Here is a 144,179-nt window from a genome sequence, read left to right on the forward strand (position 1 = left end):
TTGATATTCTTTATATAGATGGTCGGTTATTATTCGAACTCATCAAATAGTCCTTTTCGGCAACTAAGGTTTTATCCATTCTTATTCTAAAAAAAAAAAGAGATAAACATTTCTATTTTTTTTAAAAATCAATAGATATTTTTAATATATGTAATTTGTGATTTGCCCTAAAATTCTTCCAAAGAATCTGGTATGTTTCATTTCACACTCACCGCGTGTTTTCTAATAAGCCTTATGTCTTTGGAGAACTGATTCTTCAAAATGTCTATTTAAGGAATAAGGAATCATTCTTTGAGTATTATGAGGAGATAATTTCGGTTGGGGCGATGAAGGCGATGAATCCAATGAAGGGCTTTATGATAGATTTGACCACGCTCCGACCGAAATTAACACCTAATAATATTCAAAGAATGATTCCTCATTACTTATATTTATATTATTTCCAATTTGTACACTTTAAATCAACATTATTTTAAAACCACTATTTTTTTTATGTAGCACATGCTATGTATTACTACGCGGCGCAGACAATACGTTTTTTCGGTTATGCTATAAGACATGCCCATTTTGTGTCGCTCATGTTTTATAAAGTTATTGGGTTATATGGTTCAAAATTGATTCGTAATGTTATCACAGACAAAGACAGTTGAAAATGTAAATATTACGAGGTTACGGATGCTGGCACCTAGCCTTTATTATTGCATACTAGTTGACAAGATAGTGACGATGTCATTTCATCTGAGTCGGACCAATTCGCTCCTTGGTGCATTACGCCAATATCATAATGAGCGTGCATGTCTCGTGATCATGCTTTAATGAAAAAAAATATTCTAAACGTATATAATTGACTATTTTTATTAAATGAAAATTGTAGAAGCATAGAAAGCTACGTTAATTGTAAGCTACCTTAATATTACTGATGTCAGGGAATATATCACTGGGCAAATTTTTGAAAATTGCACAATGTGGATTTGTCAAGTTTTTGTCGTAGATTTGCCCAGGGCATGTGTGCGTCGCTGCAGTTGGTTTTTAGATTTGCATTAAAGAATCAACAACATGTTAAATCAAATGAAAGTGCGCGTTAGATAAAAATGGTAAAGGTATATGCAAAACGCGTATTGAATCGTAGCTGCAGGTCTGTACATCCCAGGTCGTCCATCCGAATTTTTTTCAGACCGGGAGCTACATACCTATAGCTAGTTGAATCGTATATGATATATTTTGCATATTTTACAACAAGCATAGTCTAGAGCAATATATTCCAGTCACCTCTTTCGTCAGTATTGTAGTTCTGAATTGTTCTTTATAGCAAGGATTGACCTTGCTCTATATGCAATACTCACACAGCAAAACAAATAGTAAGAAATTCTGTCCTTTCTATGAGAGAAGGAGAGACAACAGGTAATATATACAACCTTGATTGATGGCATGCGAGCAATATGATGAAAAAACTACCTGATCTCCAGGTAAAACATTTGCATTGTGCGAATAATTAGACCTGTTTGCTAAGTTATGTAAAAATTAACACTCCTTCAAAAATATTCTGTTTGTATGTTGGTCACTATACCTAATTAATTTGTTATAACGCGCCCGGCTAATCAAGTTTATTGTGTAAAGAAATTTCATAAATGGGTTCAAAAATCAGCAAAGCAAACACTGATAGATGTGCAGTGTAGCCGAAGATAACTAGCTATCTGATATGGAGACCCCCATGTTAACAGGGACTTTATTTTATTGTGTTTTATTTGTGTTTATTTCTGGAATCTCAAGTTTAACCACATATAGATCTTGTTTGGATGTAAAACACGGTTCTAATCCTCCGAACACTAAAGATGGAGACTACCCCCTCCTTATCAAGAACAAACTCGTCACACCTATATATTGTGCAGGTAAGTCTCTCTCTCTCTCTCTCTCTCTCTCTCTCTCTCTCTCTCTCTCTCTCTCTCTCTCTCTCTCTCTCTGTATCTTCTTTTTACATGTATAACGCCCTCTTTAAAATTCGTGTTGTGTGTCTGTTTATAATTTGCGTTGTCTATTTAATTTATTTGTCTGTTTGTTTATAATTTGTTTTGTCTGTCTATCCGTCTGTCTTTATAATTCCTGTTGTCTGTCTTTCTGTTTATTATTCGTGTTGTCTGTCTTTTTTGTGCTACATGCTGTCTGTTTTTAATTTTGCTATCTTTCGTTTTGTAAATTGTGCTGCGTGTCTGTCTGTTTAGAATTCGGGCTGTGTGTCTGTCTTATAGGTAACTCGCGTTGTCTGTCTGTTTTTATTCGTGTTGTCTGCCTGTTGTTCGTCTGCCTATATGTCTGTCTGTTTGTAATTTGTGCTATTTTTCTGTTTGTGATTTGTGCTATGTGTCTGTTTGGTTTTCATCATATCTGTTACTTGTGCTAGTTATTCTTTTACTTTACTGCCTGTTTTAATTATATGTGAATTGCGCTATTTGTTTGTCTATTTGTGTGTAATTCATGCTGCCTGTTTTTGCGCTGTCTATTTGTCTGTGTCGCTTGCTGTCTCTTGAGTTTGCTTGCAATATGAATATGAATATGAAGTTAGCTCTGATCACCTGTTGTCCGTCGTCCGTCCGTCTGTCTGTCCGTCTGTTCCTCTGTCTGTCCGTCTGTCTGTAAACTTTTCACATTTTTTTACGTCTTCCCTATAACCAGTGGGCCAGATTAAACCAAACTTGGTATAAAGCATCCTTATGGTAGAGGATTTGAAATTGTAAAATTAAAATGGGAATCCCATAAGAAACTTTTTTTCATGTACCACTGCACCAGAAGTGCCAACATTTACACCCAAGCTTGTATAATTAATCATGAAGAATCAAAATTGTTAACACCGTGAACACCGGACTAGTACTGGGGCATCAAGAGGAGTTCAAAGTTTTACATGAAAATATATAGTAGAAATGATTAAAAAATTCTTTTAAGGAACTACAATGCTACAATTTGTGAAATTCCCATGTAAGCATCCTCAAATAACGTAGATTCTAAATTGTTAAAACTGTGGCCCCCCGGATTAATACTGGGGTCCCAAGAGGAGTTCAAAGTTAACATAGAAATATACTGGGGGACAACTGTTCCTTGAAAGATAAAGATACAAGGGATAGTTGTTTAGGTGAGCGATATGGCATTTTGTCTAAATGTAGCTTTTTGTGTGTATCTTGCGTTTTTGTTTGTGAATTATGCTATATATGAATGTCCGTATATGCCATGATATGCATAGCATCCTATATTCGTGCTTCCCCTCTACATAAAACATGTATAGTACTAGCTATCCACATCTTGTGCTGCCTCTCGAAATTTTGAATTTTATATCATTTTCAATTAGACATGGCCACCTCCATCCCAAAGGAATACCTGACCCTGAGGGCGGGTCCCAGCAACAACTACGCCTCGGTCTACGACAACATTGGTGAGTACAGCACTCTCCATCGCATCTCAAGAGGAAGGGAAAATGGCTGCAGTTGTTAAAAAAAATCGTATCTTGGTTTTACGCAATACACATCAAGTAGTTTAACTTTGCAATATGTAAATGAACACACAAGGCAGCTTCTGTGAAATAAACGCCAATCTTTTTTTGAACAAGTCACTCTTAAATTTTACCAAACTTTGGAATTAAAAAAAATTCTCTTATAATTTTGGTCAAATGATTTTTAGTATCAATAACTACATCAAACTAAGTTTTAAAGTAAGATAGTTGCATGTACAGCCGTTAAAACATATCAAATCAAAAATAAGTCTGCACTTTTTTCCATTTGTAAAAGGTATATATGCCGTTTTAAATGAAAATTTTAAAAGAAAGAAATGTTTGTTAACTTTTTGCAAATCATACAATTTCAATCAAATGCATTTAAAAGTATTAAATATAGATTTTAATTTATCTATTTACTGACCGGGTCGGTCAATAATCGCCCAACTTTGAAATATTCATAAGCACGTGGTGTGACAGGCTAATTTTAGAACGTACACAAGATGTCGACGCGAAAACGTGGTCTTTTAGTTGGCAGTGGAATAATGCATTTGGAGAGAAAAGAAAGAAAGAAACAGTTTAAAAGAGGAAGTTGCAAAATGAGAATCTATATTTGAAGACCACTTTTAGCGATAGACACGTGTTTGGAAATGAATTTAAACTCAGAGGGGATAATTTTGACGTCTGTTGTCAAACGTAGGAAAATAATGGTCAATTGCAAAACAAAAAGCTCTCTTCAATTGTTATCGACACTGATACGCAACCATCCACATAAAATGCTGATGACCATATTTGATGCAGCACAAACATCTGTTGATATGAATTCAAACAACTGTTAACAAACCTGTCGTATTGCTGCTATTTTGACAATCGCAACTTCTCGGACCTTTCTGGCAAGCGTTTCCAAACTTGCCTGAAAGGCCCGAGAAGTTGCGTTTGGCTTTTCTGAATTACTGTTCCCGCGAACATGCGCAAATCCACCTCAAGCTTTAATCGTTTATGAATATGCATAGGTACTGTAAGCCGCCGTTATTCATTTTCAAATTATGGATAGTACCTCGTTAATATTTATCAAAAAAATTCCAAAATTTTTCTATAAACTTGTTTTTCATATATCTAGTCATGCTGACAAAATTTGAGTCTTTTTTTCAACATCGCAAAAATGCCGTTAAAAACGGCATACAAGTATAATTTGATATGCAAAGTCATTATATTTGTTCATTAGCTTATAAACACCGTGTATAGGTAAGCTGTTGTGTCCTTCAAAATTTATCATTTTCTTTTTTCTTTAGACAGTAAGTATTCACAAAGAAAAAAGATAACTTATTTCGAAGGACGGCTGACGACTTATCATTGTAGTTGTTATAGATGTGATATCTCGATATGCATATTTCAATTGACTTTCAAAACGATCTTATCGACAAACCTTTTCAGTGCGAAATTTGCTATTTAGGAAAGCTAAAAATCTCCCCTTTTCAATGTCTTATTGAGCAAGCCTAGGTTAAAACATTTAACCACCATACTTTAGGGTTTTAACCACTTCGACTGGACCTTGCACAGTTTTTTCCCAAATTGCATTAATATCAACCATATCAACGCACTTTGAATTTTTTTTTTCAAAGTTCGTTGACTTGGTCCAAGATTGATGTACCTTAAACAAATTTTTCAAAGTGCATAATTGTTCAAAGTGCTTTGTAACACTGCTGCTTGGGTATTTAGATTGAATTTACCAGTATTATTTGTTTTCGAAATCGAGTTGTTTTCAGATTATATTTTATTATTTTATCCGAGAGTCAAAAGAGCCTTACTATATTTTTGAAGGATCGTCTTCTGTGGTAAGCGCATGCTCAGACGCCCGTCCCCGGCAACTGAACCCTGAGCGTGGGCGGACCGAGTACAAGAAGGTCAGGCTGAACGTTGCACAGTTGTCTGTCAGCATCACAGACCAGCGGTTTACCATTCAGAGAGGACCCAACGCAATTCCGTAAGTTATCTTCAATTCTCCATACACACATTTTACTAGTTTCCATAAGCTACATTGTATCATGTTGCTTTGTTATTTTTTTCTATAAGTTATCATACCGTGTTGTTATTTCGTTTCTATAAGTTATACACTGTTATATATTTCTTCGTTTTTTTCTGTGTTACATGTACATGTATTATAGTGTATTGACTTCAACTGGAAAAAAAGTTTTTACAAAATTAATGGAATGCTATATAATTATGTCAGAGTTTTTTTTTGTATGTCTAGCTATGCCACGGCCGGGGACCACTTCACAGTCTCCCCTCAGTGTATCCCCATGGGAACGTTTAAACTGGACTTAACCGGATCTCCGTTCGTTGTCTCTCAGGAAACTCAGTGGACGTTGAACGCATCCTCTCCCCCTGGGACCTCCCAGAAACAATCCATATTCATAACAAACTCCAGTAAATAGTTTCATTTCAAAAAACTACTAGTACTAACGACTTAAAACTGATTCGTCTAAACAATGTAAAGAAAGTACTAGTAATCACTTTACCGTTTCACCCTTTCAGCATACATCGGGTGTTTCATGGATACAGATGAGCGACTTTTGCCAAGTGCTAACTTCACTGGCGATTACGTCACTGTGGAATCGTGTGTCAAGTTCTGTAACAGCAGGGGATTCCCCTTTGCTGGGATGCAGGTAGAACAATATAATTCAATTTTGCATTATGCGTTTGTGCTCTCTCTCGCTTCGCTCAGCCGAACATAAATCAGTTCCTGTTCAAATACAAAAAGACAAACACAGAAATAGGATAAGACACAGTTAGCCATTTCGATAAGACATAGTTCGCCATTTATTAATGTCAAGTCTGAACAAAGATCATCGAATCCATAAGAGGGCTATTCAGCATCCATATATAAATTAAAGTCGAAATGAACTGCTACAGACGGACGAAGTCCTGATGGGAATGACACTCTAAAAACAGCTGGATATATTGAACAAACTTCATACAATATCTCTTAAAAGAAAACTAAAATTACAGCAGTAAAATCAAGGAAACTTGTAAGCCGTTGGCTAACTTTTGTCGAGTGGTTACTATTACCGATTCCAGAATTTAAATACCTCTTAGCCAAACACCTGCAATGACAATGACCATGAACTTTATCCTCATAACTGAATTTACAGTGTAAAGAAAATACATATGTACAGTATGTACACACTACAATATATATAATAGATGAAAATCATTGGTACAGGCATGATGAAGGGATAACATATATAATTTAACCAAGAGAGCTAACTCTCTCAAATATAGTATCTAATAGTTTACAAATATTGGTAAGTTGGTTTATGTTTGCGACATTAAACAGTTTTTCAAATTTTACAACATTTGGATTTGTTATGAAATAATTTGGTAAACATATAAACCTTCAATTTGATATATATACATCAGTACATTTGAAAAGGTAGTGAAATACATCCCCAATTTCATTGCAGGCACACAATTTACAAATTCTGTTTTCTCTAGGAATATTAAACCATCTACCTATCTCAATAGGTAATTTAGCATTGCCAGTTCTGAAATTACAATTTTTCTTACATAAATTTGTTGGCAAAGTCAATAAATACTTTTCAAAGTCCAGTGACTTTTTAAAAATCCTATAATTTAAACCTTTTAGAGAATTATGTACCCCGCTATGCCATGATTGCTTAAATTGGTCCAATAAAATATTGTATACTTTAGATTTTAACCAGGGTATGTTTATTGTGTTTTATATATGTCAATCCACATTGATTTAAAGTTTTCTTAATGGCTTGGCACCATCACTACGGCAAATCACTACGGTAAACAAATTAGTATCCTTAATCTAAAAAAGCAAAACAAAACAACTTAATTACCCATTACACTACATCGAACTTGGTCCAGTGGAATAGTTGACAGTCCACATATTCCAAGGGACCTTGGTTCGAACTAAACGAAACACGCAAACGTTATTTAAATTTTCTTCGAAAAGAGAAAAGAGAAAAGAAATATAGAAATTGCAGAGAAAATGAAAAAATTAATTTGTTCTTTTTTATGAAGCAGAGTATTTAAACGTTTCATCATGGGTTTATATTGTTATTCATAATACCTGGTGCTAGAAAACACCAAAATTAAAAGCCTGATTCAAAATTTAATTCAAAAAGACAGACTGAAAGAATTGCTTTTCTTCATAATACATTGTCTTTAAAAGTAAAAAACAATATATAGCTATGTCATGCATGCTATGTAATTTTTAATTTCTACATACACTGTAATTATTTTGGCTATGTAGAATTCCAGTCAATGCTTTTGTGGAGACAGTCACGATAGATACCCGAGGGCCGAGTCCGAGGCCGAATGTAACCTTCCCTGTGTGGGTAATGCCAAGGAGAAGTGTGGGGGTGTGGGCAGGATCTCCGTGTATGACACGGGTAGGGACGCTTAGTTAGCACTATTTTCTCTTAAACTGTTTCTGATTCTTAAAAGACATTTAGCATGTTTGCAATACTATCCTTATATTTACTGCCAGTTACTCAGCTTCACAATCGTATTGTTTCACCTTATTAACATTTTTTATCATAACATTCGTAGTAGGAGTAAATTATCTGATATATATATAGTTACGTAAAGGTCGGTGCTAACATTTTTCAATACTTCAACAAAATTGTTTGAGCACTTTAAGCTAACATGTAATATATTTTAATTTTGTTACCCTCTAGGTTACCCCCAGGCGATACAGGGTCTTTGTGGGGGCTTTCCTGGGAGATGTTACCCTGCTTTGAAGGCAAAACCAGACCAGACTAGGCTTCAACTGACCCTCATTCCTTCTCATCCCTGCCTACAACCGTAAAGTATCACACATGTACACGTCCCCTTGTACATTGTACGAGTACCTCCCCCTCTATAAATATCAACCAAAGTTTCTCATTCCAAGAAACTGAAATCTAATGTCAATCAAACTCTCGGTCAACGATTTCAAACTTTGACCGGATTAGGGACTGTTGATTCATGAATAATATTCGCACTTAACTTTTAACTTTTAACATGAAGCTGATTTGCGAACATATGTCCAGGAAAATAAAATTTGACCGATGTGCGACTTTTTAAGACACGACTTGATCAGATGATGGTATTTTCGCCACACAAATGTATTGATACATATATGCATTGAATGCTTATTTTTGGATGTCGTCGGTTCAATGACACACCAAGCGGTGCAGACAAATTGAATAGCGCGCGTTAGCGCAGTATGATAATTTGTCTGCACCGCTTGGTGTGTCATAGGACCGACATCCAAAAATAAGCATTCAATGCTTATATATATATTTTCATACTGATGTCTATTTGTATGAAAAATTGTGCATCGCCGCTATAAAGCCATTATATGCGCTCTTAGTCTGGGATATGAAACATACATGGAATAGCCATATTAATAATTAACATGTTATTAAGTCAGCTTCCGCGACAAAAAATTTAGTGCCATAAACTTTGTGCAGAAAAATCGAGTAGATATATATATATATTAATGATTGTTTTAAAAAAGTACATATCAAATTGGAAGTTTCATTGAATCTTACAAAAATAAATATACTCAAAACAAGTGAAGACGTTTGTATCTGTGCTCATGGCGCATGAATTAGCTTTTAACTTGTATTAGTGTATTCATACAAAATTGAACGTCGCAGATTTCCAATGCAAACATTAGTGGAAATATACACGGAATGTAAATGTAACTATTGTTAAGCTACTGAAGCAAGTCTATTAATAAACAAAATCTTGACTGTCTCTATGACTCTATTTAGCTCACCTGAGTCATGTGAGCTTTTCTGATCACTTGATATCCGGCGTCCGTCCGTCCGTCCGTCTGTCATCTGTTTACATTATCGACTTTTTCTACAAAACCAGTCGGCCAAATTTAACCAATAAAAGGCCCTAAGCATATTTGGGTGAAGGGATTCAAGTTGATAGGTGATCAGAAAACTGAAATTTGTGTGGAAGCAACCTCAGGTAGTGTACATGTTGGTTCAAATCATGATTCTCGGGGGTAGGGTCGTGTTACAACGGTAGGGGGTAGCGTATTTAGTTAAATGTAGTAAGAGAAAAATCTTTTAAAATCTTTTTAAAGAATATCAACTCAAGTAATTGTCAAGATATTTCATATTTGATTCAATGAAGCTGAATTGATGAAAGTTTTTGTCGCTCTGAAGACGAGCGATGTGGTGTTACTTAAATAAATTTACCTTGTCTACAGCATTTATAGTTAGTTACCATTGTAAGAAAACGCTTCAGACGAAGATAAATCGTTCCTTTTCAGATTGAGTCCTTGCAAGAACGAGGGGCAGTGTGAGGCCGTTGGGGGGAGGGCCTACCGATGTAGATGTTTTGAAGGGTTCTCAGGCTTCAACTGTGAAGTTCCAAATAGTATGTATCTGGGTGAACAGTTTCCAAAAAGATTTGAAATCAAGAAACTTAAATACAACTCTGTTTGATATTCTTTAATCCACAAAAAGAAACCTCTTTTCAAAGATGATATTGATCGCATGTAAATTATAAGCAAGTGACAAAAAAAGAAGTTCGCATATAATAAAAATCCGTATTTTGTAGTTATTTATCAAGGTTTAGTCTGCCCGCCACAATACCAGCCGGAGACCTGTGCCTGTGATCCTGTCTCCCCTGTGCAGTGCTTTGGTGCCAAGTTTATAGGAGACATATGTCAAACTAAATCTGGCATAGTAAGATGTCTTGCTAAATTTTTGTAATCATTTGAACACAGCAATGGTATTCAAATAACTAGTTTCTCTACAGTAATATTTGTGTGTATCAATTTTTGTAGTGTACAGTGTATTTTATAGACCATGCACATGTGAAGATACGTTACTTGGGACTTTATGACTCAATAACAAGATTCACAAAAATTGCTGCTAAAACTATAGCATAAATGTACATTATAGAGGAAATTCATGTTACTCGATTGCTAAATTGATATCAATTTTTTTTAGGCAAAGGTTGGTTGCGCCCCCAGTAACTCGTCCCACGTGTCTCTGTTCAATGTTGACGGCAGTCTTGGCCAGCAGTCAGTATCCTGTCCCCCCGGGACCAAACTAGTGTGGTGCTCAGTATGGGACAAGTAAGTCTCACTCTGCATGTCTGTTTGTCTTATTATCTTATCGCATACACATATGAGCTAAAAGTTGGATGGAATTTGAAAATATTCAGCTCCAATGATGGCCATTCTCTTTTGACCGTTCCAGTAGTGTATGGATATAAAGTAATACATGTAAACAATGTAGTAAACACGTCTTTAGGATTTGAGTGTGATTTTTCAGTGACAGAGTGAGGCCTTCCTGGGGTGAGGCAGACAATGTCCGCTACTCTTCGGGACTGTGCGCTCTCCACCATCAGTGTCTCACGTGCACTCTGCAGGCCAGGTGTAAAAGTAGGTATATATATTTGTATATAATAAGTTACTATATTTGAAAAAAAAATTACATGTAGAATCAAATAACTTTTGATCTGCTTGATGAATCATCACAAATTGACGTCATCAAATAGCATGGTAATGTCAGCATGTTTAGGACAGTATCAGTATATAAAAAAACCAACTATATAACAAAATGTTTTCTCAAAGTATCGCAACACAACAAAAAAGGTATATCTTATGAATAAAAATTACTATCATGTATCAACATGTATCAACATGTGTCGGCGAACTATTATCATACAGCGAACCGCCATAGTGTATATCTATATTTAATTTTTAAGACGATGCATACTTAGTGGAATGTTTTATGACATTAATTTCACTACATATTTTTCTGGTTTTATATTAAAAACATTACTCTATGTTTCTTTTTTATGTACAGGAAGGTTTCAATTTTTCTATGTTCGCGATATAATATATCTCGAAATTTAACCTGTCGTTTAAACATAAGACATAATTGTATCTTTTAAGTTTTAAATTAGTTAAAATGCAGATATTTAATGTTTAAAAATAATGCTTTATTGTAAATGTTTTCTGTTTCATATGAGGCATAGTGAAGATATTTGTTCCATGTATATTTTAAAATGAGACATAATGGGAATGTTTTATGGTTTCATGTGATATAAAATGAAGATATTGCATGGTTTTAGATGAGATATAATTTTTTTTTTTGGTTTGCGATGAGGCATTTTGTAGATATTGCATAGGCGTCGGAACCGGGGGGGCTAGGGGGGGCTTAGCCCCCCCCACTTTTTTTGCAAAGTTATACCTAACCATTAGAAACAAAGCATGATAGAGGGTTCAGCCCCCCACTTTTTCTCGCAAGAAAGATTATTGTTCCTAAATTTACCTTGAAAGATTGAAAAGTTAGATTCAGAAGCACACTGGCCCCCCCCCCCCCCACGGATTAGGAATTTCATGATTTTGGAAGAAAAAAAATTGGATAAGTAATTTTTTTTTTTTGGAAGTATAGGTATACTCCCCCCCCCCCCCCCCCCCCCACGGATTAGGATTTTCATGATTTTGGGAATTACTTTTTTCTCAATATTTCTGAGGATTAGTCTAGCCCCCCACTTTCAATTTGCTTCCGACGCCTATGTATTTTATGGTTTGTGATGAGGCACAATATATATATATTTTGCAGAGTATGACTGTGGCTGTAAGAATGGAGGTCGATGTCACAAAATCACGGGGGAATGCATTTGTAAGGACGGCTACTACGGAACAAAATGCGAGACGTTTGATTACTGCAGTTTCTACGAGAATGAGATGGGGTACCTGCCGTGTTACGGGGCCGGTAATCACCTGTAATTGTATTTATATAGAGAAGCCCCCCCCCATTCCGAGTCATTCTATAGCACTCTAGCTTTTATCAATGATACACAAGAAGCTTTCCTAAAAATGACATTTCTGTTGCAGTGATGTAAGGACACCCATTCCATTTTTTTAGAACTTAAATTAACATCCCTCTGATATTAATTGAAGGTGTCCTTAAAATAATTATTCGTCACATTTGATTCCCTTTTATGTAAGAATGATTGATGTCAAGATTGGTTCGATTGAACAAGTGGCTCTAGAAAAATAGTCCAACAGGTGAACAATTAACGTATGGATGGATGCCAAAACAAGGTTCACTTGAGATTGTATCTCAGGTGGGCAAAAAAGCATACAAAGCATGAATTCGAAATTGAAATGGAAAGGATATTTTGACTGATAGGTCGTTGAACCTGGCGCTTTTCATATCATCACTTTTTACAATGTACATACCACATCGTGATTTTTTGGTGGAGTAAAACGGTGAAACATATACATGTAATGCGGTCTAATTGATTCCTAGCTCAGTGGATCATGTACACGTAATTCTGTCTAATTGATTCTTAGCTCAGTGTAACATGTACACGTGATGCTGTCTAATTGATTCCTAGCTCAGTGTAACATGTACACGTGATACTGTCTAATTGATTCCTAGCTCAGTGTAACATGTACACGTGATACTGTCTAATTGATTCCTAGCTCAGTGTAACATGTACACGTGATACTGTCTAATTGATTCCTAGCTCAGTGTAACATGTACACGTGTTACTGTCTAATTGATTCCTAGCTCAGTGTAACATGTACACATAATACTGTCTAATTGATTCCTAGCTCAGTGTAACATGTACACGTGATACTGTCTAATTGATTCCTAGCTCAGAGTAACATGTACACGTGATACTGTCTAATTGATTCCTAGCTCAGAGTAACATGTACACGTGATACTGTCTAATTGATTCCTAGCTCAGTGTAACATGTACACGTGATACTGTCTAATTGATTCCTAGCTCAGTGTAACATGTACACGTGATACTGTCTAATTGATTCCTAGCTCAGTGTAACATGTACACGTGATACTGTCTAATTGATTCCTAGCTCAGTGTAACATGTACACGTGATACTGTCTAATTGATTCCTAGCTCAGTGTAACATATACATGTGATACTGTCTAATTGATTCCTAGCTCAGTGTAACATGTACACGTGATACTGTCTAATTGATTCCTAGCTCAGTGTAACATGTACACATAATACTGTCTAATTGATTCCTAGCTAAGTGTAACATGTACACGTGATACTGTCTAATTGATTCCTAGCTCAGTGTAACATGTACACGTGATACTGTCTAATTGATTCCTAGCTCAGTGTTACATGTACACGTGTTACTGTCTAATTGATTCCTAGCTCAGTGTAACATGTACACGTGATACTGTCTAATTGATTCCTAGCTCAGAGTAACATGTACACGTGGTACTGTCTAATTGATTCCTAGCTCAGTGTAACAAGTGCACCTGATACTGTCTAATTGATTCCTAGCTCAGTGTAACATATACATGTGATACTGTCTAATTGATTCCTAGCTCAGTGTAACATGTACACGTGATACTGTCTAATTGATTCCTAGCTCAGTGTAACATGTACACATAATACTGTCTAATTGATTCCTAGCTCAGTGTAACATGTACACGTGATACTGTCTAATTGATTCCTAGCTCAGTGTAACATGTACACGTGATACTGTCTAAATGATTCCTAGCTCAGTGAACATGTACAAGTAATACTGTCTAAATAATTCGATCCTAGGTCAGTGTAACATATACACATAATACTGTCTAATTGATTCCTAGCTCAGTGTAACATGTACACATAATACTGTCTAATTGATACCTAGCTCAGAGTAACATATACATGTGATACTGTCTAATTGATTCCTAGCTCAGTGTAACATGTACATGTGATACTGTCTAATTGATTCCTAGCTAAGTGTAACATGTACACGTGATACTGTCTAATCGATTCCTAGCTCAGTGTAACATGTATACACGTGATACTGTCTAATTGATTCCTAGCTCAGTGTAACATATACACGTGATACTGTCTAATTGATTCCTAGCTCAGTGTAACATATACACGTGATATTGTCTAATTGATTCCTAGCTCAGTGTAACATATACACGTGATACTGTCTAATTGATTCCTAGCTCAGTGTAACATGTATACACGTAATACTGTCTAATTGATTCCTAGCTCAGTGTAACATGTATACACGTGATACTGTCTAATTGATTCCTAGCTCAGTGTAACATATACACGTGATACTGTCTAATTGATTCCTAGCTCAGTGTAACATACACGTGATATTGTCTAATTGATTCCTAGCTCAGTGTAACATATCTATACGTGTAATCATGTTTAATTGATTCCTAGCTCAGTGTCATGCTGTTCCGGAAAACGGAATCCGTGCCTATGGAGGCGACCAAAGGGGAGACCACTGTGTATTTCCTGTCAGTTACAAAGGCCAAATGTACGGAAAATGTATAGAAGAAAATATGGTCAGTATAGTAAATAGACTGAGCTACCCATATTAAAATAAATGTAAAGTTTATTGTCAGAATCTTAAGAAAATATCTAATTTCCACATTCAGGAATAAGGTAAAGTTAAAATGCAACAGATTTGAAACGCATTTCGTGATTTGGATCATGTGCAATAGTTTACGTTCAAAATGAACTTGAACAAGCAGCGAGTGTATTTTAGAATAAACATCCCCATACGACCCAAGTAATATGAAATTCGTAAATATTTCGTTTGCCATGAAGAATACAAATATATATCGTGCATTTTAATGAACATATAAAGTACACAATCAGATTGAAACATTGTATATTCGTATATTCATATATTCATCTGTACATGTATGTGAACAGTCCAGCCCTCCTTTCGCTTGTGGGTCTGTATTTGATGGGTCACGTGAGGGGTACATTGACCTTGGCCTGTGGTCCCCGGGGTACAGGTACACGATTGCAGCGTGGGTCAGACCTGCAGCAGCGGATAGGACCAGGCGGGTATGTTGAACGGAGAACGGGGTCTTAGGGCTGTTAAAATAGGTTCGCTTAGGTTCCTGGTTATAAATTTTGGTGGATTAGTTCTCGATGCTTTATTTATTTATTTAATTCGCTGTCAAAGCAATACATGTACGTCGTCATTTACGATTTCCGATGTACATTTGAATTCAAAGATCAACTCAACAACGAAATTCACGAAAATTGGTATTCATCGAATAATGCTGACACCAGAGTAGTTAAAGATCTCTATGAACTTGTTTTAATTTTTATATGAACGTGAATATAGCTAGTGAGAATATGCATGCAAACCACAGGTAGGTTCTGAGAGTCTGAAATATAAATCATGTACTAATTTTTCTTTATTCAGACCATTGTTGGGGGTGTGGGATACTGCCGGGATTTCGGGATCTACAATTTTGAGAACTTCTGGGTGTACTACAGAGGGAGGAACTGGACCTGTACCAAGGGGGTGGACACCACCCTAGCCATCAGGACGGGGCAGTGGTACCTGGTGGCCATCTCCAATAACGGCACCCACGTGACTGGTTACGCTAACAACCACAGTGTCACCGTGGAGGTAAGGATATCTGGGGGAGGGCTGTTTTATATGTTCTCATTGTTTTATAACAGATGATTGCTAAATGAAATGAATAAAATTGATTGTGAAAAATGACGAGACAATGTTTGGTTGGAACCCCCCTATATTTGGCAAACTAAATAAATTATATAGTTAAAGTTCTCCACAAGGAATAAGTGCATACACATACATGTACCAATCGACGCATTTATTAGCAAATAAAAAAAAAATGTCAGACAGCAGTATCTGCAAAGATCAAGGAACAGAAATTGAGAGACATCAAGTATATCTTACAAAAGTTTTTTTTTGCGAGTACCCTCTGAAATACAAGATGATTCGTGTTTCTTTTCTATGTAGGCCACTCCCTATTTCTTGCCGACTACAGCGAGTTTCTGGATCGGGGGAGAGGAATGTTGTCCCACAGGGCGGTTCAAGGGCATGATCAAGGTCAATTATTAATCAACTGATTGGTTAATCGACTATATCAAAGACAAAAGATTCGGACATTGCTGCACATAAAAACTTGTCCTTTTTTATTCCGATAATACAAGCGAGTTTAGAGTATGCAGTTAAATTTTTTTTTCAGTCTGTGAAAATATGGAACCGAGCTTTGTCGTACCAGGAGATCAATAGAAGTATGAGCACTACTGGGAGCGAGTTCTCTACCGTAAGATATGAGTTATCTACCGTAAGATATGAGTTATCTACCGTAAGATAAGAGTTACCTATCATAAGATATGAGTTATCTACCATAAGATATGAGTTCTCTCCCGTAAGAATAAATGCATTGAATAAAAACAAAAGGTAAAACCATAAATAAAACAGTACACAATATTGTTTGAACAAAATGTCATCCCTCCTTGTATCCTCTATCTAGGTTGAGGCGCTGACGGGGGGACTTGTGGGCCACTATGAACTCGGGGAGGACATCAAACCTCACTGTATAGGGACTGACCACGGGGGACAGGACTGGAGCCCCCGGCACCAATCATCCATCTCTGGTAAACATCGTGCATCTGTTTATCTACAAACATTTATCCCTGCTTTTCTCTGAGTGTTTGGATGTAAAAAAAAAAGAAAAGTTTGATTATTTTTACATTATGCAATAGAAGATTAAGAAATATGAAAACAATTTTACCAAAAAAAAAAAATGCAACAGTTCATGTTCAGATTTTTTAAAAGACACACCATGAGCATAGGTTTTATATGATGAATGAGTATTTGAAACATTATTCATATTAAATAAAAATCTCTTTCTACAGCAAAAACTTTTTTCTCGTTTAGGAACTCATTGCAATATTCTGCTGTTTCACATACCGAGGGACACCATTGTGTCTGTAACGCCATACAACAGGACCACAAACACGGGGGGAGTCCTGGTCATCGACGCCCGCAACATCAGGATAGAGGGGACACTGACGGGAAATGAGGCGGGCTACCCCGGGGGTCAGCCCAACAGCCGGGGGGGACAGCAGGGCGACTCCATCAATGGTCGGTTACAGATCATACCAGCAACTATTCGTCCCTCCCTCTTTGTAAATTGATTAGAATTTCAATTTGTTTTACCAAGTTCACATGACAAGAGTCCAACAGGCCTTAACGGTCACCTGAGGACCTTAACCTACACACAGACCTGTTATGGAATCTCAAATATGCCTTTAATTGAGCTTCATTCTGGGGTTAAAATAATCTAAATCATGATGATGATCACCCCCTCTCCCCGCTCCAACATTAAAATCTTGCAACAAGGACCATGAAATCTATAATGTCGGTAAACAACTTTAACCCCGGATATTGAAAAGTCGCAAGACTCAAACGATAGGAAATGATTTTCCCATAATTATTTCACTGTCAAAATAGCTTTAACGTTTACGTAATCATGTTTTTATAATTAAACTAAAGATGGTAAGTATACATGCTTTACCACCCCTCCTCCCCAATCCTCACGTGTTAGACATAATTCTTACACTTGAGCATTCAAATAAAGAACAAGAGTCAGAAGATTCTTCGATTATTTATACCCTTGCTTAAAAGGCCAAAAACTGTAAACGTCTGGTAAAAATGGTCAGTCTTTTATGAAATTCCGTTTCATATTTATTGCACACAACATGCATACAGTTTATTGCTGCAATCATATAATGCATAGGAAATTAAAGATTTCATGATGAAGTTAAAAATGTAAAATTGTTAACGGACAACACATGACCGACAGCAAATGGTTACCCAAGACTCAAGTGACCTGACACAATACAGGTGCACCAAATAGCCATATTTGCCCCCCCCCCCCCCAATAAAAAGCCTCAACCCCTGCCTCATTTGCAGTGAATTTCACAATTTATGAAGAGGACAATATTCAGAATAAAAGGAGAAAAAATAAAAACTACATTTAAAACATTTACAAGTGTAGGTTTACTTGACAACTGTTAAACAAGAAAAATTATGCGTACTTGTACGCAAGAGGTGAATCTAAAAATAATAGCATTGTTAACGGACGATGCACGACGACGGGCGATCGAAGCCCAATAGCAATAGATCACCTGAGCTACTAAGGGGACCTCATAGATTTATATCCCGTGAATATTTTTAATTCGATTTATTAAATTACAATTTGATTGATGTGCACGAAACTTTATCGTTATCATAAATATCGTTTAATCATTTTATTTGAAAGTATGTTTCTATGTGGAATTGAATTGAAATAAATGCATGTACAGAATTTATACTATATTGGATAATAAAGTTATCTAATTTGTTTGAAGGTAAGGGGGTGATCAGTACTAAGCGCAACAGAGGCGGAGGAGGGGGAGGACTTGACGGAGGTCAGATGGATAGTGGCAAAGGTCAGCCTGGAGGAGGGGCGGGGTTCGGCACCACGGGGTAAGAAACAAGGGACGGACGCTTGTGTAGGAAAGAGAGTGCAATCTAAGAGGGTCTTTGTTCAAACAGCAGCATGACACAAAAAATTACTGGCAATTAATTTTGTTTTCACCAGTTTTTTGTTTGTTTATTATTTTTTTCATTAGATCGATGATCGGCGTGTATAGGAACTGGAGCGTAGCTGGAGAGTATGGACAGGTCTACGGGGACGGGACCATGAGCAAACTGTTGATGGGGTCCGGCGGGGGGAGCGGGGGACGTGCCAAAGACACGTCTAACAACCCCCCAGGTAAGAAGTAATTGTATATCCATGATACCATTGATGATTAGGAAACACATTCTTTAATTCTGATATGCAAAACACGTAATATAAATGTATCTTATCTTTTTCTAAACAATTAGAACAAAAACGGCGGCCATATACTTATTAGACCTTTTTTTCTAAATAGTTCTTTCTTCACGTTTAGTCCTAATATTGTATGCTTTTGTGATGTTTAAAAAAAATGTTTAAAATTTGAATTGTATTTACATCAAATAAATGACTATTCTTTGACGTATTTGCTGTATTTTCCGATAATATGATGAACGTGTTAAATGATGCTGACGTACGAAATGTAAAATTACAGTTATAATACTTTATAAAATATCACAAATAGTTACTGTTTATTAGTCCCCTACCGGTTTCACCGGAGGGGACTATAGCTTTCCTATGCGTCCGTCAGTCCGTCCGTCCGTCCGTCCGTCCATCCGTCTGTCTGTCCCACTTCAGTTTTCCACACTTTTTTTCTTTATGCATTTGAGGAATAATATGAAACTTGCTGAACAGCTTCAAAATGTCAAACTTCAGATCAAGTTTACACTTTTGTAGCGTCTGATTGACATATTTTCGAGAAAATTAATTTTTTATAAATCAATTTTTTAATGTTCGGGTTCGTTATCGGGTTCGATGTGAGGCCAGTATGTAGTCATAATATCGTGCGTTACTTGTACCATTCCTTTTATCATTATTAACAAACAAATAAATACTGTAAAATAATGTCAAGCATTGTGTTGTAAATTTAATCGGCAGGGGTTTTTTTTGTATTATTACAATCGGGTTCGTTGTCGGGTTGGGCTGTTTAACTGTTTGGTTTGATTCGGGGTACAGAAGACGGTAAGAAATGATATTGTGCATAACAGTGCATTGTTTTCACAAATTTTTACCAGCGAATACAGAATAGAATTAGCGAAATTACAGGAAATGAAATAAAGAGTATTTTTTTTTTACCTATTTTGTATTTAATTTCTATATCAACTATATAGTTTTAATTTCCATTGTTCTTTTATCTCTGATTAAAGCATGACATCTCGTTTACAATAGCTCTGAAATAGTTGTGTGCCTGGAAGCTTTCATAGAATAATACAAACCGGTAGGGGACGTGTATTGCTTATGCAATACTCTCAGAATGCTTGTTAAGTTTGTTAAAATATTGTAATATCGATCAATTCATACGACCAATGATTCATGTATATCTTTAAAATTTGTCTTACTCTGTAGTTTTAGTTTTTAAAGTTCATTGTGTTTATTTAATGATCGAAGTCATGCTGAAATAGTGTGTGTTACCGAATGCATTTATGTTTTAACAGTAGTTTATTTAATTAATACCAAGCAAATTTACAATTTTGTTTCATTTGATAGGTGGGGCAGGTGGAAACGGAGGCGGGGCCATTCGTTTGCAGGCGGAAATGAACGTCATCATTTCCGGCAAAGTCGCAGTGAATGGTGGTAATGGAGGAAACACCGTGCGGTAATTTGTTTAGGTTCATCCAATGAAAAATCTGGCTTCCCCGTCACAAATATTTTCAAATCACTCAACTCAGTCCTTAACTCAAGGAAAATAAATTGGAGGCTGAGTAATGACTTGAGGATTGTTGGTGACGGTGGGGTCTGATATAGATTAACGAAATCAATAGCTAAACCCTGATATAGATTAACGAAATCAATAGCTTAACCTGATATAGATTAACGAAATCAATAGCTTAACCTGATATAGATTAACGAAATCAATAGCTTAACCTGATAAAGATTAACGAAATCAATAGCTTAACCTGGTATAGATTAACGAAATCAATAGCTTAACATTTGGTATCGGTACCACATGGGGTGAGAGAGGGACCACAATACGGGCTCAAGTCTACACAGAATTCAAAAAATGGAGAAAAGATTAATGACCCCCCTCCCCCAAATTACATGTTAATGAAAAAGAAGGGATATAGCATCGCTGCTGTACGTGTTTGTGTATGTATGTGTGTGTGTGTGTGTGTGTGTGTGTGTGTGTCCATTTCAGCCTTTTTAGCGAGATTCAAAGAAAACCCTCGCATGCATGTTTATCAAACTCCGTGCACTTCATAAGCATTTTTAAAGGACAAACCCCATTTTTTTCAAGGAATTCTGTTATATATTTTTTAAGTATCGATGAAATTACAACACCTTTTATTTTTATCGAAATTTTATGAACGACTTCCGGTTCGTGAAAGTAACGATTTCAAATCAACAACTTGATAATTTGTTGGATGTAAGCCCTGTAAAGGGAAAAAGCAAACGTTTTTTAGAAGTTGGGAGTTGGAAGGATCGATGTCCAAAGTGAAAAACTGAAGCAAGCAGGGGATTAATTAAGTCCATCTTAATTTAATCAAAACAAGCAGCTGTCTGAGCCGAATGTCGGGCTATATATATTTAAGGTGGAATAACACATCATCACAAAATGGCTGACCGTTGATCGAAACGACATTTCGTTTTATTAAAAGGATTTTATGGACTGAAACACGAAATTTACTCCATAGCCGAGTGGATAAAGTGTCGGACTTGTGATCCGTACAACCCGAGTTCGAATCCCGCAGGGGCAGTTGTTGTTACTTACTGGAATAACTATTTTAGATATTCATTTTTTATCCCCAAACTGCAAATTTTTCGCTTATTTGACATGTTCCTTATTATTATATCTTTCATTATCAAAAAATTTCCTGTTAATTTGAGTGACTTTTTCCAGGTGTGTTATTCCACCTTAACGAATTACTTAGAGAAGAACAGGTTCATAATTCAGAAGAGACTTTGACGAATATCGTCAACATGATTAACCGGGAATTCATTTCATGTAAATCGCTGAAGATATGTTACTCTTTTTAAAATTACGACATGTAAACTCGATTTTTCTAATTGAGTTAAGGAATGAATTCAATATTTATTTGTTTTATACGATATAAAATGGTTTGGGGCAATTTACGCTTTATAAACCGCGAAGCGGTTTATAAAAAAGCGTAAACTGTTTCAAACCATTTTATATCGTATAAAACTAATAAATATTGAATTCATTACTTATAATTTAATTTTTTACTCTTCATTGTAGAAAAAACGGTTATTTGACCTTAACAATGATGTAAAATTGTACAAAATTCAAACGTAACGTTAGGCGTATTGATACGTATTTGACGTTAGTCTTACTATGACGTAGGCAACATTCTTTATACGATATAAAATAATTTTTTAGCCAATCAGAAAGCGCGTTACAACCAGAATTAAATTATCAGACTATAAATCGCCAGATCTTAGCTACATTTCATTTTCGATATGAAACTTAAATTTGCCTAAACTAATTGTTTAAATGCGGTATGTATGTCACTGGATAAAGAGAATTTATAAAACTATATTTCTAAAATTCAACACGTTTGTGGTGTGTTTTCGCAAGTATTGGGAGAAATTGTACAATCACAAAAATGCACCCATCCCCCACTGATACACCTAGAGCGTGCATGGGGAGAGGGATAAACGAAATATTTTAATTAAAGTGGTTTATAACAAGTTAAATATTTGGTCTCCTCAGTTACTGGTACATACTTATTCCTAAATAATGCATTTCCCCGCACAATATTTTCATTTTGCGAGGGGATGCTCCGTTTTGCAGTGTCCTTGTTGAATTATAAATTCACGTTAGAAGAGAGTTCATATATATTTAAAAGTGTGCTTTTTATTTAAATGACATACATTTGTTAATAATGAGTGACGTTGTATTGCCGACACTTCTGTAGATTAACTATTATATGTACTTTTGAGTTCAGACTGAAAAATAAAATGCAAAAAAGCCTGGAATCAATTAAAAAAATTAAATACTTGTATAACAACAAATGGCATGACATGACATTGTCTAGAAACTTATCCATTTTGCTTCTTTAGGTGTGTAAGTAAGTGCCGCTCTTCCTGTCATGCACTAAATACAAGTTGTCAGGATAATAACGTCACAGAGGAATGCTGGAGCCAATCAGGAGCCGGCGGTGGAGGGAGTGGGGGCAGCATTCACATCATTGGGAAGGTGGTGAAGCTAGGTCAGTGTCACTAAAGTCCAGGGGTGCCATTCCTACAGTACTGGTTTGTTACTATATATCAGGATTACAATCATATAACGAAAAGTAAACCGTTCTCCAGTAATCCTGGTTGTACTAAAAATTGCAATAACCAATGATATTTTGGAGGTATGATTCCTCTATTTGTGTTTAATTGAATAGTAAATCTATTGTAAGTGAGTACTGATGTCCAATTGTCATTTCGACCTTCCGTCCTTCCCTTTCAAAGTCCTACAACCCCGATAAGATGTTGTAGTAACATCATGCTTTCGCAAGATACAGATAGAATGTCTGTATAAGAGGCACCATTGATGTCACTTAGTAAAGATGCTCTGTGATTTGATCTGACTGTATCAATGCTCTGTGATTTGATCTGACTGTATCAATGCCAGGCCATGAATGATTTTACAGGTCAGTTGTCTGTGACAGCACAGGGAGGAGACGGGGGGATCGGAGTTAAAAAATACTGTGGTGGCTTTGGAGGCCTGGGTCGCGTTCGGGTGGAGGCCGATATCTTACACGGAACCCCAACATCGGAACAAGCTGCAGTCACAACTGTGCTTAAAAAGAGGACGTTCATCGTATGATACAGACTTCTTCTTTTTGTTAATTTATTTTTAATCACGGTAGATTATGAAGTAATATTTAGATTTTTTAGTGTCTTTGCTTGTGATAATATATAAATAGTGCCTGTTTGGGAGGGTAACAGTTGAAATTGACACCCCGAGAAAACCATTGTCAACCGACGCGAAGCGGAGGTTGACAATGGTTTTCGAGGGGTGTCAATTTCAACTGTTATCCTCCCAAACAGGCACTATTTATTTTGTTATACTGAATGTCTTTTTTAAAATTTTTAAGAAAATTTTACTGCCTTTATATAGGAATAACGTGAATTCTACAGCGAACCGTACGCGCATAATTTTCGCGCATGTAACATTTTTTAATGTTACCCGTTGCCAAGTGCGTTGCTAACGCTGAGGGTAATAGTAAATATTATTAACTGCGTCTTAACCAATCAGATTTCAGTATTTAACATGAAAGTATAACAACACTACATATCCATTTTGTACTTAACAGTCCAATAAATTCGAATGACGTATAATGGGGCGCAAGCGGGGGTTGCTTATTTATATATTCTTATATTTAATCGGAAAATTGCTAAAAATTATATAAATATAAGTAATAAGGAATCTTTCTTTAAATATTTTATGGTGATACGGTAATGATCGCGGCATGATCAAATCAATCATAAAGACCTTCGGGCTTTATTGGATTCGACCCCGCCCTGACCAAAATTATCAGTTCATAATACTTAAAGAATGATTCCTTATTCCTTAATTACATCCATTTTCTACATAAGGATCACAGTCTACCGGGAAGAAATAAAATCAATGTGAAGAGCACACGGTTTGGAGATGAGGTTTACCGTGGTTGTTTTGAGGATACGCCAGCTGATCAGCTGTTTTCTTTTAAAATGTCTACGGAAGAGTACAACTTACAACACATGACACCTGAATGGTGCATCAGATTGTGCAGGTTAAATGATTGCATCATTTCTAAAATTCAACTGAAAAATAAAATTATTCTATTGTTATTCTATTTTCTCTATTGTTTAGCCTTGTTCGTTCTGCATTGGTTTAAAATTTTGAATGTATTTTTCGCTATTTTCAAAAAAAAAAACAACTCTCGGCCAATATTGATCAAGTTGTAAAATCAGCAAGGGCAGATTATAATTGTGAAACTTAGGGGCAATAAATATAAGGTAAAAACTGAAAAATACAATGCAATATTTAAGTGAAGAGCAATATTTCCTTTGCCAAATATGGTTAAGGGTTATGATGTGACAAACTAAGTACATGAATATAGCTATGATGAACAAGAGCAACTCTACCGTCTGGCTACCGAGTGGCTACGTCTGATTCAGGTTTCTAAAGTACGGAAAAGGGGGCTCTAGTTGCCATGTAGGGACAAAAGTAATTCATTAAAATAATTCTTCTCTATAATTTGATTTTTTGTTTTAATGGACAAATTGTTGTACATATAAAATGACCAGCGAAAATTGACGATGTTTTTTTTACCTTTGCCAGAAGTGAAGGGCATCGATTTTCAGGAACAAAACCACCAAATCTGTGTTTCTGTGACAACCACCTCGATATGAGCAAGAAGAAGGATGACGCGTAAGTGATCGATTTTTCTAGAGGGACGTGTTTTACATGACCTGTTTAAGAAATTTTGTTGAAAGAAGTGAACAAATGAAGTCTTTACGCTATGAAAAGATACTTCATCCAATGTAACAGAAATGCCAATTACATTAACAAAAAAATTTCATTATCTCAATATCTGGTGTTAATGCAAAATTATCAAAATCGTGATTTCTGGGACAGTGATTAGGCCCCACCATGGGTGTAAATTTCAACATAGAAATACATACTGTGTACAGGGAAATATTTGCCCCGTTGTTGGTTCCTTTTGTCCTGGTTGTCAGCGGGCGAATTTGAGACTGTGCGAATCCCAATGTCTAAAATTATTTTGTCAACATTGTGTCTTGGCGAATTTAAGACGGAGCGAGACTATTTGGAAGTGTAGTACATTACTAAGAGGGAAAATTCAACCCTGAATACAACAGTGGAAACCTTAATAACATATCTGTAAAGAATATCTGTATACATTAATACTGTCAATAGAAAATCCAAGTTCTTTCTGATAAATTCACTATAACACATACTTAGCTGCATAGTTGGAAAATAAATTCCTACGGTGGTCAATGCTTGAAGATATTTTCTCGCAGCGCCATGTGTAACCGAGCAGTAAGGAATTCCAAAAGACAGCCGTTTTGTTTAACAGATTTATTAAACATTTTAAAGCATTGACCTATAAACAAAAGAAAAATACATTAGACAAAATACAATTTTACATGTACATTCAATATTTTTTAGTTTTGAAAATTCGTTGATAAAAGCAACCGTTACTTCAGTATTCATTTATAAGCTAAAACATGTTTTGTAATAATTTAATATTAGAACTTGCAAACAAGTTTCAGAAATTATTATGGCAAGTTTAATTGCAAAAGACGATAAAGTATAAATCTTGCAATTAAAATAACATGCCCTAATCACTATCATGGTAGTAAAGAAATATATAGCTAAATATAATATTAACCTACCACAAGATGCAGCTGATATACACTGGATTGTCCGACGTCGTTAAAATGAAATACTGCCCAATTTGACTTAGTTTGAACGATTACTTATACTAATAGAGAATCAAATTTATTGGATAATAATATGAACCAATTAAATTTAATGAAACGTACGCGCGCAATAAAACTTCAGCAATCGCAACTTCTCGGGCCTTTCCGGCAGGCTCGGAAAAACACCTCGAATGTATTACCTAAGCGTCCATGACAACCCCCCTTTTTATAAAACTTGATATAAATACAACACATTTTACGATCTGTTGAGATGTAAGCTAGACTTCATTAAAGTAAATGATATACCCTAAAATACAACACACAAGCGACTTATAAGGCTGTCTAACCGATACTTATTTTAATGGGAAGCGACTCCATTTTGTATAAAATTCTAACGTCCGGTAATGTAAATACATTCGAGGTGTTTTTCCGAGCTTGCCGGAAAGGCCCGAGAAGCTGCGATTGAAAACTTTAGATGAATAATATTTAAGAATATGCTGCACAAAACGAAGATAGAAAATCCAAAAACGAATACATATGAAATAGATAATAATAAATCTGTTCTACCACATAAGGATGCGGGTATGAAGGTAGTGGGCAAAGAAGAAACACGCATCAATTATGTCAGAAAAGCAAGAGCACGATTTCTACCTATAATTACCTTTTATTCTGCAGACAATGTAACAGTCCGTGCGCCGGTAACAGTATGATGACCTGTGGGGGTACAGACAGGATCCAAGTCTTTGGTCCTCCCCCTGGTACTCCTGCTATTGTTCACGCAGGCGTACAGCAAAAGTGTGAACCTTGGTGTATAACCGGTACACAATCGCCAGTAAGTATGTAACAAAATTAGATTGTATGTTAGTTTTATTGAATTCTTAAATAATAATGTTAACAAATGTTCTCTGACTTTCTTTCCGTAACAAAATGCTGGAAACCATTTGTTATTCATTGAATATTCACATGTTTTATCCAATACTGGTGTCAATTGAAGCTTTGTTATGAATATGATAATAAAATAAAACATGATATTTTAATTTACAGTATATTCAGATTCATGTCAAGGCTATAAATTACAGTTTTAATATTTGAAGGAGCTTAAGGGGGATGTCTAGTCCTCTCGTACATTTAAGAAACAAAGTATAAACATTTCTTAACTAGCTTGTTTCAGCCCAAAATTTACACAACATGTTGTCAAAAGATAAAAAACAAGAGGCCCATGGGGCCACATCGCTCACCTGAGCAACAATGGGCGTTCAAAAGATATTGTGCCATATGGTCCCTCGGTAGAATAACAAAAAATAAATATTGTAAAGTATTCGAATTTTACACCTATTTTTTCATAATCTTTGACATTGTACCTTCATGAAATACTATTTTTTACCAGAATAAGAAAATCCTACGCAAGATATAAAACTAAACATTTGGTAGGGGTACACTGTTAAGTTGATAACTTCCAATTCCCTATGTTTTCGTTCTGCCCCCCCCCCCCACACTTTGTAAAGCGATCAAAATATATGAGAGCATATAGGTACATTTTTTTCATCAGCTACTTACTAGTTATTGTATTTTTAAAAAAAAATTAATAGTTATTGTTTTTTATTCAAAAAATCATACAAGTATAGATGTGAAGAAGAAAAAATTGTACCTCAATGTGCTCAATTCCTCAAATTAAAAACATTGAAAAATTTAATTTGTCTTCTCCATTATAATTAAATGACTGTTATTTACCTCGCGTACAAACCAGGATAATTTTCCGCTGTGATATTTTCTTAGGAATAGTGATAATTACTTTATCCCCACAACAAAAATGTGTCAGAACTATGGAAACTTTTAAAGATGTCGTTTTTATTTACTCGTATCTGAAAAACTATCAAAATTGATGTAGAATTCACATTATTTTATTGTATAAAGAGGGGCCCCCAGAGAGTAGGTGTATACAGAATATCATTCTTTTATTTTGTTTGTACTATTAACATACTCTAATTCATATAGAATTTCTAATGTTCAACCAAAATTTCAGCGTCAATCGTAGAATTATAAGCAAGATACAGAGCTCACAGTTTGCCTAGGTTTGAGTCATATTTTGTTCACATGAGTTTATTACATTCAGCTTAAGATTTTTAACGTGGTATTTCTTATTCAGCATTTGAAATGGAAAAAAGAATGGCCTAAGATTTTCAATTCTTTTATTCACTCAAGACCAGTTCACTGGTATTTGAGGTTCTAAATCAGTTTACACAAATGTACACAAACACAGTCAAGGATCACATGTACAGTAGGAGTAATAATGAAAACAGGTTAAGTTTACAATAAAATAAGTTGTTAAAGTTGGTTTCTGGAAGAACAGACTTTGAAAATTTTCTTAATAAATATTGACAATTTTTTTACTTTTTTAATCTTTAGTTTTGGATCTTTGTACAAACATAGAATTGTGAGCAAATCTCTGTATCTTGCTTATAATTCGAAGCTTAACACTCAAATATGGTTAGTAAATAGAAATTGTAAACAATTAAACACAAGAAACATGCACTATAACAAATAAAGAACACAATTTATTTTTTCGAAATGAATCATATATATACATGTATATACCTACATATTTCCGTCAGCGATATCAAACTCTATTTAAACTGAATAAACTCGAGAAAATGCCGAGCATCTCAACAAAATCTATTGCATTAATCTACCATTACGCAAAAGATAATGCCGAATTACCGATAGAATGAATTGTATTTCAGTACTTTTTTGATACATCAGATTTTGCTTAATTTGCGCAGGTAAACAGTTAACTGTTTGATATACCGATGTCTCTGTTTGATTTGATACGTAAACATCACGAAATACAGACGATAGTTCACAGGTTACAAAGCATAAATACGAAAATCAGAACAAGCTAACACCAACGTCATGTGTGAAAACTGTCAACGCATTGAAATATTTAGCCTCAATTTACTTCACAAAATCGGCACCAATACATTTTGCATGTTTCAAAAATTTCCCTTCATACGCGAACTGTTGCACAACAAGCAAATTCATCATAGTCAGATCGACCCTTTTTCGTATAATGTCATGGCTGCTTTAAACAAAGAACCTCGTTTTAGAAGTATGGAATACGAGTCTTGGTAAAATGGGTATGCAAACCCTGGCCGTGGCAAAATAAAAGCCGGGGCAAATCGGCAATCGTCAATTCCAAATACGCATTATTTTGCAGGAATATTTACAGCGAATACAATATACTAGTCAAATATCCTGAAATTTTAATGAGATTGGCAGATTAATAACTGCGAATCTTTTGTTTTGCCCAGGCCAAGTCTTGCCTACCCATTTTACCGGATGCCGAACCCGAAGCTATTAAACTGATTGAAACACGCCTTTCCTTTATTATTATTTTTGTAATAACTCAGATTTGAAACAGAACTAGTCCTTAATTTTTGCAATTTATATTTTCCTTCCCATAAGGATAATTTTTGCTAAACTACGTTGAATTGGACTCAGTAGTTCTTTAAGATTTTTAAAAATGCACCCTCCTTCTTTTTTTTTTTTTTTACAGTTTCAAGGTTTTCTCCGCTTTAAAAACAGATCGGACTTTTATTTCTGCAATTTATTTTCGCCCTCCCATAAGGATGCTTTGTGCCAAATTTGGTTGAAATTGGATAAGCCGTTTTAGAGAAGAAGTTCAAAATGTAAAAAGTTTACAGACGGACAGACAGACGGACAGACAGACGGACAGACGGACGACGGACAAAATGTGATCAGAATAGCTCACTTGATGGTGAGCTAAAAAGCAATAAATAGTCGTTTTGTATGCAAATTATGGAACAGAACAATGCCTTTTTAAACTTAAAACTGCGCAGTACAGACTTAAATTAAAGATTTAAAAATCTGAAAATATGAAAGAAGGCTATTTATGTTCATTCTACTACCACTTTTGAGAAAAAGGTCGAAGCTTGCCCATTTAAGTTGTAGCTTTGTCCAAAATAGGGTAAATAATTCTTAAAATGGATCTCGGAAACTTTCAGTTGCAGAGATATATATTTGTCTGCGTATCCTGATGTATTGAAAAATATATGTTTATGTTTTAAGACAAATACTTTTATGGGACCCCTACCCCACTTCTATAAAGAATTTACTTGATTTATACATATAAAAATGGTTAAAACCAACATGGGACTGGTATTGAGGTCTATCACATACAAAACGGATTATTTTAAATTGACATATTTTTGTCTATGGAAATTTAACGGCAATGTACTCCATAGACACAAGTGTTCTGTGTATAGGCTGGAGTTTTTCTTGTTCTAACCGAGATGACTGAAAAAGCAGAGTACCCTATTTTGAAACAAAGCTGCAACATATATGTGCATCAACCATTTTCCCAACAAATGGTTGTAGAAAGGACACAAATTAACCCCTTTTGTATTTTAAAATTTTTTAAATCTCCAAGTTAGAATAACAGCTGCACAGTTCTACAGCTGTTCTAAGTGATTAAAACGGCCTTATTCTGCACTTGTATGCGCAACTTGCATACAAAACAATATGTAAAACGTCATATTAATTACCTAGTATCTTTTGTGGTCAGTTTTTTGTTACAAATAAGTTAGTTCAAGAAATGTTTACATTTTGGTCCATATGTGTACAAGATGGACGGACATGATCCTTAAGCTAAATGTACCTTTGCTAAAAAATATATATATAGCGCCTATGCAATACATCCATGGCTCTTCTTTTACATGTGTTTTTTTAAATCTAAAAACAACTTGAACAAACTTTGCTCAACGCTGCGTTCAAATTTGTTTTTGAGGTTTGAATACAAAATCATACAATCAAAAAAGCAATACATATATAAGTGATGGACTGAACTTTATTTTCCATTGTTAGCAATCTTGGGGACAATGCGACAGTCGAGAAACAAAAACGACTTCCTATAGAATCCATTGCCAATGTCCGTCAGGGTTCCACGGGCCCCAGTGTAACCAGGTTCCGTTTTCTGTTCATAATTATCTAGTTATAACTCTTACTGGTTTTTATGTTATCATTTCTTTTATTTTGTGTTTATGTTCTACTGCTATTTAAGTTTCTTTTCTGTAAATGAATTAAAACTCACATTTACTTAGCAGAATTTTGCAGTGATATTTTAAATATTTCCGAAGATCTTACCTGTTGCACCAAGCAACAATTAGATTTAAATCTCTCTATAGCATTGTACACCGGGTACCTACGGACCAGACTGTAAGTTCAACTGCCCTTGTAACATGACAACAACTGCCTTTTGTGATAAAGATACGGGGGCGTGCACCTGTTTGATGGGATACCAAGGGAGACAATGTCAGGATCCCTGTCCCCCGGGGAAGTATGGTGTAGGCTGCAAATGTAAGGATTTTTTATTTTTTAAATGTTTATGGGGGATATCGTAGATATAAATTTAATGAACATATAAGGAGTGAATGATTGACCAACCAGTCTCCTTAAAGAATCTTTACAATGAAATGTCAAATGGTGTTTAAGAAATTGGAGAAATGCAGATCCTGACGATTCTGTTTTAATATTGCTATGTCATTTATGAACAACTATTTAAACATATCACTGATATAATCGTACTGTACATAACGTGTTTGTCACGAAAATATGTGCAGTCACATACACTATTTTGAGTGATAATCCAAATAAAGTCAGTATAATGTTAAATCAGAATTTCCTTTCAAAAAAGATTCGAAGAACCGAAATAAATACTAGAACCTTTTGGTATCGCTGCTAATGTAAATATTGAATATTGTTTTGTGTTAAAATAATGTAGGAGAAAGTTTTCTAATTTTGAAGAACTTGTGTCCAACCCTATTCTTATCAAAAGCATGTAAAATGAATCAAATGTGTTCAAACCAAAAATTAGCAAATGTTCTACAAAATTTGTCTGTTTGATAATGATTGTATTATTGTGTTTGTAGACAAGATGTGTCTTGCTGATCTTTTTACCTGAAACTCTTCATGCAAATAAAATGTAGATTAAACATTTTACGTGAAATTTAGGTACAAGTGATTGCCTTTATTTTTATTTTTATTTTTTTTTTTGCAGTGGACTGTGAATGTTCCAGTCACACAGAATGTGACAATAAAATAGGAGCCTGCTAGTAAGTGTAACAGTTTATACCGGTGTATTGAACACAAAGATGCTTGATTTAGCTTTGTAAGTTGATTGGTAAAGTCAATCCAATGGATTGCCGTTATATAAAAAGTAAATGTCATTATATATTATGAAAGGAAGTTTTAACTCCTATGGAATTCTACGAGATTTTCTATAATGCTTACTTAATCAAATGAAATGTTTCCTATAATTTCATTTCGTTTAATAGAAACTTCAGTCTTAATAATGACTATATTACAGTTGCAAAAACGGGTTTACCGGACCAACGTGTGATAGACCCTGCCCCCAGGGATTCTTTGGTCGGAACTGTTCAGAGCCGTGCCGCTGCACAGAGCATGGAAGCTGTAACCCGGTGGATGGAGTCTGTGTGTGTGACCCTGGCTGGACCGAAGGTCTCTCTCTCTCTCTCTCTCTCTCTCTCTCTCTCTCTCTCTCTCTCTCTCAACAATTTGTGTTTGGATTCATTACACATCATTCTCTCTTTTGCTCAATCATTTACACAAACTTAGACATTAGTCTTTTAAAAGTTCAACAACAAAAATTGCATTAGTATTTTATCAATATGAATAATTTTTGTTCCTCATGTAATGAATTGGTTTTCTGAATTTAAGAACATATATTGTATAAAATTACATTAATTTTCAACGTTACAATTGTCATTAAACATAAGTACATGTATGTAACTAAGTAAGTATGTATGTAAGTAAGTAAGTAAGTTACTTTAAAAAAAAAGAATAACATGTATTCAGCAATAATAATTGACACACATAAATGACATTTGTATGAGTTAGAGCTTTGCGGTGAGCCCTGTGACCCCTACACCTTTGGAGTGGACTGTACCCTGTCATGTGACTGCAATAATTCACCATGTGATTCAGTTACGGGGGAGTGCAATTGTAAAGCCGGAAAAACGGGGTCCAAATGTCAAGAGGTGACTATTCAAAAGGCAACTTTTGGGGGGTAGAAAATAAATTACAAATTAAATATATACATTTTCAGCCTCTTTGTCAGCAATAGCACTACGAATTGATCAATTTATTAATGTACAATCCAAAAAATTCAAATGACGTATTATTGGGGGGCAAGGGGCGGGGTTTGCATATTTAAAAGAATGAAAATATATTAAATATTTAAATCTTAAATTGTACAATTGCTGAAAATTATATAAGGAGTCATTGTTTGAATATTATGAGATGATAATTTCGGTCGGGGCGTGATGAAATCTATCATAAAGTTCTTTGGGCTTTATTGGATTTTATCACGCATTGACTAAAGTAATCACCTCATCATACTCAAAGAATGATTCCTTATTCCTAAGTGAAAGGTAGATGTGATGTGTATGATCTTATTTTCTATGAATATGCGTGCAAATACGTGTTTTTGCAGGAAAAATTTTACGACTAGAATGACAATGATAATAAATTTTAGTTGAATAGCTTTGAAATATGAAGAAAATAAATAATTTTTATAATGGTATCGTGATAGGGAAAATCTATATCAAAGTATATCACCCTGAATCGTGGCAACCAAAAACCTCTTGTATGAGTACATATACTTCCTGTTTTATAACTTTGGTTGTTCAAAGGATTGTCCATACCAGAGATATGGAGAGGGGTGTCTCCAGTTCTGTGGCTGCCCACAGGGCTGTGACCCTGTCACGGGGGATTGTACATGTCCCCCGGGCTTCTTCGGGATACACTGTGAATTCCCGTGTACTAATGGAGCGTAAGTATTTTTAAATATAGATTTATCATGAAAAGTATATAAACTATTTAGTTCATAATAAGCAAAAAAAAAAAACTTAATTTTTTTTTGCAATTGAATGATATCGGAACAATATGATTTTTAATGTTCATGACTTTAAAATGAAAACCATATAGTCAATCATACATTTAATGCATAGTCTGCAAAAGTCATTCAGAAACTTGATACGCATCCTTTACATGAAAAATGTGTCAGACTCTGTGGACTTGGACCACTCTTTGTTTAGATACGGGAAGAACTGCCAGTCTCGGTGTCAGTGTGTCATGAACCAGACAGCGTCATGTGACAACAGGTATGGCTTCTGCACCTGTAAGGATGGGTTTGTTGGTTCACGGTGTGAACATCCCTGTCCCATTGGATTCTATGGCGCGAGCTGTAACAAGACCTGTCCATTGTGTCAACACAGCGCCCCATGTAACCCCGTGAGTTGTAAAAGTATAAAACAAGCATCTTTGCCAAAGTTCGAAGTAAATTCAAGGCGATGAATTATTATGAGCAAAACAACCTGTAAAGAGCTACCAGTGAAATATGTTTGTGTCTCATGTAGTAGAATGCTTTTTCCTTTAATGTGTATTAATGTTGCATGCTCGTACAATAAATATCGAGTTATTATTTTAATTAAAACTTACAGATTAAAAATGATTTTTTTTGTATTACATTGAAAATTATATGTTTTAACTGATGCAATTCTGCAATAGCAAAATACTTTTAACTCCTTGATGGGTTCAACTCGTAAATTGTAGACCAGCGGGAATTGTATTTGTCCTCCAGGATGGTCAGGGCAAAACTGTGAAGTCCCATGTCCCAGTGGTTTCTATGGCCCGAACTGTGGCCAGAGATGTCCTATATGTAACCCTGGAGTATGTGACCCGACCACTGGGCGATGTATATGTCAGGTAACAAAGCTACAATGATAGATGAATTGTTAAACAGATTGCTTGAACTGTTTAATGGTTATAATAAATTGTTTATTATAGGATAAAACCAGTCCTTGTAAATGTCCCTCTGGTTACCATGGTGATTCCTGTCAGAACACGTGCCAATGTGTGCACGGTTACTGCGGACTCAATGGGTCCTGTGTTTGTGACAAAGGATGGAAAGGGACTTTGTGCAATACTCCATGTCTCAACCCAGGTGCTTGCGTCTCGGTTAATATAATCGTTAAAATTTATATACTGATTCAGATTTTCTAAAGATGACAGCGTATGTATTTTTGATGTAAAAAATAAGATTCGACTTCCAAAAGTCTTTCTAACAAAATGCAAAATTATCTGTCAAAAAATCGACATTTTTAAAAAATAGGGGGATAAAACCTTTGGTGAGGTAATATTCCAAAAACAGGAATTTTTCTGTTTTCTTTGGACGATGAGAAATCATTTTTATTTAGGAATGATGGTAATCATCTACTTCTTTCAGACGCTTCTGGGTCACCTGGAGGTGATATAACGAGTAAATTTCGCACAAATATTAAACCTTTGTATAGGACAAATATTAAACCTATGTATGGCACAAATAATATACCTATGTATGGCACAAAAATAAACAAATGATAAACCCATTTATAGCACAAATAATAAACCTTTGTACCATTGTTTCCATATCACAAATAATAAACATGTCCCTTGTTAAGAACAAATAATAAATCCATTCAGAACAAATAATAAATCCAGATATTAAATTAGGCTTTCTTTAAAGTGTCGCAAGTATAACGCACTTACGTGTATGTTTATCACGAATAGTCAAAAATATTTAGCACAAAAAATTAAGCCACATAAAGAACAAATAAAATATCCCCAAAATGAAACAGTTTTTCTTTCAAAATTTTGGAAATTTATAAACGTTCGTAAAAAGGTTATTTTGGAAGTCTTTGTTATACTTAAAATTATATGCATAAAATTTGTTTTCAATAAGTCTTGCAGAAGTAATGGATATGTAACTATGTGAAAATAGGATTTTGTTAAGAAAAAACTTATATCTGGTGTTTGCCTAATTCATGCATATCTATTGTTTGTATCTGATTCAATATTAATGTGGAATATAACATCGTAACATTACAGTCAGATGCTTCCTTTTAAAACTTGTTTTGAATTTTGGTACAAGGCAAAACACGTATTTAAAATCCAAAGAGAGGTTACTTGTCATTTTTAAAAAAAAAATGTACATAACATGCATCGGGAATTGTGAAAAGTTGTTTATTAACGCTGGATGAAACCTAAAATTCCCGCCAATATTCCGAATATAGAAAAAAGCACGCTTTAATCATGTTTTATAGTGAAGCTGGATAGTTTGTTTCATATAACAGACAATAGTGATTAAAATGATATTTTCAGGATTATCAACTACGATTTAGATATAATTTATCTTATCGATGCATATAGACACTTATCTGAATCAATAAATCGATTATAATTGCAAGGATGACTGCACTTAGTCTTAGCGCCGGGTTTTAGGTCTTTTTTGGTCGCTTATGTTGCGTTTATTTCTTAACCAAAATCACTTTTGTTTATTTTATTTAAGAGTCTTTTCAATTTCAAACATAAATTAAGATTTAAGACTACGATACAATAAATTCATATGCACGAGAGGTGGAGCTGACATTATCAGAATGGTACTAAAATTAGACTTGCATGAATAAAAATTATGCTAGGTATAAAAAATTATGTGATCACTCTTTCACCATAGCCCTTTCCATTCTATATCGTACAAGTATACTATTTACTATAGTTTCAACAATAAGACCACACCCATGTAAGTACAGAAAACATTGGATCAATATTTGACAACTTAACGTGTTTAAAAACATTGTCCTAGTTAGCACATAACATGATACCTTACAGTCACTTGTTAGAATTTTGTATTCACAAAGTTACTTAAGGTGAGAATTCACGTGGTGATTCATACTATTCAACATGTATTAACCCTTGGTTACAACAGAGAGAGCGAGAGTAAGAACACTTTTGAAGATTTACTATTAAACAGAACTTAGCCTTAAGGATATCTGACATTTTTGAAAAATTATTTCTAGTATGAAAACATGTAGATAAATTTCTTTCAAAAACTGCCCTCAAATGAATATACTTAGAACAGCTGAATAAAAATGAAATTCATCTTCAGTTGCTCCAGTGTTACAATAGTAACAAAGTCTTCCATGCTTTGGAATAGATAAGTGTCTACCTTTTTCTATGGCACGATTATGTGAACTTAATTTTAAACTAATGAAATCTAACCTCTCTACCTTCCTTTTAAATACATCAACAGTAGAACAACGTTGAAAATTACCAAAAACAACTTGATAAAATTTAACCCTATATGTACATGTACATTCAAATTTCAATTCTGTTAAGTAATACAGACTTTGCTTTTGAATTATATTTGTTTTACTTGGTATTTACATAACTGTGGCAAATTAAGTTCAGCTATGGTTTATCTTAATCAAGAGGGTAATTATTTATATCTGAACAAGTAACTTTACAAAAGCTGCGACTGTAATCAAGAAATGACACAGCTTTACTTTACATGGTAACAGCCCTGTCCTGTACACCAGCCTGTCCGAACTGTATCCATGGTCGATGTCATTTCAACGAGGATGTCTGTTTATGCGACGCTGGCTTCTATGGACGAAACTGTGACCAGAATTGTAAGGTAAAGAACAACGAATCAGAGCATTACTTTGTTGTAACTTATCGTTGATTACAATATGTATCTATAAAACATGTACTTTAGAATAAACTATCTACTTCATACATGTCACTACAATTAACAATAGTTGTAAATGTGGTATCAATTCTGTTTGTATTATACGAGCAAATGTTTTGTATGCAGACACAACATATGTAATTACTTTCTCTTATAAACAAGATATTGAGTTACCAGTAGTATTTTTGCAACTGGTTAAATTTGCTGTGTTATTCCTTTGTCTGCAGGCTTTGGAGTATGGACCAGACTGTATATACCAGTGTGACCAGTGTGTCCATAGCAACTCGTGTGACTCTATCACTGGCCAGTGTCACTGCTTGCCCGGGTACTCAGGGGATTTCTGCACGGAGCCATGTCCTAAAGGTTTCTATGGCAATCAATGTCAACAGGTTTGCCGGTGAGATTCTGGGGTTTTGTACTCTCTGACAGAAATTTTCTCTTTGATGAATATTTCAAGACTGCATTTTAAGCTATTACATCTTTAAAATTGTATAAAAAGTAACCAAAGGAAATTTTTGTACGTAGATAAAACTAATCAAAGTACTGATAGTACTGAAAAGCGCCAACCCAGCTTCTGTTTGTATATAAAAGATATATGTGTAGAGCATTTCAGTTTCTGTATACGCAATATATTTCCTCATCACTGCGTGGCATCCACTGCAATCATGTATGTAAACCCCTACATTAAATTCACAGTAGCCCGTACTAGCCCGTGCAGCTCCTGAAACTGGTTCCGTAACCAGTTTAAATGATGTAAACTTCTACTCATAGGGAGCGGTTATTCGTTGCATCGGAAGTAAAAGTCTAACGACAATAAAGCGCTGAGCTATGCTTAGCGCTTAAAAATTGCTAGTAATTTAACACTATCTAAAAACGAAATACCTAGAAATCAATGTTGTTTGCGGTTGCTCAATGCTCCTTCATAACTCTTACCAATAATTCCAACAAATCAGGAACTGTTCAATACTTTTATAATCCCACCGTTAAATAGTTTGCACCCCATTTTAAAATATGTGTTGCTTTGCATTATCCTAATGTGGAGTTGTAAAAATGATAATCTTGTTTGATAAAACCTAGAATGAAATCTAGGTTTATCATTATCATTGTTGATAATGTTGAAATCTTGTTCACATTATATAATCAATTATGTATGTTGAACATTCTTCTATATCTCTAATAAGATCATTTTTATTAATAAGATATAACTAATTTATGTCGAAAAATTTCTATAGGTGTTTAAATGGAGGAGACTGTGATACGATTAATGGAACCTGTATTTGTCCCGCGGGGTTCATGGGAGCGGACTGTTCACAGAAAGTAAGTAGGGGCCTTGCTACTTTGTATAGTACAAATAGAAGTACTGTATATGACCTATAAGAAAAAATATTTTGAAACAAAAATATAACTGTAGACTTTCTACACTTTCACAGACTAATGACATTAGTAATCTAGGCTTGTATGATGCTAATGACATTATTTCCATCCTTGTATCTTCTTTTATAAGCACATGACTATATCATATTCAGTGGCATTACCCACTGCAATTAAATGTCAGTTAAGCATTCTTTTGTCAGTGTCCCTTAGGGAAATATGGATCAGCCTGCTCCCTCAATTGCACGTGTGGAGCTTTTTCCAAAGGATGCAACGCCCTTACCGGAAAATGCATCTGTCTTCCTGGATATGCTGGTGGTAAAGCTCTCTTGTCTCAACATGTTTTAATTGAATATTTCAATGATAGCAAAGTTTATTTTGTGATCATATTTTACGTGGGTTAATATATGAATAAAATATTACTAGAAGTGCACACCATAGATTTTATGTTTAAACAAAACAAGATACCAGAACAGATCGAAACAAACAATAGTTAATAGAAATTGATATGTAAATATGGTTAACTTAACGACAAGTTTTCACAATCTGTGACTGCAATAGATGAGTGTCAGAAGTCCTGTCCCAGCCTAGCCTATGGGGAGAACTGTGAGCGGTCGTGTCGGGACGTCTGTGACGTACGCGGGATGCTGAACTGTAACCCTGTCAACGGCAGCTGCGAGTGCAGACCCGGGTACACCGGACCAAGATGTGATCAAAGTAGGTCACTCTTGTTACTGTAATTAGACACGTGTCTACCTCAGTGTACAGTCGCTGTGATACTATCCATAAGTTAATTACGATAGAAATGATATTAGGTCATTATACAAGGTCATATAGTAAGTTTAAATTGAAGTCCCCGTTATATACGCTGTATCATAATGAACGTTATTCAGCTTGTTTAATATTTATACCACTGCTTTTAGAAATTCTTATTTTATTTTATGTGGGTGCAAATGATGACATTTTAGCTCACCTGAACTTGTCTTTAAGAGTTAAATAAACATAGTCTCTATTCATAAGATGTTATGCTGCATGACTTGACGTATAAGCGACTCGCTGGTTTTCAGATTGCCCCAGTGGTACATGGGGAATTTTTTGCTCTCAGACATGTTTGTGTGGTTCCAATGGAGATTGTGACCGAGAGACTGGGGTCTGTGTATGTGACCCTGGGTACAATGGAACCTACTGTAATCAAGGTATGTCTACCGACGTAAAGAATCCGACATACCATTACATACGCCATGTAAACACTTGATGTTAGCTAGTCAATTATTAAATATTGTCATCAATTGTGGTTTTTATAAGTTATCTGTTAACGGCAATTTTAACGTGTTCTATCTCTGGGCAAGGCTTTACATTCTGAATTTTCAGAATTTTCAGAAATTTTTTTTTTGATAGCTAACAAGCCTTCATACAAAAAGCCCCCTCCCCTTACGAAAAAAGTAAATAAATAATTTTTCCATTTCATTATTTTTCCCTGTAATTTTCGACTCCAAAAACTATATCACTTTTTCGTCGAAATCAAGGTTATTAAGAAAAAACATAAACACAAGAGTCTAAAAAATCTTGATAAATCTTGCTAATAATTTTTCACTCAATAATCTGGAAATATATGTTTAAAATTTCAACAACAATAAGATTTACATTTTACAAAAGAAGAACAACCTCGCGCTAGAAGATTTGCTGCCTATGAATTGTAAAATCAACATTGTCTATTACAGTGTGTGGAGAGGGTTACTGGGGAAGTCAGTGTAGCAGTGTTTGTAACTGTGGGGGAGCGACCTGTAACCCTGTCACAGGGGTCTGTATGTGTCCCCCAGGGAAAATAGGGCACCACTGCGAACAAGGTATTATAAGAAGATTAGTTTGTACACTGAATTGTAATAAATAACATTAGTTTGCACACTGAACGGTAATAAGTGACATTATTTTGTACATTGAACGGTAATAAGTACATTATTTTGTAAACGGTAACACGTACATTACTTTGCACACTGAACGGTAATAAGTGACATTATTTTGTACATTGAACGGTAATAAGTACATTATTTTGTAAACGGTAATAAGTACATTATTTTGTACGCTGAACGGTAATAAGTAACATTATTTTGTACACTGAACGGTAATTAGTACATTATTTTGTAAACGGTAATAAGTAACATTATTTTGTAAACGGTAATAAGTAACATTTTGTACACTGAACTGTAATAAGTGCATTAGTTTGTACACTGAACGGTTATAAGTAACAGTAGTTTGTACACTGAACGTTGATAATAACACTACTTTGTACACTGGACGGTAATAAGTAACAACGATAATAGATATGTACACTCAACGGTAATAAGTTACAATGTTAATAAAGAGGTACAATGAACGGTAACAAGTAAAACTATTCTGTACAGTGAACAGTTATAAGAAACAACCTTTATAAAGAGGTACACTCAACGGTAATATGTAACAACGTTCACAAAGAGGTACAATGCTAATGAGTTTTTCATAGTTAGAAAAGTCGCAATAATGTAACAAAACCTACATTGTAATATACAATGAATAAATGGACAAACAGTCATTGTCATTACTCAAAACCATGTAATCAAGTAGAGATAAAAAATTTAGCTGTATATGTAAACCTAAAAATGTGAAGGGTGTGTAATGAAAATTCATTCTAGCTTTTTCGAAAATGTAAAGACAAAATCTTTTAAAATGGATAAATCTACAATGGATATCACACTACACACTAGAAAATGAACGAAAAGACATTTTCATTGCTGCAAGAACATAAAAACATGTAATCAAGTCATGACAATATTCTTGTGTATATGTTAAAGTAAGCTATGAAGATTTGCATAGCTCCTTCATTTTTTTAAAATATGCTTGATTATTTCAGAATGCGGAGAAGCCTACTTTGGTTTTCAATGCGCCCAGGTTTGCGGCTGTCAGCACGGAGGTGTGTGTAATAAGGTGAGCGGGGAGTGCCAATGTCCGCCGGGCTGGAGCGGCAACCTGTGCGAGAAAAGTAGGTGTGCTTCTTGGTGGTCTGGTAATATTGTAAATACTACTGAGTTTCCGAGTACTCATGAATTGTTATGATGAGTTAGACTTAGTGTCCTTGTTATCTGATGAATTAAGTGAGTAACATTAACACTGACGAATCGGCGAGTGAGTACAAAATGACAAATACAAGCACTCGCAAGTTCAAATAACGAATCAAGAAAATTAAAGTTGACATCAAGGATCGACAAGTATTAAGTGGGTTTGATGAATTGACAAGTTTTTGAAAAATGATAAGTTGGACCGACGATTAGGTTCATAATGATAGGTTGCATTATCGTTATCTTTCACATTCTTATGTAATGAGTATTCATAACAATTTCATCTTATGTATGGACAAAAGAAAACAAGTTGAAATGATTTGATGAGTTACAATATGTTTCGACTTGATAAGATGAATCAATGAATAATTGCAAGTTGATCTGTCGATTCAATCATATGTTGATTTAATGCACTTAAAAAAAAAAGCAAGTCAACTTGATTACGTCCATATTGATCTGATAACAGACCTGACAAATGGTTACAGGTTGTCCCGAAGGAACATACGGTGCCGGATGTAGCAGTCAGTGCCCCGGATGTAGGAATGATGGGGTGTGTGACAGTGTGACCGGACAGTGCAAGTGTACCCCGGGGTTCATAGGCGATATCTGCGATCAGAGTAAGGACTTATACCTGCTGTACGGCATTAAGTCGTCCACAAACAAACAAAATTTATCTTTTGGGATTAAGGAAGTTGCAATGAATCACCCAATTTTTGTCTACAACAGGAGGTCTGGGTTTTTTATTAGAAGATAAAGAAATGGGTAAAAATACTAAGCTTGAAAACTTTGTTTCTATTACCAATGTGTTCATCTGTATTATTAATCGAATACTACAGTATGTATCGATTTTACATAATTTTGGATATATACTTGTATTTTATTATTGATTTTATGCAAACAACATTAATGACAAGGACGAATGATTGGGTCGTCTGGTTGCATGACTAGTGATTGATTAGTGAGCCTTGGTTTTAGGTTGTACTCCTGGATCGTGGGGAGTGAATTGCCAGAGTGACTGTCCCTCTACGTGTAGACAGAGTTGCCTACCAAATAATGGTCACTGTCCATGCCTGGCGGGGGCGTGTCTGAACGGCGGAACTTGTCATCAGGTCAGTACATTACTGAGAGCACTGTACTACTTATAACCATCTTTACTTTATTAGGTCTGTACTATACTGTGTTATTCTAATTTGCAAACATGACCAGGCGAAATGCATTTAAGTTAATACCGATAAAGATGATAGATCTGATGTTTGTTCAAATTGTGATCCCGGGATTAAAATTATGGCGGTTGTATACACAGGAATTACAAACACATGTTGTTTTTTTTTAATCCGAAGAATAATTGCTAACGTCTTTGTTAAAATGGCCAGTGCATCGCTCTCGAATGAAATATAGCACGAATACTTGATACATTTTTTTTTATAAAAAGGGGTTAATAAAATATGAATTCTGGTGAATAGTTTTATTTTTTATGATCAAAATCTCCGTTTACAGGGAAGGTGTATCTGCGAGCCTGGATTTTTCGGTGACGACTGTTCACAAACACTTTATGGTACTCCTGCAGCACAGAAATCCACGAATGGTTACTATTTGTTATCTGATTTAGTAGGCTTTGAAACGATAATGCACAAAAAACATGCAAATTAACTAATTAATGTATGAACGGAATGATTGAAATAGTTTCGTATAATTGGGATTCTTCAAGAATTGCCGATTCACTAGCGCGAAAACCCAATAAAAATATGCTTTTATCGTTAATCAGCAAGCGTGAATCTTTTATAGTTTTATTTCATTTTCTGTATAACGTTTTTTTTCTTTCTCAGAAGCCCCAGCGGCTGTGACCTTGACAGCAGGAGAAGTGGCCGGTGTTGTAGTGTGTATACTGGTTCTCATTGTATTGGTTGCCATGCTCACCATCTTTATTATGAGAAGAAAATATAGAAATCGTGGTAACAGTGTCACGATGAATTTCAGCCGATCTGTGAGTATTTTCAATCGTTCTAAAGAATCTGTACCTTAATTAAAAAATTAATCGAATAAGTACCTGTTTATTTTGTCTCTCAAAAATGTTTTATGACGTCATCAATTGTTCTTGTGTGTCATTCTTATTTACAAAGTCTTTGAACATGTTGATAGCTACAGCATGACGATGACAACGGTCTCCATGGTTTCTCTAATCCTCATTACGACCACCCGAAATCTGATAACGAGGCTGCATCCTCAGTGGACCGGAAGTCAAGTGACACACCCTCTGTAGAGGGAACAGCCGCGTGAATGAAGCTAGAAACCAGAAATATCTCATATCTCTTAATCAAATGCAATCTTCAATCTCTCTTACAAGGAGTCAAATTCGCATTATTGAAAACATCAGTATAGTAAGCATGGCAATAATGTGTGATAACAATACTTCAGTAGTAATATTTAAAGATTCTACCCATTTTCTCATAGAAAATGATTGTTACATAGTCTGCTTATGAGTAATTGATCAATTCATTCATTGTACATTTTGTGCCAAAACCATAAGATGGATTAGAATATTTGTGCTTGTATAAGTCTTGAAGTATGATTGAAAGTATATATGCAGTGATTTTTATAATTTTTTTCCGTCGTCAAAATATTTTTTTTCCGTTGTCAAATTACTAGTATCTTGCTCAAAAAAGATATTTAAAACAACTCCAGTTATTACACTGAATTAACCTAACTAATATGCAGTCACCTTACAAGGTTTGTAGCAAATGTTTTCCTGTTCATCCAGAGATAAGTCAAATAGACGCACATGTATTTTTTCCATAATGAGAATTTAATATGCTGTCCATTTGCTTGATATAATTATAGGGCTGTTTGAGTCATTGGGTATTTACATGCATCATTACTTAACGATAAATACTGCACGCAAATTTAGTGAAGAATACTTGACTGACTTGACGTGAATGTGTGAAAACAAAGTGAACAACTTTGAGAGGGAATAGATAAGTTTTTGCTAGAAAGTAGACAACGAATTTACGTTGCTTAAAGTAAAGAAACAGTAGACTTTGGTATCTGTAGGTTAAATCATGGTCCTGTCTGTGTGTTTCATAGGAAGTCTCGATAGACATCGCTGTATGTTTGCTGAATGTAAACATGCTAGAATGTAAATGAGAATTTTCTGTCTACTTGCTTCGTATTAATTGCAGATAGTCTTTGTGTGTCTGTTCCATACTAGATATAGATAGATTGAAGTGTACCTGACTAATGGTATAGATAGTCTTTTAAGTTCATCTGTAACGTAGTAAATAAGTATGTATTTCCATAATAAATACATGTAGTTATGCCCGTGTCATTATAAATGAAGATGTTTGTTCCGTAATTAATGTCAATATATTTTCTTGTCTGTCTGACTAGTATAGTTATATACTTTGCCACATTTCTGCATGTAACAATCGGATATTACGTATTCCAGTGAACTGTAGAACGAAATTTTTATGTATTACAATACCCTTCTTGTCAATTTATATCTACTTTATGCTTACATAAAGTCTACCCCTTGTTATCACTGTATATATTTAGTCTACATAATGTCTACACCATGTCTTTATTTAACCAATTTTGTCCAACAAATTTCCTTATAATGACATAATAATCACTGTTTATTGTATGTCTCCTTTGTTTATATTATGTTGTAGTTTATTTTGATGGCAATAACATTATTCAACTACTAATTGGTATTACTGTCTTTTCGTTCATAAATTTAATACAAGAAGTTGCATTTTATAAAATGATAATTAAATGTATACTATAACGTTTTCAAGTCTGTGTTACAATGAATGGAATTTAAGCAATAGTAAAATAAACCATGTAACATTGGAGTTGCATGTCGTCTGATCTGTTGTTCATTAATCAGTTAAGCTTTTGTGAAGAAATCGTCTACTTTATACTTGCTTCTTTATACTATCAGACAACATTAAATGAACGTACATTAATTGTTTTATGTAGTCTTTTCTTACAAAAAAAAAAAAAATAGTGTAAGGATTGCAGGTATAGAAGAAAACCTGGATGTATAATTGAATCCCTATAAATTCGTTACTAGCTGCAGAACTGTAGCTCCACTGGAAAATCGGGTTTAAACCTTGCGCATCTTTCTGTGCGCAAGAAATATACAGGTTTTGTATGGATGGAATTGTAGCTCAACGGACCGTCAACCCGAATTTCCAGTGGAGCTACAGTCGTTACATATGGTTCGCACATGAACTCAATATATGTTAGGCCTACTAAACTAATAACTCCCTTATCCTTTTAATAAGTGTTTAGATAGAAAATTTATTTTGGAGTAAAATAAAACCCATAAATAAACAAATATATCAACATTACACTGTGTTTATATCACATCGCGGGATATCATCTAGTTATGAATTAAATTTCATTTAAGAGTAACATATTGATGTATATCGGCCATTAGAAATGTCACAAACCACACGGTATAACAACAGCTGTCTTTAAGAGGATCGCCCAAATCCACTTTAGGTAAGGACTACAATGCATTTAATTATTACCAAATCAATTGGCATCCAATTTAATGCATGTTTGTTATAAGATAAAAAAAAAAACGGCTTACGGAAAACGGAACTTGAAACTTAAGGAAACGAGGAACAGCGACAATTATGAGCTTTTTACGTGACAAAGTAAAACCAGACATGAGATACTTAGTATCCAAGCAAGCAGTTGCGTTTGTCCTAAGCATCCCTCCAAACCATTTGATACGAGTAATGTGCTTAAAGATGGGGAAAGTTTTGTACATGCATAAAATACTGATATAAGATATGCAAATATACAAACACCTTTCAGATAAAAAATTGAATGATTTCCAAATGTGTCAACTGCTTCAAAGATGTACTAAAAAATGATGCATATTCGAATACAATATAATCAAATATAAGCTTATAGAACTAAGATTACAGGCAGCTTTATGATATGAACGTTTTTAGTTGTGTGCCTATCCGTACAGCTATTCAGAAAAAAATCATTAATTTTACAAAATTTTTTAAAAACATTCAAAAGTGAACAATATACATGTAGTAATGGAAAGATCATATGGTTACACAGAGTGGGAATTATGTTTTAAGACACGCAGAGGCAATCTTTAACAGGATTGGTACATCTTTTTGATTACAAAAAGAATGCATTCCGGTTGAACCGAAATGATATTTATATATCTAACCACTTTACTTTATCGGACTGCGGATAATAATATTTCAAATAAATAATTACAGAGTCAAGTAAAACGATGGCGTCTGAACTGAAGCTGTACGGCATGTCAACCCGAATTCCTTCCTTTACAGATCTGCATGAGTTTGTCGACCGCTCGGGATAAGTCAACAATTCCAATCAATTTCTCCCTCGCTTCACTCCTCCGAAAATATATCTTTTCTTGTCTAATTAAAAATCCCCAACATATTGAACGAATTAAGGTTTGGTGCGTTCGTTACACGATCGCATTTTATCACATTACATACATATAAACGAAACGAAACGTATTTATACAGTGTAACATAATCACATTACATATCAACAAACTTGCAAATTATGCATTACAGTATACAGGGCGGGCAGGGAGGGTTAACTCCTAACAATCTTGTAACAAATGTCGCAATGACCAAAATGACACATGAAAACCTATTTAAATTACGCGCCAAGTCACTCGTGTGTGACGAAACTACTAAGAATAAAACGAGAATTTCCGTAATGTAAGAAATTCATAGCTTTTTGCTCTGATCTTGTCATGTATTATACACCCACGCACTCAGGCACCCACCCACAAGTTTAGTTTTACAGTAAATGTGTTAGCTTAATGGCTTTTATGTGGCTAGTTTGAATACAAGTTAAGAGGCAGTATTATAGATGCCTGATAACTCATATCCAACAGAAGCGAACATTGAATTACTTATATTTTCAGTTCAAAATTACCAACAAAAATTAGACTTGTTAGGAGATAACATACGTTGGGGTTAGCATGATCAGTATTCACGCATTTATAGATAAGACTGCCTGATATTGTTGGATTCCATATCGACCGTCGGATTTCACCAGTCAACATGAACGCAGTTTTAACCCTCTGTGTTTTGGGCTTGGTCCTTGTAAGTAAGTGTCTTTATAACACATCTACCTTAGAACTTTTGTCTGTTTGATATCATTAGTATAAATTAGTTCCATCATTTGATAAATTCCAATCAACACTTTGCAAAATGTGAATTAAGTCTAACCAAACATTTAGATTTCTGGATTTTAATGCCAAAAACAGGTAACAAATAGCAAGAGACTACTGAAATTCCTTACATGACAGCAAAATTAGGAAGTTCTAAAAGTGCACTGTCAAATATTGTCTTTGTTTACCTTTATACGATGCATTTTTCTGTATCTCTAACAACACAGAATGTGGCCAAAAACAATGTTGGTAAATCTAATTATACAATTTGACATTTTCAGCCTCGAGCTATGCATGTTCCATAGCATCTGAATGTTCAGGAAGCTGTGACCTCTCCTCTAATCATTGGGCTTGTATCAATCACGCTTGCGAGTGTAGACCAAACGGAAGTTCTTCTGGAAGTAAGCTATTAACTTTCATCATTTTTTGTACATTCGGATGTTCTTATTAATAATATTGTCTTTGTAGATACATCTTTATCAATGCTTTTAAAAAAATTATAATACTATAAATTTTAAATCAGCCAAAAATTCGCTGAGTCGATATTAGTGTTGCTAATGTTTGACAGAAATTAACTTTATCTATAATCATATAAATTGTAGTATAGGAAAAATGGAATATATGGGCTTAAATAATCAGCTGGCCTAGCAACTGCATTAAGGTGAACTTTATACATCTAATATCGCCGGTGGTGTGTACTGGTAGCAGGAATTTCCCCGGAACACTGGCTATATTATAAGCCTTTCCTCGGGAAAGTCTCGTCATATAGCCATTCTTCGGGGGGGGGGGCTTACTGTATAGCCAGTCTTCCGGGGGGGGGGGGGGGGGACTCAATATCTGGCCGTGCTTCCCGGGGGGGGGGGGGGAGGCTCTCTGTATAGCCCGCCTTTCCTCCTTTATAGCGAGACTGCCCCCTTCATATATGGTGTTCGCAATAATATTGCTTATTATGGTAAAAGAATAAGTAAATCAATTTTTTTTAATGATGATAGTTTTAATACTGTAATTAATTTTTATGAAACAGGCTCTAATGCAGTTTATATCGTTTGGTTAAATAAAATCTCAAACCGAACAAGTGAGATGGAAACCTCACTATATAGCTGTTTTTTCACCAAGGGACAAGACTCACAACATATTATAGCGGTTCTTCCGGGGGGGGGGGGGGGGTAGCCTAATTATATGACACCGGAAATATTTAATCATATACTAGAATCATGATTTTCTTTTTCAACTTACAAACTCCCGTTTATTCAATGCCTGCTGCAAAACTGTCGCTCCAGGGAAATTTGGGTTGACGGACCGTGGAGCTACAGTTCCGTCCACATTTAAAAAAACTGTACATGTATATCTATTTCGCACAAAAAGTTGATTATAAAACTAATTTAGGACTATATTCTGTGAAAATTTTAATCCCCCAATTTTCCTAAGACATTTTACTTTAAATGACAATACGATACCTTAACATAAGGTATGAGGCAAGTAAAGTGGTGAACCAAAAGTAAAATTTGTCAAGAATTCTTTTATATCAGACTTTTCACAGAATATGTTCGAAAATTACAGTTGAACTTCGATATCTCCAAAACTGATATCTCGAATACAATGGACATGTCGAAGTGATTTGTAAGTCCCAACCACTTATTTTTGAGGTATCACGTAACCCTCGACATCTCGAATACTTGGATATCTTGAAGTTATTAAACAGTCCAATCTAGTTTTAGATAACAAAGTTTAATGACTAGGCAGCTGGTCATGGGTTTACGAATATGGCGCTCTTATCAATAGCTCGAAAAAATACTTTCCTTGAGGATATTTCTAATAGTGCATTCACTGTAACTCTACTGTTTTCATTTTGGTTAGCCTGTTCACAGAAGGATGACTGCCGACGCACGTGTTCTCACCATGATCATTATCACTGTATCGACGGCCATTGCAAATGTGGGGAATTGGGTGACAATTGAACAGAATGATAAACAACGTCAGTTGAAATGAGTGTTCTTTTACGTCATATTTTTGAAAAGATGGTTATTTGCACGATACTTAGGTTTCATTAATTGTTAGGGCTTTATGATCTAATATATGACTTTGATCACAAACATTATAATATTCGTATGTCTGTGCCCTTAAATAAATAGAGACACAAATTAATATACATTTTAGTCCTTTATAGTTGAAGATAAGGTTCCTCAGTGTTAATTGAGTGTTTTCTGTTTTCGAACCCAGAGGTTGGATATATTTAACACATAAAGCATTATGATAAAATTACTGATAATTTTTTTTTTTTAAATCATTTATTAAATGCTAACTTTTAAATTTCCATTGCTCGGTAGCCATGTTATTTTATACATGTTTATATACCCATGTACAAAAAAAAATTCACACATGTCACTTATATTGCACTGTGTAATTATATTAAAACCAGTAAGCTTTATATATGCCTTATGAGTAAAATGTCTATCCTTAGATTATTTGGATTGATCCATTACTGTGAGATGAGTTTTACAGATACGGGGATGGCCAGACTCTCTTCTAGATTGTCATACAGCCTACACGTATTGACATATATGTACATCTACCGTGTATGATTCCCTCTATTTCTTACGGAAACTAGAGTTAAAACATAGCTCTATAGAACAGTCGTAGACACTAACAGGGCTAAAATATTCACGCCACATTTTTTATTTGTCGATACCTACAACGACCTCGCAAAATCACGGACTGAACGAAATAATCATGATGATGTTAGAGTCTGTCCCAAGATATTTATGCAGCACATTTGGACGATTTTTATTAAAAATACACATACCTGTGAAAGAAGTGCAATTGAAATAGTTGAAAGGGATATTTTCCAAGATAATTTCATTGACACATTATCATCTTTCACTCGGAAAAATTCACAGGAACGAAAACAGATTCCTTACGGAGATTTATAATGGGGAATGTTTACATCTTTTCTCCATTCGTAATACACTCGGAATAAATCGCACAACTTTTCATCGTTATCATCCGGGCTTGCTGCAATACAAAATCTCCGTAGACATCACATTTTTTAGCATTGTATTGAAACCTGATAAGCTAACAGGGGCGTTTCGACTGAGAAATCTTGAAAATTTTTCATACTTTTGAATGAACATTGTTTGACTCCTGAAGTATTTATAAATATCAAGCAATTAAGCCAAATGTGAATCCAGAATATCTTGGGACAGAGTATAGACTCAAATTCCCATAGGAGACGATTTGGCTGTTTCTTTTAGCTAACGTACTAATAAACATTAAGATAAATTTAGTGAATTTTACTTTACTTTTTACAATTTAATAATTTGTTAAAAGAAAGATGTTAATATAAACAATAAAATGCTTTCTTTGATGATTCATACGGGATTTTAGGTAGCGATCATTAGAGAAAAAATTTACGATAGTTAAGATAACGCGGGTTATGTATTTTTCAGCAATGTCGCTCCCTTCATATCCCGCATAAATCACCTATGAAAGCAATCTATTGTTTAAATAAACATCAGAGAGAGACAGCATACATTATATGATTATTGCATAACGTTTAACAAATTGCTTTCGTATATCAGAAAATGTTAATAATAATATAATAATGTTGCTATAAAGTACTGATAACATGAATCAATTCAGTGCATCACCATACTCAAACAATAAAATCTATCGCACATAAAGTACCTGTGAATACTTTTTGAGAGTGCTGTCCGGAAACAGGTACTCATAGCGAGTGCAATTCCCTTTACTTTGCCTCTTTAACTTCCGTTGTCCGCGATACTAGTCACGTGCGGACAGGACGTCGACACTTGTTACCAACAAACAAGCACGACAGTAGGTTTTCAAAATGTTTATTTACACAAGTAAAACATTTCACAATGTACAAAGGTTAACTGAAAATATGTGCACGAAGTCAGACAGTATCATACTATATAAAATTTGAACGAAATCGGTTTATACAGATAGTCTTCGGTGAATATCGTAATGAGGTCATCGTCCTTAAGATACTAAGCAGATTAGACAAACATTCGTTCTGTTCCCAACTGTAATTTTTTCTCACTTTTTTCTCAACAGATTAAATATTTTTGGCTACTCCGCTCAATATCTTTAAGAAGGTGACATTATTCCGAATAATTGTACACAAAATCATCAATATATAAATAGTGCCTGTTTGGGAGGGTAACAGTTGAAATTGACACCCCGAGAAAACCATTGTCAACCGACGCGAAGCGGAGGTTCACAATGGTTTTCGAGGGGTGTCAATTTCAACTGTTATCCTCCCAAACAGGCACTATTTATTTTGTTATACTGAATGTCTTAATTTTTAAGAAAATTTTACTGCTTTTATATAGGAATAACGTGAATTCTACAGCGAACTGTACGCGCATAATTTTCGTGCATGTAACAATTTGTAATGTTACCCGTTGCAAAGTGCGTTGCTAACGCTGAGGGTAATAGAACGGATTATGAACTGCATCTTAACCAATCAGATTTCAGTATTTAACATGAAAGTATAACAACATGAATATAATACACTCAATTTGAAAAATGTTCACTTCGGTTTTCAACAAGTCTTTCTTATAATATTTATAATCATGCTACAAAATCTCACAGGTTTTAGATTAAAATACATTTAGTCTACATTGAATATATAAAAGTATTGCATCTATAGAATGTTAAATTTGTGAGCTGAAAATGAATATATTTATATATTATTAACATGGTTTGTAGTAAACCTAATATGGTATATTCATGTACCTGGTCAGTAGATATCATATGGGGCGAGGGCGACCAAGTATAAACCATATTATGTCTACTGAAAACCATGAAACGAATATATTTTTCCGACTGCCTTTGTGAACATCATCAATAGAAAATATAAACAACGAAACGTAAACGTGTTACAAACGTGATACAATTTTTAATTTTTTTAGTATGACGTCATAACACCAAAAATGGGTGTATGTTTCGTACTGACGGTGTATGGGTTCTGCATGGTCTCCATGTTAATGCTATTAATTAATGATTTATTCACAAATTAGCAGGAGGATAGACGAACAGCGATACGAACTTATAAAAATATTTCATTTTGATTCGTTATCCGAGTTTTCATTTTTACTAAACATAATCATTTATGGTGATGAATCATAATTAACAGGTATAATTTTTTATATTGTCTGACAGGGAGTGTTCTATGATGAAAAAAAAAGTTATGTTCTAGTTCTCCATTTCTGATATGTACAATATAAAACCACATATTTGAAAACCATTCAGTGATCACTTGACACTTTTGCACTTTTTGTCTATCAATGGTATTAAAGTTTGCGCAAATATAAAAAAAAATCTTTAAAAAACTGTTATGATGTTAATTAAAAAATAGCTCTTTTGGGGTTACAATGCTACTTTACAACATGAACTTAAAAAACAACAGTGTATAACACAGAAAGGTAAACTGATTTATACAAAAATATTGTATTTAAATGTAAAAAAAAAAATCTTCATATAAGGAAGTGTCAAATCTCGTTTACAATGAACGTCTCATAAGACACTTATTTTTTTTGGACATGATTCATTATGACAATGATCCAAAAATCGGAAAGACTTAATTGATGCCAGTTTGAACTAAAGCGCTAGTGGCTTCCGCTTGGCTGGAAATTGGAATATTTTACTGTATAACAAACTACACTCATGTCTAAATCTGTCATCCACAAAACAATAGACCAGGGGATTGGTCACGTTGCTGAGGAAGTAACCGCGCAGAAGCACGGGTGTGAGCATGCCCAGGCCGGCTTGCAGGTACAGGTAGGCGGAGGGTCGGGCCGCGCGCACCACCAGGATGATCAGATTGGGGAGGTAGCCGACGTAAGACACCGCCGTGGCTATCAGGAACATTAGTGTGATCCGTCGGGTACGGTCTAGACGCTTCTTGCCCGGAACCATGGGGTTTTTGGCTGATTGTTGCAGGGGTTTTAGATTTACTTTGTTTTTATCTGAGTACATGCTTGATTCCTCATCGTGAATTTGCTGCGAGCTGCTTGCTTCTGGTTTCTCTGTAACCATTTTATGACGTAGAGAAGACACGCTCATCTTATTGTCGCTGCTGACCGAGTTCCCGCTTAGCGTCTTCTGAACGTTCTTTAGCTGCGCTGACTGGCGGAACCTCATTTGTTTGTACAGACTCTTACCTACAAAGGAGTAGGCTACAATGCACAGTATAAATATAATAGTACTTATCAACAGCAACACCAAAGAGTAAAACCGGAAAACAGATTGTTGACCGTCACTGGCTCCTACAGTACAATCAGTGCCTGAAAGGTTTGGAATGTCTGTTAGTTTTATCGCCACGTCATACAAATAGAACGATGCTGTAGACAGAAGAATGGATACTCCAACAGTCACCATGCAGGCGATGGATGCCTCTCTCTCCGATATCTGCCTTCCGAAAGGACAGCACGCCTTCCGATACCTCTCTACAGCAATCACGCCCAGCATAAGTCCTGATGCAATACTGACCACATGGTTAATGAATCGAAAACACTTGCAAGCGGCACCCGAGTTAAAAGTATAGCCATGCCTGATGTCGACAATTTCAAACGGAGCACTCACTGCACATGCGACGAAATCAATGGCAGCGAGCCACACAACGAACGTTCTGTGATTAGAAGGTTTGTACCTGACGTGGTAGATAATGAAAGCATGGCCGTTCCCAATGGTTCCCACGAAACACAAAAAGATTAAGTATATCACAACAGCAATGTCGTCTTTCAAAAATTCCTGAAACTCGAACTGTTCGATTGATATCACTGAGCCCGTTGAATTGCTCAAACTGACATTTGGTTGTGAGTCCATCCTTGAACTGTTCTCAGTCAAATCTGAAGATTCGTAGCTTTCTGCTGCTGCGCTGAGTTATAATCCTGATGAAGTCATTTTCCGGAAAGTAATCACTCGGAAAAGCACTTTGAGGCTCTAAGGACCCGCATACCTCTCAGCCGCTATCCATATTAAAAACAACAAGGATTTGTGGAGTTAATCTTTCCGACCTCTCGACAAACCAGTCTTTATGCCTCGGCAATATAATACTTCAAATAAATAGTACATAAGATGTGAACAATATCTTATAGTGATTATCACTTGCATTCGTAACATTTTTTTGTTTAAGTCAACCGTATCACATTTCAAAAACTACTCAGCATTGTCTCGAAAACTTTAATCAGCTACCTAACGGACAAACTAAATATACATTTTAAATCTGCATTAACAGGAAAAAAAACCATAATGTTTATCATAAATCTTACCTTGGATCTATTCAGATTTTATTTTTTTTTATTTCCTGTAGATTTCTGTAAAGGTCAGCAAAGACTTTCATTTGTTTAACAGTGAGCATCACTATACAGCTGTGAATTACATCTCCAATCAATTTTCGTACGAAACAGAGGGAAGAGGGAATCATCCCTAGTGGATGTAAATATTTATGTATGAATATTGTATTATCAAGTGTATGTTGCACTTGTGCATTCATATTATATGTTTTTAATTTTTTTAAAATATTTTTTCTTTGGTTGAACTAGTGTGTTTGTACGTGTCGTATGTTGATGAACCAATGTGATGGTGGTTATATGTGTAATGCTATTATGATAATTTGGTGTAATACTTGTGGTCCGAAACAATGTGGTCCGAAACAAACGAGTATCCTTATTTCAATAAAACATCTGTACGACTCACTTTCTTATTTACACTCATTTTCTAAGAAATAATGTAAGCAATGAAATAAAATATATATATTCACATAGCATTTTCCTCTAAGATATTCTTTTAAAAACATTTCGATACGAGATTCTATTTAAAGCATTCTATGATATAAAGCATCTTTTAAATCTGAAAAGTATAGTCAATGAAAATTAAATTCTAAAAATATAAGCAGTAGCTGGCAAAAGAAGCAAATAATTTAAATCGACCTTTTCAAAGTTTTCCTATAAGTTTAATGTATTGAAATTATGGACAACATCTACGGTATTTAATTCAACTCAATTATTTCCGCTCAAGACCAGTTCACTGGCATATGAGGTTCAACATAAGTATATACAAATGAAGACAACCACAGGCATGGATCACAAGTTCAGTTTAGTAATAAAGATTTTAAAAATTTTGATAGTATAAAACAGTAGTACAAGAGCAGACTTTAAAAATTTTCTTAATAAGTTAAAACAATGATTTTAGTTTTTCTACATCATATGTATTTATCAGGATGATAGAGCACATCAAAAGGTCACATGAAACGATTTTAAACACTTTGATTTTCTTTTTATGATATTAAAATTGGCATGAAAAATGTTAACATACGTGTGGTTTGCTTTTGCATTACTTTGATATCTACTTCAAAACTAAGCATCTGAGAAAATTGCTTCTCGCTTATCGTTCCTGATTTTTAGGCTTCATGACGTCACACAGACCCACTGATGCAATAAACAATGTATTACAAGAGGCCCAATGGGCCACATCGCTCACCTTAGCAACACTGGCTTTCTATGGTCGTTCAAAGGATATTGTGCCATGTGGCCCCTCGGTAGATTAACCAAAAATGAATATCCGAATTTTACACTTATTTTAGCATATCCTTAATCTTTGACATATTTACCTTTATGGAATACCATTTTTACCGAAAATAAGATTATATGCAATATAAATAACTAAATGTTTAGTTGGTGTTCACGGTTAACTTCCAGTTCCCTTTATTTTAGCCCCCCCCCCCCCATCACTTTATAAATGAGAGCATAAAGGTACATTTTCTCTCTCCACTATCTACTAGTTATTGTATTTTATTTTTTTAAATCCTATATGTGAAAGAAGAAAAGTATACCTCAATGCACCAGAATAAATGCGCTCAATTCCTCAAATTAATAACATTGAAAAATTTATTTCGCCTTCTCCATTATAAACAATTGTCATTTACCAGGCATGAATTCATACGTATGACGTTTCATATCTTTACTCACTTGATTGAAGAATAAACCTAACTGAAAAATGATGTCCCCTATGTTAAAGAGCTATAATTCAAATTAATGTATTGGCAGACATGTCGCTCTATTGTACCAAGGCCCACCCATTATTTTCATCTTTATTAAAAAAAAACCCCCACAAATGTCTACAAACAAATATGATTTTCCATTGCAGTAGTTTTTTAAGAACAGCGATAATGCTTTTATTCTCATAATAATAATGTGGCAGGACTATGGAAACTGTTTAAAAAGCGTCGCTTTCATACACTTGTGTTCGAAACACTATCAAAAAGAAGATGGGGGAATAAGATGGTACAACTGCCCATTTGGATTAGTCGTAAAATACAACTTCAAATTTAACACTTTTTTCAATTAAATATATTTGATATGCTATAATACAAGTTTACAAAAGGGTAATTTCTAACTATATTCAGTTTAAAATTATTCAAAAAATGATAAGAAAAAATAATAATTCCTAAAGTTTTGGTGGTATCGAACCTACAACCTAAAAACCTACAGTCTATAAAGTTACCTAATGTCTGAGCCATTTTATTCACAACAAAGTGTCTTGTTTAAATGCTTTATGAGACGTTGGCCACGGACTCGTATTATTTTTCTAAAACGTTCAATTGTTGGGCTACAAAATGATATTTTTAAAGTATAGTGGGTCATCTCTCCACATTTTGGTTGATTAAAATCGGTTTAAAATCCATTAAAACACATCAAAGGTCACAGAAACGATTTTATACGCTTTGAATGAAAAAGTATTGATTGATAACCTCGCTAAGAAACAAATCATAACTCAAGTATTTTTCTATTTAAGAAAATGATAGATGTCATCTCTTTAACCGTCCATGTTCTATCAATGTATAACAACTGCTCATTTATTTTAAATTGTTAATGCTAATATGAGTACACAAACCAATTTCTATTCTTTTATGCCAATCTTTATATCATAAAAAGAAAATCAAAGTGTTTAAAATCGTTTCTGTGACTTTTGATGTGCTCGAGCATCCCTCAACCAGCCTAATGTAAAATGACACTAGTTTTAATGCATTTTTTATTGCATCAGTGGGTCTGTGTGACGTCGTGAAATCAGGAACGATAAGCGAGAAGCAATTTTCTCAGATGCTTTATTTTGAAGTTGATATCTAAGTAATGCAAAAGCAAACCACACGTATGTTAACATTCTTCATGCCAATCTTTATATCATAAAAAGAAAATCAAAGTGTTTAAAATCGTTTCATGTGACCTTTCGATGTGCTCTATCATCCTGATAAATACATATGATGTAGAAAAACAAAAATCATTGTAGTTGTAAGTTATTAAGAAAATTTTCAAAGTCTGCTCCTGTACTACTGTTTTATACTATCCAACTTCTTAAAATCTTTATTACTAAACTGAACTTGTGATCCATGCCTGTGGTTGTCTTCATTTGTATATACTTATGTTGAACCTCATATGCAAGTGAACTGGTCTTGAGCGAAAAGAATTGAGTTGAATTGAATCCCGTAGATGTTTTCCATAATGTCAATACATTAAACTTGATAAGGAGAACTTTGAAAAGGTCGATTTAAATTATTTGCTACTTTTAACAACTGATTCCGAGTTTGAATGTGAAGAAGATTATCATTTAAAAATGTTTAACGGTACCTTCTCCTTAGTTATTAAAACAGCGGTTGGGGTTTATAGGAATCTGCCAGCTACTGCTTACATTTTTAGAATTTAATTTTCATTGACTATACTTTTTAGATTTAAAAGATGCTTTATATCATAAAATTGTTCTAATGATTCTCGTATCGAAATGTCTTTAGAAGAATATCTTAGAGGTAAATGCTATGTGAATATATGTATTTTATTTCATTGCTTATATTATTTCTTAGAAAATGAGTGTCAATCAGAAAGTGAGTCGTACAGATGATTTATTGAAATAAGGATACTCGTAAAGCATCGATTCGGACCACAAGTATTACACAACAATATCATAATAGCATTACACATATAACCACCATCACATTGGTTCATCAACATACGACACGTATAAATACACTAGTTCAACCAAAGATAGAATATTTAAAAAAAATTACAAACATATATTTGCATTTCCATTGTTCTTTCCCACTGTAAGCCCATACGGAGGAGCTGCAATTATTTCTCTATAATCGCAATTGCTCTGTCAGTATACTATGATGTCATAAGGGTGTAACGTTATTATTATATACTTTTCCATGACGTTATAGATTTAAACCATACGATACATCATGTGTTTTTCTCCAACTCCATTAAAATTGACGTATTAACATGTAATATTAAAACATGTTTTTGATAACATTTTAAAGGAATTACTGTTATAACATATCATTGATTCTGTTAACAAATCTATGTGAATTAAAAAGACACATTACAGTCTGAATGTTTACTTTTGATGTAATAGCTAAATGTCAAGGTCTAGGCTAATACAGGGTATTTGCGAGTGGTAAAATGCAAATATAAGTAATAAACAACGATTATTTAGTGAACATGGCGTTATGAATAGCAACTGCTCTGCTGGCATATTTTCCATGATGCGCTAGCGCGCATCATGGAAGATGCCAACAGAGCAATTGCTATTCATAACGCCATGTTCACTAAATAACGTTGTTTATTTCTTAAATATCTGCATCAACTAGGGATGCTTCTCTCTTCCCTCTGGTTCGTACGAAAATCGATTGTAATTCACAGTTGTAAAGAAACTGACAGGACTGAAATCTACACGATCCAGTTCTAACCAGTCTATCGATCGGTCACACAGTAAGGTAAAAACTGTAAATTTAAAGCTGTTGTACTCATGACTTGGATTAAATTTTACAGTTAATTTAGAAATAAGGTACATAACAATATGAAGGATGTCCCATATCTCCTTAAAACAACAGAAAATGTGATTGATGCTGACATAGCTTAGTAAAAAAATGGGGTTTATATGTTTGGCGGAAGGGGCCAAGAATTTACAAGTGATTTTTGCCATTATTTTGTTTGTAGATTTATATACACCATTTTGTTTCATTACTATACACAATATGTTTTGGTCTTCTGCAACAAAATTTAAAACCTGCATGTAGTTTACTTCACAGTGTGTCTACGTACTTTAACAACTTAACCAGTCAGTAACAAACCTTATCATAAAAAGTCATATAATCCACATACTATTAAAGTTTTCTCATATGTAAAATTTCAAATTAAATTTTCATTGAAGATACTAAAATAACGCATAATACTAGCAATATTACAAAATAAACAATGTATAGTCAGGTTTTTGCATAGTTTAGAAAACTATGACAGCAAAGATAAAAATTAGGGAACTAAATATATTCAGAACCAACGGTTTATTAAATTGTTTTTTTCTGTGCTAATTTACACTGTGCATTCAACTGCGCTTGTTTCTTAATCTCTTTTTTTAAGAGATAATCTTGTATAAATATAAACATATCTGTCGCAGATTTTCTTGAGGATACTAGTATCTTAAAAGTTTGATATCACGCAGCTAGCTGAATAGTTGTTATTCTTAATTAAACAAATCATTGTTGTTTATTTGGTGGTTATGAGCAATACTTCCTGTGAAACAAATGCACTTCTGATGAAAAGCAAAAAAAAAAAAAAAAAAAAAAAGATGCAACCTCTCTCTCTCTCTCTACTCAGACATCCATTTAAACTTCTAATTAATTAATTTAATGACTTCAAACCGGACGTTGATTGTTATTTATGAGTAAAGTTCAGACCATTGAAAAGTAAAATGGTAATTGAAATTCACCATAAAAGCTATTGTATTCGTTTCCTAAACAATTATTTTTCTATTTGTTTAGCATAAGAGGTTTTGATTTTGAGTGGTTTGGCTAAATTTTTCCCAATCTTATTGTTTTAATATTTGATTTCATTGAAATAGCCAAAAATCGAAACAGTTTAAAATTAAACACAAACTTTAATAACAAAATACCAATTTAAAGTATGCATGTATGTCTACTTTAAAACTACAATGTTTTTAAAATATAATAACATCTAAAATAAAAGAAATTTAAAATCATCAGTTTATATTCTGACTTAAGGAGATTAGCACCTGAAATACTAGTACTGTCAATCACCCAAAAACATCTTGGATATAAAGATGGGGACCTAACATGTTCATTTATTTTATTTGTTACCTATGTCACATGCCATTTTTTTGAAATATGGGGCCCCAAACAGAAATAATAATTTTCCTGAAATTATGGCTTAATTTTGGCAAGGAAATTGATTAAATAAATTGAAGAAATCAAACAAATATTTATAGTTTGAACTATTATTTAGTTATGATTTCAATACAGTATGAAGTTGAACATATGTAGTGACTATTAAAGTAATATCCAAGTTATAGTTTTAAAAACCTTGCTTTACTGATGGTTTGAAATGCAAGTACATAATAAATACAACAGCAAATGTAAAGATTGTAGAAATTTTTGGAGTAATCAAATTATAACACAAATAAAAAAAATACCAGTAATGCCATCTTTCATAAACATTGCATACAAACAGACATACTTTTAATGCCTTATATAAAAGTAAAAAAAGTAGGGTTCACATCTCAAAAAATTGAGATATGACAAGAAATAAGCTAATTTTAGGCAAAAATTCAAGTTAATTTTTTCTTGACTTCTTTGACATATAAGCTAAATATGCCAAAATATATTGATAAAAATATAAAATTTTGTTCAAAAATGTTTTCAGAACATGGATATATAGTTATACCGAAAATATCTTATAGTTTGGTCTGCGCTTAAAATTAGGAGACTAGAGTAACAGTGCTCTAAAACTATAGAGTTAAGAAAGTTGTTAATTTTCTAACTAAAATACAAAAAAAAAATTTCTAAGTAAAATACTAACTAAAAATTACAGGTCTATGCATTATTTAGAAACAGAATATGCACATAAAATAAGGAAAAAACTGCATAAAATCCAAGGACCACGAAAGGAATACTGCACGTCGGCCACGAGTTTCGGGTGTGCAATCGGGTGTAACGAAACAAGTTACTGACATCTCAGAAGGAAACAAGTCTTCTTTTTAGAGGAATGATCGGCATCAGTAAGCTTTATGTTAATGTAATGCAAAAGCACTACATGAAATAAACATGATAAAAAGAACATATCGCACTATTTTGTTGAGTTCCGAAAAAGGAATGAATAATTTTCACTCTTAGTAGGCGAAGTGTTTACCGTTTAAAATACTTCCGTATGCAATAAAAAACCTGATTTGAATCATTATGTAACTGTATAAATGTTTAAATCTCAAGGTATTAATCGCATTACAGTAGTGCTGTTTTTAGTAATATACATGTAGTTTTACACGAAACTGTCACTACATAGTAAACAAAGAAGTGCGAGTCGCAATGTGTGCGCCAATTCTAAAATGTGCCGGATGCCTCAAACGGACCCAACTGTGATTGGCGGCCGAAGACGATCACAGCTGAGACTGAGAATCATCTACATACATGTTGAACGCGCAACATTTAAAAAACAATCATTGGCTGAAATGATGATAAATAAACATGTATTTCGTGCTCATAAACGTAGAAAGTTTGACGGTTTGGTATTTTGTAGAGCACAGTTTCTCCTAATAACTATATTCATAATGAAATTTAAATATAGTGATATAGTGTGATGTATAAATGATTTTAAGCAAAACATTCATCTTAATTGGTAAGAATCATGCAAAGTAATGTAAACCGTGCAAATAATATAAATTAGATGTCGTGTCATTGTATTTTTATAGCACGTTTCACATTAAATATGAAAAAACCATGTACGTAGTGACTTTCATCTTATTTTTACTGATAATAAAAAATAAAATCATTTACGGGTAATACAATTTCAGGTCACTCTACTTTATATTTAAGGTCTTCATGGTTTAAGATTTTATTTTTGATTATACAAGTACATACCAGCATACAGATGTGCAAAAAAGTTTTTTAAATATACATAAATAACGAGTACCAAAAGGGCATAAGTTGGTGCCTTAACATATTAGTGTCAAAACGTTTTGGTGCCTAAACTTCTTGGTGCCTGTATTTATGAGTGCCAAAACGTCTTCGTGCCTTAACGTCTTTGCTGGTTCGGAGAAATCTCGGTGCCTAAAACACCGTAATTCTTTCATTTGTACACAAGTTTAAAGAAGATTATGGTGAAGAAAACTAATACTTATATCAATATACAATGTTGACAGCATTGCATATTTTTTTATTCTACAAAATGCAAAATGTACTGATCTCAAACCATCAGGAAATCCTGAATCTTTACCTGAAATTTGAACAAAGCCGAATATCTAAATAAAAATGTACGAAGTTCAAACTTATGTACAACACCGTTGATTATAAATTTCACTCAATGCACTAATCAGTGTATTGTGAACATTATACTTTCAAACGTATTAGATTTACAAGTTTATAGACACTATGGGCATTTAGAAAGTGCACAATATTCAAATTAATTCAAATTTCTATCATATTAATAGTATGTATAAAATATAACAACAAGTATTCCTTTTAAAGAATGATCGGCAATAATGATGTATTGATAGCTAGAAGCAATCAACATGATCAAAAAGGTACTGAATTTTTACAAACTATAGAATATTTTGAATCTGTACACCACTATTTATAAACCGTCAACAAATTTAATTTCGAAATAAATTTGGGAAAAGCCGTTCGTAATCTCCTTGTCTAGTTTTATTTCTTTAACGTAATTATTAAATGTTAATGTATCTTCTTCTTCTTTAGAATACTGAGTAGGGCTCTTCAAAGAGCATTAACACGTATAGAAAGAATGAGTTGTATTAAAATAATTTAATGCGACTGAAAAACATTGAATGCTATCTTAACTTGCTATTTATGTCGCATTATAACGTAACCTTGTTTATAAATCAAGCCGTCTTCCTAGCTTCTATTATGCAAAATCAATAGATCGAGATCAGTTCATTGGGCATCTTCTTATGATTGAGGTCAGTTCACGAAGCCGATCACAAAAACAAGGTAAGACTAGGCCATCTAACTACGGTAAAGTGGCTCCATTTTGATGATAAATTTCAACATCATGTGAAGTAAACACGTATGATTGGTTTTGCCAACAGCCCAACAATTTGTGATCGGTCAGTTAAATAATAGTTTCTTATCCAATAAGTCCATGAAGGTGCGTTGTCAATGTCGAATTCCGAACCCGATCCATATTATAACAGAAAATCTATAAAGTTAATATGTTTCATTAAATTCAACAAATTCTAATACATAACTTTTCACAAAAACAATATGATAAAACGAGGTTGTAAAATATATGTCTTAACCGCTTACATCATAATTTGAATGTTAGGTGAATAACTTGATACAAAATTTTCTGTTCCGCCTTCCGCTGTAATATCCGTACCTTGTTTTATCAACATCCGGTAGACTTGTCTCATTGCTGTACAATTTAGTAACACATATTTACAGTAACAGGGAAGCTTTAAGCACCGTCCAGGACACCTGCATGCTTAACAGTTGCTACCTTCTTGTTGCTGCAGACCAGGGTTCAGCATCGATAAATATTTAAAAACAAAAGGTCAACAAATACATCAGAAACTTGTAGAGGAGGGTGATTTAATTTTATTCGATACGGAAGTAATGACGTGAAACTGTGTTAGAGGAGGAGATGACCATGTTTGGTTAACATAATTTGATGATAACAAATCGCAACAATAAATCAATAAGCTTGAGAACAATAAGGAAATGAATATTTAGATGAATAATCTGGAAATGTAGATCACTCTATAAAAAAAAATTAAGGTGGATTTATACACAGCAATGTTAAGGTTAAAGTATTTTTCTCCTTAAGTTATTAGTATCATTACTTTTAACAAACTCTAGAATGGTAATTATTTAATTTGGAAATGATAATACATATATATATATATATATATATATATATATATATATATATATATATATATATATATATATATATATATATATATAATGTTTATTGTGTTTTATTCATATGTTTATGTACGCAATTGTCTGTATAATTACACTAATGACTATAATTTCAAATAATTAAAGCAAGATGAATTAATAAGCATTATAATGAATATTCCAAGTCAAGTACAAAGCATCTTTGAGCAGTACTTCAATCGTATTTTAGGTGCGTATTTTTTCAATGTTGAAGCAATTACGGTCCTACCAGTTTATTTTCTTGTTCTTTGGACACCTGTCTTAATATATTAAGAAAAAGCAACCTATCAAGTTTTCATTTTTGTTCTCAGTAAATTGTTAAAGTGTTGCAAGTACGGTTTGTTGAATGGTCTGACATCCGAAATTTTGATGAAGAGGTTTGCAACTAGATATGGTTTATACAAAATTCTTCTGTCATATTATTACTTATGTCGTCAGTGTACTTGCCCCAAGACTTTTATGGGCAGCGGAAAGGGCAAAAAATACATTTTTACAAACTCAACGATAAACTAAATTCAGCAATCTAAAATAATATTATCAATGACCATAAATGCAAAACAAACAGTTTGTTTCTTTGCAAAATAAATGTACATAAAAATCAACCAAAGGTATTTAAATACAAATCAAACACAAAAAGTAAAACCAACAGACATGAATGTAAAACGAACATACATCAACATGAAACAAGCGGACGCACAAATAAACGCCAGGTGGCGTTTTTTGGGAAGCAATTTACGTCATCGATTATTGGAATCCGGGATGGTTCGCACCTGTTTTGTTTCGCCCTGAGATGTTTCGCACCTGCCTCGGAGCGAAACATCTCACTGTATTTAGATATTTTTCTCGTATTACCATTCCTCTGAAATTAATTATTACCTATACAAGAATTGAAATATGTTTTTAAAAAAAACTATTGAAACAGTGCTTGTCTTTATTCATGCACGGCCAAGAGAGCGTTCTTGCTTGATTAGGATTTTTATTTACTAATTTTATTAAGCCATGTCGTTTTATATGGTTAAGAACAAGAGGTGTGAACTGTGTTGTAATAACATTTATAGCCTGTCTTTCACTTGAGAATTACCTGTATTTTTATAATGAAAAATTTGGGAATGTTAATTACAAATGTAAAATATTATATTGTTAGCATAGCTCTGTTTTGGGGATCATTTAATTACATAAATTATCAGCTTGAACTTTACATTACCCCCCCCCCCCCCCCTCCCCTGTATCCATTTTTTATGGAATTATCCATTCGATAAAAAAGGTTATCGTACAGTGTGTATCCTCGATTGAAAAGGTACCGTACAATGTGTCTGTCCTCTCTCGTTAAATATTTTATTTTTATCCGACTTTTTTTTATTCTATAAATTGTTTATTTACCGGATGGCAGTAAATACAAAATTTACAAAGATGTCAAGTTGTAAATTTTGCATTACTTCCACCCAGTAAAATTAAAGTGATACGAAATGCAACAAATGACTGACAAAGGGGGGGGGGGGGGAGGGGGGGGGGCTAGACTGATCCTCAGAAATATTGAGAGAAAAAAACCTAATTCCCAAAATCATAAAAATCCTAATCCGTGGGGGAGGGGGGTGAGGGTGGGGGGAGTAAAACTATGCTTCCAAAAGAAAAAATCTAACCTACATTAAAAATTATTTTCACCCTTATCATGAAAATCTTAATCCGTGGTGGGGGTGGGGGGGGGGGGGGGGGGGGGGGGCTAGTATGCCTAAGACTCCAACTTCTCAATCTTTCAAGGTACATTAAGGAACAATTATATTTCCTGCGAGAAAAAGTGGGGGGGGGGGGGGGCTGAACCGTCTACTCTGCTATGTGCCTAATGGTTAGGTCTAACTTTGCAAAAAGCCCCCCCCCCCCGGTTCCGAAGCCTATGTGTCGATAAGCTTGAAGTATTCTGATACATGCACTTAATTTTAATTCACAATGTACATATGTCTTTTAGCATTTTAAAAATGTTTTTTTCCCAGATATTTGTATATCATCATGTTTATGGGTAACAAATAAATGACTTTTTTTTTATATAAGACTGTACAATATTTGATTATACATATGTTTTCATCCAAATATGAAATTTGGAACAAATGTACGAGTATAAACAGGTCATTAAAATATTATTTATAATTTTAAATAAATCATAATAAATAAATGGGAATGGAAATAATATTTAACCCCACTTTTGCTATAAGAATAAGACTGGTAATAGTGGATGCAGTTGGGTAATGTAAAGTTCAAGCAGATACCGGTAATTTATGTAATTAAATGGTCCCCAAAATAGATCTATGCTAACTATATATACATGTACATTTCTAATTACATCAACACTCCATTACATTACATTATGATACAGTCAGATGTTTTGCTCCGAGGCAGGTGCGAAACATTGACGTGGGAAACATCTCAGGGCGAAACAGAATAGGTGCGAACCATCCCGGATTCCAATAATCGATGACGTAAATTGCTTCCCAAAAAACGCCACCTGGCGTTTATTTGTGCGTCCGCTTGTTTCATGTTGATGTATGTTCGTTTTACATTTATGTCTGTTGGTTTTACTTTTTGTGTTTGATTTGTATTTAAATACCTTTGGTTGATTTTTATGTACATTTATTTTGCAAAGAAGACTGTTGGTTTTGCATTTATGGTCATTGATAATATTATTTTAGATTGCTGAATTTAGTTTGTCGTTGATTTTGTAAAAATGTATTTTTTGCCCTTTCCGCTGCCCATAGACTTTTCTCAAACACATTTACCTTCTCAAAAAGAAAATAATATAAAATTAATGTGAATCGAAGTTCGAGAATAAACATTTTCCACACTTTATTTTATTTTACTTCATAGGGCTAGTGAGGGTGTTTAAAAAAGTGCAGAGTCAAGTAAAGTAGTAACATCTGTATTCAAATGTCTGTGGAGTTTCAGACATCAAATATTTGATATAAGCATATCAATAAAAGTGAAAAAACGAATCTTTGATGCGGGAAGTTTAAAATGAAACTATTTGTAAGATTTGTCACGAGTGAGTGGGACCTTGAACAAGAATTTCTAACGGCGTGGGCTAATGAGAAATTAGTAAAGGAATGTGATAAATTTTCAGCCAATACGGAAGAACATGTTTCAAGCTGCATTTGGATACACAGCTGTTTCAGATTTAACACTTATATTACTCATTAAGGTTAAAACCATGCGAACCAATAATCAAAATCCCATTTCGATAAAACAATTTGAACTGTGAAGACATCATAAAGGTAAGCGGGTTTTATTGACATTACGTGATGATTTAATTATGTTTAAAATCATAAACTGAAAACCATTAATATATTCACCATATTTAAAGTAATCATGGTCGTTGAAATCCTGAATCAGAGAATAGTTAAATTCTAATACCAAAAGAAAAAAAAATCAACAACTTACATTATAAAAATAATTTAATATCTTTAATAAATTTCATTAGTATTCTAATTCTATTTTTTATTAATAGGAACGTACGTACTAGCATTTAAAATTAAGTTTTTAAATGAGTAGAAAAATATCAGCTGCATTTGTAAAAAAAGATTTTATTTGAGGACATGATGAATAAGACAGAATTTTATAAAACATCTCTAAATATTACTAATACAGATGTACATGGTTATACAAAATATTTACATGAAGTAATTAAGGCATGAGGAAATAAAGCTTGATGGAGAAGTTCACATCCAAACTTTTTATATAGTCATTAAATAATTCATCTGTGCAAGGGGCTAAAGTACCTAGATCTCCTTCAAGTCTAAATACATCGTTTTTTGTACGGTCCGAATAAAGTGCCATCAACCTTGATACTGCCGCTCTGAAATATGAACATTTAAAAATGATATCATCCCATTCGCTTTGAGATTGTAGTGTCGCTTTCTCAAAGGATACAATTAGAAACTGTATAAATTTATACATAAGTTTTATCCAGCAAAGTTCAACTGGATGAGGTAAAATGTTTAGCGATTCAGGGTTAACATGATGAGACGAGTCTTTGAGCGATTCCAGTTCAACATAATGAGACGAGTCTTTGAGCAATTCAGGTTCAACATGATGAGACGAGTCTTTGAGCGATTCTGGTTCAACATGATGAGACGAGTCTTTGAGCGATTCTGGTTCAAAATGATGAGTTGAGACTTTAAGCGATTCAGGTTCATCATGATGAAGCAAATTAGGTTTTCCCCAATGATAACAAGGAGTTTCCAGAATATGACCCCATGTGTTCATATCTCTTGCAAAGAAGCACGGCATTCGAATGTGAAACAGATTGGTAGATAAATAGTTTAGGACATCCTTAATACAAGTAGACAACGTTCTCGAATATAAACACTTGGTTTCTCCATACACATGAAATAAAAATGCAGATTTCAAAACGTACGATGACAGATTCATACATTTCCAAGAAATCGAAATATCGCTCGCAATCAACGATTTAAGAATTCTGTAACATTTTTTATGATGTTCATTCATGCCGTTCATTAGTTCACGTTCCATAGTGGAAAAAGAAATAAACCAACACGCAGGAAAGCATGAGTGATCTTTGTGGCAGGACTTGGCAACAATGTGACATTTATGTTCAAAAAGTAATTCTTTGAAGCTATTTGGAAACCCAGGAGGTTGAAGAATAAATTCTAAACAAGGATGTTCGATTGCTAACATAAGGTCTACTCCAATCTTCAAGCTTTCTACAAAGACCATGGCAAGTTTAGCTTCCGCTTCATTCTTTGGCTTTGGTAATGACTTTTTCACTTTGTGTTTGTAAAAGAACACCAATTTTTTCTTTTGACAGGAATCAGATGATATTGTCCCCCGAGCAGTGTCAATGCTAAATGTTTTTCGCTTTAGCATTTCTCTAACTTCCCTCCAGAAGTATAAAACGAGGATTCTAGAACTCCCAAGATAGTTCTTGTGTCTCCTTGTTTTAGTTCTATCTGTGGGTACCAGTCAGAGCATCCTCGGTGTAGATTGAGTTTGTCAGGTCCTGTCAACTGTTTTAAAACTATCATGAAATCGAACTCGTCTGGTGCTCCAATTTTCGTACCTTCATAAAAACTTCCGGTTGGTATAACAACCGACATTTCAAATGTTGGGACTGTTTATTTGATGGCATCCAAAATATCTTTTATGATCGTTCTTATCCCAGCTTCTATATCAGACGTCGCCACTCTATCGGCCTCGATTTGAAATTCACATAAAGTTTTGTTAATATATTTTACGAATGCGTCAGTCATTATGTAGTAAGGTCCTTAAATATATTAAGGTCCTTAAATACATTATCAAGTTCTGATTCAAGTTTTCACTTGATCAAAATAATTTGGTACAAGAGAAACATATATACAGAATAAAATTGGATACAAATTATCAGAGGTATACGTGCATAGTCAAGCAGGAAAAAGACAGTTAAAATTGACGTATAACAGAAATTATATTTATATAACTCTTCGGTATCAGGAACAAAGGGAAACAGACAGCATCGAAATCAATACACACAATTTTCGCAGAGATACAGAACTGATTGATTTGACATGAGTTCAGAGAACTTTAACATATCGAGCCTTTTTCGTGTTTAGATATGTCTTTCTCATTCCTTCTAATGCCGAACATTCTAAAATATAATGAAACAAATCACCGATAAGTTCTCTGTTACACAATAAAAATAATCTCTATCTGTAGATAAGATCGTCATAAATCTAATGACATTATCCTAAATAAGATCACTGCTGTGCAAACCTTTTTCAAAAAAATTATTATCAACTTTCGTTTTATATGTTTAGACTGAATCGGTTATCTTGATCAAACTAAACTTATTTTATTTTTATAACCGATGGTTTTTAAAAATTAAAGATTAATAAAACTTATATTCGAGGCGACATTTTTTATTTAATGTTGCCATTTCAAAAAGGCAAACAAGTTATAGGTACTGCCTTTATAGACTAGAATTTAGGAAGTCAATGAATACCTGAAAGTTGACACTTTAATACTTTTTAACCCTTTAAGGTTAAAAACTAATTTAGAACCATTTTAATAAGATCTTGGGCGATCGGTGGAACGTATCTTTTTCTTGCGTCAGAACAAATTGAAAAGACGCTGGTTTCAAGTGAAATGTACACAGTTTGCGTTGTCTTAGGTCATTAGCAAGACAAATCTTGTTGATTTCAAAAAGTCATGGCCGAATGGCCGCCAATGAAATAGACAGGCCTACGTCACATTGCTGTTTGACACAACCACACAAAACCCAAGCTCCTGTTAAAATAGTTCTTTGACGACAACATATCTTCGCTTCAACTTTTCGATGCACTGCTTTTGATCGACTTTTATCAAAGAAAAATTATAAGTAACTATAAGTTCAATATCAAAATACATGTATAAATCTTACAAAAATAGTCAAACTATGTCAAATGTTTGGTTATTTTTAAATAGGTAATCTGCTATCCTTATAAAGTGAATTTTGTTTCATCTGATAGTTATAGTAAATGAAACGGCAACTGCAATGTACTTATCATTGAATAAAAAAGAAAATTTAAAACTTAAAATTGTTTTGCCTTATAATGTATTTAAAATGGTAAAATATTAAATTTTGCTGAAACATGTTACGAGAAAGGGGTACGCATACTGTATATAGAAAAAGAACTACATTGTAGTTAAGGCCTTTAATTTTTTTTGCTTTTTTATTACCCATGATGTCATACATGTACTAACAATTTTAGGAGAAAAAAACCCAATACATTTTAAAATAGAAAGAAGCGTAAACCCAGAGCCTCTAACAAACTCTGCCAGTACAAAAACCATTTATATAAACTACTGAGATTCGATATACAAATGTAAATTGACTGACAGATAGCCTATTGACATATTGGTTAATAGCTTATATTCGTTGAATCAGTTGAACGAACATATTGCCCGTTAAATTGTCTGTTAGAATTTCAAAATAATGTTTTTTTTAGTACATACATAATAAGGAAAGCATGATTTATCGCACAACACGTTTCAAAAATCAAATCAGGACACAGAATGTGATATACAAGGCAAACTTACGTCATTTTGAATAAAAATAGTTTCCTAAAGTTTTACGTATATTTAAAAAAACCTCACCATATGTTGTCTTCCCTGATACTTTACAATATATGTTCCTTATATAGACAAAGTACATGACACTCGGAACAACAGTTTACTTTTATTTTAGGTCATTTGAATTAAGTGGACTGTAAAGATTAGTTAAAAATCAATACGTAGTGTAATCACAAGCAAAGGCACTTAAGAATGTAAATATTCAACCGTGACGATAAAGAATTGTGGGAGATAAGCCCTTCGCGTTTTAGCACTATATGTTACCTGAACAAAACTTCCTTATTACGAAGTCAACATAAGCGGAATTTTCACTTGCAACGAGGTTTTAAACAAAAATCGCCTTTCTACAAGAATTCAAAGGAAGTAAAATACAGCATTTTAATATTTTAAGGGGAAGGCAAAGGGGGTTCGTTGGTTCTGATATGCTGACCGTTCATCTCAATTCTCTTCATAAAAAATCAAAGCAAACATTCGAGTGTTTATTATGTTTATCTATCCACGCGATTGTAGATAAAGAATTACTTTTTTCACAGTGCCCTTATGTGAAACATTCAATTTAAAAAAAATACATTATTTGGCAACAATATCAATGGCGATAATACACATTACAGTAACCATTAACTTGCGCACTGTACTTAAACAACAATAAAAACATTATTGAAGTACAACATAAAACATCTGTACATGAAGTGCTGTATAACATATAAGGACTCTGTATCACATCCGAGTGGTTTCAGGGGACACCGTTAGAGTAAGCCTCGGTGGGGGATGGTAGGATGTGGTGAGTCACTGTGACACTTACTGGGTGTTCCCACGCTATCCATTGTCAAAGAACAGTGTTGTCCTTCTTACCACAATTTCTATCTGTATCTTATTCTTTTATTATCATAGTGGCCTATTTTTTTCTAATACCCTATATATTTAGTTAATATGTGTGTTATCTATGACGTTAAAGTGATATGGTGGCTTAATAAGATTATATCATTTAGACTGTGCCAACGGCATTAAAAAAAATTAAGTTTAAATATACGGGAGGTTTCACACTTTCATAGTGATTACCTACAGCTTCAACCCATGCCATCAGAATTAATCCGATATATATTTTATTTAAGTGTCACGTATTTGCGATTGCTGTCTAAAAATAGTAACAACGAGACTGACACAGTGAGAAAAGAATACAGTAACGATCAGACCCAACCTAACACCAGAGTAAACCCTAACTAAACCCAGGGTTTACTTTCTGGGTTTACTTTGGGTTTATTTTTTGAAAATTTGGGTCCACTCGGGGTTTACTTTGGGTTTACTCGAGAATTGCCTTTGGAGTCAACTATATGCACTGAAGTGTAAAGCAGACCTTTATTTTACATGTATCTTATCATCCTACTGCCTGTGATTCCTGCCCCTTGTATATTCCGAATACACATGTAGCGTCTGCTTTCAGGGTATACTTCTGATCGGGGTTTACTCTCTGTGTCCACTCTGGGTTTACTTGGGGTTTACTCTCGGTCCACTCTAGTAAACCCAGAGTAAACCCAGAAAGTAAAACACAGGGTTTAGTTGGGGTTTACTTTCTGTTAGGTTGGGTCTGATCGGTAATGTATGTGTATTTGTAAAGGGAAATTGTTTAAGGTAATGATGCTTCTAATATTTGGCGGAACTTTATTCCAAAATGTATGGGACTGATACGACGAAACAAAACTGTACACATATACAATTGTAATGGCATCAATTGATCTGTAAACTGATTTCCGCGTATTCACAAGTTTAGTAAAGTAATAATCTTTTGATGTTTCATTTTTTTTTATCTATAAATAACACTATATTCATACTCCAGATTGATTTCACAAGAGAGTATTTTTACTTCCTTTTTAACAATATAATGGAATAATACAGATGAGTTTTCATTTCATCCTTTTTTCAATTGATGAAGTAACTATTTGGCAGGATTTGTCCTTGCAATTGGGGTTAGTGAGATTTAAAGTTTTCATTTACCAACCTTTTTCATTTCTTGATTTTACTTATTTTTTATCGAGAGTATTACAATACACAATAATCTTTAAGACAATTTTCCAAACTAGTTAAGAATACAACGATGCATGTAGCCTAGGGGAGCGAATATCGTTATATATACTTTTATGTTAATGTTTTCATTCCTTTAAAACCCTTTTCTTTACCACTTTTGCAGACAGTGGCGTTAAAGTGTAGCTGTAAAGATTCACGAAAAAGAGGCCACAAAAACCACAACATATTACCATTTTGGGTTTAAGAAACATCTTAAAATTTCACTTTGACAAGTTTTACTTTTTACTTGTAGTGTATTACTACAGGAATAAGTTAATGATATGAACTCAAAAATATGTTCATGCATACAAAAGTACATTAAAGATTAATTTAGTATATATAGCATTTTCAAAATATGGTTAATATTTAACGAACTTCATGTGACAGCCTTTGTTACCTTAATTTTTTTATTTATTAAGTATTTTAGAGAGGATTAAAAATATTAAGTTGAAAGAACTCGTAGCAAATTCATTTGTATGTTTTAAACAATATAAATATATTCAGAGCAATTAATGTTTAGTAAATATGAAATAGAAAATTACGGCGCGTAAATGCACTGTATTTAACAATGCTGCTCAAAAAATTGCGCAATGAGAATTTCAAAGTCGGCCATCTTAGATATTTTTTTATATGGATATTAGATATTATTTTTAGATATATATCTGAATTTTGCAACTTCCTTTATTTGAACTATTGCACTTTAAAGCTCTCTATACTATGTATTTACAACCATCGGGTATCTTGTTGCACGTTGTCTTACACATGTAAGATATTTTATCTAAATGTAAATCCATTTGATTTATCAACTTAAAACACAAGATAAAAAACAACTAAGTTTTTATGATTAGAACTTTTTGTATCTATTGGTATTCGCCTGAACCTGACGGGACCCGACGTCAAATACATAATCAATGTAATTTATCAAGAACTGCAGACTGGTCAAATCAAAACGCACGTTGAGCAACACATCATAATAATACACCGATCAAATTATGTAAATACATGTACGCGTAAAATGGTAAAAACTAAAACAAATTAATACAACACAAAACAGACATCTAGAAAACAAGCAAAATAAACTAACATCAATGAGAAAAAAAATCATTTAATTTGCGGAAATAATGCCACTCTAAGGTCATGTTAAGACTTTTAAAAAATTTTGATAAGTGGGAATTTGACAAATAATAATCTTTTCTTATGCTACTAAAAAGCATTTAAGATGCTAAAAAGAGCATACACATGGAAATGAGCCCTGAATTCACGTTAAAATATGTTATCCTTTAGAACATTGTAAAGATGATGTTTTAAATTTAAAAGAAAGCGTCTACAGTTTGGTTTGATTGTTTTAGTGTCTTAAGGTTATATCGATCCGGCTATTGTTTGTAAATAATAACAAGTTTGTTAATTTACGCAGATGACCTCACGCAGATGACCTCAAGAGACGGGAACATTATTGTGTCACTGCAGTGTTACGTGGAATTGTGAAGTCGGCTTGAGCTTTAAGCAGGGCGGGAGGAGTGTAAAACTTGAGCGAACGTCATTCAGCACATGCGTTTCGGATCTCTATTACACAAAGATTACTTATTATTATTATTTGTTAATGAGCCCATTAGGATCGATATTGATTGAAAAGAAAAGGCGGAAATATATACGATAAGTGTATGACAGAGCCACTTCCGGCAGATCCGTAAGTAAGCTTGCCACAGCTTCCTCGTTGAGATAACACTGTAGTATCATAAACAATCGACTGGACACAGAGGCAGATGATGGAGCTGGGGTACAACTCCAGTGGAGGGGGTGCTAACCTGACCAACTCCTCCCTAGTCAGTGTGGCCGCCCTGGAGTGGGAGGAATTTAGGAACAATGACCTGGCTATCGCCGTCTTTCTGGCCCTGCTCTCCGTCATCGGTTCCGTGGGAAATGGTCACGTTTTTTGTGTCTACTTTTTCCGGTACAATTCTTCCAACCATCGGACGTTTGTGGTAGCGCTGGCATTGATTGACTTTCTTGCCTGCTTTGTAGTTATTCCGTTTGAGATTTTTGACATGAGGTACAAATACACATTTACCTCGACCAATACGTGTAAAACGTTCCGCTACATAAATCACTGTGTTGTGCTGAGTTCGGGTCTAATGTTAGGGGTAATAGCTGTAGAAAGATTCCGAAAGGCTTGTAGACCTTTTCTGAAACAACTCTCAACCAAGGGAGCTTTTGTCGCCTGTATAGCGACCGTTGTATTCGCTGTTATATCTAGCATCCCTGTGCTTGTTTTTTATGGATCTGCCGAAAAAGAGGCGCACGGATTAATAGTGTACAACTGTAAAGTCTTACCTAGCTACCGGAAAAACAAATTCTACAAAATGTTTTACGGCCTCCTGCTTGTCCTTAGTACTAGCACGTTTTTAGTTTGTACGGTGATGTACATATTTGTTGGCCGAGTGTTATATAAACAAATGAAATTCAGAATGGAAGCCCAGCAAACTCACAGAGGGCAGCTCCAGTCAATGATAGCAAATGACGTAGAAAGCGAGTCCAGCTTAGTGACGACCAGTTCCCGGGAGAGTTCTTCTGTGGGAGGTAAAAAGAGTGTTCTCCGCTCCCTGAGTTCTGTCCCTTTAAATGCTCTAAACAGATTGTCAACCAAACGCAGAAAGCTCGGCGTGGGACGCAGTAGGCGGATAACCATCATGTTCATCGTGGCGACGGGCGTGTCCTACATTGGGGTGTTTCCCAACAGTGTTATTCTGATCATAAAAGCGGTGAACAGTACTCTTTATCGGTCCATGACGGCGCAGATGGGCGCCTTCATAGGATTCCTGTTACGTGGGTACTTTTTGAGTAATGTGACAAACCCTATTGTGTATAGCTTTTTTGACGATCGATTTCGGCGGGAATGCAAGAAGTTGTACTCGGTGTTTAAATGCTGTCGTCGCTGAACGGACTTTGCAATATTTTAATTTATGTGGAATTTTATTTTTTATTTTTTTTTTTAGAAAAAGTATTACATTTTAAAATATTTCAATTAAAAAACCCCAGTCACTTTCTTTATATTTTCTTATGCGTTTGTTTTAGTTTTTGATTTAAAAAAAATGAAATGTTATTTGATGGTACAGGCATATGCGTTTAAAGATTTCAAAAATGCATACAGGTGTGGGATTGCTAGGCAGTTGATTTTGATTATCAAGATCTGATAATATTTTCATAAATAATAATCATTAGAAAAAAAAAGTTCGTTGTAAAATATATAATATATTTTGTTTGTTCTATTAAACTTCAATTACATTAATATTTCGTAGTTTTCGCGTATATCCTTCTTTACGTCCATCTAGAATTGACCTTTCTCTCTCCAAATATTTCAGTCACAATTCTGTAAAAAAAAATCATTACATCAGTGGACAAAATTTTATAATATCGAAGTTTCCTCTGTTTGGAAGTACCGATGCGCAAGACAACATTGAAACGAAATGTAGCTATAAAACTTGCATATTTTTTGTTTAATGATTCAATATTCACATAATACTCTGTCTAAAATACATGTACGTTCATTACTATACTAAAAACTAAAGATTTTTTTTCTATGAGACGCCTAATTGAAATCTAATCTACGGTTATTCGTACCCATATACTAATGTCAAAAAAATAAAAAATGGTATCCCGAAAAGTTGCGAATGAATAAAGGAGTTTTAAATCAGATTAATGAACAAAAATAAATTCTCGTTAGAAACATATTTCTTAAAATTCAAGAGCTGATATAAAAAAAAAATGAAAAAATATGGGAGTTGTTTCGCCAAAATTGATTGCATTGTTCTTCAATGATAGAATTGTGTAATTTTAAAGTCTAAAAATTTAATCTAAAACAATCTTTGACAAGAAACAGTCATGTTGCTTTTTATTTTGCAAGTTCATAAAGTATAGAAGACACTTGGCAGCCTCATTTCATCCCCATTTGTTCAAAAACTGTGAATCCGAGAGTGTTTTAATTGACTTCAAATTTATTATATTAAAAACAAAAACAAAAAATAACAATCAAATACCCCCTTTTGAAAAAAAGATGATAAAAATAAAAATCAAAAAGAATCCAACGAGGCAAAAAGTGTCGAGCAACTTTTTTAAACAAAGCTTGTCAATTAAGTCTAAAACATTAAAAGTGACTTACTGACTTAGAATAAGCTCAATATCTAGAAATTAAAAAAAATAATAAAAACTCGAAGTCCGCGGGTAAGTGAATCTAATCTATATTTTAGCGTTCAATGCTTTTCAATTACTTTACAGAATTTGACCGGCTAAATGTTATTCATTTCTCAATATCCCTATTAAAATGGTTTTATAGTTTCATTACACAGACAATGCAATCAATGGTCCCTGGTTTTACGGATGTGCTTCCCCTCTTTGACAAATCTTTGAGACAGGGTTGTTTAAATACAGCTGCTGTTATCTGCTTATAAGGGTTAAAATCATCAACATGGCAAAGAATTAGGAAATCGTATTTATATATATTTAATTAGTTTCATGTAAAAGGAAATCGGCATCACGAAAGCATGGTTTCCCGTTTACATATTTAGTTCTGTATATCCCAGTTGCGATTGTATAATTTCACCACCCACCTACCACCTACCAAAAAACGTTGATATTGATGCAAAGAACAGCTTATCTAAATATATTGTCAGGAAGATAGGCATACAATTGTTACTAAAATATACTGAATAAATTAACTTTAACAAACGAAACGAATATTACGGTATGTGCTACATGTCATATTTCCAACAAAATCATGTAAAATCAACATACTCGAAATGCTGTCAATTGCAAACCATTTTATTTCTACATGTATATTTAAGCTTTTGCTAAGAGTCTTCAGTCAACCTAACATTTCATTACGTTCTTTGGAACTGTTACGCCAGAGGGGCAAAGACCACCGAGCACTCTTGAACGTCCTCGTTTTTTCCGCATTTTACCCTCACCTCGCTTCCGACTCGTCCATTGTGACACATTGTCATACGGCCAGGAATCATGATCGCAATGACCTTGAGACCGTTCACGGGAGTGTTCGCACTTGTATCTCGCACTCGACTCGAGAGATGGGTGAGTCGCCGATGGTACTAATCGATTGTCTCTGTTTTCCGGAAGTTTCGCGTTAGGGTTCTTCCTATGTGATTAAACACTCTTCAAGTGAATCTAATTAATATGGCGTAGAGCGATATTAGGGAGGGGGGGGTTTATTTTTACTAATTCTTTTTCTTAAAACAACGAAAATCTAATAAATCACTAAAATACTGCATTAAACATTGTTGTGAAAGGTACTATACCAAAATGTATCTTTCTCAATATAAAGTGAATATATTAGGTTCATTGCTGAAATATTCTGGTATGATCTTAAAGTAAGGGGCGAATATCCAGAGCTTTGACAACGATTGCTGATATCAGCTACGTTGTTGTCTATCCGATACACTGAAGTTGGTTTCCATTTAATGTTATATAAAAAAAAAGAAATAAGGTGAATAAAAAAAAAATACAACAAAACTTCGGAAAGAAGACAGTTTGTGCTAGTGTTCCCCGTGTTCTACATGTAGGATAGACCCCTGTTACAACGTCTTAAGTGTGTAAAGTGTCTCGATACTAAAAAAAAATGTTGATGTACCTTCATAACGCGCTTTGAAATTTTCTTCAAAGTGGGTTAACTTGGTCTTAAATTTAACGCACTTTGAGATTTTTTTCGTATTTTTCCCCAACAGAAAACCATCCCTGGTACACATTTTTCTAACAGCGGGGGAAAATGCGCGCCCAAGCTTATCATTTCTCCGTAAAATCAAAATCAGTATATTGTTTGCTCCTAGGTGGAAGGACCCTGGTAGAGACATAGGAATTTGGCATATTTTTACTGTAAGTGTATTTAAGAATAACTAAAATCTAAACTAATACAAATGCACGTTTTGCAAAGATATAAACACACATACGCCATATGTAAACCATATTACAAACATGAAAATACGGTCATGTATTTAAATGAACAATCCAAAAGATTCCAAGCAATTTACTAATATTGTCAAGAACATTTAATAAATAAATGATAGTTAAGAAAATTAAATGTGTCGTAACGCCATGAATTCCCCCGCAGGCGACCAAAATTCAAATACCAAATTTAGTATAACAATTTTTTGAGTGAAAAATAAGTTATGGATATTTATATATGCATCTCTTCAAAAGTTAGAGAGCGGAAACGTAGGATTTCTATTTTTTTTTCAAAGTTCTAGAGGCACAACTCTGTCAAAAATCATCGGACCGGAACCAAATTCAAACTCAACCAGTATATTCCTAAGAACATCCATATATCAAATTAAGATTTATATGTGGAACGGTTGTTGACAAATGATCGGGAAGTAAATGATGATAGAATGACAGGACAGAAGGATGGAATGTCGGGATGACGGAATGGGGTAACAATATATGCCCCAGCTACATGCATTTCATGGCAAAGGCGTAAAAATTATAAAAATAAAATTCAATAATTACATATATGAGATATTCAAAGAATAAACGATTTTTTTGGGAGAAGTTGTTGAGTTTTCGCGCGAGAACATTTAAAATGCATATCACTAGTAAACAATACATGTACCGTTTAACTTTAGTCGTTTTTGTAACCAATCGACAACATATAAAGGAAAAAAAGCTACATTAAACATAAAAAAAATTAATGCGTTATATAAGCATGATGCAAAACTGATTGAAGCTATTATGTTTCCAGAATACAGAGAGAGAGAGAGAGAGAGAGAGAGAGAGAGAGAGAGAGAGAGAGAGAGAGAGAGAGAACTATATAAACGAATGCTTATTAAGGGTTACAATAATACATTTGTCATTACGCTGTATAATTTAGTTTTGTTTACAAGTATTTTCATAGTACGTGTAATTCAGCTGAAACGTAAAATGGTCACTTCTTTGTAGATATTTACATTATCCAGTGTGTTTGTATGTGATAACAATACGAATCGATTTTGTAACGTACTCTCAATACGTTTCACCAAGGAGTATTTTAATATTGAATCGTACTATTGTTGAAAATTATAATATAATAAATAAGGAATTACTCTTTAAATATTTATGAGATATCAAATACGGTTTGGCGTGATTTATCATAAAGCCCGAAGATTGATTACATTTGACCTTATCTGATCACCTCATACAAAGAAATGTAATACCGAAAGAAGGTATACACATAATTGATACATATTCAGTTCAATCGTTTTATTCGTGTCTATAATATATATATATATCTACGTTTTAATTGTTAGAACATTAACAGTCTAAATATTTCTCCTAAAAAATTATGCATATTAATTTGATTCTGAAGTATGTCATCCAAACTTAGACAATACTGAGTGTTTCGTGCGATGTAAACGCATCAAGACTAGTGAACGAAGACCGCTTTCTAGAAATAAAGCTTCAAGGAAGTTTGTGACAGAATTGCATGAACATGACGTAGTGTGTAACTACTGTTCCCTGAAATAAGAATCCAATGCCCCGGACTACATCCTAATGCTGACAAAAAGAATTTTTTCCCACCAGAAAAACGTACGGCACTTCCTATTCCGTTTACTGGATATCGACATGATGTTTGTGCAGTTTATGAAAAGAAACCACGCAAACTTCCTGTCTTTCCTGAACAGTCTCAGAACTTATGCAAAAAGAAATGCTTCCATTCGTCTTGATTTCGACTGCGAGGACTCACTAACGTGTACCGATTATTAAAATCTTACTGACAGGATTAACACAACCCCAGTTTGATGATCTTATGGCTTCTGTGGGGAAAATAAATACTTCAAAATCTAAACGCATCCGCTGATGAAATTAAGATGTGCCTCAGACAAAATATGAATGCCACCCGTTTCAATATGAAAATATAGCAGGTGCGTTAGAAAGTACTAGTCATGCTGTTATTGAGGAGGGGGGGGGGGGTATTTTAGGCTTGAGAATTTTACCTTATAACCGTTTATTACATCCATTAATATAGTCACCAAATAAAAAAGACAACTTTTGATATGTATAGTTCTGTGGGTTTTTTTTTTAGGTACGCAGAGCCGTTTCCTCCGCCGAACGTTCCCTGTTGAAGTACCACACAATTTGGGCTTCGTACGATGTCATAGCCAAGCATACATGTAAAAGGCCATTAGCACAGGAGGTGTTTTCATCTGGTCGTGCGAAGTCTATCCCAGTGATGCTTGTGTTTGACGAAATATAGATATACATCCACAAGTCTACCAATTACAGTTTTTCCATGTGTTCCTTTAGCCTACCTAAGCAGAGACCGCTTGTAAAAACCCACGATGGTTGTCAGGACATCTGGATATATTGATTTTTGTCCTAGGTCCTTATCTGTCTGACTCCAAAAACAATGACGCAAACATCCTCAAACACATGATTTATAATCAAAGTACTGACGGGAGTTGATTTTATCGTGTTATTTATTTTAAAATCAACGATATGTTATTTTGCATGGCAAGTAAATTCCTATAAGTTTTTGAATTACGCACATATGAATCCTACAGGAATTTCGTGAAAATCAAATATCAATCATTTTGTGTAATATTCAAAGAATTATTCCATCAAACTACGTATTAGTTATCGAAATACTTATGAGAAATTGTATAGATCCAAGCAAAATTGAACTATACTCTCGTTCAACCAGACTCTCAGCTGTATACGTTAATCTCCAACAAGCAAGAGAGACCCTCTGCTTGTCGGAGATTTACGGAGACAGTCTGGTTGAACGAGGCTATATTGAACTCTGGCGTAGGAATACATAAAATGTACGACTTCAAAAAATATCTAAATTGTTCGTACAATTTAAAATCTGACTATTTACAAGGTATCTATAAATGAATTTCCTTGAAGAACAATGCTCAAGATCTCATTGCATCGAATTTATTGATTATAACTTAATGTTGTCAGCGGTGTTAATTTGTGCTTAGGTCCAAACACTGTAACAGTTTCACTTTCGGTTTGCCTGAGTAACTGCATAGAAGAGTTGATTAAAATCAACTCCCAAATATGCAGAAGAAATGCAGAACTGGTTACAGGATGGTGACACTTTCTTTTTTGATCGTGGCTTCAGGGACAGTTGATGTTTTATCCGATATAAGCATTCGGATGGAGATGCCATGTTTCCTTGAAAGTACAAAGCAACACACAACCCAGCAATCGAACAGTTCCAGGTTGATAACCAAGGAAATTATTTTAATTGATTCAAAACATAAGCATGTAAAAGTAATATTGTCAAAATCCATCATTGCATTTTATGTGTTATATTTTCGTTTATCTAAATATTTTTTTTGAATTATCAAAAATAAGTATTTTATAATTTTAAAAAGGGTGTGCTGGGTGGTGAAGTCATCAAACGGCAGAATTAAGTGATAAAAGTAAGTGTAAAGGACTGTGTCTTTATTAAACAAATTCCATTCATAGGGGATTATGTACACATCGCTTCCGTTATTTCTAACAAATACTACCGCTGAAGATGACCAGGCGATCACACCCAAAATGCTTTATTTATCACGACAAGGAAATTAGCTGCGGGAATTGGTGGAGAATGAGAGATGGGAAAGGTCTACACTGTGGGAAGTGATTGATGCTGTTGATGTAGCTACGGATTTTCCTTTTCTTACTGAAGAACTTCGCAACGCTACATTAGGAACTTACCAGGTAAAGATGCCTAAGGACGAATACGAACATTTACAGGAAGATGGCGCCTATGATATTCTCAACACACTCAAAGTCGCCTGTTTCGGCCAAAATATATCTGTGTTGGATACACCACTGTTAAGGATCTATTGTATCCTGATACTGCAAATACAAGGCTGAATTGCGTGTAGTCGGGTGCTGTGCGCATATCACAAGTAAAGTTTGGTACCTTGCCAGGGTTTGACACTAAGGCACGTCCGAATGACATTGTCTAGTAAACGATAGGTCCAGTCGGGTTAAAATGTCTGTGTACTAGCCCAACTGGTCGTGTGGAAAAAAATAAATGTGCACAATTTTTTTTGTGATAAAGATAAAATCGTGCATTGAATACAGATTTTTTTGTGTAAAAGAGCACTCGTGGCACACGTGTCCCGCCGAGAACAAATCGCACGACGCATAGCGCGTTATTTTGAACCACGTTTTGCGACATTCGTGTTTATCGAATAGAAATAAGAGCACGTTTCCTAACAGGCATAAATTCATCAAATTATCGTAATTTAAGTCAAGACAATGAATATTTGTATCATTATTAGTACGATTTGATTAAATTGAATCTTAAACACGACATTCAACAACTGATCTGTATGGATACGTGTACGTGACCCAGTTTCGATGTTGACATGTCGCTATTTTAATACGGTTTCTCATCGTCTTCACAGGGTAATGAAGAAGAGAAAGAAAAGGCAGTGAGGAAACTAAACAAAAATATGAGAAAGAAAAGTGAAAGCGATTGCGATCGTTTTCTGCCAAATGGACTGAGGAATTTCCATAAGTTATATTTGATGAAAGCGAAAACGTAATGTTTTGCATGGGGTGCAAAAAATACGGAAAAGGAGGGAGATTTGTAGTAGGCACAAGTAATTTTCGAATTGATTCCTTAAAGCAGCATGAGTCAAGCAACTCACACACAGAAGCATACAAGAGGTTTAGAGTAAAAAAAAATGAGAGAAACATCGTCCACTGTTTTCTTTTCATACACAGGTGAGGTTGAGACTGACGATGCATCTACAAGTACACAAGAGACTGCCAATTGTCCAGGGGCTAACGATCATATGCCGGGGGTTGTTAGGCCTTTAGACCTTTCTCTAAGAAAATTGACCCAAGAACACAGGGTTCAGTAAGTTTCTTGCTTTGACACTGCATATTTTACAGCTAAAAAAGAATTGCCATTTTCTCTTTATCCCGATTTAATTCAACTTCAAATGAAAAATGGAATCCAGTTTCCAGTAAGTTACAGAACAGACAAAGCATGTGGTAGATTCAATGAGTTTATGCATAAAGATATTATGCAAGAAACGGCCAGATCTTTGTCAAATGCACGAGTTATTTCTATATGTTTGATGGAGCCACAGATGTTTCAATTTGTGAAAATGAAATAGTGTATGCCAGGTTTGTTGACAATGTGAAACCTAAATATTTGTTTGTGAAAATTCAAGATGTTAAACATGCCCATGCTGCTGGTGTGTTGAAGGCAATTGAAACGTCCCTTGACAGTTTCAATGACAACTGGAACTGGAAAGAAAAACTTATTGCAACAGGATCAGATGGGGCAAACGTAAATATTGCAAGGAAAAACAGTGTTACGGCTCTTTTGAAAAATGATGTCCCACATTTAGTGGCAATGCATTGTGTTTGTCATCGGTTAGAGCTAGGGGCACTTGATGCTATGAAAGAGAGAGATAATGAAATTTTCTCTGATTTGAAATCTGTTCTCCTTAATCTACACAAACATTACCATTAAAGTACAAAGGCTTTAAGGGAGGCAATGGAGCAAAAGATGATAAAGCCGGTGATCTTGCAAGGCACACGATGGGTGCCCCATCTAAGTGGTTGTCTCTATGTTTTGTTGAGACAATGCAATGTTTTTATTACTCACTTTGAAAATACAGTGGAGGGGAATATCGGCACCGTTGATGTGCAAAGTCATGCTAAACTAATATTGAAACATCTAAGAGTACGATCTTCTCTTCTATATGCATTTTCTGAAAGACGTACTTGCAGTTCATAGTGAACTTTCCCTTCAGTTTCAAAAAGATGGTTGTTGCTTGCCTGATGCTAGTGAGGCCCTAGAAACAACCTGTCTCCAGCTTGTTGCATTACAACAAAGGCCTGGTAATGCCTGAATAAGTTTCTTGAAAGTGTTACGCATGAAAATGATGAGTATAAATTTCGAAATGTCAAACTAAAACCACCTACATTAAATGCAGATCAGTTCAAAAGAAAACAAAACATACTTATTAAGTCTGCCCTTGCGCCTTTTGTGTTACATGTAAACTGATCTTGATATATTTCGTCGATGTTTTCCAGTTTCCTAAACTAATTGCACCGTTTCTATCGATGTTTCACCTAAGTCAACACAAGATCTTTTTTTAGGCGTTCTGTTCAGTGCGGTCAGCCGACGTCGCTTTTTTCTGGCGTTTTTAAGGGTGTTGTTTACTCAGGGTTTGAGTTAAAATTTGTTCTTCACAAGAAAAGTATAAATGAAATGCATTATTATTGACAAAACATTCGATATTTATACTTTGTTATGAATTGTGCTCAAACAAAAATAGAGACTTTAGCCAAACAGGGGAAATTCGAACTAAATTTTGGAGAATTTGTTTTCCGCTTAAACATTTTTGGCAGAACTCTAATATTAAAAGTTAAGTTTCTATATTTTAGTCTATTTAACTTTTCATATTTTCTGATGGTTTTATCGCACTTATTTATTAAAATAAGCGTATGGCACAAATTGCAAAAATATTGAAAAATGCTTAAAAACAATAAAAGACATCATATCTCAAAATTTTTATCATTGACCTCATATAAATTTTATGTGAATAGAATAAGGTCAATATAAGTAGTCCCATACAATAAATGTTTTTGTCATATCACCATTCAATTTTTTGTAAAATTGGATCAAAAAAGGGTAGGGATTTGAAAACCGATAGAGGAAATTCGGACTGGAATATTTCTTAAAAATTGTTGCTGAAATCTAAATGCTTTGTACCTATTAAGTGCCACTACCATTCATAAACTGTATTTCAGTTTTTAAAGTGTTTTAATATTTGTAATATATTTACAATTAAGAAAAATTCAATCGTAGTGTAAAATTTTATGGGATTTTTCTTGATTTTTCAAAAAATATTCAATGGCCATTAACTCAAAAAGTAGGTCATTGACCCACTTTTTTGAAAGTGAAAAATAACCCTACAATCAAAGGTCTAATATACAATAGATCGTTTTTCATTATCATCAGTAGATTTTTTTTCATTCTGAGTAAACGTCTTCCTTAAAGACATACTTTTAAAACTTCTTTGTTGGTTTAAAACGTCATATGTCGTACACAATACCAATTACATCACAATCAAAGATTTTATGATGTTTTGACATGTTTGTAAAAAAAACTGGAAATAATCATAACTAAAAACTCTTCAAAGAAGTTTAGACAATTTTTAAACTGGGCCGCGACGCTTTAATACAGCAAAATTTAAGGAAAAACTTTCAAAACATCTCTAATTTTATTTGGATTTTATGACAAACATTTCAGTACTTAATATGAATTACATTATAACCAATTCAAAATGAAAAAAAGCGATTATCACCTAAAGTTTGAAACAATATATGACGTCTTCCGGCGCTAAATCCGGATTGATAGACATGATCATATCGGTATAATTTATGTCTCATTAAAAAGATAAAATTCTAAACAATGACTCGTTATTTTTCAAAATTCTTCCAAACTGAACATAATTCTTTTAACGCACGACATTTATGTCTTTGTAGTGGAGTATATGTACCTAAATACTGATTTGTTATATCGAAACAATTCAAACACGGTAAACCGTAGATATGAAATACAAAGGGCCTCATTTATTTTTTAATATTCACGGAATAATCAGAACTCCCATGAAAGAAGACCAAGAATATCCATATATGTTATCATCACTGTGAACTATTTTTATCCATACTTCGTCATTTTTGACGAGGTCCAGAACAATCGACTTTGCCCCAGTTGAATGTGTCGCAGTATCTCCGGCAAATATATAGACCAATCCTTCTCCATTATGTACAATCTGGCATCGAACTTCATTTCCAGCATGGCTAAGAATGGATGCACTAAAAAGATATAAACCAGGAACGGGAGCTCTGAAAATCCCAGTTAAAGAATCAAATCCATTACCAACGTTTGTGATAATTTTAGGAAATTGAACAGTTTGGTCCATTCCCATATTCATTTGGTGATCCGTTGCAACAGCTGTGAATCCGACCCTAGATATATGAGAGGGAAAGCTTGTGGATTCATTTGTGCCGATAAGTAGTCGTTTCCGGATACCTATAAAGAACAAATAATATCATTTTATATCCTATAGGAACCTGGGAAAATAGGCCTAGGCATATATCCACAAGTGGTCAAAACCTTTTCAAATGATTATGAACCATTTAGTATAATCTGTGTATTAACTTCAAATTTTACATTCCTTTGCTTAAATAATAATCTCCAGAGAATTTATTATGTGCTTGTACATAGAATAAGGAATTCCAATCTTTTGTCCATACTTTGTACGTGCTAAAGATAACTTATCTAGCAGTTATCTAAGTATTCCTTTTAAAAAAATGATAGGTATGTAATATCATTGGTCAGTTCTGTTAATTTAATTGGAAAGCATTACGCTATTTGCAATAAATATGCATGCATGTACATGTATAAACATGTTAAGGACTTGTGTAACAAGAACTTCTCGCTAACCACTACATCATGGAATCGCATGGTTTAATTTTTTTCCATTTAAAAAACAAACTCAATCAAGTATTGTGCAAATATAATTCCGTCTTGGCCATTTGATGGTCATCAGGAATACTGAAGGAAAAAAACAACTTGCTTTTTATCACAGAGTGGGTCTTAGTACCATTTTATTTTAAATAGAAAAAGATACACATTTACATGTTTTATCAGTACACGTTCTTTAAAAATTGGTACATATATGATGACCGACTCTTTAAAAAAACTATAGTCTGAATTTTATTAGCATCCTTTTGCTCAATTAGCATATACAAGTACATATTTTAAAGCTGCTTAATCCGATTTTATATCAAATTTTATGCACGTTTCTAAACGATGGTAATGCTAAGTATATGTATAATAATAGACACTGCAGTAGTTTTCCCAGTCAATTCAGGTATTCAATGTATAATGAAGGGGTATTGAAGAATTTTGAACCATTTTAAACTAGTTAAATATGTATTGCTAGATAACAATGAAAGTGAAATGAACCAAATTCACATGACTAACAACAAAAGCCGGTCATTTTGCACTTTAAAATTTTTTTGAGTTATCTCCCCTTGATAAAAAGACGAAAATTTAATTTCGCCAAAGTATCTGCGGTAAATGATTCATTTTATTTCATATTTTAATAAAGAGAAAGTTTATACATGTATTAACCAAGAGATTTTTACCAATTTTACGTTACTTTTCACAATATCTTAATAAAACACACGTTGCCCATAGACTTCAATGCAAAATTCAAGGTGTAATTAGTGGGACCATAATTAATATTTTGAAAATTCCTTTGGTGGAGTAATTTTATTTTATAAAACCTTCAAAATGATATCATGATTAAGAATATCGGACCATTCATTTATTAGGTACAAAATGTGGTCGTTATACATCGAATACCTTGAGCCAAATTTCAATAAAAAAAATATGTACAAAATTTGTTTACAAAACAAACGACATAAATGGGTAAAGCTTTATTTCGCCTCATGTTAAAATTCACTCCTAACGTCGGGTATGGTTGTATTACGATTTTGACATCGCTATAAATAAAGGTCATAATGTTCAGGCAAATTACAATAAACCTGTGTACATGTACGTTTTGTTTGCTAAAATTTCTGAGGTTTGCTTTGTTTACAATCAATGTATAGCAAGCGGGCTGTATAACTCCAATCATTTGGGGGACGGAACCAAACAGTTCCCTTTTCTAAAGATCCCATGATGCAATTTGGTTTGTTATTTGTTCGCCCAAAACGAAATTTTTTTTATTTACTTTGAATATTTGTAATTTTGAAAGGAGACCGATCCTGTTGGTGTAAATAAGAGAAAGTCCATTACTTTCTAAAACAAATGGTTTGTTTGGAAAATTATTTGATACTGTAATATCAAAAACCCGGACCAAGTAGCTATATTGTCTATATACCATGAAAATTTAAAGTCAATTTTCAAGGATTTGGCAATACTGAATGCAAATGCATACATAGGTTTAAAAAATGTAACAAAAGTGATTTGTAAGAAATAAATGTTGGTTTTTCAAATGGAATTAAGTGGTTTTATGCCTCGGCTTATTCACCATCGTTCTTTTGATAAAGCATATACACCATTTTTAAATTTTACTTGTTCATTAAACTAACTAAAATTCTGAAAAGCAATTATCAAGGGTGCGGCAAGCCGTCGGTGATATTTAAAACAAGCAATACAAACTCGATAATAAAAGTTCCTTTACAAGCTCGGACAACATTAGAGCCAGTATGTTCATTTCCCCAGAATAATAGCGTGTTTTATACACCACGCAACAATTCGCTTGCGATAATAAGTTTTAGACCCGTTGGTCAGTCAGTCAGTCAGTCAGTCAATTCTTATTTCTGTAAACGCCACTCCGCTTCAACTAATCTCAGCGAGATTCGTCGAGACTGAAAATTTTTGACAGAAGTCTTCTGAAACTCAGACCAGTGACACACACTGTTCAGGTTAATTATCAAAGTTGATTTAACTTAATTTAATAACAATGATTTTGAAAAAAAATTTGTCAATTCTTATTTCTGTAAACGCCACTCCGCTTCAACTAATCTCAGCGAGATTCGTCGAGACTGAAAATTATTATTATCAAAGTTGATTTAACTTAATTTAATAACAGGGATTTTGAAAAAAAAAATTGGCGATTTATATTATATTGCAGGGAATCCTGAACAGTTAGGAAATTGCGCTTCCTTTCCGATGATATTACAATAAGAAGATTTATTAAACATAGTTTATTACCTGAAAAAAAAACACCGTTTTGCGTTAGTCGCGATAGAATTATTAACACAAAAACTCATCGTGACAAGTATGAAAAAAATAATACGTGCGTTCTGTATACAGGGAATTATTAGCCCCGTTTAATTTTTGCCCCTGTTAGCGGGCGAATTTAAGACTGGGCAAATTCAAATATTTCTAATTATCTCTCTTTAAAGACAACTGCTTCTGGGCGAATTCAACATTAAAAAATAGGAAGAAAAAAAATCTATCGAAAATATTTCAACCAGATGCTACAAAAGTGTTAACTTGATCTGTAGCTGTTCAGCAAATTTCATATTATTCCTCAAACGCATAAAGAAACAAGAGGCCCAGGGGCCACATCGCTCACCTGAGCAACAATTGCCTTAATTCTGATCAAATTAGCATTACAGTATCAAAATATCATGACAACTGAGTACAGTAGATCTTGCTAAAAAAAAAATGAAAATCTGCCAATTTTCATCCACCGCTTATTTTTTGGTAAATACTAAGCCCCTTTTGTTGTTGTACCTCTAAGATTTTTCTCTATTCCTATATACCCCCCCCCCCCCCCCCCCATTTCGTGGCCCCACTATTCTCTAGGGAATCATGGTTTCATCAAACTTAAATCTACCTTTAATCTCATAACCTGTGCTTCCACACTAAGTACTGAGTTTTGGACCAAAAAACTTTCCTAGAATATTTTTAAAGATTTTCTCTATATATTCCTATGTAAAAATTCAAACCGCCATCACGGTCCCGCCCTACCACTAGGGACTGTGATTTTGCAAACTTGAATTTACACTACCCGAGGATGCCTCTCCACAAGTTTAAGCTTTTCTGGCCAAATAGTCTTTAAAAAGAAGATTTTGAATGATTTTCTCTATATATTCCTATGTAAAATTTCATCCCCTATTGTGGCCTCACCCTACCCCTGGACTATTATTTAAACAAACTTGAATCTATATGATCTGGGGATGCCTCCACTCAAATTTGAATCTACATTATCTGAGGATGGTTACACGCCAATTTGAGATTTCTTGGCCAAATAGTTATTAAAAGACATTTTTTAAAAGATTTTCTCGATATACTCTCATGTGAAAAATTGATCCCCCAATTGTGGCCCCACCGTACCCCCGGGGACTATGATTTGAAGAAACGTGAATCTACACTACCTGAGGATGCTTCCAATAGTCTTTAAAAAGAAGATTTTGAATGATTTTCTCTATATATTCCTATGTAAAATTTCTTCCCCTATTGTGGACTCGCCCTACCCCTGGACTATTATTTAAACAAACTTGAATCTATATGACCTGGGGATGCCTCCACTCAAATTTGAGCTTTCCTGGCCTAATACTTTTGAGAAGAAGACTTTTAAAGATTTTCTCTATATATAAGAATGTATCCCCCATTGTGGCCCCGCCCTACCCCCAGGGACCATGATTTGAACAAACTTGAATCTACATTATATGAGGATGGTTACACGCCAATTTGAGATTTCTTGGCCAAATAGTTATTAAAAGAAATTTTTTAAAAGATTTTCTCGATATACTCTTATGTAAAAATTGATCCCCCAATTGTGGCCCCACCCTATCCCCGGGGACTATGATTTGAAGAAACGTGAATCTACACTACCTGAGGATGCTTCAATTTTAATTTTAGCTTATCTGGCCTAATAGATTTTGAGAATAAGATTTTTAAAGATTTTCTCTATCTTTATTCCTACGTAAAACTTGATCCCCCAATTGTGGCACCGCCCTACCCCCGGGGATCATGATTTGAACAGACTTAAATCTACACTACCTGAGGATGCTTCCATTTTAATTTGAGCTTTTCTGGCCAAATAGTTTTTGAGAAGAGGATTTTTAAAGATTTTCTCTATATATTCCTATTTAAAACACGATCCCCCAATTGTGGCCCCACCCTACCCCAGGGACCATGATTTAAACAAACTTGAATCTACACTACCTGAGAATGCTTCCACTCAAAGTTGAGCTTTTCTGGCCAAATAGTTTTTGAGAAGAGGATTTTTAAAGATTTTCTCTATATATTCCTATTTAAAACACGATCCCCCTATTGTGGCCCCACCCTACCCCTAGGGACCATGATTTAAACAAACTTGAATCTACACTACCTGAGGATGCTCCCACTCAAAGTTGAGCTTTCCTGGCCTAATAGTTTTTGAGAAGAAGATTTTTAAAGATTTTCTCTATATATTCCTATGTTAAACTTGATCCCCCTCTTGTGGCCCCTCCCTACCCCCGGGGACCATGATTTGAACAAACGTGAATCTACACTACCTGAGGATGCCTCCACACAAGTTTAAGCTTTTCCGGCAGAATAGTTTTTGAGAAGAAGATTTTTGAAAAATACCAACAAATTTTTAATAATTCTCAATTATCTCCCCTTTAAAAAGGGCGTGGCACTTCATTTGAACAAACTTGAATTCCCTTCACCTAGTGGCGCTTTTTGCCAAATTTGGTTGAAATCTGTCCAGTGGTTCTTGAGAAGAGATGAAAATGTGAAAAGTTAACAACGACGACGACGACAACGACGACAACGACAGACAACGGAAAAATTGTGATCAGAAAAGCTCACTTGAGCCTTTGGCTCAGGTGAGCTAAAAAAATGTGGAAAACTGAAGTGGGACAGACAGACGGACGGACTGACGGACGCAGAGGAAAGCAATAGTCCCCTCCGGTGAAAACCGGTAGGGGACTAATAAAAATAACTATATATCAAGATTTTATATCAATATTTGCCCTGCCAGAGATGATCAATACTTTCGTGGAACTTATCCAGAGCAATGCCGATTCCCCATGTCGCAGTTCATATTTTTTTTATTTATATGATGTTCATCATATATGATGAGTGCATGTGTGAATGCTGTGATGTCACGTGGTTTTTCTAATTTTAGCATTTAGTGACCATGTTCAGGTATATACGTTTCATTGACCAATGACAGACGACTTTTAATTCATTACTAACTTCGTTCATTATGTAAGCGCAAGTTCCGCCAAATCCAGTACCCACAGTCTACCCTTTACGGCGTTAGTTTCATGTACCAATGTACTCCTGATCTTCAAAGATTCAGTATTTTATTTATTATTTAAAGTCCTAGATACCTGGTAAGATCACTGTGAAATATATTATTGTAACATCATATTCAGTGATACTGTCGGTAAATCACCGGTATTATAATTGGGAAACCCATTGTGTTTGTAATTTAGTCAAATATGTAGTACATGTAATTGTCTTTCGTCAAGTGTGTGTGTTGTTTTGAGAATGTGTTTTCTAGGTTTCTTTTCTTATATCATATAAAGGCAAATATGAGTACGAATCAAGACTTCGTTATTTCTCTAACGACCCTGTGACATTCAGTTTGTTTAGTATACGACACTACATTCAACCTCGGTGATATTCGGCGTTTCACAATATACTTTTTGAGAGCACTCCTTGGATACCTTTTGATAGCTTTCCTTGTTCATGACAGAAAGCTCCAGAAGTCCCATAATCGTCTCTTGGAGTATGTGTCAGACACAATCCAATGTCTGAAAGGAAAACGTATTCCTTTCATTACAGATAAGGAACCAGCTTTAACGAAAGCAGTAGAGCGTTTTTTCCCGACAATGCAGGTTTTTTACACTACGGGGACCATCTTAGGAGGGATTTCAAAGAAGAACTAAGAAAACTACGCGCAGATCTATCAAAAAATGGAATTTACTTGTTTAACTGGAGACAGATTGCCCAGTGCTAAAATGAGAACAAATTTGAAAAAAGTATATGAGAATTTGACAGCAACGTGGGCGGAAAAGGCTAAAGAGTATTTCGATCGGCATATGAAGAGAGATCTGCTATCGTGTTCTGGACGATGGATTATTCAGGGATCACGAACAACCCATCCGAGAGCATAAATGCAGTTTTGAATGACAGGTTGGCAAGAACTTCCAGTTGACTGCATGATGCTTAACCTGTATCACCTTCAGAATTACTATTTTGTAGAATGCCAAATAAGACGGGCTAGAATTGGGTGTTACAAATTAAAGTCCAAGTACATGGAAGCTCGTCTTGACAAGGAATTGATATCAGACTACCGTACAAAATTGTAAATCCTGACGAAATCTTCGAATCTGTAAAATCGTCAATCAACAATGCTGAATTAAAGGATTCCTTAAAACTATCCAGAATACAACTACCTGTAGATGATAACAACTATCAGGAAGAGAATCCCATTGCTGATTATCAGACACAATCGCCGAGTTTCAATAACCTCTACCAGTCATGAAGATAGCCCAAGTCCAACAGATGCAGTCGAAGAAAAGTCCATGTACCATCAGGGATACTAAGGAATTGAGTCAAAAATCCTTGGCGAAGTATATCTTCGAAAATAAAAGGTGTTACGCATGTTCCGGAATGCAATGCGTATATAGTTCACAATGACAAGAAATATTTTGTTACATTGCACACGGAGATATGCCCGTGTTCGTTATCAACAAAATGCCACCATCATCTTGCAGTACGAATGTTTGTTGGCCTCCCAGTTGATGCAGACAACCGTGAAGTCAGTTTAAGGTCGCTCTATAAAAGAAGTTTGAAAAGAAGTGACAATAAATCGCGAAGAAAAAAGCCTCGTACTAAAGACGTAAATACAACTGTCCATCCGGCTCCATCCAGATTCCATTCAAGAACAAAACGCAGAACCAAACACGCTATTAAAAGAAAAAGCTGAAATCTAACAACCCTAAAGCGCACTCTACTTCACCAAAACACCACAAAACCAAAAAGAAATTAAGATTTTAAACATCGAATATACAACAAGAAGAAACGTGTCTTCCAGCCAAGAAGAGAACAATTCCAGATACAGACGCCAATTCTACATTTTGGGAAGGCAGTTTAACGGAAGAGCATAAAAACAAGATAAGCAACAACAAAGAACTCTGCTCTGACATCATGAACCATGTTTAGCAAATGATAAAACGATAGTTTCCTGACATCCAATGTCTGCAGACAACCGAAAGAATTCCAGTGTGGGATGAGGACAGCTTAAAATGAAAATATCATTTCAAATTTCAGAAAGTCGTGTCTCCAGCAGCAAGTCTTTAATATGGAGATTTTAACAATATTACAGTTCGCATATCGTCTATTCAACAGCAGACCAATGGCGTCGACTGCGGGCTATTTGTCTTAGCAAACCTTGCTCAGTTTTGCTATAGTAATTACATCGGCAAAGATCTCCTGATGTTTAACGAGAAATATCTCCGAGCAATTTAGTGTATTGCCTGAAAAAGGACCTTTTATACACCCTTCCCTCCTATCGAAACGAAAGCAAAACTGAATAAGAAGAAAGGCAACTATGTCGACATTAATAACGATTGCACTAAGTGTTGGCTTCCCAAGTTAATGCAGGAAATGGTCGGTTGCAAGGCTGGAAAGAAGAGAAATGTGATGTTTGGCGTCATTTACAAGATTTTTACTATATATCATAGATAATAAATTTGTTATTATAAATCAAGCGTCAAAAAATTATTTCTATCCATATTTTTAAAGCAAAACGACAAAAAGTGCCATCAGGTCATTACACAAAATATCAGTTCATTAAAAACTTTGGAATAGAGATTATAAATTACATCTTGTTATAAATAATTACAACAAAACTTTTACTTAAAGCTGAACACCGCTCGTTACACTCGATTGCTTATCTGAAACTCGTGGCCGACGTGTAATTTTCCTTTCGTGGTCTTTGGATTTTCTGCATTTATTTCTTATTCTTTGAGCATATTCTGTTTGTAAATAATGCATTGACAAATTTATTTGATATTAGTATTCTCCTGGCTTGAAAAAAGTGTGATAAATTTCATAGTTTTATCGCGACCGAGTAGCACTGCGAAACAAGATGTACGTCCACACAGGTGAACAGCAGTGGTAAAAAAAATGGTAGACAGTGCCTAGTTACGACCGGTGTTCAGCTTTAAATGGAAAGAAAATATAATTAATAACATTAAATAAAAATTTATTAGCTGCATTTTCTTAAATGTTTTATTTTACAAAATATATCTCATCAGGACATTTCACACATCAGGTCATTACACCGTCCCTCCAGTTAAGGTTATTAATACTATGTTTCAAAATATGTCGTATTCGTAGTTTTACATAGAAAACTATATCTGATTTTTGTCTCATTTAATTCGATACACAACAGCATGCTCTTCGTATGAATAGTTTCTAAGGCGAGGCAAGTTACTGACAAACAAGCTTAAGTTGATAAACAGGACTATCAACAGTCTCGTTTGAAATCATCTTTTCGCAAGTTCTATGGTCGATACGACGACCTTGTCAACAAAAACAATCTTGCACTGGGTCATTTGCTGACTGATGTTTTTCATACTAATTGTTAGACCAAAATTAATCACCTAATTGTCTACGGACTTTTCCGCGCCCCCCCCCCCCCCCCCCCATTACGACAAAGAGCACACGGCGGGTGTGACCGGTCAGCAGAGGATGTTCACTCTTCCATGACACCTGATCCTACCTTTATCTTTTTAGAGGTCCGTGTTGCTCTGCCTTGAATTTGTATTTCGTTTTATGGATTTTTGATATGGTTGACAGTTTGTTATTGTCATTTTTTCATCTGGACAAACAAAAACTTTACATCTGCATTCATAAGTCAAGTTAATTGCCAAAATCATAACATATGAAATTTTAAGAAATAAAAAGGAAATGTCTGTATTTATAACTAGATCTTTTAATTCTATAATGTAATATTCTTATAATAAGAAATCTTTAGTACGACATATTCTCATATATAGGGAGAAAAAAGGATGTTCGAAGTAAAAATTTGAAGCGGGCCGTTGATTTAATTTCCTGAATCAGTTTGTGTGGCACAGTTCTGAGATTCGGAAGAGACGTCGGTGAAAAATGTTCAGTCTTCAACCGCTGCACGGAATTTCGTGCCATTCAGTATGACTGTAGTCTGTTCAGATAATGGTTGTAAGCTTGTTCATTTTCTCATTCACTTTCTCTTGTCAATAACTGGTGTAAATAAATAACATTTTTTTCTGTGTATCCATATCAATGAGTATAGTTCCGTGAATAGGACTACATTTAATATTCATCGATTCCTCTTTTAAGTCGGATAAGGATAATACCTTCCGGTTTTAAAAAATTCTTAGAAATTTGCTATGATATAAAAACTAATGCTATATTAATATTTAATTCAAAACAGATGTCGGAAGATACATACTATATTAATATTTAATTCAAAACAGATGACGGAAGTTACATACGTATTAGTTGCCTCCATTTGCATGCGAAGAATGTACATCTAAGCATTTAAAAAAAAAAAAATATAGGAGGAGGATAACGCTTTGTCTCTGTAATTTATGATGACCCAGTTGTTTTAGCTGTATATATAACAAATAATATTGGTATGTTACATGTCAACCATTTTATTCTTATGTTCAAAGTTTCTTGACTTACATGTAATAAAACAAAATAAAAACATAATTGTATACTTAATTTTCTTTTTAACATTGAATGAGATATTTTTTATATAAACCTTGACATCATTGTGTAGTGTAAAGAGTGTTCTCAGGCCCAAAGCATAAACAATATGCAATTACGGACGTTATTAAAATTACTCAGCAATATAATGAAATGCAGTACATCAACTTTAAAACTAAAAGATTTTATGACGCTAGTCAATTTGTTTCGCGTTATGTTGTTAACAATTACTTTCAATGCCGTCATTATTAAGGTGAAGCTGTTCTTCAGACACTTTAATTAAGGCATCCTGGGTGCTAGAGAATGGCTGCTCGGAGTTGCTACCATGAACTGTTTTAAGTTTACCGTTGACCGCGCGAAGTATTGCCTTCATTTCTAGATTTTCTTCCTTTAGGGCGCCAATGACATTCTCAGAATGCCGAAGCTTAAATTTTGTCTCTTCTAAATCAATTTCTGTTATTTTGAATTTTGACGAAAGTATGGATGTTAATTTTTCCAAATCGTTAAGTTTATTTTTTAATTCCAGAAATTTAGTTTCACGCGCATTTTCAGAATTCGCGCCTGTAAAATATAATACAAGAACGCAGAATAACAGCCTCATAATTTTGAGTTTGGCTCTCAGTGCAATGTCCTTCATATATGAAATCTTGAGGAGTTTCAACGTTTATAGGACCGTGTCTTCCAGATAAGAAACTGTTCTGTTTAGATAAGAAAATAGGCCTTTAACGTGACATATGTACACACAGTGCATCTATACTTAACAAGTGTTACAGTTATATGAATTTAAGTTTAATTTTCCTCATAATCTCAGTTTTTATTTAAAAGGGATAGTACCATGATATAGCCGAAAGGCTTTAAATTTTAATTAAAGCAATATGAGCTGTATTTTTTAGGATTTTATTTTGCTGCAAAAACCTGCTAGTATGCTTAAGTCTGCATGTAACTTAAACTTTTATGATAAATAAGATTTGAACAAATCATTAATTTTTGTCAGAAGAAAGATTTCTTTTCTAAGAAGTTTATATATATAGCACTTCAATTTTTGTACAGAACGACAACAATTCAATTTTACATCAATTAAGGCTTCTTAACTGCTTTTCCGACTAAAACAAGTGTAACAGAAAAAAAAAAAAACAACTGATATTTTTGGTCATTTCATTAGAAAATATTAGCAAGAAAATTGCAGCTCATATTTGCTTTAACTTTATATTCAAGGTTATTTCAGAACTCGGCTTATGTTTATTATTTGAATGAGTGGGTGTAGCGACTAGCAAGAAATTGATAAGTATGACTATATTGGCTTGTGTATATTTAAATACACTAGAACTGAAATGTACATCGATTTATTTACTAAAGGCAGTCTAAGATACTGCACATTATTTCTCTATTTAAAATAAACATAATAACTCCAGAAAAAAAATGTAGGTTAGGTTTTCTGTGCTACGTACCTTATTCAAATATCATATTTGATATCAATTAATGATTTCATTGAATAAAACAGAGGTATGGATTTTATGCATAGCATAATTATTCGCAACTCACCTTCAGGTAACAGGCTTTCAAGTAACAATATAATAATCGCAATCACTTTAATGTACCATTCTTTTGCCGCCTCCCGCCAGAAGCACAGTCAGCATATTTTTAAAAGTTTAATAAAACACTTTTAATTGTTATAATTTTTATTTGCATTTTTATAGGATACTATCAATAGTTAGTAGAAGTGAACAAAGTATTGTTTCAATAACATTTTTAGCGATACATATGTAGCGAATGCGGGATAATCATGTATGTTTTTGGAAAAGAATTTGTTTTACTAGAGCGTGATACTTTATCTGTGTTAATAATTTGTTCTCAGAGTCATCCAAAAAATAGTTGTAGACTTTTAATGCCAGGAGCTCTATGACGATGAAAGGGCGTAATTATAATGGGTGAAGGCACTTTGAATATTTAAGACCATACCAATATTTAATAGGTTTGTTACCGACTGACTACGGAAGTATATCGGGCTTATCGACCTCATAGATGGTTCGGATATCAGGCTGATAATAGCAACCTCGGGGTGATGAAATGACAAAAATTGTCATGATTTTTATACCGTGTACTTTTAGAAAATATAAATTATCATAAATAATTTTAATAATAAAAGACAAATATTTTTAATAAAAACATTCAAATGAAAGCTTTACGCAATAAATTAATTTTTTTCTTTAGAAATCAAAAAGCATAGTTAAATGTTAATTCTTATTATAGCAAATTTCACTTTCGTCAAATATAGTCCTATGATATCTAGTCCTGGTTAGAATTTTCATGCAAAATGATATTGTCACATTGTATATCATTGTCGCTCCTTAAAACTAGGGTAAACTTACCTTGGGGAATATTGGGGCATTAAATCTAAATTCTAAGTTTTCTATTTCTCCCAAAGCAGTCCCAATAAGATATCATTGAAGGCATCTTAATTAAGAAAATACCCCACAGAGGATGTTGTTCCATATACATGTAATCAGAGTTGTAATAATTAGTGTTTATATATTATATATTTTCTGGTCGCTGATTTGCATTCCTTGGGAAGGTAGAGATTCAGCGTGCACCAGAGAGTAGCTTATTTTTTGTAAGCTGCGATTCGTTTTCCGACATTCTACTCTGGCCTTGTCGCACTTTTGGACAGGGGTTTCTTACCCATTGTCTGATTGATATATACCAAACATCATTGTTAATTATTTTAAAAAATTAAAAAAAATTCCAGACTTTCTGGGTCCGTCATTTGTACTGGGCGGTGCCGGTCGTATTTCTTGTAGAACTGAACTGTGCATTAAATATTTCTTTACAAACACTGAAGTACCCATCCCTGCAAACAATTGGCACCAAATCGTCTAAACATCCTAGGCATGCCCATTGATGTTTCTGCAAGTCGTTCTGTATACATGTGCTCAAGGCATTATTTTTTACCTTTAATATGTTTTTTTATCCCCTCGCGCAACTTGTTGCGAAGAGGATATAGTATCGCTACCGTGCGCACGTGTGTGTATGTGTGTGTGCACTCTATTTCAATTTTCTAGTAAATTAAAAAAAAACCTTCCAATAGATTTTCCTCAACCTTTGCACAAATATGCCTCATTGTAAAAGATTAAAACAAATGCAATGTGTGTTTGAAAGTTTGTTATTACCCCCTCGCGCAACTTGTTGCGAAGGGGATATAGCATCGGTGCTGTGCGTGTGTATGTGTGTTCAGCTTGGAAGCAAGTTTAAAGAAAAACAATTGCACGGATATTCATCAAAATTCGTAAAAGTATTTGGCATGGTTAAAGGATAAAGCCTGATAATTTTTCAAGTCAATTAGTTGAGCACTTTTTAATTTATAGTAAAAATAACAGTTTTATACAGAAATTTTATGTACGACTTGACAATAACTACTTCCGCTTCACTTCTGTGAAACCAAAGTGAAAGTAAGCAGTTCAAATCACAACTTGAAATTTTTGGATTTAGAACTAGTACAGGTAAAGAAACACTAGTTTTTGTAGTAATGGAGAGTTAGTAGAATGAGATCTCCTCATTTACATAACTATATATTCCTAAATAATGCATTCCCCACATTCATGTCACGAGGGGATGCTCTGCTTAGAGGTGCCCTTGTTTATTTTTACGTCTCCCCATCTGAGCTGTATATATTCTTCTCTTGATCTCCAACCAAAGTATAAGGAATTGTTTAACCTTCTTGCATGAATCAATGATCATGAATTTGTTTTAAAATATAAAAATCTAAAAGTGTTCAAAAATTTGTTTTAAGACGTACTTTTATTCAATTCAATATATTTGCGTGCAAATTTACTTTAACATGCTACAAGTTATCCTTTTGAAAAAAAGCATTTGGATTTCATCTGCTGCAGCTGTAAATGGATCTGCTCCAGTTTTTGGCTGTATAACCCTTTAGATTTTAGTTCCTTAATAAGAGACATAAGAACATCTCAACCACGTGAAATCTCACGGTCTTGAACAATAACTGTCTTTTTTATTTTAAAAGCTAGTTGATATTCCCTTTATGGTCTTCATTCTCTGGCTCATATTCATCTTTATTTTATCATTTTGTAGCACATCGAACACGTGTGCCGTTCATACAGAATGCATAACGTCTGCATCATTTTTAAAACCCCGGCGGCAGTACATCAAACACAGTAGCTAAATGATAGTCAATCCAAGAAAGAAACAACGTTACATCGTTTCCATCCGTTCCTACAAAAACGCTCCGTTTCTAAAATCCATGCGATCATTGACATTGCTCGATCTGCCACAGTGTGCAGTTTGCGCATGTGCGATGTTGTAATATACACAGGAAAACGGTCTACACTTATCGAGGATTTTGGAAGTATTTGTGGCTGGATTTCAGTCTGTCTTGTTTCGTCATTCATTTGATATGCCTTGCCAGCGAAGGTGGTGTCATATTATTTTTTTTCCCAAAGTGTTTCTACACGTCTTTTCGTCCAAGGTAACGTGTTCGGGTGAATGAAATACCTGAATGCGGTGAAGCATGAATAGTGCTCTCGGCCTTATATAGGGGGTGTGTAGCGATAAGCAGAACAATAGAAATCGACAACTAATATGACGTTAGTCGGAGAAAAAGGGAAATGATGCGTATTCATGAATACATGTCAGCTTTAAGGAAAACGTTAAGATAGTTCAGCAAGCCTGACCCTCTGTCACGTTTTCTTAACCTAAATATTTTCTAAGCCTAAATATTGCTTAATTCATATATTTCAAGACAGTAACCATGTATTTCATATTAATAGGTGATGTTATATATTTTTTTATTACTATATATCTCTGAATATTTTAATAATACTAAAAAGATCGCCATTTCCGCCTTTGTCAAATAAAAAAAGCCATAATTATCTGCCTACTCTGAGAAATTGGGCATACAAAAAAACCAACTTTGATAAGACCCCTGGTACAAACCAGGAGGTGAAATGGTTTTTTTATTCGACCATTTGATGCCTTTTAGCAATAACTTTAATATGTACACAGAAAAAGAAATCCCTAGGGCAGAAGTTTTTAATATATGTGCAAAATCGATACATTTCAAGCAAAATCCCATTGGATCCTATGTTAAAAATTAAGAAACTTTGAGATGCCCCCTTAAACAAACGATATGGTAAATGTCTTATTTTTTTCTATCATAAAATAATAATTATGTTAGTAGAAATTCATGTAAAAAAAAATTCGTTCAAAAATCTAGGGCAGAACAAATTACACCCGGCCTCGTTAAGCATTTCAGTATTCACCCAATGAATGAGAAGACACTATCAAATATTTTACCCTCAAGCCATAGAACCCGTTAAACACATCAGTTTTTTTTTTGGGGGGGGGGGGGGGGGCAGTCGAGTTTTACATAATAATCAGCAAGTCTTTATTTTGTTTATTTAAAAACTTCACCAAAAAAAAATTGGTTGTATATAATAAAAATTAATTCCTGTATTATTCTTTCAATCATTAAACTTCTTAATTATATTATTTACAACGATTAATTATTAGATATGACCAAGCAACGAAAAATAAATAGTTGTGTCAACACCACCCCCTCGAATTTTTAGAATTACAAGAATTTTAAACATAATGTACATCCTTTAAGTCATAATCCTTACCTTAGGTGTCATAAAATTTAATAAAAAAATGTCAGCTGATGGTCTTTCTAAATATACAGCCAGTCATCAGTTTCTATTCTTGTTAGTGAACATAAAAAATGGTCAAACATTTTATTCATTAAGGTAGTCCATCCATAAAAATCATATTTCATATCCAATAGATTGCAAGTTTGATTACTAATATCTTAGTGTGGTTTTAAGGGGTTTATGTAATAATAATGATTTATCTTTAAAATAAATTAAAATTTTGAATTTAAACAAATTTATCCCATCTTGAAGTTAACATTGAAGTTTATGGGAAAAAATGCATTTTTAAATATATCTTTATAGTACAAATAATTTTCTCACAAATCTCTTGGTAAGAAATTGTAAAAGCTTTTCTTTTCTTCGACAATGCTGAAAAAATTAAACATTTACCACAAATATTTTTGATAATTGAATTTTTTTTAATTTTTGCAAGGGGCAGACAACTGTTTAAAAAAGTTCCAAGTGCAAAAAGTTCATTTAGTCGAATTTGGTTTATGTCGGCCTCATAGCAATTTTAAAATGGATATTCAAAATAGTTAAAATCAATCAAAATTGTTAAAATCACCTCAGTTATGGATTGAATACCTTAATACTGTTATGCCCATTTTTTGCCACACCCTGAAGTTGGAATCCCTGTCCTGAGGATCATTAACGATTTAGATGAAGGGCTTTATAGTCTATCTAAATATGCGGCCAGTTTCAGTTAAGTTCCAGCTGTAGTAAAGAGGAAGATTTATGTATTGTTTAAATTAACACTACATTTTACAGTCCCTATGAGATAAGAGTCATGAAATTTACAATTTATATTCCTCTTATCCCAAAGATGCATCATACTAAATTTGAAAAGCATTGGCCAAGAAATTAAAATTTCAGAGACAGATAGTGCAGCTAAATATACTGAAGTCGGAAGTCTTTAAAATGATAATTGACATATTACCATACCAAATATGTGATTCTTGATTTCAGAAACATGCTTACAGAAAAGAAGACCATTGCATCTGCAACAGTTCTTTGTGATACACTTAAGCCAGTTATCATCTTGAGTAATTATTTACAAGGAAATGTTCATTTTAGCAGAGTTAATACAAAGTCAAGATATCTTCACGTTTAAGCCTAGATTAATTTCCTGATAAATCTTTTTTCAGTTGCAATTTAATATTGGAGCAGCATGTAATTAAAAGGTCCAATGTATAAAAAAAATTCAAATACACATGTATAATATCATATTTTAAATTTTACAACACCTATGAACTAACTGATGAACTACACCATCTAACAGAAAGATACTGGGTTTGAGCAGTAGGCAGTGTTGCGGATGTTGACTTGCATTTCTCCAGACTTCCAACATACTTGGCCGAAATTGTTGATAGGACTGATTTAGCAAGAGGACACCTATGAACTAACTGATGAACTACACCATCTAACAGAAAGATACTGGGTTTGAGCAGTAGGCAGTGTTGCGGATGTTGACTTGCATTTCTCCAGACTTCCAACATATTGGCCGAAATTGTTGATAGGACTGATTTAGCGAGAGGACTACGGTAAATCTTTTATAATTTTCCAAAAAAAATTGATATTATTTCTTGTGTATTTACCTCAACAATATTTATGATTAACTGAACAAGATGTGTCGTAACGCCACAAATGCCCCCGCAGTCGACCAAAGTTTCAAATGCCAAATTTTATTGAACAATTTTTTGATTGCAAAATAAATCACAAATCTATGAAAATTACTCATTTTCTTTTTCGATAAAGAGGCAATACTCTGTTAAAATTATCGAACTAAAACCAAGTTCAAATTCTATTAAATTGAATCTTATAAATTAATCTTTTATGAAATCTGAACTTTACATGTGCATCACTTTAATAGCTAGAGCGGAAACAGAATTTCCCATTTTGTTCTAAGTTCAAGAGGCATACGTCTATCACAAATCATTGGACCGGAATTATATTCACAATTGATCTTTACTTTCTTGTAAATAGACTTCACATGAAATATCAGGTTTATAAATGCATCCCCTCAAAAGTTAAAGAGCGGAAACTGTGAAATTCAAGAGGCACAATTCAAACTTGACCTGTGTATTCTTATTACATATCCATATATCAGAATTTGATGATTACATATCCATATATCATCAAATTCTGTTTATGTGATCGTCTTCGGTTTCGGCCGATCACAATTGTGCCTATATGAAGCATCCGCCTGTTTTTAATATTTGCGCATGCACTCCGCTTCACCACTTAATTTTCTATGCAATAACAACCTCATTTAAATCTTCAATTAAAGGTATCTTAATATCTTTACTCTTATCAGCGTGCCTTTAAATAAAGAAGACTTATACAGTTACATACATGATGATTCAAAATCACGCCTTTCTTTTCATATACTTTAGTATATTTATCGGAAGTATAATATTCGCCTACCAAAAGTAAAGCTTATATTTATGCCTTGCTTGTTCAGAAATCAATAAAAATGCTAAATATAGCTTACTAAATGTAGCGTAATGCTAAGTAAAACATTAACAAAGCTTACCAATGTTATTACATGCCGATCATTCCTTTAAAAGGAATACTTATCTTTGCTACGGTATCAAAACAACTAACCCGAATTTCTTCAGAAGATTCTACTCAGACTAATGCCCCTTGTCAACTTATAATTGTTAACACTATAACCCTGCAAACCAAAATATTGATTGGTGATGTCGTTTTCTCAGAGAAAATTTCTGGACATTAAGACTCCGACTCTGAGACAGAGTTGGACTCAGACTCGGAATCATCAACTGGCATTAATATTATTCCACCAACTCCAAGTTCTAGAAAGAAGTTTTATCATTACAAGAATCAGATATTGAAGGCTCTCAAGGGGTAATTTATTTTATAAATATTATTTAAAGTAACTCTTTTATTAATGATAATAGAAGTACAAAATAAAACTAGTAAAACTAAACCCTACATTTGTGTATTATTATTTTTTACAACAGTTGGACACTAACTTCTGAATCCAGTGATTATCTCTCCGACTCCGATTCTGAAAAACCACCTGCATGTAGGCCCAAGTATACTAAAGTGTTTGTTTTTAAAATGTGAATTAAATATATCAATGTAAGAAATATATTTCAAATAACACATAATCCACATGTATGGGAATTGTAATATTTGTGTTTTAAAACTCATGTATTAGATAACATAAGAGTATTTTGTTTTGATTTATTCTATGAGAACCATATTGAACCAATGAAAAAGCTAGAGGGGGGAAAGTTCCATTTAAAGAAAACACTAGGACTGCATTTGTTGAATTGAAGTTCCAGTTAAAAACAAACACACACTTTCGAAATATTGACTTTTAATGCACTTCTGAAAAATGGGAAATCATTAAAGTCACAATCAATGTCTTTAAAAAAGCCAACGTAATAGATGGAGCCTCCCAAAAATTTAATATTTGTTATTAACAAGTCAAGAGATTATCAGAGACTTTAAAAAAAACTTAATACAAAAAATGTACTCAAAAAGGAGAAAAGAACCTTGATAAATTCTGAAACAAAAAATCTGTGTTACCAATTCAGCAGTCAAACACACAAATCTCACAGCTAAATCCAAAACCAGAAACGGGTAGTGTCGTGTTAAGAAAGATAGGAAAAGAACTTCACTATAAAACATCAAAATAAGCATCCCGTCCTCACAAAGTTCAAGAGAGAACATCAGAAACAAGCATTCTGAGAGTATTGCATAAGCAATACACGTCCCCTACCGGTTTGTAGAATTTGTAAAGGTAGAGTTGCACAATTTTGTCGAACACAGTAAGAGGAACTTTAATTATGTGAACACAGTCTCCTGGAAAATCATGCAAGTCATTGCTGCAAGACTGAAGCTAGCTGGTATAGGGAAACCGCTTGCCTCAGCTACCACTGTCATCAATCTGAATGTGCAGATATTAATGTTATAAATGGGGACACCATTTGTTTCTGGATTAATGGAACTGATAACTAAGTCTGGAAGATATACTTTACATGGCTTAAAAGAGATTTTTTAGACTACACGACACAGAACACCATTATGTCTCAGAATATTTTATTCATATATATTTCATTTTATTAGAATACCATGACAGAGAGAGCGGCAACAAAAAACATTTAATGAACTTTTGAAGTTATACAGAAGTGAAATATTACCAGAAATGGTGCAAGATTCGGATGAGTTGCCAGTAGGAGACAAAATGCTATGTGAACGTTTAAACCCTTTTCGTGTGCTTCACTCTCTTGTCCACATTACTGAGTTGGCAGATAAAGCATTCCGCGACATTTCAATGTCTTTGTTCCAGTATTGATGAAAGGTTTGACAAGAAATCTGAATCGGGCACAACCAGACTTGTACGGAGAGCCTATAATTTAAAGCATTTCCCTACCCCGAAATGGATGCCCAAGGCTCGTTTTTTACATACTTAAATGAGTACATGTAGTATTTTAAGGAACTTTATATGCAAAATCTTCTACTTAACTTACTTCTTTCAAGGGAAATCTGTGTAATATTTTATTTCACAATGCTGGAGTTTGTGTATTTCTTTAAAAGGAGTTTCTAAAAGATCATTAATTTTGTCAAAAATGGGTACTGCATAACTTGAAAATCTATCTCATCTTGCATAGCTGTTTCCTGTTCATCGCGCTACCAGTTTACAGCGCGATCTTCACAGTGCTTTTACGACTGTGGAAGATAATGACGGTTTATCGTGGCATTGTTTTCTTTTACATTAATAAATTTAGACAATCGCGCATTGGTAGATTTGATAGGTGCGTTCATGAGTGCATGATGTAGATGTAAATGTTCCATGAATAAAAATATATTTTTTATATTCTTCACTGGCGAGAAAAAGTAAAGAGTGCAACAGTGATAGACTCGATTGGAGAGCTGCAAGAGTAATCCTAATTTGCTCGTTTGCAGTGTTGAGACAAATGAGATATTCAGGTCCAATTCTGGAGGTAGGAAACGAATATACCTTTAAAGTAGTTAGAAGTTTGGCCCAAATGCAGAACCTTTGCAGTTGAATAAGGCGTGGAAAAGGTGGCAATGGAGTTTTGAACAGTTTGCTGTTGGAAAGATGGTAAGTGACCCAAAGCAGAGAAAAGCATTATTGTTTCATTGTGGAGGACCAGAATGAATAAAGTTCTTACAGATCAAGATGACAAGTGATTACAAGGTAGCTGTTCAAACGTTGAATAAACATTTGAAATGTGAATGTTTAATAAACATTTGGAATGTGAATGTTCAATATAAATTGTTAAAAGAATGCTGAACACTGTTAATTAACAAGTTTCCTACATAAAACAGGTGTAATCTTAGACTAATTGAAAAAAAAAGAAATTGAAAAAAATAAATAATGACAAAAACTGGTTAAAATAAAAAGTATTTAAGAACAATGAACAAACTTAACTTAACCCCAATTGGAAGAATAACTCTTATTAAATATCCAATCATATCTCAAGTTAACCACTTATTTATAACGTTACCAAACCCACAACCTGTAATAATTAAAGAACTAAATAGCATTATATTAAGATTCTTATTGATCTATGATGTTAATGGAGTAAAAAGAAAGATTGTTGCACAAAAGTTCTGAAAATGTTTGACTTAAAAAATAATATGAAAGGATTAAATTCTACATGGATAAGAATTCATTTTAATACCTTGTTACAGCTTTATGATAGGGAAAGAACTAAATAATATCATATATGTAAATGGCCTACTGAATAAACAAGGAAATTTTATATCTTAATAAAACTAAAACTATATCAAAATAGGTCCGCATCTTCAGTCATGTAAATTCAATTCCATGAGAGAAGAATCACTATGATTTTTATTCTGCCTTTTTTTCCTTGATGTAAGCTGCTAGTAGGATATTTTCGGAGTCGGAAACACCGTTATGAACAGAGGTAGAGTTTTAGGTTTTAAGTTTTTTTTAGTTAATTTACAGTCTTAAAATCATCTGAAGTATATGATTCACATTCACTTGAAGCTGAATACAGCTCATCCAAATCAAATTTTTTCAAATAAAATCCATCACCGGAACTTTAAAAATCACTATCATCGTTCCTAATTTGGTTTACAAGATCTCGAACTTTTTCAGCAGATGACCCGTGTTTTTTATCCATTTTGACACTGATAAAAAATTAAATGAATATTAGAAATGACAGAAATATACACTCAAAGTAGAAATGAATGATTTATTTGCAAAATGCAGATATACTAATGCAAAACATTTGTATCAGGATATATTTGGTGTTTTATTTGAATGCAAAGCAAGTATTAAATGCCAATTGTTTCTGTGAAACATAAATTCAGCTTATAATCATTCAATAGCATGAGTCTTTTGAAGGCTATACATAACAAAACACATCACAGACAACAGTTTGCCTTTTTAGTTTTCAAGTATTTTCAATGTTTGAAGTGCCCACAATTTAATTGAGCTGTGTTTTCTGTATTTCAACAAAACTTTGGCATAAAATTACTTTAGGGACATTTAAGTCTGCAGATGTTTGGAAACTTATTGGACGGTTTTTCTTCTTTCTCGTCTTTGAACTTGTCCATCGCGTTTTTCAGAGATGGCTTAACAGAATTGTACAAAACTCATGTTACCACCAATGTCCATTTCCAGTAAAATATACATGTACAAATATGAAACGATGATGCAGACTCTGTGTAATCTTTTATTTCAAATTCACGTGGATATATCGAGTCGACGTAAGTATGGAAATAACAATTGTTAATTGAAAATACGTCGTCGATATACCTGAATGTTGAGTTGAAGGCCAGGGCAAGTGATTTTTTTTTTCATGTACAAGTTTTTTAATAAATTCTGCTTCATAAGAATACAAAAATTGGTCTGCTAACAATGGGACACAATTGGTACCCATTGGAATTCCAACAGACTGTTGGAGGACTTGATTTAAAAAAACTACATAGATGTTGTCTATCAGTAACTCGAGCATCTTTTTAATGTCAACTTTAAAGTACTTGTGTGTGCAATCAGAATGGTTTTTAACAAATAAGTTTCCAATGACAAGGTAAGCATTTTTACGACTTCAATCTTAATTTAAAAAACAACCGTCGAAGATATCAAAAAGCCTAGATTTTAATTTGTCATGGGGAATGGTTAAATAAAGCGTTGAATAATCGTATGTTTTAATGCTATTGATTATTGTATAAAGTTAATAATTAGCCATTGCTTGTTGCCAATGCTGTATCAAAATTCATGAGCTCACAAAAAAAATTGAATCAGTTTCCGAACTGAAATGTTTAATGTATTACATAATATGTAAAATTTAATCATTATTGTTTCATTGGAACATCACTTGCTCATCTTGTCTTTTTCAAATCACTAAACTGAAAAATCCAGAGGTTTTGGAAGACGCTCAATATGCTACTGTACTTATCCTCGGGAGTTCGGTTGGCCTTGTCATGTGAATGTCTTAACAATTCAGATGACACTGCATAGAACTATTGAAATATAGCCACAAATATAGTTGAAAGTAGTTGTTCTTGCGTTTGATAGACCGATTTCCCTCTCTCTCTAGAGGTTTAAAATGATGTAGCCTGAGCTAGATATCATTAACGCTTATGATTTGGTAAAATTTCTCTAGAGCTTTTGGATTGATTGTCGATTAAAATGAGTAAACTCAAACATTATTTTAAAATAACGTTTTAAACGGATTACCGAATATTCAAATCTATATCAGAACAAAATTAACAGTATAATTAGGGTAATCACAACTTGTCGTTAGAATAATAAAGACATCAACATTCCTGATCTGGTTTTGTTCTCAATAGCCAGTCATTCAAATTTTAGTGTTTTACAGTTGATTCTATTGCTACAAACTAATTGTTAATCACAAAGAGTACTGCGTGCTGGAAGACACTAGTTCTTTCAATACTGGCCATCTGGCATGTATACCAAAACATTTTACATAAACTGCTTTTAAGTGATTTTATTATGAAGAAGCAAGAGAACTCTTTGCAAATGCTTTCACAAAATCGTATCGATAACTTTGATAAACAGCCTCCTTTTTTTAAATATGTGAATTAACTCATATTCTCAATGATATTGATTCAACAGCAGAGAAAAAAATAATAAGACAAATTTATAACCCACCTCTTAGCCATAACCCTTGTCTTAAATGTACGAGGGTTGTTAAAAAAGTTCGCGAACAAAATTGATTGTGAGCTGACTATTTGCATGATAGCAGTTTCAAGGTCAAATGTGAAGGTCATAGCAGAATTATATAAAATATCCTTGTCCGGAGCATATCTTTTCTCCCTTTGGTCTAATTTGGCTCATACTTCACTTACAGAGTGCATACTACATTGTATCAAAGGGTGTGCAGTGACCTTAAATGATGTTTGTAGGTCGAGTGGTGCATACGATCAAAGGGTGTACAGTGACCTTAAATAATGTTTGTAGGTCATTTGTCAAGTGTCAAGGTCGCATTGGATCATGCAAAATTCTTTTTTTCAGAGTATATTTATACTATCATTTAGCCCTATTTGGTTCCTACTGCACATTAACAGAGCTTTTGGATATATAGTGTACAGTATCTCTATTTTTTGAACAGAGTCAATATGAAGGTCATAGCTAATCTCTTTATAATAAGTTTTAAACTATAGATTTTTTCCCATTTGCTTAATCTTGCTCAGGTTAAACAAAAATGGCGGTATGTAAGGGGTTAAGTGATCGAATTAAAAGTTTATTGCCAGCTGGAAAATTTCTAAGTTATAGGGCAAGGTCAAAGAAACATTCTTTGAAATGCATTTCATTCTTCTGTCCATTATTTAGACGGGGCCTTTTGAGATGGTCACCATCTTAACCTTGTCCAGTTATGATTAAATATTCTTCACGGTGCATGTAATTTTTTTTATATTTTGTACGCATTTTTCCTTAATTTAAAAAACTGTTTAAGCACATGAAAATGCAACATGTTTTCTTAACACGTTACAATAACGTACGAAGGTCTGAAAGCTTCAATTCAATAGAATTCTTTTATTGATTGATCGCTGAATATGAAAACCAACGCTTAAAAATTCAGTCAAATAAGTTAACGTCAATTGACATCTTGGAGCTCTGTCATTAAATTTTCTGTGCGAACAGAAAAATGCAGACCTAAAGGTTTTTTGATGCTACTAGAAATGACCCACGTGTGTCTAATTTTATATAAAAATAGAAGATATTTTTTTAATATTTAATACATTTTCACTATATGGTCATATTAGCTCTATCCTAGAGACTGAACATCTGATCCAAGGGCTACGAGTTTCACTATTTTGATGAAGGGCTTTATGGACATCATAACCCATTCATTCAGTTTCTTCTTCTCATGTGTTGGACTACAGATGATTTTTGAAATTTTGGCGCTTTATTGCATAGTTGGCCCAACCTGTGACGCCCCGGGGGTGGTAGAGCCATAAATTTCACAATTTAGATTCCTCTTACAAGAGAGATGCTTCACACCAAAAATGGTAATTGGTCACCTGAGTTGGGCCCAAAAAGTGGAAGAGCCATGAATTTCACAATTTACATTCCTCTTAACACAGAGATGCTTCACACCAAATAATGGAAAATTGGTCTGGTAGTTTTCAAGATGTAAAAAATGTGTAACTCTTAACGCACGACGCCAGACGTAGACCAATATATAAATAGTGCCTGTTTGGGAGAGTAAGAGTTGAAATTGACACCCCTCAAAAACCATTGTCAACCTCCGCTTTTATTATACTGAATGTCTTAATTTTAAAGAAAACTCTACTGCTTTTATGTTGGAATGACGTGAATTCTATGGCGAACAGTACGCGCATAATTTAAGCGCATGTAAAAATTCGTTGTGTTACCCGTTGTCAAGTACGTTGCTAAGGCTGAGGGTAATAGAACGGATTAACAACTGCGTCTAAACTAATGAGATTTCAGTATAATGAAAGTATAATAATTGCAATATGTCACCTGAGTGCCCTATAAATCTTGCTTCCCATGTAATGTGAGGAGTGATGAAGCAAAACTACATCGAAGTAATTATTTACACAAATCGATGTATCTTACAAAGACGCCTCCGTTTACTGGTGAAATTATTTCGCGTATAGTATGTGTATTTGTTACATCTATAAAAAGCTACGAATACAACTTACTAAAACGTGCTAATCAATTAACAAAAGACGTGTTGGGGCTATATACAAGACGGTATAAACATGGAAGTCAACTCTTGGATACACTGACGTCAAAATATTTATATATACACAAACGTGCAGCCTTTAAAATGAACCTGAGCGGTTAAATAATACAACGCAAGGGTGGAGAGTTATATATAAAAACGTAGCTTTTTTCAGTTGAAAGTCAAATATGCAACTTTATAATACGTTACTTGGGATAGTATTACTTTATACTTTCGTATTCGGAAAAGAAAAAGGTAAGGTTTGGTTTACGTCTTTTTTTCTTACTTTTGTTTGTTTAAGATCCATGCATTTTTCAATTACAATTTCATTTTTCTTTATAATCGAAACATCAAAAAATTTAAACCAGCATGCAAGAAACGCCAACCAGAGAAGTCACTTATGGCATGAATGAGTAATTAATCAAAATATCTTATTAAATTTAACTTTACACAAAACACTGAGGGTATGCCGATGACCTCAATGAAGCATTTGGTCAATTGATTTATGCCATAAGTAAACAAGAGGGTATCGGCAGTATTAATATCATATGTATTTTGAAATTTGTAATAAGGTCCGCCACGTCAGGTCAGGAGTTAGCCTTATCCATAAATCAATTAATTTCTCTGAATTTCATTTGATTTTTACTTGGATATAATGATTAGATCACCTATATTTTTTGTTTACTGCATGCAGCTGTAAGAGGTGTGGTGAATAATTTTTGCGTACTTTGTCATGTTGTATGTTATCTGAGGTTTCATTAGTCGGTTACTTAACCCGTCTAAAAATGGTCACCAAAACATTGGGAATGAGCTTTTTCAGCTCATTTGAGCTGAAAGCTCAAGTGAGCTATTCTGATCACATTTTGTCTGTCGTCCGTCTGTAAACTTTTTACATTTTGAACTTCTTCTCTAAAACCCCAAGCTGGGGCATAACAAAATATTGGCAGTTATCAATCTGTCATTCTCATTAAAATTTTCAGGATATGTTACGGACTAGTATATTTGTATTCGCTGTAAATATTGCTGCAAAACAATGCGTATTTTAGGAAATGACGATTGCCGATCTGCCCCGGCCCGGATTTGCTTACCCATTTTACCAACTTGAAGACTCGTACTCAATACTTCTAAATCGAGGTTCTTTATTTAAAGCAGCCATGACATATAATAATCGGGTCGGTCTAACAATGATGAATTTTTTGTTGTGCAACAGTTCGCGTACGAAGGGAATCTTTGAAACATGCAAAATACATTGGTGCCGATTTTGTGAGGTTGAATTTGTGAATTGAGATTAAAAATTTCAATGCGTTTACAGTTTTCACATATGACGGTGGGGTTAGCTTGTTATGATTTTCGTTTCGTTTTCATTATTTATGCTTCGTAACCTGGAACTAGTAAATCACATAGTTGACTGTTTACCTGCGCAAATTAAGCAAAATTAATCTGATATATTAACAAAGTATCAAAATGCAATTCATTCTATCGGTAATTCGATATGATTTTCTGCGTAATGGTTGATGAATGCAATGTGTTTTGTTGAGATGCTCAGCTTTTTCTCGAGTTTATTCAGTTTAAATAGAGTTAAATATCGCTGACGGAAATATGTAGGTATATACATGTATATGATTCATTTTGAAAAATAAATTGTGCTCTTTATTTGTTACAGTGCATGTTTCTTATGTTTATTTGTTTACAATTCCTATTTACTACGCATATTTGAGTGTTAAGCTTCGAATTATTAGCAAAATACAGAGATTTGCGCCAATTCTATGTTTGTACACAGATCTGAGGCCATTCTTTTTTCCATTTTAAAAATAGGAAATGCCAATGTAAAAATCTTAAGCTGAATGTAATAAACTCATGTGAACAAGATATGACTGACTCAAACCTAGCAGTAGCAGAATAGTAAGCTCTGTATCTTGCTTATAATTCTACGATTGACGCTGAAATTTTGGTTGGTCATTAGAAATGCCTCGCTTAATATTTTTACAAAAAAAATTAAAGGATAATTCGCTGTATATAACTACTCTGGGGCCCCCTCTTTATACAATGAATAATGTGAAATCTACATCAAATTTGATAGTTTTTTAGACACGAGTAAATAAAAACGTTAAAACAGTTTCCATAGTTCTGACACATTTCTGTTGCAGGGATAAAGGAATTATCGCTATTCCTAAGAAAGTATTACCGCCGAAAAATATCCTGGTTTGTAGCGATTTCTTATTTTTGAATAAAGATGAAAATAATGGGTGGGCCTTAGTAAATAGAGTAATGTGCCTGTCAATACAGTAACATTGGTTTTTATAGCTCTTTAAAGCTGACATGAATTCATAAAAGCATTTGGTCGCCATATTAGTTTCGATCGCTCCTCTACTGCCACTGGGGTATATATACCGGTTGAGAAAGTTACGGTCGGTTGCTTTCCGATCGAGGCATTCGTGTTGCACGGACTTCTAAATGCATGAACTACACATTGTAGTAATAAAGAATAAAGAAAACAACAATCAATGAAATACAAAATATAATTATTCTTTGAAAGGATGTCCAAGGTATCCGTATTATTTTGCACAGACAGTGCTGCCTTACTTCGCATGCACATCGAACACGTGTGTCGTTCATACAGAGTGCATAACGTCTGCATCTTCTTGAAAACCCCGGCGACACTACATCCAACACAGAAGCTAAATGATAGTAAATCCAAGAAAGTAACAACGTTTCCATCCGTTCCTACAAAAACGCCCCATTTCTAAAATCCATGCGATAATTGACATTGCTCGATCTGCCACAGTGTGTGGTTCGCGCATGTGCGATGTTATAACATACACAGGAAAACGGTCTACAGTTATCGATGAATTTTCGAAGTATCTGCGCCTGGATTTCAGTCTGTCTTGTTTCGTCGTTTATTGGATATATCTTGCCATGGCAGTGGTTGTCATATTATTTTTGTTCAAAACGCGTTTTACAAGTGTTTTCGTCCAAGGTAACGTGTTCGGGTGTATGAAATTCCTGAATGCGGTGAAGCATGAATAGTGCTCTCGGCCTTATATAGGGGGTGTGTAGCGATGAGCAGAATAATAGAGATCGACAACTAATATGGCGGTAGTCGGAGATAAAAGGGAAATGATGCGCATTTATGAATTCATGTCAGCTTTAACATGTCACGTAACAACATTTTTCAATCCAGTGTATTTACGAAACAAGTGTGAGTAAAGTTATAAAAGTCACACAAGTTTACGCCAGGTAAACAACAGTCATTTAATTATAATGGAGAAGAGAAATAATTTTTTTGAATATTTTGAACTTGAGGAATCGAGCGCATTGAGGTACAGTTTTCTTCTTAACATCTATGATCTTAATCTAAGATTTTTTAATATAATATACAATAACTATTTTATTTAAAAAAAAAAATACAATAACTAGTAAGTAGTTGGGGAAGAATAATGTACCTACATACTCTCATATATTTTGATCGCTTTATAATGGGAGGGAGGGGGGGGGGCAGAACGAAAATATAGGGAATTGGAAGTAAACTGTGTACCCTTACCAAATGTTTAGTTTCATATCTTGCGTAGGGTTTTTTTTTTACTCTGGGTAAAAATAGAATTCCATACAGGTACAATGGCAAAGATTAATGTATGCCATAATAAGTGTAAAATTTGAATACCTTATAATATTTTTTATCTTACCGAGGGGCCAATGGCACAATATCTTTTGAACGCCCATCGGCCCAATGTATTGTTTTTCTTCGTTTGTTTTTTGAGAAAATATATTGTATTTGCAGAGAGAGTTTCTTGAATAATAGGTTTAATTTCTGATTGTTTAAAGGGACTTGGACACGATTTAAGATCAAACATTTTATTTTTATTTTTTATGTATAAAATGGTTGACTGTTGCATTTAAAATGATTGACAAAAATATTGAATGTTAAAGTCAAGCTACAAGCGAGATACAGAGGTAAGAATTGGTTGTTATGGAAACAAAGCTCGAGTCTTATAGTAGTTTACAAAAAATGTAATGAAGAGAATTATCATTTCTTTGACAAAATGACAAGTAAGAACAATTTAAACTAATTCAGTATCTTCATAAATACTATTATCAACAAAAGAAAGATACATTTGATTGAAACTTACGCCAATACAACACATATGTAAAAAATGACAATATTCGAGTTTGTTTTCAAAACAAAGAATTATGGAGTCTGTATCTTGCTTATAACTTGATATTTGACTTTCAAATTTTGACATAGCATTTTAAACCTCTATATTTATCAGTATAAACATTGAAAATGGAAAAATAAAATTTGAAAATTTTAAGTCAAATCGTGTCCAAGTCCCTTTAAAAACTATACTTTTGAGACGAGTTACAAATTAAAAAGTAATTAATGTTTAAACGAATGCAATATATATATATATATATATATATATATATATATATATATATATATATAATTTTTTTTCAGCAGTAAATTCTGGTGAGATAAAGCTCCACCCAGCAAAGAAAAACATGGCCTATTTCTGTTCGCTTCATCATCTTCAATCGGTTACCGACTGTAGACATTTTCTGATGAGTGCTTGGGTGCGCATGTATTATCACAGGTTTCAAATGGAACTACAGAAGATGGGAATAACTACCCACCACAATTGACAAGATGTTTATTTTATTTATGTAACCGAGTGTATAGAAGAAGCATCATGGTAATCTCAATATTTATTCAGGAACAAGAAAGGCAACAGTAGCCTACAATGAACAAAGAAGAATAATAAGTACACATGTCAAAAATATGAAAATGTGGCGAGGCTACATATTATATGCAATCAATTTAGACTAGACAATACCCGTCTACATATGTCTGATTAAACAAGGTACAAGTAGTATAAACATCAATAGACTACCATTTATACTCTATGCACTATTATTGTACACAAAAGAAGATGGCACACATACCACTATACCTAACCTGATCTAGCTTATAAAGAACCAGATGTTTAACCTCATATAACAATTGCTCACTGAATTATACTTGACTATAAAATGGTATGACATACTATCAAATATACTTCCACAGATGTATCACTGCACCCTATGGCTAGTCAAGAAAAACAATACAATTACCATTCTAAAACACAGCCCTGACCTAAAATGACTGCAACCTCTAATTGACATGTTGACTAGAATTAAGTAAAAACTATAAGATCAAATAGTAGCAAAATGTAAACGTTCAATTAAACGTCTAAAATGTAACTAACTTTAATAATATTTACATTCTCGGAGACATAAACAATGCAGCAGGATATTTACTTCGGTCACTAAACACTACACCGGACACGTGCGGAACCTTAAGGATAAGCCTATTCCGGAATACTACACACGTGCATCACAAAATACACAAAAACTATTAGATAAATTCTGGATAGCTTACAACAGTATCGCTTTCAATTGGTTAAGGATATTAAACAATGATAGAAATAATGACAACCTTCAGATAATGGTATTTTAACATAAGCATGGTAAAATGATAACATTTGAATATGGCGGGAAAAGAGTATGTGCCAAAACATAAAGATACAATATACAGGAAATCTAACAACCTAGATATTATGCAATTATACAAAAGTTGTAGTCGCAAACATACCTGTAACAATGTAGCTGCACAGAAGAACAGTAATGAGGATATGCAGACAATGTTCCACAAATACGAAGTTACACCATTCGCATGGCAGCACTAAACATACACTATATGTAATTTCGGATCCAGACACGGAAAATCAAACATTTCCGGAAAATACTAAAACGTAATTAACATATAAAGGGGAACTAACTATGATTAATAGCACACCTGTCCACATTCTCCCCTGCTATAGAGTAACGTCCCTTGTTACGATGACTAGAATCAATTGACTTTTAATTTAGTATATAAAGGTACATTTACATGCACAAAAATTGAATAACCCTATTCTACGACAAAAATACATGCTTATGCTTCCCTAAAAATGATTAAAAAAACCACAACAATTCATATCAATAAATGACAACTGCTGACATTGCAGCCAAAGCCAACAATTAACCAATATGTCCGCTTTCATCTATGTATGCTGCAGAACACCCCGTGGTAAGTGGTGGATATTGCCATGTCTCCCTGCCGTTGTACGCTTGCTTCTACGAAGGCCGCCAGTCATAGTGGGAACCGAAGGTGTGACGCATCGATAATACAGTTCTTCATCTGATGAGCTGTCGCTGCTGTCACTTGCGTCAGATTCATGGACCACAGTTGTTGGTTCTTTTCCACATTTGAGGTCATTAGTGAAGTTGTATTCATCCACTTTACCATTCGAATCTTCCATCTGCATTGTTTTAACTCTCAGGTGAACACGGTTGACTATCCGGACATCATCTGGATTGTCCTTCCGACGAATCTCATAAACGTACTTCTCAGGGTCAATTCGTCTAATGACTTCATAGTCATGTTCACACCATGCATCCTGGATTTTCTTTCTTCCTGTGACACGATTTCGAATCAATACAAGTGTTCCAGGTTTTAAGTTGTCTGCTCCACTGTTTGCTTCAACTGTTCTCTCCCTGTTGCGAGCCGCCTGTTTGAGTTGCTCCCCTGCTTTTCGGTATGCATCCCTCAAACGTTCAATGTGCTGTTCTACGTAATCAGTCAATGAACCATTGGGTGTGCCCTCCTCAAGGTCGAGTATAGTATCAACTGGTAATCTTGGATGTCTGCCCATCATAAGGAAAAAAGGAGCGAATCCTGTTGAGGCATGCACTGTGGAGTTATACCAGAATAAGAGCTCTGGCAAATGATCAGGCCATCTACGCTTTTGCTTAGGGGTGAGTGTTCTTAACAGGTCATGGATTGTCCTATTAAAGCGCTCACACTGGCCATTGCCCTCCGGGTGATAGGGTGTGGTACGACTTTTCTTAATCTGATATATCTTGCATAACTCCTGAATCAGGTGTCCCTCAAAGTTCCTCCCTTGGTCTGAGTGCAGGCGTTCCGGTATCCCATACTTCATGAACCACTCACGGACCAAGACTTTAGCAGTAGTACTTGCCGTTTGATCCCTGGTTGGGACTGCGACTGTGAACTTCGAGAATACGTCAGTGATGACCAGGACATTCTCTCTTCCATCTGAAGCTTTTTCTAAAATAGTGAAATCCATAGCTAACAATTCGTTTGGCTTGGAGGCAAGTAGATGATCCATAGGAACTCTAACTTTAGGCTGAGGTAGTTTTGAAATGCAGCAGCGTTCACATGCCTTGCAAAAGTTAGTTATATCTGTGTGCATACCAGTCCAATAGAATCTGGAATGAATCAGTCCTATTGTACGCTCGATTCCTTGGTGTCCTGCTTGGGTGTGTAGTGTTGTCATGACACGCTCTTGTAGACATTTTGGTAGAACAAGTTGCTTCAAGCCTCCAGCCTGAGGGTCTTTTACTGTACGGTATAACACTTGTTGGTCATCTAGAAACATCCTGTCCCGCTGACGTAGCATGTTGATAACAACCCTCTCTTCCAAAGCTCTTTCTTTCTTGGTGGGCTTCTTATTTCTGGTGAAATAGTGCAAGAACCTGCTGATGATAGGGTCTTCCCGTTGCATACGTGCTACTTCTTCACTGTCGTACTTGGGAAATGTATACAAGGAATCACAATTCACACCAAGATGAGTAACCCCTTCTTCTTCTATGCATCTAATTGCAGACTGTAATGCTACCATTTGGATGGCAGGGTCAATTCCGGTGCCAGAGTCTATTATCTCCGCAAGATGAGAATTACACATAGGCATCCTAGACAATGCATCAGCAGCTGAGTTCAGCTTCCCTGGCCTGTATTTCACTGTGAAGTTGTACTGGGCAAGTTGTGCAACCCAGCGTTGTTCCGTTGCCCCAAGCTTCGCACTGCTTTGGATATAACTAAGTGGGTTGTTGTCGGTAATTATCTGGAAATTAGACCCAAGCAGATAATCTTTAAACTTTTCTGTCACCGCCCACTAACTGCCAACAATTCCAACTTTGCAGAACTGTAATTTGCATCATTCTTCTCTGCTTTTCGAAGTGTACGACTTGCGTATGCTATAACACGCCTGCCTTCTTCCTGGTCTTGCATCAACACGGCACCAAGCCCTTGTAAACTTGCATCAGTCTCCAGTATAAAAGGTTTGGTGAAGTCAGCATAACCCAGTACACTGCTTGAAATAAGTCTATCCTTCAATTCACTAAAGGCTTTGTCACATGCACCATCCCAAGATGATTGCATAACTTGGTTACTCTTGGTCCTACTTGCTTTTACCTTGTTTGTCAATGATATCAGTTCATAGAGAGGTTTAGCGACCTGAGCAAAGTGTGGCACAAAACGTCGGTAATAGCTGGAGAATCCAAGAAATGAACGATTATCCTTCACACTCTGTGGTCTTGGCCAGTCCCTCACTACCCGAATCTTCTCTGGCGAAGTGGAAACACCTTCAGCAGAAACAATATAGCCCAGGTAACTTATTTCCTGTTTGAAGAAATGGCATTTCTTTGGGCTCAACTTCAATCCATGCTCTTGTAATCGAGTGAATACAAAGTCTAATCGATCCAGATGCTCGTCAACTGTTTCAGAGTAAATGACAATGTCATCAAGATACACAAGTAAAATTTGAAAAACAGCATCGTTGAATATCTGCTGCATGAGGCGCTGAAATGATGCCGGCGCATTGCAGAGCCCAAATGGCATCCTAGTATATTCATACAGACCAAATGGGGTTGCAAAGGCTGTTTTGTGCTGATGATCAGGATCCATGGCGATCTGATGGAATCCGCTTGCCAGATCACATGTACTGAATAGTTTGGCTCCATGTAGGGCATCGAGGGATTCATCGATCCTGGGCAATGGGAAGGCGTCCCTGACAGTCTTCAAATTAAGCCGGCGATAGTCTATACACAGCCTAATAGAACCATCCTTCTTTCTCACAATGACCACTGGGGAGGCGTATGGGCTTGAACTCTTGCGGATGATATCTTTATCCAACAGCTCTTGTATGTGTCTCTTTACCTCTTGGAACTGGGTCGGAGGAATACGGCGAAAGGGGTAAGAAACGGGTATATCGTCTGTTGTGTTAATTTTGTGAGTGATTGTTGTTGTGTGTCCCATATCTAAGTCATTTTGGATGAACACATTAGAATGTCGTTGGAACAGATCATTAATCTTCTGACGCTGAGAATCAGTACACACTAAATCACTGGGGATAAGTGACGATAAATCCAACGGAGATGACGTTTCTCTGGTCTCTATATCCTTTTTCGGCACAACCGTCTCTTCTTTCGCTCCCGTCTGTAGGAAGTCAACTCTGGAACCCGGATCTGGTTCAACCATACATTCACTTATAGTTCCAAGCCGACTGTTCATGTTCAACCAGACGTCCTTGTTTCCCAAGTTCGCAACTTGTACAGGATAGACTCCAGACTTTGAGGCGGAAGTAACACCATTAATCAGAATAACATCTTGTCTGTGTGATAACGGTTCAATACAAACGTCCTTGTGTTCAGCGCCTACTACATCTTGAAGCGGCCCAACGACTTTAACCACGGAAATAGAGTTGGCTGGCACACAAACATGTTCCCTTCCTGCCAGTCTAGCGAATCCTTTCACTTCTGGACTGCTACTCTTCTTAAATGCTTTGATCCAACTCTGCACAGCTGTATTCTTTTCAGCACTCCTAAGATAAGAGGGGCCGAACTTTTCCTTAAAAAGTTCTCGACACTCTTGTATAATGTTCATGCCCAGTATACCAGGGACATCCCGCTTATCCTGAGTATCTTTGACAATGAGAATTCCCATCCCATCCAGCCTTTTGTTTATGGATCGCATAAATATTTCGCACTCTATGTATCCAACATACGGGATTTCCAATCCATTGGCCGCACGAAGTGTAATAAGTTTCTCTCGAACTATGGGGATGTTGCTCAAATGTTTGTTGTAAAATGACTCACTGATCGTACTAACCATTGACCCAGTGTCCAACAAACAAGGGATCACCGTATCAGCAATTTCGATTTCGACAGTTGGACACTTCCCAATCAGCGAGCCGTTATCATACAAATCGCTACCTATTGGCTGGCTCCCGACAATAGGCCTTTGGAGTTTAAATGCGTCTTAGGACAATTCTTCCTGATGTGTCCGGTCTCACGACAGCCATAACATCTCCGTTCTTTCCTTTCCACACTCTTATCCTCCTTTATGCTTCTAATTTCTGACCGCAGCGATGAAAGTTCCTCCTTCATTTCTTTCATGAAGTCTGCCATTTCAGTTCTCGTTTCTTCCGCAAGTTGACCTCCTTTTCATCCCTGTCCATAGAAAGAACTATGGCCTCTTCCCGAAGCTCTGTAAAGGGTATTGCTGACTTAGCCCTGACCAGCTTCTTCAGCTCCCTGCCTAGCCATGTGTCGTTAACGTTTTCTGCAAATTGGTTCCTTAGCATCTTCTCAGGCTCTGTCACAAAAGAATTGTCCACTTTTACGATTCTATCCAGCTTCTTCATGAGGACATGACAAAATTCCTGAAGCGACTGTCCGTCTTCTTGCTTTGTCCCATAGAAATCTGCAGTTAGTTCCGAAGGAGTTGCCCGTTCACCAAAAGTTTCTCTGAGAATATCCAGAATCTGTTTTGGGGTCTTCTTTGCTGCTGGGTGACGGTATTTAATTTCTTCTCGGGCTGGGCCCTCAAGGTGGCTGATGAGGAAGTCAACCTTCTCCTCTGCCGACGTAGGCCTGGTATCTAGTACTCGACTAACATCATCGATAAAGTCATATACAGTCTGATCATCACTTTTACCAGAAAACTTCTCAATCTTTCGCTGTTTCGGACTAAACAGAAACTTTGGCTCCTCTTCCCTCTTTATATGGGCCATCTGTAACTTTAGGTCCTGCAGCTCCCTCTTCAGTTCTTCGACGTCTCCCATCGCTACCGTTACCTTTCTTCTTGTTGTAGAGATTTATGTTGTCAATAGACCATGGAACATCCTACCGGCGACGCCATTTGTAACCGAGTGTATAGAAGAAGCATCATGGTAATCTCAATATTTATTCAGGAACAAGAAAGGCAACAGTAGCCTACAATGAACAAAGAAGAATAATAAGTACACATGTCAAAAATATGAAAATGTGGCGAGGCTACATATTATATGCAATCAATTTAGACTAGACAATACCCGTCTACATATGTCTGGTTAAACAAGGTACAAGTAGTATAAACATCAATAGACTACCATTTATACTCTATGCACTATTATTGTACACAAAAGAAGATGGCACACATACCACTATACCTAACCTGATCTAGCTTATAAAGAACCAGATGTTTAACCTCATATAACAATTGCTCACTGAATTATACTTGACTATAAAATGGTATGACATACTATCAAATATACTTCCACAGATGTATCACTGCACCCTACGGCTAGTCAAGAAAAACAATACAATTACCATTCTAAAACACAGCCCTGACCTAAAATGACTGCAACCTCTAATTGACATGTTGACTAGAATTAAGTAAAAACTATAAGATCAAATAGTAGCAAAATGTAAACGTTCAATTAAACGTCTAAAATGTAACTAACTTTAATAATATTTACATTCTCGGAGACATAAACAATGCAACAGGATATTTACTTCGGTCACTAAACACTACACCGGACACGTGCGGAACCTTAAGGATAAGCCTATTCCGGAATACTACACACGTGCATCACAAAATACACAAAAACTATTAGATAAATTCTGGATAGCTTACAACAGTATCGCTTTCAATTGGTTAAGGATATTAAACAATGATAGAAATAATGACAACCTTCAGATAATAGTATTTTAACATAAGCATGGTAAAATGATAACATTTGGATATGGCGGGAAAAGAGTATGTGCCAAAACATAAAGATACAATATACAGGAAATCTAACAACCTAGATATTATGCAATTATACAAAAGTTGTAGTCGCAAACATACCTGTAACAATGTAGCTGCACAGAAGAACAGTAATGAGGATATGCAGACAATGTTCCACAAATACGAAGTTACACCATTCGCATGGCAGCACTAAACATACACTTTATGTAATTTCGGATCCAGATACGGAAAATCAAACATTTCCGGAAAATACTAAAACGTAATTAACATATAAAGGGGAACTAACTATGATTAATAGCACACCTGTCCACATTTATTTTACATAAAATAATATCAATTAATTTCAATTTCAGTTTTTCTATCATACGTCATTTTGAAACATCCATATTATTTTACATATATATATATGGACATAAGCATAATAAAAACGAATGCAAATTTTTGATTTTTTAAGGTCACTTAAGTCACTCAGGTGAGCTATGCAATTTGTTATTGTGCGTCGAGCGTTGTCTGTGGTGCGATCGCAATTTTACATTTTTAACTAGAAAACTACTAGGGCATTTGTTCTTACGGGTCGCCGGAAGGCGGTCCGTTATTTGATATACATTTAAATATTGTTACTGCGTTTCTGCGGGATAGTTCTTTTTTAATAGAATTAATACAAGTATGCTTATTTTTATGAAATAAAAATAAATGTGCATGTAGAAATATGTTTTATGCTTTTTAAAAATATCACATATTTTTGTTTTACTCAAAAATGAAAAATAGGTCATACTTAGTAGATTGTCGTGTTTGGCGCGTTTTTATCGAGACTTATCTTTTCGTTCACCATTTTTTTCAAAACAATGCATCGGTACCGGTATGCGGGACATACTAAAGACCTGAAATACTAAAGACCTGAATGTCATTAAATTTTATATAAATGATTTATTTGAATTTCTATGTGCCGTGTCAAATAAAATGACTTTGTGTGTGTATTCATTATATTTCCATGTAAAATGTGGTAGAATATCTCATGAAAGGACATCCATATCAATTATTTACGCAAAAATATGACAAAAATAAAAATTACAATTGACTGGAAAATTTCAACTAATCCATTTCTATTTTATCATGTGGTTCCTTGAAATCATATAAACTAAAGCATTAAGTTTTTATTCAATACAATGCAATAAAAAAAAAACAAAATGGTTTGAAATTTAATCATACAATTACCGTTAGAAATGCTTACAGTAACGAACTCGATTCTTCATGATAATATATAAATAGTGCCTGTTTGAGAGGGTAACAGTTGAAATTGACACCCCGAGGAAACCATTGTCAACCGACGCGAAGCGGAGGTTGACAATGGTTTTCGAGGGGTGTCAATTTCAACTGTTATCCTCCCAAACAGGCACTATTTATTTAATTATACTGAATGTCTTAATATTAGAGAATGTTCTACTGCTTTTGTATAGAAATGACGTGAATTCTACGCCGAACCGTACGCGCATAATTTACGAGCATGTTGTGTTACCCGTTGCTAAGTATGTTGCTAACGCTGAGGGTAATAGAACGGATTATCAACTGTGTCTTAATCAATCAGATTTCAGTATTTAACATGAAAGTATAATAGTAAAATGTAAAACTTCAAAACAAGTTGCTGAAATTATTTTAAAATTTACCATAAACATTAGTACAACCAACTCTTATTTTATTCTTTGTGGTGTGTTTTTATGTAAACAACTAATGATTCATATAACAATTATAATTTTTGCGGCTCATTTGACGCTTGCGTCAATATAATTTCTTGTAGGTTTGGTGTAAAACATCTGTATGGTAAGAAAAATCACATTTGCGAGACCAAAAACGAAAAAGGGCCAATTTTTAAAAATCTTCTCTACTCAAACACATGTGGGAAAGAAAACTAAATGCAAGTGTATATTGACCGTGTCATTGAAGCCTTCCACCAAAATTGAGAAATTTATAGCTCTTTTAATTTGTTAGAGGTTCACACCTTCAGATGGCAAGAATATGGTACAGAAGTATTAGATCCTAGAAAATAATCTCTACCAGAAATTCTCAACCTAAAGTAGAAAATTCATGGTCCCTGGGACATCGCTTCTGGCCATAGAGCGGGGCCAGTATGGCCACACAGTAAAAATGTATTGATTAATATACTCCCCGCAAACGAAGTTTTTTTTTTTTTTTGGGGGGGGGGGGGTATATAGGAATCGCCTTGTCTGTTCGTCTGTCTGTGCAAAATTCGTGTCCGTTCCATATCTTTCTTATGGAAAAACATTTGAAGATCTTACTACACAAAGATTGCTTTTAAACCAAGGGTGTGTCATGACCTTGACCCATGGTCATTCGGTCAAGATCACTGGCAGAAAAAGTGCAAAATTCGTGTCCGGTCCATATCTTTCTTATGGAGAAACATTGGAAGTTCTTACTCTACACAAAGATTGCTTCTGACCTAAGGGTGTGTCATGACCTTGACCCAAGGTCAATTGAGAGAGTTCAAGGTCATCGTTAAAAAAATGCTTTATGCCTGTCTGTGTCATGTCTTGTATAAATGGAAATAATCAGAAGCTAAAATTTGACACAAAACTTGCTTGTCTCAGGCCAAATAAAATTATTTTAGATTCTCATCCCCGTCTCTCTGAAAATGGCTTTACTCGATGTATTTTTTTTTTTGGGGGGGGGGGGATGTGTGGAAAGAAAATTTCGGGCTCAGCATACCAATTAGATTAGGGTGATCCATCTTTTTTCTTTAAAGTCGGCAATCCGCTGCCTATCTACCTTTTTGCGTCAATCGGAAATCATCGTAATCAGCTCTTATATTTATCCCACAATCGTCAAAAGAAAACCGAGTAGTTTAATATTTGCTTTCACTTTCTTTATAGTTCTGTTATGCACAGTAAAGTCTTCCGTCTGTTGTTTCAATAAGTTTTCGCAAAGGAGCGAAATTTTTTCTTCCCTGGACAATAATAGAAGAGTTCTCGGACCGTTGCTTTTTTACGAAGGTGTTTTGCCATTAACTTTCAGTTATGGGAGTCGCATTGGACATTTCCCGACGAACTCTTGGTCTTCTAGTCTCTGTCTCGGTAAGAACAAAGTTAACATGAACTTCACGCTGCAATATTATCGAACACAGAGGCCTTAACGATACCGATTTTGGAACTTTCGTTAGATATACGTTTTTCAAACCCTTAGAGTGTCGATGCTTTCGAATTTTATAGTAGAGGTTGTTCCGCTGATAAAAAAAAAAGTCATACAGATCACAGAGGGGAAGAGAACCACAAGAAAAATCATCGATGGTTTGTTTTTAATTGCTCGTGAATGTCCTATACCAGAGCCATTTTCTAAATTTACACAAACAAACTACCAACAAGAGAGTGGTTTACATCAAGATTGTATTCTTGACTGGGAACGCAGGTTTGCGTTTTACAACAATGAGTGTGGAGAAGAATTTTATAGTGCTTAAAAGAGACATGGTCACGATATTTGTCAAAAATTATTTTCCGTTTCTAATATTTACAGTACTGCAGTAAGGCATTTCTAATAGTCGTCAAGCGAGATACAGGGCTCACGGTTCTTTGTAAATAAACCTCAAAATTAAAAGGGGCATGGTCACGATTTAAGGCAATTTTTTTCTTCTGTTTTTATTATTAAAAATACTTAAGAAATGCATTTCTAATGATTTAATAAAATTTGAGAGCCAGTTGTACAGTTTAAAGCAAGATACAGCGCTCACAATTCTTTGTCATGTAAACAAACCTCGTGCACTGTTTTTGTTTAAATAGGTTGAATATACTAGTAATAAACATTTTTAATCTGATTAGTCTATCTCCTTATTCATTTTATGCATAAATAAAGTTTCTAACGTTTAACACATTTATCTTAAGTGTATAACTGGAATTTTCACTCCAACATTCAAAATGTAAACAAAAGTTTTGTTTACATTGCAAAAAATTGTTAGCTCTGTTACTCGCTTATAACTCAGCGAATGACACTCAAATGTTGCTCATTTAAATAGCCTAACTAACGCATTGTAAACATAAAAATAAGGAAAATCATTCTTAACCAAAATCGTGACCATGCTCCTTTCAAGGCGCTAGGGTCTTCTTGGCACAATTCATGCAGCAGCGCAATGTGTGCACCGTGCACAGTTCTTCTTTGAACCAAAAGACTAGTTTAACGCGTCTGTATACCATTTTCCTATTTTAATTCGTTTAATTGCCGTAGCCAATAAATAACTGCTTCTAACGTAATGATATCGTCATCCATTTTTTGTAATGTTAAGAAGAGACAAAAACACGTGGTGATTCTGGAAATGATGTTTATAATCATGTAAGGCTTGTCTTAGCTTGTGGACACTAGAGACGTAAGGCTTGCAAAAAAAGTAAGTTTTAGACTTGTAAAACAAGTCTTATCGTGTGTACCGGCCCTAATAGGCAGAGGGCCGCCCTCCGAATATTAATTTTTTGTTGACCATGCCAAGAAACTTCCGGACTTGGAAAGTGTGGTAGAGACTGCAGTTGTTGAACGTAGACATGAGTGTTTCACACATCTTGACTTAGCCATGTCGGTACAAGACCTTCGACATGTACGACAAGTTAAGGGAATTTGCCCAGAGAATACAATTCAGAACAATGGCTGCGCCTCCAGTTTGCCCCAACGAACCCATCAGCTGTAATTTTTGGAAATCTTAAAGTAAATTTAAGTCTAAAGTCAACAACCTCAAAAGAGACATATTGACTTCCATCATGAATTGGCACATTAAGATACACGCACACCTGATCCTACCTCTACCTTTTTAGAGGTCCGTGTTGCTCTGCTTTGAATTTGTATTTCGTTTTATGGATTTTTGGATTTTTTAAAGATGCATGATTGACAGTTTGTAATTGCCATTTTTTCATGCAAGAGTTTGCTGTCAAATTTAGAAAATGATGTGTTTTCGTGGCTACTTGTTTTGTTTTTTAGTAGACGAAAATAATCACTGCAAAAATGGTGGACCAGGTCACCCAGTGGCAGCTGTAGATCGGGGAAGAGAAATGTTTTCTTTTCTGATCAAGTTGCTGATGTCTCAGATCAAGATTTTATATAATTCAGTATTGTACCAAGTTTAACAATGTTGACTGACTCAGCATTCAAACATTGTATTCTAGATCGCGTAACGTAATTGAATGTTAAAATGGAAGTTATCAAAATTTGTGAAATGTTTTAAGGAAATGAATCCTTTTTTCTGTGAATCAGTAATTTTTTTAATATCTTCTTAACTTCGTGATCAGTTTTATCAAATGACATGTAACCTAACTGAAAATGCCAATCGATAAGAGAGAATCGTAACGTCATTCATGCCATTACATTTTCTGGAGAAAATTAAAGGTAAACGTATTGTCTATCCAATGATCAATATAATATACACTATTATGTCTCCTACATTTTTGCTTCTAGGTTTTTTTAAATACCTGATTACAACAGTTCTTTTTCATGACGTCTGATTTTGATCAATTATTTCTAACTGTCCAATCCAGAGGCAGCCCGAGTAAATGACATATCTGCTTTATGCTCGCATCTCTGACTTTTTCCAAGGAGGAAAACTTATTTTTTTTGGGGGGGGGGGGGTCAAAGCTTATTGCTGGTAATTTTGCATGCAATTTAAAAGTTTGAAATTTTCCAGAAGTAGGGTGGTCCGGAATACAGATCATAGATCCCTAGTGTTTATTACTGTAATAACTAGGTATAAACGTTTGGCCTTTGCGCCTTATTAGTTGGAATCGATAAAAATAATAATTAAAATACTATGGGTTAATTATTTTAGAAAATTGCGCACGTATATTAATCATAGTGAGTGGTCGGATAATTATACATATACAAGGTGTTAATAAGAAGACAGGCTATTTAAAAGCAGGTGCTCGGAAGCATGGATTCAGGGTCTGATTGAGAGCGATATCAAGCATGTGTTCAAGCCGGTTGTACACAATTGGTATCCTGTTATTCTGCTGTCTTGTCAATGGAAAGCAACAAAATGGTAAGAATAAATTCGATAGATTTGTATTAGCTTCTTTAAGAGGACAAGGGAACTATTCTCCTATAAAGGGGTGCCAGTCGGTTAAAATATTGTAAATGGCTAGTTGTTACTTCTTTTCCTTTTCCAAACTTATTAATAGTGCAATATTTTATTTTACAAATTAAATGTAATATTTTTTATTACTTGGGTCGTACTTGGAGGGGGTGTTCCGAGGCCTATTTTCGTTAAATTTATCATGTGAATTTATTCAATATGAATTTTCAAGGAGGAAAACCACCTTTCCTGACCCCCTCTAGATCCGTTATGTTAAATACTCTATTATAACCTGATTGACGATAAATGGGAAGGTACAAATTAATATAGTTATCACTCGACAGTCATCAATCAGTATTGAAATCTAAAAAAATTGATGGTAACTTAATAAACTAAGTTTTAAATATTGAAATTTTCACAAAATCTTAATTGAGTGGAACAAACTCTTTTAATTTTAAAAATTTTCAGTGTTTGATCTTGTAATCGGTCCGGGTTCGTCCTACTAACCACGCTTTGAAGATCCGTATTTTCTCGTTATATTAATTTTTAATAACGTTTTATTAATCTTTTTTAGTAAAAAATGACTATGTATTCTTATATTGAATGTAATTATTTCTTTTTTACGACCTGGTTAAGGTGGTGTGGAGCGTTTCCCAGTTAAAAAGAACATGTCCGCATTTTGCGAGTTCTATGCCCTGATGTCGGTGACCAGCTGCAACAACTTCCTGATGAGTGGCTGGATACGAATCTATTACCGGAAGTTACAAGAAAACATGACTAACATGAGGCTCATTCAAGATCTTAGAAGAACAGAATAAAGTCTTAATTAATTTTGATCATTTTTCATTATTCATATTCGTTGTGTTTTTAAGATGTTCACCAAAAATGGTACCTTTTAAGCGTATACAACAATAAAAAACATCTAGCATCGATTGGCTTTAGTTATGAAGTCTTACTATTGAACGAACGTTCATCGAAGACGCAAGTTAATTCAATATTTCATCAAAACAACTAAGTTATTAATAAAATAACAATCATTTACGTCAAATTTATTTTTCATCCTCGTTAGCGCATCTTATGATCATACATTTTTTGGTATTCGAAGAAATTGACATTTGTGAGAACAAAGAGGATCTGTTATCACAGCTAATAAGATGCATCTTATAAAGGTCATTTAGAATCCATTGTTAACAAGCATGGCTAAGGCACATGTGTTGCATTTTATGAGGTTGACAAACAAATAGTATTGATTATGAATGTGGTTATTAGTACATTACTCACGCTCCCACACAACTTGATATACTTCGCAATATTCAACCGCCCCAACATATCAGATAAGCTTAAAGTAGTATTCACTTCGGTGCTGGTAAGAAAGTATAGACGCTCATGATAGTAAGTTTGCAGGAATCTTCCATATCGATTTGGATTGTCTGTAATCGCGAAAAGCTTTAAGCTCGAATAAAAACTAATAACTCTAATATAACAATATAACATATTACAATATATCAATCTTGAGCGATGAAGTACGAGTATATATTCCGATTGTTAACTGGACCTAAACACGTTTTTTTTTCGTCTTTAATGGTTTACTAGTGCATGTTATGTGATAAGATTATATTTAGTATGATCACATGTTCGTCTATAACATAAACAAAACGTGGTTCTGATCGTTAATTTTACAAGTGAGAAGTGTCGTCGTTACTTTAAAGTTCTCGTTACTTTTGTTAACGCTTGTTATGAATACATACTGTAAACAAAATTTAATTCGCGTGCGAGAAATTTTCGATACCGATTCTTTATTTTCTGTGGAAAAAATTAGTACCATTAAAATCTTCATTCAATTTACCACTGATATCGGTCCTTGACTTGCCTCAAACTTTCTCTGAAACTCGCTACCGATCTCGGAAATAGAAGTATGTGAATTCACGTCGAGATCGAGAGTCGCCATTTTTACATGCGAACATAACTGCACCACTCAAGGTATTCGATCCATAATAGCACCAGATTCAAAGAATCTTGATTTATAACAGATATGTATTGGCTTAATACTGTATACTTGGACAAAATTTTTATATATAAGTATCAAAATGTAAGAGGGTTGTGTATCCTAATAAATGACCTTTTCCTTTTCTTGAAGAGTTGTACCCTTTTCAAAAAAAAAATAATTATAAAAAATGTATTCGGTATAAATTTTATTTTTGATAGTTTTTATATTCCCTATGATTAAATAGGTAAAGCAAGTAAAGTAATGATATCAGTAGTAAAATGTCCGAGGATTTTTTAAGGAATCAAATATTTGTATAGAATGTTCGGATATAAGATTAATCAGTCCAAAGGACTAAGTGCGGTTTTGTGCAATTTTTGCCCCCCAAAATCAAAGTTTTAGAAAGAGCTTTAAAATAAGGTGAAAGATAGTTAAAATCATATTGGAAATAAAGGTGTAAAAGGTTATCACCACAGTGACGTCATAATGTAGAAATGACGTCATGAATATTGCATTATTTTGATAAATTGATGTTTTGTAGCAAAATATGGGTGTTTTCCGATGGTTTTTCGACTGGGAAACATCGAGCGCAGGCTTTCTCAAGTACCATATTTTAGTATAATGTGTATAACTATCTGAAGAAAAACATATGTTAAAATCGCACTTGAGCAGACCTGCGCTCTATACTTCCGAATGCAAAATATAGAGCAAAAATGAGAATATTTTCATTTGTTTGCAAATTTGCGGGAATTGGGCCATTTAGGTGACGTCATAGATACACAGCGAAAGAGCAATGGGGACTAAAATCATTATTATAGTTATAGGCATCCTCTATACAATAATTTGTGAAGATTTTATTTTTATACGATACTATTTAAAAATTGGTTAAAATCGGGGGCAGATATATGACCATACCGCACATAGTCCTTTGGTGCAATTTTTCTGCGCCGTAAATAGAAGCCTTTACTATGGGAGGCACTGTAGCTCCAATGCCGTCCATCCGAATTTTTTCCGACCGGGAGCCACAGACCTGCTAGGATTTGCCTTATTCTGGAAGCGGGTGTGAAACCTTCTCTAAGGTTCGAATCAGCTCACTTTCACGGGAAGATAGGTGGTCCAAGTCCCCGTCTCCAGTCTTGTTCATTGTCCCTTTCATTGTTAAATTTTTACTTCGGATTCTATTGTACTAAAGTTAACATGCTAGGCGTGTAGTCCGTATTAAGTTGGTGGGCACTTCGATTTTTATTACCATTTAGCCAAGCTTACGTTTACTAGTAAACTTGGTAAGACCAATAATAAAGGGAAGTTTGTGTTAATGTTGCCGGGTCTGAAATATATGGAGGAGACACTGCAGTTTCTAGATTTTTACTGGCGGGCATATGATACAAAATTTACGAGAATATACAGTCCTCATAATAACAATAAAGTTTTTCAGAGTGCTTATGCACAAATAATCATGTACATGGGCCCTAAGTCTCCTATATACCTTGAGATCTTTAAACACAGCTGTATTAAAATATAAACAAATTAAACAATAACTCATGTATAGCTCCATTGACAGATGCATGACCTTCTTTCTTAAGATGACAGGCATTGGAGCCAGATGTTGATTACTTACCGACCAAACAATGTTATATAATAATTAATACTGTCAGAAAGTTGAACACAGCTTTCAGATATGAAGCTAATGAATAAAGTTATAAACATTTATCAATGAATAACTAGATATCAAAATATGTAAAGCTACAGTATAAACCGACTAGAACTTCAGTACACAAAACTGTGATGTGACGTCACAACCATGCGGTTTGAACTTTGCTAGCCGAAAAATCTAATAAAATACCTTGGTGCGTTCAAAAGTACATCAACAGCTTATTGTGCCGATTAATACGAAACATAATACCTTTGCTTGACAACTGTTATTGTTATGCAAACAAGTACATTATGCATATTTACCTGAAAAATATGGAGGAGATACTGCAGTTTCCAGATCCTTATTGGCGGGCATATGATACAAAATTAACTTCCCGCACTGAAGAGCTCTACTCAAAACAAACTAAAATTTGAGCCCCCTCCCTAGATTACAATCCGGAGCACTACATTACCGTAGATATATATGGTATCAAACTTTTTGTATATAACCAATGAACTTTATTTCATGCACCATAATAAATGCCGTAGTTAAATTGAGCGGATTGCAAAAGATATTGATATGTTCCGTTGTTTCAACAGTGATGAATTATCTTTGTGTTGAAATCTAACGTAAGTAGCAAATTGCTCGTGAAAACTGATGTAGTCTACATATGTGACGCATCATTTTTGTTTACTACCGCTACGACAAATTTGATTAAACAGCGACTTTGAAGAAATTCTGTGGACACTGCTTAATGATTGATGAATGTCTTAGTTTATATATTGGATATCAAGTTCATACATAGAGAAGCTCTCCTTTTCAGCTCTGGTTTAAATTATGAAATGTGGTTTTTATTATTTTTTTTATTTTTATGTGGAGATTTGTAAACTTTGGACTGTAAAAACACACACTCGACTCAAAGTTTAGTATTTCTTTTTAATTACAATGATATTTTAAAATTTGTAATTCTGTGAAGATACAATTTAATGAATTGATGTCTACTTAGTGTGACTGGTATACTGAACCAAGTAAAATTAATACATGTACCAAGTAAATATGAATACTTGTGCAACGACAATCAAAATTGTAAAGTAGCGCACCAGGAAATCAAATGTAAAGTAGGGCACCAGGAAATCCATGGATATACTCTTAGATATCTTAGATATTCTTGCAATCAAAAACTGCGTAAATGCATTATGTCTGAAGTCATTAATCTCCACAATCATAAATTTAGAAAACAGACGGAATGGAATAATATTCCAGGCGCACATGACTTTATATGTCTGGCTTACATGTACCTGAGAATGTAGTAAGTAAAGACGTTTGCCAGATTAATGACTTTAATGGCCGTACACGTCTGTTTTCTAGCGACAAGCAACATATTTGTGGCGTTTTTCTGTCATTTATCCACCTGTTATAAAACACTGGGTCTTTTAAGCGCTTGTGACGCTAGTGTTATGTTGTCTAAAAACCGAAATTTACGTAACCAAGTCATATATGTATACACTACATCTGTTAGTTTAAATGGGCATATTTTGGCAACAATGTAGGTTTAAGTCTTGCTGTACATATATTTTTATAAATTTGGTACTTTTTTATTGTGGGGTTTTTCACCTTATTTTTACTTATTTGTGGCTCATTAGTGTACAGATTCCATGCTTTTGGTGTTTACATTCGTTTTAACAAGGTGAAAGCTGTCAATTTTACTATATCTGCAATGGTTGTGGCATATACTGATCAATTGGCTCTATTTATACTACTTCTCACAACCATTAGCGAATATATTTTAAGATATTTCACTGTACACCAGGAATTTATCAGTCCCTTTTCAGGGGGCCAATATTCGGCCCTATTCCTAATCGAGTAGAATTAATCGAGGATAGGCTCATTTTTTCCCAATTTGCTGGTAAAATTTCCAAAATAAAATATTTTCAAAAAAATGTGTTGTTTTTATTTTGATAAATTATGGATACCGATTTCAAGTACAAACTATTTAATATTTCATTCGGCACCTCTTAGTCAGTTTTGTGCATACCATACTGTATCATGATGAGTTGTTCTAGAATTATCTCTAGCGAGCATGTCCGATGTACGGTGATGTTAAAAGATCATGTCGCATTACAGCAAACACTACCCCTAAAAATTAAGAAAAGATGACAAAAAAGTATGCAGGATAATAAGTTCTTCTTAAATGAATTAGAGCCTGTGGCGCCAGATGAAATTCCCAAGTCCTCAACTTCAGGCCATGTGGCGATCAGGAGCATGGCTGCGTTGAGATGCAGAACAGTTCCACAACTTGATCATCGGACGACTCCAAATCCAGCTTTTGGCCTGATAAATCGGATTCGACAATGTTAAATACAAGCAGCACTCTTTCGATAGCTCCTGTTCAGAGAAAATTCGCATTCATCAATTTGAGCGTCTTTTCCCCTAGCTTTACTTCAGTAGTTCCAAAAATAGTTATGTGCAAATATTGTGAACTTTTTAGTTCTAGAAATGGTTAACGGAGAGACTTGAAATTTATTACACAAGGCGTTACACTTGGAACACATCCCTCTAGGAAACTAAGTAAGCACGATGAATTTGAGCGTCATAAGACGGCAGAAGAGAAGTATGATAAAGTAAACGAATTGACTTCCAGAAAACAAACAGGTCAGTTTCAATTTGATAAAATGAATATTAATCATTTTTTATGGTACGACCCTGTCTCATGGATCACCAGTCTCTTTTAAAAGAGATCTTCTTAAAAGGCTTATTTTCATTCCTGGAGAACATTTCAAATAAACACCCGCAAATAACAATGACTTTTACCTGTTTCATCTGGTCCATTCCTTCTAACTCATATGAAATCTCTCTTTGAAAATTTATATTTAAGCTTATAGCTTGTCCTCTGAAACATATTCCTTTTACCAGAAGACTATGTGACACCGTGTTCCTAGACGGTTTTCAACATATTACTTGTTCCTCGACAGGTGACTTACGTTCATACCGGTGGAATCACGTCACCAGCTCTTTTGATGTGGGCCTACACCTATCCGCAGACTTGTGTATACATAGTATTGTTCTTCCTAACTACACATGATTGTAAAAAAAAGATCTACTTGCACTTCTAAGTTTTTACTTAGTTACATGCTATAATCGGACCCCAAATAGCTCAACTTGGCTCCAACGTCACCAACATTTTCAAATCACTCTAGTCAGTCCTCATCTCAAATCCCTAAAAGAACGGTGCATGCATTTGAGGTAAAAACTCAAATTTGAGGCTGAGTATTGACTTGAAGAAAGTTGGTGACGGCGGGGCCTGACCAAAAATGTTTCACGTCATAACATGTGTTTGTTAGAGCCGATGACGCTCCCTTTTTTGTAAGTATATATGTTAAGTATTATGCTTTGACAGAATAAGACAGTTACTTTCTTATAAAAAATTATGCAAGGTATTACTCATTTTAGTTTCACAAATTAACACTTCCAATGGCGTCAGCGAAGTTAGACTCTGTATGAAAAACTAGTTTAAATCTCAAATACAAGGTGTTTCAATAAACATGCCCCAACTTTGGATGTGTAAATCTTTGCATAAACATGACATATCATCTTTGCAATCAATGCATCTGAAAGCGTTTCTGCCGGCAAAATGTATTACAGTGTAAAGACAATAAACTATGATGTTTGAATTCATTTTTGTTAATTTTTCATCAAAAGTCAAGTATCCAAGTATTGCTGTAAGTATAATATCTAGTATGTCCATATATTACTAAGTTCATTCTGAATGATAAACGATGTACTACCACAAAAGACCAGCAACAAAATAAATACACACCCTCTTTAAAAAATTCTCTCAGAGCACAAGCATTTACATGATCCAGAAAACTTTTTGGAAGAACATGAATAATACTAGGGAGAAACTAAAGGTAGATATTGTTAAGCAAATTTGATCACCAAACTTTCTGATGTTTAATCAATCAAAGACTAAAAATGCAGTATAAACAACACCAAAACAAACGGAAGCAATACCTAACTGTTTTGTTAAATGGGACACGCTCATGGCGTATAAGATTTGTTGGGGTTTTTTATAACCATCGAAGGATCATTCTGCTAATGTTGATAGGTCAGTATTGTTGGCTCTCAAAAATAATTGTTTTTTGTATGGGTAAGTTTATAATATTGTATCATCTAAAAGAAATCGAACGAAGCAATTTTAAAGTATATTACATGTACATGTATTTTCGAATCCGGCAATCTAGATGTCTCGATCGGAAAGCAACCAATCGTTAATTTCTCGACATTGGTATATACCTATGAAGCAGGTGATCAAGAGATCATTAGAACAATTAATAAACACGAAGAACAATCGAAATTACGTGCGAAAAAAGTAAAATGAAGTATTTGACAATAAAGCTATCGGGTAAAACTTTTATTTTCAAAATGGTGTATAAAGTTACCATCAAGATATATGTGTTACATTTGAAACCATTGTTTGTTGCATGCATTATTGCACATTTCCATACATTCAAGCATTTATTTTTATCTTGTAATAAAGCCAACTGATTATAACAAATCCAGATATGACAAGATGATATAGTTGGGTTCAGTATGCTGATCTCTGTCGAGCCATCAGCCTGATCCACCCACCCATCAGGTGGCGCGCACAGTCGTACTCAGACAGCTCGGCACACATGTAATAACCTCGCTTACTAGGCGATTGCTCTACTTCCGAGTTCAGACCTACAAAGAAATAATATCTCGACGATTGACACATTTTTTAACTGACTATCAGAAATGTCTTAATCAAGTATTATAAACAGTACACAGAATTTCAAGAAACCCATGGGTCACACCGATCACCCAAACAACAGCCCTTGACTCATTTTATTTGAAAACTTCTAAATTTGAATTTCTATAAATATATTTTAATTTATAAACATGCTAAATTTGTACCATACCCTGCAACTTTGTACCATACCCTTTTAAACTTGTTAAGTTACAAAAAGTGTTCATTTGAAGTTTAACAACAATAAATTACTTTAAATATCCATTCTTGTACTTAATTATTTGTCCATTCCACTCAATGTTCTCTCCTTTGTCATTGGTTCACACATGGTATAATAGTTTTGAAACTTATTTTGGGGGATTGAAAGAGTTGCCATCCTCTGATTTGCTACCCTTCAATAAAATATTTCAAATTTTCGATAACTTTGTCTAAAGTAAACTGTTGTCTCTTTTCACTGAATTTTGTGAAACTTTTAAGAGTTTTATCAAGTGCAAACACATTCTTGTATAATGTAATTTGTTTCTAAATTTCACTCATTCTTTCTGCGTTTTCCCCACTTCCAAGTCTTCTTTCTCCGTTGTTGTCCACATGCCATCATTGTGTAAAATATCAACAGAATCATTGATCTTTTTCTGTCGTTTTTCCTAGGTTTTTCAAAATCTTTTTGTCTTTTATACTCTTTAAATGCCGTTGCAGCAATTCTGTTTTCCTAGTCTTGTTCACGGAAATAATTTCTTGTGTTTATTTTCTAGCATTTATGATTATACAATATATTAAAAAAGTACATAAAATAGTCTACTTTTTGGACATCATATCCTAAGAACTAAAAACAATTCTCTTCTTTTGATTTTGGTATTGATCCAGGGGACACAGTTTGAACAATTTAAAATCTACAATATTCAAGGATGCTTGCATAAAGATATCTCAAATTGTAGCACTGTAATACTTCTGAAGAAGATTTTTAAACATTTTCCAAATATGCTTCTCGGTAATACTTTGAACACCTCTCGGGCCCCAGCTTTGGTCGAAGGAGGAGGGGGTCACGGTTTGAACAACGGGTTTTTTTTAATATCAAATTCGCTCTAGTACATCCAATTTAATCACACTTTTTATTATAAGCATTGTCACACTGTCAGGGGAATAAAGATCACAAGGAAAGGTTTTAAGAATGCTTTAATCTACTAGACGTTTATTCTAAGGAGGCGTTTTCGTTATGTCTAAAGAACCTTTCCATTGCTGGTCATGATTAAAGTAATTCAAATACGTAGCAATTCTTCAATGATCAACAAAAGTTCGGAAACTTACGTAGGTAACCGGTTCTGGTTCATGCTTTGTTTGTTCTGGGCTTTTTTTATTATTATTATTTTTTTTTTTTCGCTTTGTTTTTTTTTTTTTTTTTTGGGGGGGGGGGGGGGTATGAATTCACATTGTATCTTTTTCATTATTGTCAATTATACGTATAACATTTTTTGTTATTCTTTTTAAAAATTATTTCTGTACCTTCCATTGGTAGCCTGAAGGCCGAAGACAATGCCACCAGTAAAAACAGCACAAAAATTGTGTTACACATGGCCCACGTTAATTCTGCAAACACAATTGTTATATAAATTCTTACACAAAAAATATTATCAAATATGTTTCTGTATATGGTATTCTATTCTTTGCTGGCCAAAAGTACAAATATAATCCGTTTACTGGCACCTACGTGGTAAAATCAGAATGAGAAATGAAGCACAAAACACCCGTGAAAAATATTTTAGCAATATCATATATTTCTTGATCAACAATAGTTTTATTGTTGCTCATAAAGGAAATATTTTTAATGCATGTATTTTGATATCAATGTTTAAACGGAAATTCTCTCTGTATTCGCAGATATAAGTCCATGTCGTCTGCAATTACGATTCATTTAAAATGAGCATAACTAAATTTCCCTACAACGTCATTCAACGATTCTCTCAAATTAGTATTTCAAATTGCAATTCAGAATCGCCCCGATTAAACATCTCATAACATTTGGATAATGTGTCTTCGGCAGATTACAACTGTGTCCGTATATATCCGATCTGATAGATATCCGGCAAAACTTTCAATTTAATTTGCGCACGCATTGTGCCTAGCACTACTTTCTTGACTTTGCACTAACAGCTTCGTGTAAATTTTTGTATTTGTAAATTCCTTATGAACATAATATAAATGATTCAGGTAACATTTTATACATGCATAAAAATATTACTCGTAATCGTAGTAAAAAAGATGCACAGAGCGAAAATAATCTGAATAAATAAAGCCGAGTTTACTACGTGCTACATGTATTAGTGGTAAACAGGGAAATAATTTTAACAATATAAACAGACACACACACACACAGTCAAAAAGTCGACCATACGGCTCTGAAATTTATTTTATGAAAATAACTTTAAACAAATTACTTATTACAAAAGTTAAAAATAGAGACAAACCTACTGTGTATATATGTAATATAAAAATATGACAAATGAAAAATACGGTAGAATTTAAAAGATTAAATACTCACATGAAGAATATATCGTCAAACTGTTACAAAATATTCAGTCTGCGCTTGTCAGTTTCATTTCTCTATATATACAATATCATCAACCCACATTTTAAAAAGGAAATTTTACAATTGCCCATTATTAGATCAATGATTTCCCCAGAGAGGTTGTTCCGTTCTAAAAGAAATCTCTGATCGCCTTTCAAATTACGCGTGACACACCTGACCATTCTACTGCACGGCAACTACAACCTCATTTAGGAGAAACAGCATGCAACAACCCAAAATAATCATTTTGTCTTAAAATTTTAATAATCCTTAATGAACTAAATTCATCTTGTGTTTTCCTCAAATCTTCATAATAAACAAAACCGTATACGGTTAAGTGTTGAAGCGTTGGTCTAAATCTTCTCGTTTTTGTTAATTCATGTTGTTTATTGTTCAACAGAATTTTTTTAGCTATGAAACCATCTTTCCCGAAGAATATGAATTCAAACCTCGGTTAAAAAAAACAAAAAACTCAACATAA

The 144,179-nt window shown here is 34.3% G+C and overlaps 3 protein-coding genes, 2 long non-coding RNA genes and 1 other non-coding gene across 10 annotated transcripts; 4 read left to right on the forward strand and 2 right to left on the reverse strand.

Moving 5' to 3' along the window:
• The first annotated feature begins 1,567 nt into the window (after positions 1–1,567).
• Positions 1,568–46,373, forward strand: LOC105332975 (uncharacterized). Of its 2 annotated transcripts, XM_034480576.2 has the most exons (50): positions 1,568–1,889; positions 3,338–3,421; positions 5,300–5,462; positions 5,730–5,905; positions 6,014–6,144; positions 7,761–7,899; positions 8,188–8,314; positions 9,783–9,889; positions 10,073–10,200; positions 10,468–10,595; positions 10,795–10,904; positions 12,094–12,246; positions 14,690–14,814; positions 15,188–15,325; positions 15,693–15,902; positions 16,260–16,349; positions 16,489–16,569; positions 16,780–16,903; positions 17,187–17,393; positions 18,662–18,779; positions 18,926–19,068; positions 20,458–20,566; positions 22,990–23,138; positions 23,568–23,737; positions 24,517–24,692; positions 25,244–25,333; positions 27,022–27,178; positions 31,228–31,326; positions 31,548–31,719; positions 32,420–32,474; positions 32,729–32,880; positions 33,280–33,419; positions 34,074–34,213; positions 34,479–34,674; positions 34,996–35,148; positions 35,230–35,386; positions 35,669–35,701; positions 37,779–37,894; positions 38,176–38,345; positions 39,181–39,265; positions 39,523–39,637; positions 39,881–40,036; positions 40,387–40,515; positions 41,041–41,166; positions 42,207–42,335; positions 42,897–43,028; positions 43,387–43,520; positions 43,909–43,996; positions 44,238–44,395; positions 44,551–46,373. In XM_034480576.2, exons 1-50 carry the CDS (start codon positions 1,700–1,702, stop codon positions 44,686–44,688), a joined length of 6,696 nt encoding a protein of 2,231 aa, XP_034336467.2. In that variant the 5' UTR covers positions 1,568–1,699; the 3' UTR covers positions 44,689–46,373. The 2 variants fall into 2 exon arrangements, with proteins under 2 accessions (XP_034336467.2, XP_034336474.2); XM_034480583.2 differs by lacking the exon at positions 35,669–35,701 and having other exon boundaries at positions 1,569–1,889.
• A 522-nt stretch (positions 46,374–46,895) lies between these two features.
• On the forward strand, positions 46,896–50,582 carry LOC105332954 (uncharacterized). The gene is made up of 4 exons (XR_010714129.1): positions 46,896–46,914; positions 48,426–48,528; positions 48,874–48,993; positions 50,450–50,582. It is a non-coding gene; the product is annotated as an uncharacterized protein (transcript).
• A 1,844-nt stretch (positions 50,583–52,426) lies between these two features.
• LOC105332976 (cholecystokinin receptor type A) lies at positions 52,427–56,015 on the reverse strand. Its single transcript, XM_066083554.1, has 2 exons — positions 55,888–56,015; positions 52,427–55,671 (listed from the first exon to the last, which is right to left on the reverse strand). The coding sequence occupies exon 2, from the start codon at positions 55,439–55,441 to the stop codon at positions 54,215–54,217; it is 1,227 nt and encodes a 408-aa protein (XP_065939626.1). The 5' UTR covers positions 55,442–55,671; positions 55,888–56,015; the 3' UTR covers positions 52,427–54,214.
• Positions 56,016–68,696: 12,681 nt separating this feature from the next.
• Positions 68,697–77,713, forward strand: LOC105329972 (cholecystokinin receptor type A). 3 transcript variants are annotated; one of them, XM_011431508.4, is made up of 2 exons: positions 68,697–68,833; positions 76,141–77,713. In XM_011431508.4, exon 2 carries the CDS (start codon positions 76,490–76,492, stop codon positions 77,660–77,662), a length of 1,173 nt encoding a protein of 390 aa, XP_011429810.3. In that variant the 5' UTR covers positions 68,697–68,833; positions 76,141–76,489; the 3' UTR covers positions 77,663–77,713. The 3 variants fall into 3 exon arrangements, with proteins under 3 accessions (XP_011429810.3, XP_011429795.3, XP_065939627.1); XM_011431493.4 differs by lacking the exon at positions 68,697–68,833 and adding an exon at positions 74,543–74,629; XM_066083555.1 differs by lacking the exon at positions 68,697–68,833 and adding an exon at positions 74,876–74,925.
• A 24,678-nt stretch (positions 77,714–102,391) lies between these two features.
• On the forward strand, positions 102,392–109,739 carry LOC105329952 (uncharacterized). 2 transcript variants are annotated; one of them, XR_004603851.2, is made up of 6 exons: positions 102,392–102,464; positions 105,597–105,673; positions 105,910–106,171; positions 107,345–107,495; positions 107,612–107,676; positions 108,726–109,739. It is a non-coding gene; the product is annotated as an uncharacterized lncRNA (long non-coding RNA). The 2 variants fall into 2 exon arrangements; XR_900415.4 differs by lacking the exon at positions 108,726–109,739 and having other exon boundaries at positions 107,612–108,686.
• A 30,871-nt stretch (positions 109,740–140,610) lies between these two features.
• LOC105337273 (uncharacterized) lies at positions 140,611–143,719 on the reverse strand. The gene is made up of 3 exons (XR_901604.4): positions 143,672–143,719; positions 142,636–142,719; positions 140,611–141,089 (listed from the first exon to the last, which is right to left on the reverse strand). It is a non-coding gene; the product is annotated as an uncharacterized lncRNA (long non-coding RNA).
• Positions 143,720–144,179: the final 460 nt, after the last annotated feature.

The sequence above is a fragment of the Magallana gigas genome, chromosome 5 (genome assembly GCF_963853765.1).
Source record: "Magallana gigas chromosome 5, xbMagGiga1.1, whole genome shotgun sequence".
Classification (NCBI taxonomy): Eukaryota; Metazoa; Mollusca; class Bivalvia; order Ostreida; family Ostreidae; genus Magallana; species Magallana gigas.

Excerpts from the sequence above, each read along its gene's own strand:
- LOC105332975 (XM_034480576.2), top strand. The coding sequence starts at position 1,700 with ATGGAGACCCCCATGTTAACAGGGACTTTATTTTATTGTGTTTTATTT. Across the intron at positions 10,201-10,467 it reads GTCAAACTAAATCTGGCATA|GCAAAGGTTGGTTGCGCCCC; the intron begins GTAAGATGTCTT and ends AATTTTTTTTAG. Across the intron at positions 17,394-18,661 it reads GCAGGGCGACTCCATCAATG|GTAAGGGGGTGATCAGTACT; the intron begins GTCGGTTACAGA and ends ATTTGTTTGAAG.
- LOC105332976 (XM_066083554.1), bottom strand. The coding sequence starts at position 55,441 with ATGGACTCACAACCAAATGTCAGTTTGAGCAATTCAACGGGCTCAGTG.
- LOC105329972 (XM_011431508.4), top strand. The coding sequence starts at position 76,490 with ATGATGGAGCTGGGGTACAACTCCAGTGGAGGGGGTGCTAACCTGACC.